The sequence below is a fragment of the Dermacentor silvarum genome, chromosome 7 (assembly GCF_013339745.2).
Source record: "Dermacentor silvarum isolate Dsil-2018 chromosome 7, BIME_Dsil_1.4, whole genome shotgun sequence".
Classification (NCBI taxonomy): Eukaryota; Metazoa; Arthropoda; class Arachnida; order Ixodida; family Ixodidae; genus Dermacentor; species Dermacentor silvarum.
This window is the reverse complement of record NC_051160.1, coordinates 54,051,732-54,194,515: the sequence shown is the minus strand read 5'-3', so window position 1 is coordinate 54,194,515 and position 142,784 is coordinate 54,051,732. Positions and strand designations below refer to the sequence as shown.

General features: G+C 48.0%; 3 protein-coding genes across 3 annotated transcripts; 2 read left to right on the top strand and 1 right to left on the bottom strand.

The window, feature by feature from the left end:
* Positions 1–44,681: 44,681 nt before the first annotated feature.
* LOC119458044 (muscarinic acetylcholine receptor M2-like) lies at positions 44,682–69,595 on the top strand. The gene is given in 7 exon segments (XM_037719842.2): positions 44,682–45,192; positions 59,187–59,263; positions 64,160–65,146; positions 65,148–65,552; positions 66,894–67,299; positions 67,302–67,638; positions 68,119–69,595. Coding segments are annotated over 4 exon segments (1,857 nt in total). The 5' UTR covers positions 44,682–45,192; positions 59,187–59,263; positions 64,160–64,207; the 3' UTR covers positions 67,409–67,638; positions 68,119–69,595.
* Positions 69,596–93,487: 23,892 nt separating this feature from the next.
* LOC119458865 (muscarinic acetylcholine receptor M1) lies at positions 93,488–99,383 on the top strand. The gene is made up of 3 exons (XM_049670700.1): positions 93,488–95,118; positions 97,624–98,368; positions 99,084–99,383. The coding sequence occupies exons 1-2, from the start codon at positions 93,775–93,777 to the stop codon at positions 98,206–98,208; spliced, it is 1,929 nt and encodes a 642-aa protein (XP_049526657.1). The 5' UTR covers positions 93,488–93,774; the 3' UTR covers positions 98,209–98,368; positions 99,084–99,383.
* A 7,620-nt stretch (positions 99,384–107,003) lies between these two features.
* LOC119458043 (intracellular coagulation inhibitor 2) lies at positions 107,004–132,544 on the bottom strand. The gene is made up of 7 exons (XM_037719841.2): positions 132,426–132,544; positions 126,544–126,909; positions 125,747–125,900; positions 123,822–123,935; positions 121,163–121,367; positions 120,818–121,042; positions 107,004–107,571 (listed from the first exon to the last, which is right to left on the bottom strand). The coding sequence occupies exons 1-7, from the start codon at positions 132,542–132,544 to the stop codon at positions 107,534–107,536; spliced, it is 1,221 nt and encodes a 406-aa protein (XP_037575769.2). The 3' UTR covers positions 107,004–107,533.
* Positions 132,545–142,784: the final 10,240 nt, after the last annotated feature.

Genomic DNA, 142,784 nt, shown 5'->3' with positions numbered 1-142,784 from the left:
ACTTGGTTTGCTGTGTTAGTTGGTTCATCTTGAATGTATATTGAAGCAGCGCGACCGGAAGAGTACAAGAATAATAAGAAAACAGCCACCGCGCTATTCCTCCTTTGGCTCTTCTTCTTGTTCTCGTCTCATCACACTGCTTTAACATACATTAAACTTACCAAAAGAACTTCTTCTTGGGCAAGTTGGTGCTGATATTTCCTAGGTGAACTTGTCTGTGGCGCGAAAGGCATTTGGCGACAAGTGGCGACAAAACTTCGAGGGAGTTGTTGGAAGCTTACTTTATTAAAAAGAAAGGGTCTCATTGTGTTAGCGACACGTCCATCACATTGTGTTCTGCAGAAATGTGCTTTCTAGAAAACATTTTATCATGACCATGTAGTTCCTTGGCATACCTTGGCTCTCTGCGCACGCGCGGAAGTTAACTTTCTTTCTGTATGCTCTGACGCTGTCATTAAACAGTTGGTAGTTTGGCGCTTCACTGTCTCTTCTCTTCTGTCCCCTTTTCACAAAATGCATTTCGCGCCACAGACAAGTTCACCTAGGAAATGTTTATAATTACATTTTCACTTCGAAAACAAATCTGCTTGATTAATTTCTTCTGTATTTATTTTTATTTGATCTGTATTTTCTCTTCCCTACATAATCCCTAGAGTGATTGTCAGTATGCCGAAATAGATATATAAATAAATTTTCGATAAGTAAATACTAGACATCCTCGGTCCGTTGTGACGCAGCGATATCCCCTATCAGACTAACGTTGCACGTTGGGTTTGTCGGTATAACATGATGGAGGCAAAAAAGGCGTAGTGCATCATAAACCGGACACAAGAAGAACACAGACAACACACACGTTTGGCGCTAACTTTCAACAAGTTTATATTGTCGCGACGTCGGAAACTCGAGGGACAAACGAAACGCACTTGTCGGTAAAGGCAGTAACAAGTGGGCTGTGCCGCTGAAGTTTGAGAACTGCTTCTAAAAGTTCGGCCGTGAACGCGGTTCCTCTGTCAGTAATTACAGTCGCTGGGGCACCGTGCATAAGCACGACGTTTTCGACGAAAAATCTAGCTGCTTCAGCTGCTGTTCCGCGCTGGGTAGCTTTTGTCTCCGCATAACGGGTAAGGTAGTCAGTGGCGACAATAATCCACCTGTTCCCTGTAGTTGAAGTTGCAAACGGTCCAAGAAAATCCATGCCAATTTTGGCAAAGGGCGTTCCCGGTACCTCTACATGATGTAGGAGACCAGCTGGCTTGTCAGGTGGTGCTTTGCATCATTGGAAGTCAGGAGAAGTGCGTACAGGATGTTTAACATCGGCTGGGAGCTTCGGCCAATAATACTTCCGCCGCAGTCGGGACAATGTTCGTGTGTAGCCCAGATTACCGGAGGTGGCCTCATCATGACACGCTGTGAGAACTTCATTGCGAAGCGAAGGAGGCACGACCAGTAAGTAGGTGCTGCCCGTCGGAGAAAGGTTCTTCTTATAGAGAACATTGCCCTTCAAACAAAATGACGCCAGACTCCGTCCAAACAGTCGAGGCACGTCTTTGCCTCGGTCTTCCAAGAAATCTATAAGCGGAAGCAGTTCTGGGTCGTCGCGCTGCTGCTGGGAAATGGTAAATGTATCGACGACTCCCAAGAATGCACCGTCTGTCCTGATCCTCGGTGGCAGAAGGCTGTATAGGTGACCGAGAGAGGCAGTCGGCATGCTTTTTCCCTGACCTGTATACGACGGTCGTGTCGAACTCCTGAAGCCTGAGGCTCCAGTGCGCCAGTCGACCGCAGGGGTCTTTTAAGTTAGTCAGCCAACAGAGAGAATGGTGGTCACTGACGCGGTGAATGAGCGACCGTACAAATAAGGGCGAAATTTAACAACAGCCCGCACAAGGGCGAGGCATTACTTCTCCGTAGTGGAATAGTTTTATTCTGAGCGCGAAAGAGTTCTGCTGGCGTAGGCTATCACTGGAGTAATGGCGATCGAGAGGTTGATTCTCGGGAATGCGTGTACGGGTCCGAGCAGGCGTCCCGAGCATCAGGTACCCAGCACCTCCACCAGTGTCGCGACGTCGGAAACTCGAGGGACAAACGAAACGCACTTGTCGGCAGAGGTGGTAACAAGAACGGACGGTTATTAATACCGCGCGCTAGTCACTGCTTCTTCTTCTTCTTGCTCTGTATGTTTATCACAAGTGCCGATATGTCTTGTTACGTCGTCGTCTTTGCGGCACTAGACACGCGGTATTATTGCGGGATCACAGCACACATCCCCTATCAGAACTCATCCCAACTATCGCGCTCGCAAAACATGACAACGCTTGAGGTGATTGCGACGAGTAAGGTACGGGCAGCGCGCAATAAGATGAGTGAGCTGACAGGAGAGCCAGGTGAGAGCTTTCATACAACACTCCAATTTATCTCCACTTCTTGAAATCTAATTTGTTTTCAATGTCCTCGCATCCTGTACAGAGAGAGAAAAGGATACATGAAAGGTAGGGAGGTTAACCAGGAATGAGCCCGGTTAGCTAACCTGCACCGGGGGAAGGGAAAAGGGGAGAAAATATTCACAAGAAGAAGAGAAAGTCCGCTGTGGCTATCGCGACGTAGTAACAGTTTTCTGCTCTGTATCACAGATGGTTACTCAGTCCGGTAGCCTTCAGAAATCGCAGCAGCCCTTTTGTGACCTTTGTAGCTTCGATATGCGAGGCCATGGTCCCAAAATTTTGTTCAAGGTGAATGATTTTCTATCCAATTTATTTAGAGCTTGGCTGAGGTCATGCCTTTCATGTTCAAAAGATTGGAAGTAGCACTGCAGGAGGTGTTATATATGGTCTCCTCGACACCGCAGGCATTGCAGTCGGCGCTGTCGGCCATTCCAATCCACGCGTCCTGTGGAACACAAATCACCGCACTGCTTCTCTGTCTTGCCGATAAGAGCTCGCCCATTCATATCCCCTGGCCTTATCTGTACACGCCGCGTTTATGCGCAAATTTTTCCTTAAACCATTTTGTCTTTCCACTTGCGTACTGACATGCGTAAAAGTCGGACCACGTATATTCCGGATACCAGCTCGACTGGCTTGCCTTCATAATTAATGTGTCTTTCCTTCGGCCTGAGCAATTCTCTACCAACCAGTGCCTCACTCGCAAAAAGAAAAAAAACGACAAATGACTCAGCACTACGCAAAATTTACGCCACAGTTTCTAACGCCATGCTTCCGGTTGTGCGTATATTTGCGGCTCGTAGCTCAGTGATGTGACGTCATCACAGGCTAAATGTTATCGTCCTGGCCATGGCCAGGATGCCATTCTGGCTTTGTGTGATCGATTCAGAAAATCTTGATCCACATTCGCAGAACACTTCTCACACTAAATTTGTTGATAAGGACAAATGGAAGGTAACTATAATTTGGGCCATACCATTTCCGAAGGTGGCAATCAGTCAAAGACAGCTCTTATAGAGGAAAAACATTGAGAATTCCACCTCTACTTCTTTTATTTCATGCAATATTTTCTATCTACCCTTTTCTATGTCTTCCACTCCCCTTATCGAGGAAATTTTCGTCACGGGCATGCCAATTTGAACATCTGAAAACAAAGAAATCGTCTACCGATGCGTTCTTTCATGCTTTTAAAACGATTTGCGCCAACATCCAAAAGGCTTCTCTTACATAGGAACGTTTGCTCTTCGGTCCCCAGCCTTCGGAAAACCACCCCACATAAGCATACTAGCGCAGTTTTGTGAACACGGGCCTTTGCCCATATGGGAGTTACGAGATTTAGTTATGCGCACTCTGGGTCATATTCACCAAACACCTCTTCACTAATCAGGCACTCTTATTGCTAAAGTCCCTGTTAAATATGCTTTTCATTCTCTCTCTTCATCTCATGCTCTGCAGGGGTGATCACTGCACTACATCTTTGTGGCAGAACGACACAATGTTTCTTCGTTGTTTAGTGTCTAATTTAGTGTGGGCCAGCATTATTCCCTCGTATACTCTGAAAAAAGAAAGTGGGGGTGAGAGGAAAATGCGCTGGCAATGTTTACCATCTCCAATGAGGCATCATTGTATGCTTTCAGAAGAAAATACCTCCCCGAGGGGTTCCAAATGGCTCAAGTGCGAGAACGCGCGAAGAGGAGTGCTGAAAAGACCTTTGCTTCTACTTCTTTTTTTTATATTTCATGTCAAATCTAAAGTGGTATCTGTAAGGCTTTCTTCTTGATTTGACAGCTCTGTAAGATGGCGAAGCAGCCCCTCTCTGACTTCAGGAGGGAGGCGTAAATATACTATTTGTTGGCATTGCTACGTTCAAGAGCGACATTCCGGTCATGAGGGACGCAGTAATCCAAGATTAATTCATTTGACCACTTGGTGTTCTTCACTTGCATCTCGTCCAGCGTTATGCTGCTGGTGCACAATGCGGTGCAAATACAGGCTCACAATGCCTGCATTTCTTTTTCTTATAACGCGATAGCGTTAAGAGCCCCGTTTCGCCGAAAATCCTGCGCCGGCATCGGCGCAAAGCTTCGGCGTCCGCGGCGGATAAATTCATACCGAACCACCCAGACCACACAGGCCCTCCGAGTGGCGCAAGGCGTTAGTGAACAAAAATTGAATTTCTCAAAGTAAAATTCGTCAGAGAAATCCTAAAGTATGTCTCAACTACAACCTACAGACATGGTAGCGTCAGATTGTAAATTCAATGTACGAGAAAACATAATTCTGTTACGAGAAAACTCAAACACAAGCCCCTTTTCCAGCATTTCTAACATAACAACAGAGGCTCGCACGGTGCCAGCTTTGACGCCACTTGGTACCAGCTTTTTGGTGCCAGCTTGCGTCGCAGGATATATGTGCCACTGGGTAGGCCACTCATCAGTAGCGAAAAAAAATAATCATTTAGGATTTATCTCGTGTTCGGGAGGAATCGAACTCCCGTCATATATTTTCAGACGTACTATACTCTGAATGTATATTCACACAAGCGCCACGCGTGAACTTCGCGGCGACACCGCTGATTGACCCAGCATCTCCAGAGGAAAGTGCGAGAGAGAATACGGCGGCATTCACGCGTCATATATGGCACGTTTCTTTGGTGGCAACACATGGTATCGCTGCTTTCCTACATTGCTAATTTCGTTAACCTCCGCACTCATCGTGAGATTGGTTCTGCCGCGATGTTTTTAAGATACTGCCCAATACAGGTTCGAAGGAGTCGAACTAAAATCCCAGCGGTAACTTGCTGTAGGTAGGTCGATTCCTTAAGCACTCGCGTTATTGTGCGGCTTTCGAGTTTGGTAATTGATGCGGTGCTTCACTCGGCACACAGATTTCAAGAGTGGCGGCTTACTCTACTAATATTGGAGGCTGCAATAGGCAATACAGTATCGGACGAGCTAGGACGACGCTTTCGGCATCGTAAAGCGGTTCTTTAGATGAAGGCAGAGTCCGCTGCTAGATTAGGCTGTGGTCGCCGTAAATGAGTTCACATGCGAAAGAATTGCTGAGGACTGACAGCAGACGGGAAAAAAACTTTACATTGTCTTTTAAGAGCGGAGCTCTTTAAGCCGACCGTAAGTCCATGTGTCGCGAACAAAACCTCGCTGAGTGATGACGTCACCTGCGTTGCCTAACAACATCTGTGCCAGCTGTGCATAGCTTCGCAAGACTCAGCGCCACTTTGCTAGGCCTTCGCCAAGCTCCGCCAACCTGCTTAGACACTGCGCGCAGCTGCGTCTGCCTCCGCAAGTCGGGACGTCACCGCGCCGCACCTGTGTCTCGCTCCGCCAAGCTCCGCCAAGCTCCGCCTACCTGCCTAGATACTGCGCGTAGCCGCTTCTGCTTCGCGAGTCGTGACGTCACCGCGCCGCACCTGCGTCTCGTTTCGCGAAGCGAAACCGAGCAAAAGCGTTTGAGCGTTCAGAAGCGTCCAGATACTTTAATGACCGAGTGTTCGTTGCTCCTTGGGCTGTCGATGATTCCGGGGTGATCTTGCGCAAAACGTGGCCGAGTCTCGAAGCATAACCTCGCAAAAATTTGGCCGAACCGAGATAAAGCTAGTTGAGGTCGCCAGCTTTAGGGAGCCTACATGCAACGCCGTTTTAGGGTGGTGACAATACCAACATTTTGACCGCTATTTACCGCCAAATTTGGCGGGTAGCCATTTTGGTCCCCAGTCTTTCTGCCTTTTTTTTTTTGTCACGCTCTGATGTACTCATGTTGGCACGCGATCTATTAAACTTCTTTAATTTAGTTTTGCGCCAACGCGCACAAGAAACCTGCATACATCTTTAATATATTAGTTGCCTTTACCCTTTATTTTACCACATCAAACTTACTTTTCTATTGCACGTCCTGCGACACATATAAAGCAACAAGTTATAAGGCACGATGGCGTGCTCGTGGTAGGATTATCTCACGCCAAGAATGTGAACTGCATTAAGCATTGTCGTTGCCTTCCAGTTGTACATATTATTTAAAGGGTGATTTTCTAAGTGTGCTGTAATAAAGACTGTCCTTACTAGTCTGTTTAAATAAAACGTAGACGTGCCGTGTACGGCGCTCAGACGCGCCATTTGTCTCTGGCTGTTGAGGCCAAAGTTTATTAAAAGAAGTTAATTAATTTGACGTCACCAAGCGTTGCGGGAAGTGTGGTCTATCGGCTGGTCTTTCGCCATTTTGGTACCCACAATTAACCCGCCAATTTAGCTGGCGGCGGCAAGTGCCCTTACAAAGGTTGTCACCACCCTAAAACGGCGTTGCATGTCGGCTCCCTAGCCAGCTTCGCTGTTTGCACAGTCTTCGCACCAGTAGCGTGAAGCTGCCCCTAATTTTTCCTTTTTTTTTTCAAGAATGAAAAAAAAAACACAGCATATCCACGGGGTGAATGATGATGAGTGGGCGAAGCTCCGGAGGGAATCATCGGATCTCCCGTTTAAGGGGACGCTAGCACAAACGCGTTAGAAACGTGCAGTACTCTCTAGTAAGGGGGAGCGGCCACAGCGTCTTACGCAGCCATTTACACATGCCGGAACGTGCACCGCGTTTGCCGACGCCATCACATGACTGCTGAGAGAGTATACCCCCCGTATTCATAAACGCTCCTCGACTTGAACTTGACTTGCCACCGCCTTGGGCAGCGCGTTCGAAACGCGTTGAAGGTAAGGCGGAGAGGCCACAGCGTCTTACACCAGCTTCTTACACGGGCCGTAACGCGCTAGCACAAACTCGTTAGAAACGCGCTAGAAACGCGGCCTTTCGTTAATGTTGGGTATTTATTGCCATCGTGGTGCGTGTGTCCATGTCCGCTTCGTGGCGTAGTGGGCTAACGCCGCGCGCTCGGAAGCGAGGGGTCCCTGGTTCGATTCCGCGCTACGGACACAACTTCGGAATTTTTTTTCTCATTTTTCTCAGACTGGTTACACACTACTACTACGACGACGGGGACGGAACGGGTGCCGCTATAAGGAGCTTCGCCCCTAAAAATAAGCTTTCTGCGCAAACCTTGCCGGACACTTCTAACCGAGGTTGCTGAGTGCTGATGCTGTCTTGACGAATAGCACATGCGAGAGTATATGCCCACGCGCCAGTTTCCTGGTAGGCAAAAAATGCAGGAATGAAAACTTTTATAGCATTCGACTAACTGCTTCCCGAAAGCTTGGCTTCCCATGGATTCCAAGACGAGCATTAGGTTTACTTTATTACGAATACAGGCTCGGGAAAATACAACGGGACATATATCAGTCTTGCATCGCACCTGGCATTCAGATATAACGAACGCAGAATAGGACACCAGATCTTGTTTATATACACTGCACCCATACTACGCGTTGTTTCAATACCACGATTTAACTGGCCGATGTCTCAGCCGCAAGGCGACTAGGTCAAGCCGAGAAGCTAACATGAGGAGGTTTGTCTGTCAGAACAGTAGCACGCTCGGTATCAGCTTGATGTTGTCCGCGAACGAACGAGCGTGCAAGTGCTACAAAATGGGAAGCAATGACGGCGCCACTGCACACATAATAAAGTGTTATTGTCAAATAGCATTTGAGAAAAAAAAAGGTCTATCTTTGATTATACTTTCAAAAATATGTTGGCAGTTCTTCGGGAAAAAAAACACTGAGCCTGTACTCTGAACAAACTTCCTTATATTCAAACATTCGTTTCAAGAATGTGCTCTTATTGCAACATTCACCTTATAGTTCGCCTGGGATGTGGTATAGCAACAAGTAGTATAGTTCAATAAACATGCGAGGCCGACAGTAGTAACAGCGTGGGCGACGTTGGACTGTTTATTTGAAGAAGCGTTGAAACTTTATTCCGTAGAAACATTACTAGACCAGCTTGTTAGATAGAGGTGGTTTTTGCCACTGGTGTAATGTTTCGCCACAGGTTGCAATAACAGCATGGCGTACAAGCCGCAAGGAGAGGAAATTCGATTTTTCCGCTCCGATTCAGCCACCCGTTTTGTGGATAACACGTACGTCCTCACCAAGAGCCACCGTATTGTTTTCATGGGGTGCCCATTCCTGATTACTGATTTACATTCTGTGCGGCAGCGCAGAAATGTATAAGCATGATGTTGGTATTGTGTTGTTTTATCAGCTGCAGTCATCGCTTTGTTGAGCTACGCCATCGGCATCATACAGGAAGCTCAACGTGGACCTACAACGTAGTGTAGGCTTGAAAAGCATCAGAACGATGCCGTTGGTTGACGCAAGAACGGTGACAATTGACACTTACAGATTCATATTACACTTTAAACACTTATCGATGTTTCCCGGTTGCACTGAGCTGACCGCACACGAGTACTGTTATATCTCAGTTCCCGCATCAAGCATTCAGATCTTAAGCTTTTCCAATTCACGCTGGCAATCCGCAAAATATCTGCTCCAGGTCGAGTGCCGGACTGATGATGCCAAAATGTTCACACACACACGCACACGCACCGCGACTGATTATGCTCATCGGATGATGCACGACGAGCGACAGGCTTTTGCCATCGCGGAGCGCAATCCGTCACTGTAGCTTGTCGCGTCGCCTGTTTTTGGCCAGCCAGAAAATATCTCTTGTCGCTCGGAAGTCAGCGCGGGACATCTGCTGGGGACAACGATTGCGCAACAACATGGCAGCAACCAGTCCGCCCTGATCCACCCGCTTCGATATGAATTAGCTCTTACAACTTGCTCTCTGCCGTGACAGCAAAAAATAAACAGTAAAATCAGTCATCGCTTCGTCTAATCACAAGCTCAGGACAAGGTATCGGAGCTCTCTTGTCGTAACTGTTGAGATCGGTTGTTTGTTTTGACGCTGTTAGGCCTGAGACGCCACCGAAAGCCGAGAAAGTGTTCAAGTTTTGCTCCCCAGATGGCGCCACGGCATTTTACGCTGGTGGCAGGGGACGGACTTCCATTGGGTATGATAGCATATTAAAGCTAGATCTAGATAAAACGTTGACCTCTTAGAACATTTGAGATTTCTTTACGAGCACACGATGCAATGAAAATCTATCGCTGCATGGGGCTGCCGCTTTACAGCAGTCAATGACTGCAAAGTGGTTCCTTGTATGAGCGCACATCAAGTAACTACTTCTTCCAGCGAGATATAGGAGCTCAAAATTGTTACGCACCCCACGATGGCAACAAATTCAAGCAGCACCGTGCTGGCTCGTTGAAGAAAGGTGGTAAGGCTCGCAGCCACAGAGGAACGAAAAACACTTGGAGAGGGCATGACGTCCAGCAGCTAGCCTCGACCAGCCAACCTCCTCTTACGCCCCCCCCCCCCCCTCCCTCCCTCCCTCTCTCTCTCTCTCTCGTTTCAGGGCCTGTCTGAGCATTGGCTCTCGGGAAGTAGGCCCTCTAATGTCTCCATAATTTGCAAGGCATTGTTTGCTTTAAGTGGCCTTTAGTAGCGGCCTCTTTTTTCTTATCGGCCATCGTCATCCCCTCTCCCCCATACTAACCGCGCACTCGGCGGCTATATGCTACCGCATGCCTATCACGTGCTGAGAGTTTATTTCCCATTAAGCTTTCATCCACGTTTTTTTTTCTTTTTTTTTTAAGCCTACGCTTCAAAACTGTCAAGTGATGCTCCCTCGTCTTTTTACATCCTCCATGATTCCAGCGCGCTCGTTGCTCGACCTTTCCTCCTCGCCCGATAAAAAGGTCTATAAAGCCGGGTGCTTCGATGGTGTGTTTCAGTCTGCTTCGGATAGCCCCTAAGCGATTCCCCCAACTGCGGAACTGAAGTACACACAAAGCGAAGCGTTAAAACAGTGAATCGCATGTGTTGCGCAGCAAATGCTTCGAATTACCATACATTCCTACAACGCGTGAGATATGCAAAATAGTTTGCCAATCCGGAGGGGGTGTAGTGGAGGGTCGTAGTACGAAGAGACTGAAGACGACCGAGACGTTTCGTTAGCCAATATCGACTGAAGACAACGTGAAATTTCTACCATGCGCGATCTTCGCTACTTTTATGCTAGTGTGGCTGCTTGTCTTGTAATAGAGGTTAACGCCTGTTTTCGCGCAACAACACTAACACTTGGAAGAGCGCCTTCTGCAGGAGTAGCATTTGGCTGTTCCGAGCAGCAGGAAATAAGATCCACAGTGTCCAAGCACATGACAAGACTCGTGAAATTTAAACTGTCGTGTTGCATAGAGTTTGATAATGTTTGATAACAAATTCGCATGGAAGCTTCCGTCACAGTAACCATGAAGGAATGGGAGTTATTGTGGAGGGCAGGGAACAAACATTAGAGTGAGGCCCATGCGTTATATCTTGGCACAAGGTTACCACTGTACATGCGTCAAGCAAATCTATAAGACCGAGCTATCTGGAATAATATTTTTGTTAGTTAGTGCTCCTCTCACCTTCTGGTTTTAAGTACTATGTTCCTAAACTGCGCGGGTAAACATCTATAATCTTCAAGTTGATAAAAAAATGGCAATTTTACTGTGGCACTTACCTTAATTCTTGAATATGCTACCTAAAAGGGCGACTAAAGTTATCCCTGTTTGTTCACGTAGAAGTTTGACATACTGCAAGCTAAACAGCGTGAAGGAACGAAGACGCGGGGCAGTGCTAATTCTGTTGTACGCATACAGGGTGTTTCACATTAGTTGGGCCAAACTTAACTTTATTTAACTTGGGCTAAACTCACTTTGCGAATACATGCAAAGTGCCTCGAGCGGCGAGTCACGCGGCCATTTTGCGTGTATTCGCGGGTTTCTTTCCCGCTCGGAAAAACGCTTCCATGTAGCACATATTGAGCAACAGAAAGCTGCATCGGGAGTGTTTCATGTAGCTCTACAATTTTCTCATTGACGCTTATCCTCTTGTTAACATAATTGATAAGTCGAATAATTATTTAAGACTAAGTATCTAATTAGGCGGAATGCAAAAAAAAATAATCTGAGTATCTCCAAGCGATGGCAAACAACATTACCTTGGTTCTGTCCAGCTACGTAGCATTTGCATAGTTTTAAAGTTTGGCCCAAGTTAAGTGAGACGCCCTGTATGCGTTACCTCTTTCTTTCTCCTTTAGAGCTGTTTACCTTTCGGTCTAGAAGGTTCTTTCGCACATTTGCCGTCAAACGACGTACACTGAGTTATACGGACCATTGAATCCTGTTGTTTGTCGGGATGATGTACTATAAAAAAAAGTGCTCCCTCGAGTGATTGCCTAACAAATGTATCCTCCAAGCGTAAACAAGCGAAGATCGCGTGACCTGCATGAGTGCTGCGCGTGAAGCCACTTTGTAGCTCCAGGGCTCATGTGCGAACGCCGTTGGAGTAGGACTTCGTTAAAACTGGCGAGTTATTGCACGCATATCTTTCTGGCAACAACGCAAGTTTCGGGCTGTTTTTTTTTTTCTATTCTAACACTGAAACTGTTTACCGAGCTGTCCGCATCACGCGGGGAGCAGAATATGAATAATCGAAATTTGAGTATGGTTTCAACGTGCTCGCTTCTTTCTACGCATCTTGTTGATTTATGCATATTAGTTCATTTCTGCAAGATTCAAGTTCCTTTCGGTCGCTCCGTGTGTGTCTCAGCCGTGGCTTGCAAGCCTGCTGCTAGCCTGTTGGACCTTGATAATGCTCGCAGACTTTAGCGCGCGCGACACTTACTGCCACGTGCTAACAAATATCCGCGGGGGTATTCCAAGGACGCGAGCACTGAGCAAGCCGACTTGTTTACGGGCCTATAGGATCAAGGCGGATGACAAAGGTCAGCACCGGAGTCTGGGCAGGTCGTGCCATTAAAGGTGCCCCCATCTTCGCACACGTTGATTCTCGGGGCTTGCCAGGTCATGGCCGGGGTCATGGCGCGTAGGGTCACGACAAGGTCAGGACAAAGGTCGCACAGGCAGCCTCTCCGCAGTAGCAACACGCATCGAGTCCGCGCTTCATCGACGCCTCGCCGCTGTTACGAGACTGGAATTTAAAGGAGCGTGTTTCCGCCGTTTCGTGTCTTACGCCTTCGCACCGTAGCTCGCGGGCCTTACGCCGTTCGTGAATGCGTACTTTTTTTTTTCTTTCCAGATTAACGTGCAATCATCCTGTTTTGCTTCTTCGTGCCGCCCGTCAATGCCAAGACTCATTGAGCGTCGACACACGCTGTCTCTGTGTAATTCGTCAGCACGCCCCACCGATAAGTGCGCCTATTATTACGTCTCCCGCCAAGTTGGCCGCCGGCGTCCGTCTTCGCTAGCTCTCCTCCTCTCCCAAACTGTAGTCTATCGTCGTTGCTGGAAACGTGCCCTTAAACGCCTCCGCTGACTGTCCGGTGAAATATCACATGCTAGCCCTTGCCCGGGCATTCTGCCGACGCCTTTCCAAAACAACGTTGCTGTGCGGTCTCACTCACTCACTCAATAAATCAATCAATTATTCAATAACTACATTATATAAATTGTGTGTCTGTCCGTCTGTCCGTCACGCGTGTACTGTGCAGTGATGTCAAAGTGATGTCTGCTGTTAAGTAGTCAGGCTATTCGAAAAGTTGCAGGGAGGGGGGAGTGAGTAGTGGAAGGGCTTCCAATCGCTACAAAAAGGTCAGCATGCTGTTGGTAACTTTTAAAACTTCGGCAACTGCAACCGCATAATCGCCACTCTTCTTCATAAGCGCCAAGATCCCGCATGGTGATGTTCTATGAAGCACGACGGTAGCGGCAACAGTAAACAGTAGAGCATTGCAAGGATTTTGTTCCATCGTTACCATTACTACCTCAGTCGGACACCAGCTCCGCAGCCCAGATTTAGCAAAGAAGAGGGGCATTTGGGCCTTTTGGGATAGCTTCTACACTCATCGCTGTATATGCACAGTTCAGCAACGTTAACGTGGGTGTACTATACCTTGACTGCGCTTCCACAATGACATGAAAGACGACGGCGATGCAGGCCTGTGGGCTGGCTGTGCGAACTGTCACTGCACATCAAATATAAGCATTTGAAGAGTGTCCAAACACACGCCCGCAACGTATAAGCTGTGTTGTCATCGTAGCAATGACTTTGTGTCCTCGTCATGCCTAATAGAGTTATCGAATGCTTGATTTTAAATTTGCTGTGTCCGGTCGTGCTTTATCGCGATAGCGTTTAGGGCCCCGTGTCGCAGAAAATCTGGCGTCGGCAACCGGCATGTGATCGCGGGTGACGGAGAAAATCATCCAACCCCATCGACCGCGCAGGCCCTCTACGTGGTGCAAGGTTTTGGTGAACAAAAATTGAATTTCTTACAGTGAAATCCGTCAGACAAATATGACTTTACCATTCGGCATCGGATTCGCCGTCGGATTGTAATTTGAATGTACGAGAAAACCTAATTCTGCTACGAGTAAACTCAAACACAAACCCCTTTTCCAGCACTTCTACCAGACCTGCGCGCGTCGGGGCAATAGCAAACAATTAATAAAATAATTTAAAATGTGCTAGGGCCCTCACATTTTGTTATAAGACCACTTATATTTCCCCTAGAAGAACGTCATTCCAGCAATGCATCTCAGTTTAGAAGTGAAGCCGACTTTAAGGGGAACGGTGTAAGCTTGGTCTTTGTAAGCTGGCTTTCCCACGTTCAGTGTGCCGTGAATGAAGCCTACTTGCCATTTGCGAACGATGCGATGCGAACGGGTCGCGAAAACGCATTCGCGTTCTACTCTTAAGGGCGAAGCTTAAGCGTCCTCCAAATTTTTCCCTTAGGTCGACATGCCGTTCCGCCGTTTTAAAGCGAGCAGCTTTCGTTCTTTCCGCTTTCGCGCTCGAACTAGCGCGCGTTCTAGCTCTTTGAAACGCACGTGCTTTCGCACGAGAGCTTTGTGATCTCTGAAGGTTTAGACGCAGAGAACCTATTTGGTGAAGCGCCATTTGGCCTATTCATAGACTGACCTATCGCCGGGCAGATTAACAATGTCCACTTCCTCTACATTTCGGGGATGGTACTTTTCCCGTCCGTCTACTAAACCGTGATAATCGCTCTCTTCCGCAAGCAATTCATATCTTTCTCTAGCTGGCCATGCTGTGGTCGATGGTGGCATTGTCTCGCGTTTCTTAGTCGCCAAATATTTTTCTGACGTAGGTACTTATTGCGTCGAGTGTAACATTGCATGCGAAAACTACGCAAGCACTAGACCACATTTAATTCAACGGTCTCAGATACCCATCGCGGTATCCGAGAGGCTGTGGAAATGCGCTGTTGAGCTCGAAGTCGCGGGTGCTGTCCCTGCCGTGGGGGCCGCATTTCGATGGTAGTTAAAGGCGAGAGCGGTCGTGTACTTAGATTTAGGTAAACCTTGAGGAACCCCAGGTGGCCAAAACTAATCCTGAGTCCCTCTACTACGGCGTGCATCTTAATCAGATTGTGGTTTTTCGCATGTAATTATGTCCCAGAGTTTAAATAATGACCTGGAAAGGAACTCAAAACACAGTACGTCCACTTCACAAAGCAGAAAACTATAACCAATTCGCATTCGACATAGAGACAACGGCAGGCAACTGATAAGAGATATAGTATCAGTTTAGTTAAAACTCTGTTAGGTCGTAGACGACCTTCCAGTGCGCAATCATTCGATTAAACTGAAATCTTGAAGAAACAGTGCGCTCAACATTGCGATCCAACAGACGTGTCCTTCTAACCGTAGTACTTAGCTTAGACTTGTGTAAGACTGCGCTATCACGCAGCTTCCGAGCTCGGCTATTTGTGCGTCATGCATACTCTCAGGCTGTTTACGCACCACGCAATGTTTGCACGCATTTCGGAGGCCACAGCATGCCCAATATGCGGTGTCTAAGTCCACGCGCCAGCGACAGTTTCCCCCCTCCGAGTAATAGGAACGGATCTCGAAGGCTATGCTCTTGCGGACTGCATGCGCCAGAAGTGATTGCGGAGCCGGAATTGCGTCATGGCAGCCACGTTTCAGACGCCACCTACATCGCACAGAACGAAAATGACGTGCGCATTGCAGAGATCGTGCGTTAATGAGTGGTGTGCGAGCCCTGCTGCTGCGACAGCAAACTAGTCCAGAGCCGGAAAGAATTGCTTAAAGTCGTTTTTTTTTTTTACTTTCTTTTTTTTTTCCTTTTATCCGTCGTATCGCAGCGCCAAGATCTGCGGTGCCCTCTGGTACGCCAATACACGTGTCTTGCTTAGGGATTTTTTTTTTTTGTTTGTTTTTGCTTTATTGTTTCTGTCTCCTCGACCATGAGACCATACATGCCAAGGGCGAGATTGCGGCAGCCTGCATGGGTTCACGAGCGAGAACTAACCCGCGACCTTGGAGTGCTTTTGGCGGAGAGAAGGGCAATTTTCTCAGCAATAACTCAAACCCTTACCGTGCCCTATCACGTTGGGGGAATTCAAAGTAGGCGGTCCGTCGGTCTATCTAGGCTTCACTTTTTTTACTTATATACCATGTAACAGAACTTGCAGGGAAATTAATAGCCCTCTCCAGCGTAACAGAAGTCAGCTGTCACGAATTACAGGGCAGAAATTAAAAAAAAAGAAGAGAGAGAAGCTTAGCGAACTCCACAGAAAACTGTTCATGACAGAAGTAAAAAGTCTGTCTATTTTTCTTTGTCTTCTAATTTGCTGTATCTTACATTTTCCTGTAACAGTAAATGGCGTCTCCCCAGTAAGTTTAGAGCTTGGCTTACAAGACTGCGTTACCTAGTGCTTCCATTCAACTCTCACCTACACATATTTGGTCTGGCTCTGCCCCTTCACTGTCACTTCAGAAATTCCATGGGGATGCAATAGCGGCCGTAAAAAATGTCGAGCACAAAATAAACAAAGAAAGCCCCCCCCCCCCCCCCTTCTCATTGAGGCACTTAGATTCGTAAATGAAAGCCCTGGGGTGTTCATATGGTGGTGTGTAAACAACCCAAATTTCACACAGGTAACACACAAGGCATAAAAAGCAAGGATAACAGCCAGGACATGCACAGACGTTCATGCCTGAACTGTAACGGGCATGAACGCCTCGTGTTGCGTACAAGCAACACGAGGCATGTTTTATGCAACAATTCAGCAGAACGTATCCTTTTTTCCACTTCTGTATCAGGAAACTGATACGGGTTCTACAGAGATAATTCTGAAAAGAACGTACGGGTTTCCTCATCATCATCAGCCTATTTTTATGCCCACTGCAGGACAAAGGCCTCTACCTGCGATCTCCAATTACCTCTGCCTTGCGCTAGCTGATTCAAATTTCCACCTGCAAATTTCCTCATTTCATCACTCAAACCTGGCCACCGCGGCCGCATTTCGATGGAGGCGAAATGCGAAAACGCCCGTTTCTTTGCGTTGTAGTGATGTTCCCCAGATGTTCAAAATTAATCTGGAGCGCTCCACTACGGCGTGCCTCCTAATCATAACGAGTTTTGGAACGTAAAACCCCAGAAATCAATCAATCAATTTCATCACCCCATGCACCTAGCTTTCCGCCGTCCTCGACTGCGCTTCCCTTCTCGTGGCACCCACTCTGTAACTCTAATAGTGCACCGGTTATCTACCCTACGCATTACATGGCCTGCCCAGCCCTATTTCATTCTCCTAATGTCAAGTAGAACATCCGCTATGGTCATTTGCTCTCTGATCCCCACCGCTCTCTTCCTCTCTCTTAAGGTTACGCATAACATTTTTCGTTCCATCGCTCTTTGTGTGGTTCTTAACTTGTTCTCGAGCTTCTTTGTTAACCTCCAAGTTCCTGCCCCATATGTTAGCACCGGTAGAATGCAATGATTGCACCCCCCCCCCTTTTTTTTTTCGACGACTGTGGCTCTTTCGCTCATGACAACCCATTACTCTTGCAGGGGCCTCTATAGATTAACGCCAATCTCAATGATGTGCCGATTGTCCTTTCTGTGAGACTTTCTTTACCTCCCTAATTCCCGCGTAAGTAATTTTCTGTGCGTAATATTTCAGAACTTAAGCGTCCCTGTTGGCGCTTGGGTCGCATGGCCGTGTAGTATATGAAATATTCTGATGTCACGAGGTGCAACGTTTCCGTATTCTAATAGTCTATACCTAGGGTTCTTCGTTTTCACCTAAAAGCCGGTAATTCCTGATTTCCGCCCACAGAACGAGTTACATGATAATCTAATTGAAACCGATATCTCCCCAAACTTAGCCATTCTGTTAAGGCTAATAATAAATTCAGCTCTTACGAAACTAATGAAAGCTGCCGACCTTGTGGGAGCACGTGGTCAAGATTATTTATATGTAAATCAAGTACGTGCCTACTCTTCACTTAATACTGAAGAGAAAACCATCATATGCCAGGTGCTCATTTCTAAGTTCTACGGAATTTTTAAAAATTGACTGTGGCGCATAGCGTAATTGTAGTCATTGTGCTGGATTACTCAAAGCGGAGGACATTGCTCAGGGGGGAAATCGAAACGCGTGCTGAACGAATTATAAAAAAATCCCTAATTAAGTTTTCAAATAATTCCTTTAGGGTACGTATTGCAATTTGCGAATAGTAGCCGGTGAACTTGCAAGGCATATTCACTTGGAACAAATTTTGAGGATGGCACGGGTATCGATGATGTGCGCCATCGGGCTAGCGGTAAAAGTGCATTTTTGTTCCACTTACTTGTTTAACAAAACGAACCTTTATGCATTGAAGCATAAATGCAACTGTAGCGCCTATGAATTTCATCACTCATTTTAGCCATGAATATCTCAAAACTGCTGTTCCCATGAGAATTCATTATAACTTAATACGCTTGCAAACTGACCGGCTACAATTCGTAACTTGCAATATGTGCCGTAAAGCAATTATTCGAACAATTAATTAGTGACCTTTTTGTTAATTAGTCGATGATGCATTTCAATTTCTCGTCCGTGTAACGTCGGCCGCTTCGAGTAAGCCGGCTCAAGGACTACAGTTGTGCTATCTGCCACAGGCGATCTAAGAAAAATAAAAGTTCTGTAAAACTTAAAAATAATCAGCCGGTATATTATATTAAGCGCCGGGTGGCCCGAGTGCAAGAAAACTTGTTGCATTCTGGCTGTTTGGTAGCTGTGTTTGCATGAACATCACAATGTTGCATCGCATGTCCTGCGCGCCGCATACATGTAAATGGCGGCAATGTTCTAGAAACTGAACACAGCATTGACGCTGCTCTGCACTGCGAACGGTAACTGTGACGTCGTTGAGAGGACTTTTACCGAACTAAACGTTTCGGTCACGGAAGGGTGGCTGGCTGTGCGTGTTGGTATCCCATCAATTTTGTTGCAAGAGAATATGCCGGAAAACACAGGACAAGAGAGGCGGACGAAAGGCCCAACAGAGGTTTAAGATGGACGCAGAAATGCTCAAAATGCATACCACAGTATAAGTCAACAAGCATTCGTAACAGAAGAAAAAGAAAGAAACATCACCCCGCTTGCAACGCATATACGTGTGCACTACTGTTCGTGCATTTTTTTTTTTTTTTTTACTTTCTGAAAAAAAGTGCAGTGAAACCAGTTAAGAGGGAACCGCTACACACTTTTCTATTTGTTGTTCTTGTTCACGTGGTTTCTTTGAAAAGTATAACTAATGCCTACCAAAGAGGATATTTATAGATGAAGTCCATCACATGATTTTTGAGCAGCTCTCTTTCTGTCCTTACTTGTTCCTGTGAGGGAATTTGCTGGTTTAAATAGAAAGTCTGTGTGCGAAAGGAGAGCAATGCCTGTGTTACTATTCTGTGAAATATAACAGAAAATTTCTTAAATGTACTCTGCCAGAAAAAAAAAACATCACTCGAATTCTCTCCCGTTTACCTTTATATATAAGAATCACTTAAAATAATTTCCAGAATTTCACAAAATATACTACCATAAAACAAAGGACCCAAACTTTAAATGATGGTTACGCGCAGCCTATGAGTCTATAGAGAAGAAACCCGTGTTTTTTTTTTTTTTTTTTATCTTTCACTTGTACGACAGGTGCAATTCACGTTCCACTAACCATTTTGAACTGAACATAAATTCAATTTCAACTCGTCTCGACACTCCATGCTTAGAATGTCTACATGCTTTAAGCAGTTGCGGTGTACTAGCTTAGATACAAATATATGGAAGTCGCCCAGTGTTTACGTTCCCGAAGATCTCGTAAGCTCAATCTTTTGAGGTGTCAGCCCGGAGCCGATGTTTAGACAGCTTTTCTTTTTTCCTTTTTTTTTTTGTTACCTACACAACACAGAAATGATCTACCCCTTCTTGTCATGTCTCTCGATTTGCATGTCTGATGTTGCCGCCACTACTGTAACAGTGCCAGAAGGGCTGCAGTAGGCAGAAATAAAGATTACAAAAGTTCACGTCAATATTTCTTTTTCATATTTGACTATGCATCCCACTACTGTTTCCCACTACTTCCCATTACTGTTTCAGGAAGAGAATAGCTATCTTTTACCGACTGTACGGCAATAGATGTACGGAGAAAACATATATACGCATGAGGCGTGGGTACGGAAAAGACAACTTTCGATCGTGATACACCAATCAGGTTAAGGAAGAGTGAAAGGAGAAAACGTCGCGCGAGTTCAGCATTCTTGTCGGCAAAAGACAACGGCCACCGAAGGAGTATACGACTTCAGCAGGTCACAAACCACGGTTCTGGTTTACTAAAGGTGTGCCTGTAGTGCGTGCGTGATTGCACACGTCACGTCACAGCCATCACGCTGACTTAGTAAAAAAGGTGTGTCCTAGCGTGTGCACTAACATGCTGCACTTTAGGTACTACGTTAAGTGTTTATATGCGGCGTTCAGGAGGTCGCGCCTTAGTGTCACACGTGTACTTCCCATTGCGGGTCGTTATGTCTTGCAAGAAATCTAGCCCCGATTGTATAACTTAATGCATCACCAATATGTCTTACAAAGGGGTCTAACCCAGATTGTATCACTTCATGTATTACGAAATGTGCAGCAGGCTTCCGCCTTCTTGCGTTACAAGAGCGTAACACCTTCCGAATGTTTGTAACAATTGGGTGCGCAAAAGACCGTGTTCGAATAGACGACTTGCAAGACAGTGCGGGCTCTTTTCCGTGCCCCGGCCGAACTACAAAATCTGGTTGGAAGATAACACGTATCCCCGCTGCCGCTTCATGGGATATTTGCCAGCTTCTGGGCCAGCTGAGTTGCACTGAATAACATGCGTTTCACGAGATACCAAGAACGAGGCCTAGAACGTACGCTTTACACCACTGGACAGTCGTCTATACTGTCTGAATGTGAAAAAAAAAATAAAGAAACAAGCGCGTTGGCGCCAATCTACGGCGACCAATTCTGTTTCATAAACAACAGTGGAACATTCCGATAAGCAGCTGTGTTTGGAAAATACCTGTCTCGTGCATGCGCGGAATACTTTTGCAAATGGTTCATTCCTGATCGCGGAGGAAGCGGGCAAGCGGCAGGGACTGTATGGATCCTAATGTAATTAATAGCCTAGCACACTATGCTCGGACAGACTATGCTCGGACAAGATTGCGCATGCGCCGGTCGGTGGCAACTTTCATAGCTGCGCTCCGCCACATGGCAGTGACCATCGTGTCGGTCAGTGCTCCCAAAAGATTAATATGTATACAGCCTTTAGTTGGTTTGAACACGTGAACGAATCTTGTAGATGTTCGGTGCGTGCGTGTGCGTGTATGGTGTGTGCGCTTTTTTTTTTTTTACTTTCTGGGGGACAGTCTGCGCACTCATCCGTACTACATCGCTTGGTTAAGTCAGATCGTTCTATTTAGCCGTCAGCGTGCCATGAAATGCGGCTCCTTATTCTGCATAACTCAGTGCTGTAACTACCTTCTTCACTTCACTTACCACCAATATCGTTGGTGAATAAATCTGTATAAAAAGTTTTTATGTTAACTTCCATCACTAGTCCAATGCAAGCCCTTCGGGACCAGCGCGCCTTTATTAACCAGCACAAGAAGTGTATCAAGCCGGTTAGTTGTGTCTCGTTCGCTTTCACCCCAGTACACGATGGCAAAGGCGATGAACTTCCCTGCATTTTTTTTTTCGTTTTAAGTTTAACACCCGAACAGAACAATAAAAAAAGACCATGAAACTGGGAAGTAATGTGGGAAGTGGTCGTATTTTTGTTTTGCACTGTAAACTTCACGTAATTGTATCTCCTGCTTGTATTATGTGGTGTCAAAGCCGCCTTTATTTGCGCTGCCGACGAAAAAATAAAGTAACTTTTTTTTATTGTGGGCTTTGAAGTGCCAAAACCATGATCTAATTATGGGGCACAGCGTAGTGGGGGATTCCGGAAGAATTTGGACCACCTGGGGCTCTTTAAGGTGCACCTAAATCTAAGTACACGGGTTGTTTCGCATTTCGCCCCCATCGAAATGCAGCCGCCGTGGCCGGGATTCCATCCCGCGACCTCGTGCTTAGCAGCCCAACACCACAGCCACTGAGCAGTTACTTTTTTGCACTACGGCAAACGTTATCGCCAACGGAAACCTGGCCGTGTCTTCAAAGCTTACGATCTATGACAACACGTTAACTGATAACAAAGCTCCAAGGAGGATGTTCCTTTTTTTTTTTTTTTGGTCATACATCAACTGTCTGGCCAATATACATTGCATCAAAATTAAATTAAACTATGGGGTTTTACGTGCCAAAACCAGGCCTGATTATGAGGCACGCCGTAGTGGGGGATTCTGGAAATTTGGACCACCTGGGGTTCTTTAACGTGCACTTAAATCTAAGTACACGGGTGTTTTCGCATTTCGCCCCCATCGAAATGCGGCCGCCATTGCATACTAGCACGTCCTGTCGTTACATTCCAAACGAACATTTCGACCAAAGCAAGAAGAAATAACTGCCTTGGCTGGATACATTTCACGATGAGCGTACTAAAAAGCAACTCGAAGGCCACGACCAACATTTTACAGCAAACCTTTCTTTGGCTACCATTCAATGGTTTGGGACGAGTCGGGTCGGCTGTCTTTCGGTCGGTCGGTAGGGCTGGTCGGGTTCTCGCCCAGTAGATTCAAGCTTACTCTTAAATAAATTGATTAGTCATCCCGGCCCTGCCAAAGTGGATGTCCAGCGAAGCTGTTGAAAACCACCACTACAACTGCTGAGGGGCATACAATGCTTTACGGATTTAGAGTAATGGGATTAATGGTAATTTTGGCAGCATGCCGCCGCCCATAGAGGTGCTGCAACAACATTGAAATGAGTTGTTATAGCCGGTTATTTTAAAGCAATGAAATAGGGAAATTTATAGGGCTTTATTAACGCGCTGTGCACATTAGCTGTACGTTTTATCATAGCGATGTGCACCATCCATCGAGCTCCCACATACCGGCATGGCGCCGGACGATAGACGGCGCTGTGGTCGCAAAATGGCGGCGCCTTCGATAAAACTGTCTATACCTATATCCAGGCCTGTGTCAGCCATCCTAACATAAATAACAGAAAAGCTTCCACGCCTTGAGGGCTCATCTCGACCCCACACGATAATCGTCATCTCTCTTAGGTGCGTTTTCTTTTTTTTTAACGCTGCGCCCTGTTGTGTCTGGCGGTCCTTCAGGGCAAAGGAGGCCTCACCGACAGACGTGAAGCTATGGAGTGCTCTTCACGCTTGTCGTTTCACGCGGCCGGAGAACGTCACCGTCACCTGGGACTGATGGATGAGCAATTAGTCCCCAGGCTGCAATGGGTCATCGGCCTCGTGCGTCGCTAAAATGGCAACGTCGTTCTTGGTGTGTGTCCGTGAAGCACCATCGCCCGCCCGAACTACGACGAGGCCCGGCGCCGACTGTGACGCGACAACCAGGAGCCCCTTCCGAGACGACAGCCACCACCCTCCCTGGAAACGGTGGCTTCCGCGAAATGACCGTCACGGAGAGGCGACTAATTCTTGAAAGGGGCCGGCGTCGAGCATTCCCGTGGGAACCACATCAACGTTTGGTTCCCAAGGTGTCACCCGTCGCCTGGGGTGCGGGGGCGATCACGCAACATTGGAGGCGGAGCCCTTTGAAACGGGAACACATCATGGGCAGGATATGGTAAACTGGTCGAAGATTGTGATTAGCTAGGAAGAACTAAAGTGCATACCCTCGTCGAGTGAAAGAGGGTAACGAAAGGGATAAAAAGCGGGACTTGAGTGTTGTGGAGACGCCAGGAGATGTAAACCCTAGAACATGCAAAGACGATAGCATAGAGATGGCTCCAATATCATGGGGCCCTTCTTGTAAAATATGTACATTTGTATGTAAAGCCGTTTTCTGATCTCACTGGACCTCTCGTTTTCTCAGCACGGCACCATCCGTGGGACCTTCGTGGCGGCTCGGACCTTCGGACTTCGCAACAGCTCCCAGTACTTAGGTCATAAACAGCATGGGCGTTATCAGCGGGTCATAGCGTTCCTCACAGGAAAGTTGCAGCGGCAGAGTTTTCCAAGAACGGAAACGAAAGCAAGACAGATGACAATTACTGTTTGGGGACAAGATGCCCCTCAGAGGGTGTAGACGACTACAGTGTATCCGTATGTTTTTCCGTCAAAGCAATGATTTACCCATCAAACCTAGCAGCATTCAATAGAGAGCACTGCAGTCATATTGGGATAGGGAATGATTTAGGCAGCGAGGGACGGCGATAGCAGTTGCCTGCCTTAACAGTTTCAGCACACAAAGTGAAGTGCGTCTAGAAGGAAGTCGTCGTGAAAAAGCTTATCAGGGAATCGATAGCGCCTGTTTCTGACTAAAGATGCCTTGCAACTGACGACCGGGGCCTCCTTGGTTTCTGTGTTTACCTGGGTCGACGTCCGCGTTCGGTTCTTCCACTTTGAGGCCTCTCAGCAAGCTCGGCCAAATAAAGGGGGCCAAATAAAGCACTCACGACACCCGTTGGTCCAAGCGTGCATCGTAATTAACGCGATAGCGTTAAGGGCCCAGTGTCGCAAAAAATCCGGCGTCGGCGTCTGGTGTGCGGCTACGACCGTCTTCTGAGCGAAAAATCATTCCAAACCACGCATACCAAACGACGCAAGCCCTCCGCGTGGCGCAGAGGCGTTACTCAACTAATTGAATTTTTCAAAGTAAAATGCGCCAGAAAAATCGTAAAGTACGATTTAACCACAACATAAAGACATGATAGCGTCGAATTGTAATTTGAATATACCAGAAAACATAATTATGCTACAAGGAAACTCAAACACAAAACCCTTTTCCAGCGTTTCTACAATTCATAGAGCAGTGCGCCCCGCTCGGTTCCTTGCAACAAAACCATCCAGATGGCGCTCGCCTCCGCTCATGCGTAGGGTGCCTACATGCAACGCCGTTTTAAAACGGCGTTGCATGTAGGCACCCTACTCATGCGATGACAATAAATACCCAACATTAACGAAAGACTGCGCGTTTCTAACGCGTTTGTGCTAGCGCGTTACGGCCCGTGTAAGAAGCTGGTGTAAGACGCTGTGGCCTCTCCGCCTTACCCCCGTATTCATAAACGCTCCTCGACTTGAACTCGACTTGCCAACCGCCTTGGGCAGCGCGTTCGAAACGCGTTGAAGGCGGTGGCAAGTCAAGTTCAAGTCGAGGAGCGTTTATGAATACGGGGGATGGATGGAAGGAAAAAGTTGCAGTGGCTTAGCTCGGCTATGCCAAGATATACGTAGCGTTAGCAAAGGTTCAGCTGATTATTCTTAGCTTTCCTGGTTGTCTCCTACGCTCAACCGCTAATTGCCAGGCAACTACTTCGGGATCCGATGAGTCAAGCTTCTCCGTTCTTCTGCGCTGTTGAGCAGCATTTGCGCTCTCCTTCTCCGTGGCTATACCACACTGGCAAACGCCAGTCAGAAGCGCAGCGGCTCCAGCGCAGTGTCAGACGGCGACTGCACAGCGAGCGCGAGCCGGCGCCAGTGCGTCTACCACGGCTACGACGTCACTCCTCTGGAATGCGCAGACCGGCGGCGGTGAGTCGCGCGCGGCGGCGGCGGAGTGCACGAGAGGTGCCGGCTCCGGTGGCTCCGGTGCGCAAGCCGTGTGACATCACTGATCCTTGCGCATGCGCAGCACGGCTCTTGATGTGCCGCGCGAAACGGGCTTGGCTAGGCCAGTGTAGCTAACGCTACAAAACTTTATTAAGCGAGCGAGTTTGGACCCTTCAAGGGCCCAGGGCCACCGCACAGCCCTCACATTACGCGCATGTGTCCAGGCCACGTAGGGCCATAGCACTGGCACCCCGGTTCACGCAGCGAAGTTGGATGTCCAGGTCCTGCGACGCAAGGAGGGTCTCCCATTCCTCCCATGTTCCGATGGCGGGCTGTCCCTGCGGGGAAGGATCGGCAGGGCAGCCAAAGAGGATGTGGTCTAAGGTGGCGTGCGACTCTCCACAGAGAGTGCACTCTGGCGAAACGGGGCGAAAGTGGGATAGGAGCTGAGGGGTGGGAACAGTTCGGGTCTGGAGTCGCCTCCAGAGGATTTGTTGGGAGTGGGATTGAGGAGGGTAGAGTGGAATTGAGGAGGGGAGTGGAATTGAGGAGGGTAGAGTCGACGGGCAAGGCGTGCTTGTTGGGTAACTTCGGAGAACGTGTGCGCCCGCTCCCTCGAGAAATCCCGGCTGGGGTCGCCATTTGCCCGGATTACAAGTCCTCGGGCTATGTTATCGGCGGCCTCATTTCCGGGATTGCCAAAGTGAGCCGGCACCCACACGAGCTCAATACGTCTATCAGAATTTTGGACCCACATTCTCAATATTTGCCACGCTGGGGCATGGACGCGTCCGCGGGCAAAGTTAAGAATGGCTGTTTTAGAGTCGCTAACTATGTAAGCCACATTGGTTTGAGCGATTGCTAAGGCTTCTTCCGGGGTACAGTGGGAATCTATGAAGTGGGTGAGTGGGGGGGGGGGGGGGGGGGGGGAGGCTGCTGGATGATAAGCCACAGCTACAGAACGGTCTGGACCACACACGGCATCCACCCATCGCACATCCTCTAAAGTGCCATATGCGTTATGGAGAGCTTTGGCTCGCGCGACGCGGCGGGATTGATGGTGCGCTGGGTGGACGTTCTTAGGGAGGGGTTTGATGATAAGCGGGGGTTATACTCTCTCAGCAGTCATGTGATGGCGTCGGCAAATGCGGTGCACGTTCCGGCATGTGTAAACGGCTGCGTAAGACGCTGTGGCCTCTCCCCCTTACTAGAGAGTACTGCACGTTTCTAACGCGTTTGTGCTAGTGTCCCCTTAAGCGGGAGATGGTGCAATTATAATGAAGGGCGCTGTTATAAAATAGGAATGACGTCACATATGGCGCGTGTCATTGGTGGAAGTCAATCGTTCGATTTAGTGCGGCGAGACTGGGCGGATTACACGGAAGATTCACGGTTTACCGATGATTCCCTCCGGAGCTTCGCCCACTCATCATCATTCACCCCGTGGATATGCGGTGGTTTTTTTTTTTTTTTTTTTGGTCAGGTAGAGGTCAATATCCAAAGCAGCACAGATACTGCAAGGAACTCCGTCATTGAATTGCGGATTGACTTTAGCCACCTGGTTTTTAACAGCGGAGCTGTTTAAGCCGGTCGTAATGTGTCTGCTGAATCCCAAAATGTGGGCCTATACTGGCGGCAGTGCAGAAAGGGTTCAAGCGCAATGGCAAATGCCGCTGTGAACTAGCGAAGCTGAGCCTGGCTAAGTCTAGCTAAGCATGGTTGGGACTACTTAAGCTTAGTCAGTCATCGATAGGGAATCGCTAGCCAATCAATAGCTAATCGATAATCGTTCAATAATTATTAAGTTCCGGGGTATGCTGCGGATGACTTGGTAGTGCTTAGCCAAGCCCAAAGGCCAGAACTAGCTAGGTGCCCATCAGCTCCGTTGTCTCTTTAGCATTGCGCCTCCAGTGCAAGCTACGCTTTCTTTAGCGTTCGCGGAAGCATACAGTGTGTGCGGTCGTTTTCGCATTCTGCCCCCACTTTAATTAAGCCGATTCGACAGCAATTGGGCCCGTGACCTCGTGGCTTCGATGCCAGAGTGGCATATACATTCATCCAGCTAGGAGACTATATATAGCTCAGTCGTTAAATAAGCGCCGCCGTCCTCACTCGCGGCCCGTTCTATACTTCCGCTAAAGCTGAGACCCTGCATTGCAAAGCAATTGCGTTTCAAGGCAGTACATGCTTCTGGTCTGCACAGAAAGCGGGGAACGAACACGAGGGAAGACACCCGAATGACGGGAGTTGGTGCACTGCACCAAAGTGCCCACAGTTTGAACTTGAGTAGTAAATTATGTGTCGTCAGCAATGGGGAAGAATAAAGATAGGAGGGAGCATTGCGCAACGCGATTGAAGCCAAGAGTGTGATCCCAACACGTGGTGAAAGTGTCAGAGCACGGAACATCGTCAGAGCTCGCGGTAGGTTTCAGTAGCACCCGGTAGATTTTTTTTTTTCGGTATCCATTCGCATTTTTCTTCCTCCATGCCCATTCGAAACGAAAGAACTGAGCAAATATCGATTCTTGCTCCGTGATCTGAACGCAAGGGGTCACGTGTTGGGCCGACACTGATCAAAGGGACTGGCTTCACGGAACGTTCGCTTGCCAAGGCTGGCTGCGTGACGTAATGCTGTCTCCTTACTTTAACCTTCCTCCATGATCTTCAGCACGAAAACTGCGACTGCGATAGGGGGTGTGAGAAGTAAAATAACATGTAGAAAACAAAAGACGGCTGGTGGCATTGCCCTTCTATTCCCGCGAAAGCTCGCCCTGACGTTCCTAACTTTCAAACCGTCTGCGACGGTCTTCTTAATTACCTAACGGTAACTCATTCTAAATAAGTGAAGCAGCCCACCTAGCAAGCTTAGAGAACTTTCCTGTCCATAAAGAGGTCTAAATACGAAAAAAAAACTAGCAAATTTGTAACGTGACATTGGCGTACAGACGTCGAGGTTTCGGCGCGAAGTTACAAAACAAGGAAATTTGGCGTTTGTATTTTTCATTAACAGTAAACATTCCTGAAACTAAAGGAATCGTAATGAACTTATCAAAGAACTGTTCACTCCTAAATGATTTGGTGTTACTGTTTAGCGTACGTTTAAGTACCCTGGATAGACCCACCTCGGATAAAATTCTCTTGATGAGATTGGCAATGCAATAAACCGGTCAGAGATAAATGCCGCCGAGAATGCATGCCTTTCATATTTGTTCATTCCTTTGTTCAGGCCCCAAAACAGTGCGACAGCAGTTCGAAAGACTGCGGCGCGCGAACAAGGACAGAGGTAAACACGGTGGCCTCGGCCGAACGAAGTTGCGGGGCTTAAGACATCGCGATACGGAAGCGGCGACAGCCGAAGGCTTTCTCACGAGCCCTTTTAGATAACCACTCTCTCGTACTTTCTAATGCCGTGCAGTGAGACGGAAGCTATACGTGTATACGGTCATCCAATCAACATTGATAACCAGGTACGTGCTTCGAGCTACGCAGAACAAGCTTGCCATTGTGAGCCCCTTGTAATCTTTCCGTAAGCTTCCCATTCAACCATCGCGTACGGCGGGATTCGCAGGGACAATAATAAAATAGCTGTTATTATGGTTCACCGTCTGCATTGGTTGTCGCGACCCGTAGTTAGATCTACCTACAGAGGGCTGTAGGTAGATTCCGCTATAGCGGCTGCAGATCTGTAAATAATGGCATGCTCTTTTATTTATTGTGTTCACTACACGTTTATTTATTGTAAAGTATTCATTTGGAGGCTATGCCGAAGTTCATGCTCATGAGTGCGCGGATCATACGCAGAGCGGGTTAAGGTGGCACGTACTGTAAATATCGCTGGCGTGTGTTCTACCGGTCTTTCCTTTGCTGGTGCGCTAATTTTATAAGGAATTACCAACTGACCCGGGCACGCCTTTCTTGACGACACTAGTCAGTAAAAACTACGCGAACTCCACAAGAACGCGCTCACAGGTGCAAGAATTTTACTTGTAAATGAAACGAATGTTAGTAATGGTATAGCAAGTCGATAGAAATGGACTAAAAGAAGTGAGACACAAACAGGGGCTCTGTCCTACGTCTTTTTTTTTTCTCCGCGTCTTTCACGCTCCTTTTAAATTCCTGATGTCAAGCACATGCTCCCGTCCTGGAGGAATGTTTTTGTTCAAAAGCGGAGTGGCGTTGCTCGTTCATGACCCATGTAACTTCCACATTTCTTCAACATTACGGTAAAAAAGTGGCGTCCAATGATGTCTTCGGTAGATACCTATAGGTATTATTGACGTACTGCTCTTTAGCCATTCATGGAACATTTATTCTGGCATGAGTGCTCGAACAGTAATAAGGTATTCCGCCTAAATGCGAAACACTCTACGCTTGTAACGCCCCAGGTCCTTAGTATGTACGTTTTTGTGGGCTTTTCGTCAAAACACTCAATACCAATTCGAAAGTGACTAATACAACCCGAATTCTAGAACGTTGTTCCACTCAGCACAGTACTTCAACTCAAGAAAGTGAATGGCAGCGTCGCCACTTGATAAAAGTGGTCATTGCGCTTCACGCGTCTCGCGGCAAATCTTGAGAAGTGTAAGGGGCAGCGTTGTACTCAACTTGGTGGCTCCACCAAGGACAAAAACACACCACAGCAAATACTCGCAACAGGATAAAGTACGCGTCTACTGCCGCAAAATTACGGATACAAGTCAGCACATCCTAATGGAATGTGAAGGATATTCATCCAGCGAGACCTGCAGGTAACGTGCAACTTCGAGAAGCGCTGGAATTTTTTTTTTCAAAAGTTCGCCCAGTGGCATAAACTATTAAATATACATATGTAGGCCAGTTTCGGCGCTGAACATCAATAGTGCTCGATGGCTGGTCCCAAAGAGCCAAGAGTCATAGTCCGGTGGTCTCGTGGGATGAAAGCTCGCTGTTTGCAGGTAGCGCCGTCGTATCTGGTATAGACCAAGGCATGTCCACAACAGGTGTTCGATTGCAGCCGCGGACGCTCGAGCTGGGCAATATGGGAAGGTATTACCAAATGGTCCCGGAGGTGTTGTAGGTCAGGCGTAGGCGACCGATGGGGTAAGTGCCGCCCCCACACGGAGTCTCCGCAACACCACCTCCTCCTGGTGGGTAAGGCCGCCTGTGAGGTTTGAACCACGCGGTGGATTAAAATCTCGTGTGGTTCTTCGGAGAATCTCCTTGCTGTGGAGGAAATCACCCTGGGTGTCACTTGGGAAAGGTGCTTCCACAGCTCACTAGTGGCACCTGACTGTGGGTGGCAGTGTCAGCTTATTTGTGAGCAGAAATAGTGTCCCGTGGAATCCACTGTATTCGAAGCTGACCAGGCCTCTCTGCAGTCATGCGGTGTATTTAGTCTGTGACAGGATAGGCAAAGTATACCTTCCGAATAAATCTCCTTTATGGTCGAGGTGGAGTCAGTGCGTATTGTTACAACTATAACCGGTGCCGGCGACGTGGGAGCAGCTGTCACCAAGTTTGCTGCGTCTCCTATGGGCAAAGGTTCAGCAATGATCGATGGGACCGGAGTTATTCAAAGCAGATGGAAGCACATTCACAGGTCAGAAGTAAAGATGAGCAAGCTCATCTAAAGCACGTTGACCGACACAGGAGATCTCAGGCGTCACAGCTAGACCGCTGATGGAGCCAATTCTAAGGTAGCCCAACATGGTGCTCTTGTGTTTCAGCAACAATAGTAGCGCATGGTTCTTGAAAAACATTTTCAAATCTTTTCAGTAAAGTAAAAATATTTCTTGGTAATCAAAAGCCAATAAACTACATTTCTCATGAAGGACCGAATTTTATTTCAAACTGATAACAGCGAAGCAGTGCGGGTCTAAGGTACAATTTGTCGAGGCAGAAGTGTTGGTACCAGTAATTTCAGGAAGTAGGGATGAAAAAAATTTCCGAATTTCGCTCACGGTTTAGCCACGGCCGCAATGGAACGCCAGCACTACCTAGGCGTTAAAGCGCGGTCATGCCCGCCGGTCGCATGTGCGCCATCGAGTGGCGATGCCGGCAACATCACTGACGTTGCAGTGATTGATAGGACGAGGGGCGAAATTCACTAAGCGAACTTACGAACAAATTTTAGCGTACAGTAAAAGCTTACGAAAAAAGCGTATTCTCCAGCTAAAACTGTCCGTAAGATAAGCAAGCTTGCGACACCCGCCGCTGCAAGAACGAGCGCTTTAGTCGAAAAAAATGCGTATATGTAAGGGTAGCACAGGTGCGAACTTCAGTACTTCCGCCAATAATAAGCGTAAGTCGATTCACAAAGCCTAAACAACCATCTCAGATGACGACTTAAGAAGAAATTTCTACGATAGGGGCGTAGCAGTCTTACGAACGTTATGTCTATATGCGCCACTCGAGCTGACGCAGGTAAGCTTCGGAACGCGCTGTTGCGGCTGATTGGCCAGAGGCCACAACTGATAGGCGAGGATGGCGCGTGCTTATAGCTTTGTGGCATGCTCTGATTTGTCATCTCAAACTGCATTGAGCAGTTCCAGTGCATAATTGTATTAAAGCATGCGCTCATGTGGATGGCAAGTAACATTAATGCTGTGCGGAATCATCTGCTTAATGTGTGATAGGCTGTGTTTCTGTATGCGCGCAGTAGCTTGAATTTTCATACTCGTCATGACACTCTATTGGGTGTTGGCAAATAGATGTGCAGTGTCCGTCCCTCACAACCGTCAAGATTGTCATTGATGTGTTTTGAGCACTTATTTCGTATTTCTCTCTCTAGTTTGAGCTTTCTCTTGCTCATGGGGCTGCAGATGATTATTTTTTCTCAACGCTTTCAGGATACAATTCTCCATGAGAGATGAAACAATGAAAAAAACGCCTAAGCGTTTCTAATTATCAAAACTTGGTGCTTTTGCACAATTCTCTGTCGTCTTTGATAATAGTTGGCCTCAGCCATCTATTATATAGCGTTAATTGAGCACTAAGTTGAAGCGACGTAGTGTCTGTGCCCATGGTGTGGCTGATTATGCGGCCTATGGTGTGAGCCAACGTATGCGTACGACGGATGGCAATCCTGTCTATGATATGAAGCGGGACGTCAATACGATAACATAAGAAAAAATAAATGGCGAATGAAATCACGTACCGCCAGTGATAGAGAAATCATGTGGACTGATTGAGCAAGTGTGATGCTGTGAAACAAAATACAGCTCACGAACGAAGCGAACAATTGTCGCATGAGTCAAAACACACTCACACTCACATACAGACACACACACACATGCACGCACAGATTTATATTTATATAACCACGCGAACGAGTATCACTGGAGACATTTCCTTTTTTTGGTAAAAAAGCACGCAGCATAACGCTCATAAAGACACCACTAAGCTTTTGTTTTGCAAGCACCAGGCCATGGTAACAGGCAACAGGCCGTGAGAAGACCAGACGACAAAGAAAAGCTGTAGTTGACGACATCCATCGTCGTTTTATGATTGGCTGAAGATGCTTATCCTAAACCGCAGACTAACCTCAGTCCTGGCGAAATGACGTCACTCACGTCTTTCAGTCGCTTCGTGCGATGTTCATTCTATAGCTTTCTCCTCTCACTTACTCTCTACTTAAGAAACCCTTCGTAGGCATTAGGGAATCCAGCGCTAGAATTTTCGTCTAGCCGGCAACAGTCATCTGCTGCGCAGTAGTCACGTCAACATGACGGCGCGAAAAAGCCGGTCACAGTGGCCTGGTATAGCGAAATGAACAAATGAAGCGTGCCCGACGCTAAGCGTAGTCACTAAAGCACATCGTATCAGCAATATCAGCATTTTGCGTCGCTCGAAGTATGCTGCCTTGTACGCTCTCCTGGCGGTGCACAGTTCGATCACTTAATTCAGTGCGTTTGGACCAAGCGGTGTAAGTGCATACCGTTGTAAGTGGGTGTAATTAGCGGTGTAAGTGCATACCGTATAGATTGTACTGAAGCGCTGAACGAACTTCACATCAGGGCCGTGGTGCTTGAAGCATACAGCTGACAACTCAATAATTATTTCATTTACGTGTAACTTCTATATTTGCGTTCAGCCGCAACAACAACAAGCACCCGCAACTTCCCAGGCTTCGACTCTGGTCAGGGATAGTTCTGGCTTCACATGCTTTAATTAGCCGCAAGAAAAGTGGAAAATACCTATCTAAAAGTGGTCGTCAGTGAAGGAGACATAATATTTGCAGTTATATTAATTGCATGCTTAGAAGTATTCAAGCTAGAAGACTGAGAAGGATCAAGGGCCATGAATCAACGGCGAATATCTCGACAACCTTGAGCTTGCCGATGACATTGTCCAGTTCAGCAACTGCTGAGGACACATTGCAACAATTCACTGAGGCTCTTAACCGAGAAAGTGTAAGAGTATGTTAACAAAGGTAATGTTGAATAACTCGTCAAGCGGACAAGAATTCGTGATCGGCAGTCAGGCTTTAGAGTATGTACAGGAATAAGATTATCTTGCTCACTTACTCACAGGGAAGCCTGATCATGACATGAAAACTTACAGAAGAATGAAAATGGGTCGGAGTGCATACAGGCCGGCATTATGAAATTGTGACCGGGAGATCTTCGCTGTCGTTGAAAAGAAAAGTGTACAATCATTCCATACTTCAAGTGCTATCATATGGGGCAGAAACTTCGAGGTTAACAATGAAGCGTGAGATTTAGTTAAGGACCGCTCAAGCAAGCGATGGAACGAAAAATGTTATGCCTAACGCTAAGAGAGGGAAGAGATGGCTGTGGATCAGAGAGCAAACGGAGGTAGCAGTAGTTGAAATTAATAGGGAAAATCGGAGCTGAGGAGGCCGCGTAATCTATATGGCAGATAATCGGTGCTTCCAGTTAGAAATACAGAGTGGGTGCTAAGGAAAAGTAAGCGCTGTCGCGGAAGGTCCGCAAATTAGGTGGGGTAATGAAATCAGCTAGCGCAGGTCAGGCGTAATTAGTAGATCGCTGGGAGAGGCCTTATCCCTGCAGTGAACATGGAAGTATGCTGATGACGCTTCAGAACATCCAAAATCCGTGCGCAATTTTAGCGGACTGTTGTTGCTCTTGAGCCACAGTTCGCTTCGTACTGCGAGGGCCGCATTCGCATGTTTACAGAAGGCTGTCGGGCGCCACTTGGATCACCACCACCTTGGCATCGTACTTATATGTGCAGTGACTGTTCTGAACAAAGTGCGTCAATGTCGCATGATTGATGACTTCAACCGATTTGATCCGAAACCAGTTAGAATGCTAACCACTGTGGGCTTCGAGCGCGGTGCTGTGGAGTATTCTGACGTGCACTTGAGCGTGTGTTCTTATGAGGCTGGTAAATTTATGGCAATGTTGACACTCAAGATCGTGGTGATGTTGACTTCTACGAGGTACCACTTGGGCTATGACAGACAGCGTAGTTGCGGGCTTCAGGCCCCGACTTCACCAACCTATGGTTTTTTAGCGGTTTCCAAAACTGACCTGTACGCGCCTGTGTGCATTTCACCTTTGTAGGAATGCGGCTGCCTGTACCTGCAAAACAACATCTTGACCTAGTGCAAGGCATCATCCTGTTTTATCAGCCGAGGAGAAGCGAAGACGAAGCGATGAACGCTGATAGGATGTCAAAGTGTGATAGGCAGGGAAACTTGCAGGTGTGGTTGTTACGTAGTGAAGTTTTCTGTCATAATTTAGAGCTTGTCCGTAGCCACGGCTTCTCTCTGCTTTTCTTTTTTTCGGGCTGCTCTCATAGCTCTCCATGCCCTCGACACGCATCATCTGCGCAAGGAGCGCCTGTTTCGTCGTCGGTTGGCGCTTGACGACGTCGTCGACCAGCCCCTTAGACGGTATGGGCTGACGAGGGAGCTGATATTGAACCTATGCGTTGCATTAGAACCTCACCTGCAACCGTGCGCAGCGCGATCACGTACAATATACCGATGAAAATACGGGTGCTGGTGGCCTTGCCTTCAGGCCATATTAACTATTTATTATGCATCTTTCGTTTGTTCTCGTAGGTAGTATCGAAATAAAAACATCTAGTCGCTGTGTAATATGGTGGTGGTGGTGATGTATATAGGCGGGGTTAGCCTTAACAGACCTGGCCAGCAATTGCTCCGGCTGAGCGTCTCTTTCGGCGCCAAATATGTCACCACGTGTCCATCAGTCCGCAGAAATGTGAGAAGAATGCGTAACACTTTCACTGCAATTCTTTTGACGGCGGTGCGGTGAACGGGCGACCGCGGTTGAGCTTGTCGGCACTGCAGCAGACGCCCGGAAAAGGAAGCTGTCGAATAGGGGTGCGCAGTGATTTGTCGTAAGAATATAGCCTCAACTACATATGCATGGTGTGCGATAACGCCATTAGTTGACCGCACTTCTTTCATTTCTTGTCGTTCAATCCGAGCTTTGCTCCGCGTCCTTATCTCAGTGATTGCACCCTTATCTCAGCGTAAGAACATTTTGGCTAAAAAATTGCGCATGAACAGCGCAGCTTAGTGAATTCCGCTCCAGATTCGTAGCAGGCATAGGCAACTGTACAAGGTAGGTACAGAGGTTTTAAGGAAGAGAGAACAGAATAACGAGAGATCGATGGGCAAAATGGTAAGCTGAAAGGCATGTGTAAAACAAGGGTTCTGAGCAGGGCTACTTAGTTTGCGCACATTATGCTCAAACAGCGCAGACGACAAAACGGGTGAAAAGAGACAGGACAGCGCACTGTACTTTCCTTTTTCACCAGTCCTGTCTGAGCACGTGAAAGACAGCCAACGCTGGCCATTCCACATATCTACTGATATCGCACTATTTCAAGTAAGTGGTTTCTAAGTACAACGTCAATGTCGTGTTCGTGGCCCCGTATAAGTTTTCAAAAATATGCCCCCTCACCTCGAAAAGGAACCATACGCAGTGTGATAAGCGCCATATGCCACTCGTTTCACCGAATTCGTTTTGAATGGCGTGTATAGAGTCCCCCTGAGTGGTGAAAAAGTTCACATAGGACAGACTGGAATATGCTTCAATGATAGGCTGAGAGAGCACACGCTATCGATTAAGAACAACTCTGGGGTGCTACACAGGATGCGCCGAGTTTGGCGAAACTCGGGATCTTCACGAGCTCTGGCGACGCGCCAAGATGAAAGAACTAATGGTAACAGGACAAAGTTTGTCCGCCGTCACGCCTACAGTTACATTGGTTTATCTATATTCATTCTGGGTGGCTATCATCTCTTGGGCATTGCCATATGGGCGGTCGACAAACTGGGGCTCACGTGGTCACACGGTCGGTGCACGGTCGTGCCTTCTTTCACTTGTTTGTCGTTCCACCGAGTGCATTACAGACAAACAAGTTATAAAGTAAATGTATTTAGTACGATAATATTAGTTACATTAATGTGGGTTATAAGCATTTTAAAGTTGACAAGATGTGCACTGAATGTGTATTAGACTAATTCGCCGTTTAAAAGGTTTCGCGTTGTACCACGAGGGGACGCTCGCCCTCCTCTTTCTTCCTCGGGATTGGATTGGCGCGGCTCGCTATGTGCTTGTACTCCCATTTCCGAGCACAGATTGGTGTCCGCCTGGTTTTCACACTTGTCTTTCAACAGATCGCTAGTTTCTCGCGCTAAAGTAGGGCTGCGAGACGAATGAGCGTCGGCTAGCGCAGAAGTGGTTTGCCACGCGCTTACCGTGTAAGCACTCACGAATGTCGGAAAGCATTCATAGAAGGGTCAGAAAACTACGCTTTCTTTTCTTTTACTTTGTGATGCGACTTCATACTGGGTAACGCCGAGCGATGGCTTCTAACAACCGCAGCAAAGAGTCCTTGTACTGGTGTAGCCCGAGCGATCCGTGGCTTCTAACAAACCCAACAAAGGGTCTTTGCAGCGTGCGTGCCCGTTAATTGATTACCACAAATTCTATGCCAGTAATGGCTCCAGAAATTGTGCAGTTTCCCTGTAACTGCCACTGATGAGGTGGCGATTCACTTTTTGACAATAAATTTCTTTTTTTTTTTTTTTGAACGCCCGTGATGGGGCCCACAAACTTCACGCTGTGGTTGACTGTCTCCCAGTGCAGATTAAGGTTCGCTTCGTTAGCATCCACTAAATTTGGAATACAGTTCTATGCGGCCCATTCGTCACTGCGAATAATGGCCCCCGGTTGAACATTGGCTGCAATAATAGCTGCGTCTCGTCGGTCGACCTTGAAAAGTCGCAGCACTCTTGTGGTAGCGCAGACCATGCCGAATACCCATAGTGCAGGATCTTTTAACATTGCCGTAATTTTAGCGGCTCGGTGGAAAGTTGTCGCCCTTCATCAGGCGGCCTCGATTGTACTTTCGCTTGCCGCGAAGAAGGCACTCGTCAATTTGCACTATCTTCCCAGGGCCCACGAGTGGAGGTCACGCCAGCAGCTCTTCCACCACGACCTCACGGGCGTAGTTCTTGCCGTCGGCGATGGCGTGCTTCGATAAAGGTAACAAGTCGCTGGTCATTTCCTTCAACAGTCACACGTCTACATCATTGCTCACGCAGTACGTGAGCCAAATCACTTGCCGCCTAAAGAGGTGGACGTTCGGATGGCCGAGGCGGTCCGTGTTGGCGAAGTAACTTCTTTCGCCTCTCTGCCCGTACAGTGCAGCGGTACCTGTTGCACCGGAAGGCAGCCTGGCGTACATTCTGAGTCTTCCTGTACAATGTGGCCACTACAATGGGACGAACCAACCACAGGTTTGTTGGTCCGGTTGGAACCCTAGGTGCTTGCAGGTGCCCCAGTACTCCGATAACGCCGCCGGACCTGGCTTGGCGCTGGGACACGGTGTACGCACAGCGCTTGAAGCCGGAGAGAGCCGAAGCGATCGCACGAACTCTTCCTCTGCAGCCTAGTCACATCAATCTGTGCTCCGAAAGCATAATTTGCCCGCCACGCTGTCTCCGCAGACGAGAGCCTTCGCCTAGCTCGCTATACACAGCCAGCGCACTCAAGTTTTGGAAAGGCAAAAATGACGCTGAAATTCTACGTCCATGTAGGTGAATGGGTCCAGACGGTCTATTGACGCTTGCTGTCACTCAATGCGATGACACAGGCTGCTGCCACCGCCGCCATGTTCCCGAGTGCAACTCGAGGGGGGTTTCGCGGTGTACGAGTTTGGCACGAGTTCGCCTGTCAATTAAAACCATAGGTCACGCCCCGCGCGAGGCAAGCAACTCTTGTGCGCGCACCCACCACAGTTGAGCCACACCCAACTTATTGTTCGGCAACAGCGACGCGGTGTTGAGCAGAGAAGCATCAATAATCCTGACCGCCGAGATAAAACACGCACGACGCACTGTCATCGGCGATGTACTGAGCGCCGACTATCGCTGGCTTATACATATATCTTCTCGGGCAGTGGTGGCCCCACAACATGGTTTCATTGCCTGCATTGTGGCGACGTAGCACACAGCAAATAATTATCGGCACGTCACTGTAGCTACTTGCAAGGTATCGATGCGCCGTGGTTGAGGACGATGCTGAGGAGTGCGTAATGTTTTCCAACGACAACGTATCGCAGCTGTCATTTGAGATGACTGCTCTGTCATCGGCAATGTATCGGAGCGGTAGTGTCGCTAACACGGGCAGCGTCGGGCACCGCTCACTTTTCTAGACCCACTACGATGACATTTCTTCACCACAAGCACTGCACACTAAACAGTTGCAACACCTTCCTGCGTTCGAAGTCTCATTTCATAAATGCGCACTAGAGCCCTCACGTTCCAAAATGCGATTGTTGCGGTGTCGTTCCGATATCCATCTGCGATTGCTGTTAGCTTCAGCAGAAACAACCGGCAAGCACCTTGGAGTTCGCAACACACTCGAAATACTGCGTATATGCGCACAGAGGCACCTTAACTAGGCAAGCGATGAAAATCAATTAATTGTGACGCTGGGCAGCACGCTCTTCTTCACAATGCGTCACGGAGGCTTCGCGCATAGAAATAAACTACCGTACAGCCATTTTGCATTGACAGCCATTGCTCCCCTCTCTATGGCTAGAGTCTCGTTTTGCGTTGGTAAAGCGACGGCCTTAATAGCCTCAGTGAAGCGCCTGCGGTGAACAGCCATGTCGCGGTGATGCGTTGCCCTTCCCCTAATAGACAGGGAATGGTCAGATCATTGCCATGACTGACTTAATCGAGAAAAACACTGCAGCGCCCATGGAGACTTCTCACCGTATGAACTCCCTCGTGCGTGCGACCCTCTAGAATATATCCGCTTGTAAGCTGTCACGGTCACCACTCGCGGCAAAAAAGTGCAAAATCTAATAATTCGCTCGATCTCCGTTTTTCACCAGAAATTTGTAGCATTCAAAACGAAATACCGATACTTTGGGAAATAAATTGTTTGTTATTTTATTTTTTGTATTTCAAAGTATTCGATTGAAGAAAAGTGTACGTGTAAGAAAGAGGAGGCACGCCCTTGACGCGCCCGAGAAAGGCGTGGCAAGCGGCTCACGGCAAGTGTGCAGATAGACAGCGGGACCGTTACGGCATTGCTAAATTGCGATAATACGTTGATAACAACACGCGGCGCTAGCGCGTTTCGTTGCGCAGTCTTCTATGCTTGAAACGCCGCGCAGGGTGCGCTCATGTTGTCATACGCGGCTTTATTTCGACATTTCTTTTGTCCCGTTGTTTTTGCGCTTTCCTTCTCCGTTCACTGTTTGCCATCGAGCAAACTCGGGTAAAACTCGTGCGAACGAGAAACTCGGCGCATCCTGCATAGCACCCCTGGAGGGCGCTAGCCGAATTTCGCGCACCACACTTCTAAAAGCGGTCACGACACAGAACAGAAAGGGAAATTTTCGATGCATTTCATTTTCTGAAGTCGGATGACAAGTGCACTAGCACGCCTTCTTTAGAACTTAACGACAAAGAAGTCACCTGCCTGGAAGGATATGTGTATAGTGTCTCAATTTATTTACACAGCCACTCGCTGTTTAAGCAATGCCACTTTTTTTTTTCACCTTTCGTGTATGTCCCTGTTTACTGACGCTGCGCCAAATGGTTAGCAAACTCAAAAAAGAATTTGAGCTATTCTCCATTCACCTCCGCCAGCATAGGCGACAGTTTCTTGATCCTTGTCTTCCTCAGAAAGCCCTAGAGGTGAAATCAAAATGGCGGAAGGCAAGAAACACGACTGCAGCAGTATCCACGTCTTTTGATAATATTTTACTCAATACCTATTGTCTGAGTAGCGATCATAATTTTTTGTGTTGTTTCTGATATGGTTAGTAGTGTATTTATATCGGGAACTTTAGCTTCTTATCTGCGCATAGCCCGCAGCACGCCATCATCTGCGTGTCCTAAATATAGGACACCAGGGCTCAATGATTGTCAAGGGCCCTGAATAAGTTGAATGTGCTGTGAGGACGCTGTTGCTTGTAACACCTTCCGATTTCTTGTGTTATTATTCCCAAGGCGGTAAGTCAGCCTGAACTTCTGTATTCAATGGAATGGGGACTCCTATATAGTAATAAATAAGTGTATCAAGGACCCAAATATGTTTGCTGCACTATACGAAGTGTGCGTGTGGAGGTAGAAGACGATGACGATGAAAAGCAGGATGTACAGTTTGCCTTTGCAGGCTAGGGGAGCAGTAATTGCTGCACAGTAGACGAAGAATTTGCCATATATGGCGAAAATACATCTGAAAAAGTGACCATCAAGTAAATGGAAGCCATTCAAGCAATAATGAAGAAAGTGGGCGTGTTGGAGGTAGATGACGATGAAAACCAGGATCATGTCCGGAACCGGGGGGGATGACATGCTTTTAGAAAGTGCACTAGCACGCTCAACCTTCTTTAGAACTTAATCGCCGCGTTGCGGCGTCGGTGGGCGACAAAGAAGTCGAAGATTTGGCCATCTATGACGAAAATATACCTGCCTGGAAGGATGCAATGATGAAGGATGTGTAGAAGACGATGACGATTAAAAGCGGGATATATAGTGTCTCAATTTATTTACACAGCGACTATCAAAGATAGAGGTCACTCGCTGTTTAAGCAATGCCATGCAAGTTTTTATACAGCCGAGAATAATTGCAACTTCGAAATACTTCATATTGCCTTACAACCACTAAGCCCTGGTGTCCTATATATAGGACATGTCCATATCTTATGCTTTACTGACGCTGCGCCTCCATCTTTAAGCATTGTTATTGTTTCTTAGTGTTCACACTTACTTTTTAATCAAGTACCGTCTACCAGTTTCGTTTTTCTTGTCTTTTGTTCGGTTTTTACTCCTAACGGGTCATGGTTACCGGTGCAGCATCTCCTGCCTAAATCTTGTTGTTCTAGATTTTCAGTACTTGGTGGGTGTGCACGTGCGTTTAGATAATCTCTATTGTCTCTAATCACCTTTGGTATCGGCCTTTCTGTACCGACGTGGGAGCGGCCCGCTACATGCTGACGCGCGTTCCGAGGGACCGTGATAAAGTTTTACCATATCATACCATACCTTTGGTATATTGGGCTGCACGGTTCTGTCATGGTGCATGACTATGATATGAATGTTAATGGGGGGGTCCCGGTGCCTTTGATACTTGGTGGCTTTATCATGAATATGATACCCCATGCTGGTCACGTGCTGTACTTATAAATATCACGTTTCTTCAATAAACCTCAGTCGGAAGTAAGCGATAGTCCTGTGCGCTCGTATCATCCTTCTTTCTCTCGCGCTTCTGTTTTTCTTTCTCCGTTATAAACCAACTGGCCCAACAAAATGTTCTACCAGAGACAATAGGCCACTGCGGGGGGTACAATTATGACAGATGCGACGACATTCTTTACCGAAAAAAAAAAAAACACGCGAAATTCCAGGTGTGCACTAAGTGCAGGGCATGCACAAAATATGCCGTTTTATAACCATATGAGCTCATAGGTCGTTTGGTTGAAGTCGAGACGCGTACCTTTTTCTTACATAATGTGAGGTCGCAAGCCAAGTCAGATTTTTTTTTTCTTCAGCCACATCGACGGGTGCAGAGTTTGGGCGCTTAATCTGGAACCACCGCAACAATGGACAGCTTTTAGTGATTCCAAATCATACAAAGCCCAATGCTCCACGGACCCCATGAAGAAGTAGCCTCAGCATTCGACAGGTATACCATCGCAGCCATGACAAGGGACACAACATAATCTTTCAATGGCTTCGAGGACAGTGCGACATCAGCGAGAACGACCACGCCGACGAAACCGCCCGATCAGCACATGAAAGTGGACAATGGGATTCGATTCCGCTTTCGCGAAGACACGCGGCGGCTGGACTGCGATTGATGTCCCGTGAAAGTATTTTACCTCTGCGGGACTCGAATGTTTTCACCATGTGACGTTTGCGTTCGTTGACTCCGAATATACGATGCATCTACCGCCTGGGTTGGTACGGCGTGCACGGGCCACGCTGTACCGTCCGTGGCTATGCGTAGCATTTACAAACTCTTGTTCCTTCCGTGTTGCGACGGCCAACAGCCCCACCTGCGACACATGCAACTGTGATGAGACGCTGGCACACATTATCTGTGTCATCTGCCCGGGCTACAGTACTGGACGAATTGGACAATCATCCGCTATCAGAACTAAAAGCTCCAAAAGAACATCAGCGCAAAAGGCCTTATTCGCGCTACTAAGATACCTGCGGTCTACAGGCCTTCGCGATAGATCTTTAAGCACACCGCCCCCTACCACTCTATAGTGTACACGGATTATTCGTGCTCGTCTCTCCTTCTCTCTGTCTCCCTTCCGCTCTCCTTCTCTTTTTATCCCCCTATAAGTGCGGGGTAGAACCGGAACTACCTCTGCTAACCTTCCTGCCTTTCTATGCAACCTTTCTATCCCCCCCCCCCTCCCCCAACGTTATCTATCACGTATCTCGATTATATGACCGCACATATGCGCGTACTGTAACATGTACAGTCCCAATCAAAAGATTGGGGAACAAAGGGGCCGCGATTTTTTATTTTCGTTGCGCAGCCTGGGCATTCCGGCTGAAATCAAGAGTGCACGCGTGTACGCGCGCGTGTTTGATCAATCATCATCATCATCATCATCATCATCAGCCTATATTTTATGTCCACTGCAGGACGAAGGCCTCTCCCTGCGATCTCCAATTACCCCTGTCTTGCGCTAGCGTATTCCAACTTGCGCCTGCAAATTTCCTAACTTCATCATCCCATCTGGTTTTCTGCCGACCTCGACTGCGCTTCCCTTCTCTTGGTATCCATTCTGTAACCCTAATGGTCCACCGGTTATCCATCCTACGCATAACATGGCCTGCCCAGCTCCATTTCTTCCGCTTAATGTCAACTATAATATCGGCTATCCCCGTTTGTTCTCTGATCCACACCGCTCTCTTCCTGTCTTTTAACGTTAGTCCTAAGATTTTTCGTTCCATCGCTCTTTGTGCGGTCCTTAACTTGTTCTCGAGCTTCTTTGTTAACCTCCAAGTTTCTGCCCCATATGTGGAATTGGTTTAATACCCTGTATTGATCAAATTGTCGGAAAAAAATCCGACAATTTGATCAATGCAGGGTATTAAACAAATTCCACGCCGCGGAGCTGCGCTTGAATATATCTTAATTTTTTGGAGAGTGAACAAACTAATTATTTTCACCTCTTGCCTGGCATGTTTTGTTGAGTGCACCTATAAGGAAACTATGAAGTCATACGGAGCCCTACACGCATGTTTTCGCTGTATAACTCTCTGCAGCGCACTGTCCATTCCAACCCGTTCTATCTGGCAATCTCCGATTGGACAGATAGAGAGTGCACTTTTCGACCCCGCTGCGTGGAATTCCTCGGCGTAAAAGCTACCCGCAGCACATTAAAATTCTGCGCGGCGGCGGAGGGTGTCGGTAGTGTTTTTCGCAAAGACCAGACTTTCGCGTGTGAAGACCCCCATAGCGCCACCGCTCTCGACTCCTGGAAAGAAGAAAACAAAAAAAATACAAAGAAATAAGAAAAACCGAATGTGCTCGGCCAGTCAGCGGGCGAGGGCAATTATTTGCGCAAGACGTTCTCTCCTTCACCCGCGTATCGGTACCCAGGCTATAGTCCTTTTCCCACCTGTAAACACAGTTGTCATTGGACAGACGCTATCTGCTCGTTATTCTCCGCTGCACCTAACATCTCGGTGGCGAACAGGTCTCGAGGCTTCATGCCTTCTACGTGCCCCCCCTCGCGAGCCCTTTCGATCTCGAAACCTCCTGCGGGGCAGCCACAGGATCCGCTGCACGCAACTGCTCGGCGAGGAACGATCCGCCGATCAGATTAAAACCCAAGAAAGGCCGGCGCTATACGGAGGATCGCGGTGGTTTCGCCGTTTAATAGCAACAGCAGCTTGCGTCGTGTAAAGCTTTGGGAAACGGGCGCCAATCCCGACGTCACCTTGGCGATCCGGTGTGTTGGGACAAGTGCGCCGCGAGAACTCAATGCGAGCGAGTCGGAGAGAGGAAGTTCCCGAGGAGGTCGCAAGCTTCATCCGAGCCGGAAGCAACGACGGCTCGCAGAAGCGAGTGTCCCGGTGCCCTGGCGGGTTTTATGCAAACCGCGTCCTTTTTCCACAAGCGATATCCAAAGAAGCAGCAGCAACAGAAACCTTGTTTTTTTTTTTATTATTTTGTTATTTTCCTTGCGCCTCATTTGGATGCTCCGGCGCGCGCGTGTGTGTGTGCATGTGTGCCGGCTCGTCTCCACCGTCCCAGTGAATGCAGGTGAGTGCGTTGTCGCGCGATCCTGTTTGGCGACCCAAATTGTGCGACAACTTGTCCTTTAACCTGTTGGTTGTACCGTCACCGTGCATGTATACAGCCTTTGCGGGGCGCGGGTCTTGCTCACAGGAAACTGCTCGGTGTTGTGATCTTCGTTCGGTCTGACTCTGGTTGCGTGGGATGCCGCAATACCAGCACGTAGTTAGAGGTCTACTGCCGAGACTTTCACTTGGCCGAGTTTCCTTCATTACGTCGGTATGAGGGCTCCTGTTCACACAACTTTTTTTTTTTTTTTCGTTCCTATAAGCGCTGTTTGTCGTTGGTGTTCCAGCGTACTTTCACTAATAACATGTCCGATACTGCCATTGTCTGGCATCTACTCTTACGAAGGTTTCAGCTTAAGAACATCACTCGTGAATATGTTTTTTTTTTTTTTTTCAAAAACAAAAGTTTTTTTTTCCGTGCCCGATTGTAGTGCAACGGCAGCATATGTGGCGGTTATGAAAGTTTTATTTGGAAAACGGCGGCACTGATTACTTGGTTTAACGGATTGCCGGGCTACGCTCACGCAATTTCCCCGACTATATGTTTCCACGAATGCCTTCCACGGTAATTTGTATCACAATGTACGCGACTATATGCCTTTGTAGCCAAAACAAAAATGGTAGGTTGGGCTATACAGAAGCGTCCATGTATCTGGGCAGGTTGGTTCACGACTCAGTGAGCAGAAAACAGTGATAAAGAACAGGATGCTGTCTGCCTTTCGGCTTACGTCCTGGTACATTGCGCTGTTTTTCTGTTCATGCTTGAGCTAATTGGCATACATGTTCATGTTACTCGTGTTTCGTTCATAATACGCTGTTCACCAGTTAACGTCGTGTGTTTGCGAGCTCAACGTCATGGCGGCCTCGATGCCGTCTTTCCGTCGAGAAACGCCTGGTGCTGTTTTCTTCTTGAAGCCGGTTTTTCTCCCACTATAGTGCGCTTTCTCGCCGAGTTATCTGTGGCGATCTCTACCGGCTACCATCTTCGAGCCTACCAGTTGTTTACAGCTCAGTTGCCAAGATGTTTGCACTTGGCTCCGTGGAAACTTCGTCGACCGTGTGAACTTTAGCGAACGACAGCAAACACCGAAGAATCTGCTCCTTGCTATAGAGACGAAGGCGTTCGTTAGAGAAGATTTCTTGCTCATAATCAATGCTTGCAACAGGCTGTCGAACTGGGCATCATCTTTTCGAACATTACTGCTTTTAGTAGAACAGTTAACTGGGCAAGTTAGCTTTCGTTTGTAATTACCAATAGTGCAATAAACAAAGACGGAGAAAGACGCAAGAGCAAGTGGTTAATTGTTCTCGTTTCTTTTTTATTCTTAATTTTCTTTGTGCGTGTGTATGTAGCGCGCCGAACAAAACACACTACAGTAGCATGTCAGCTATAAAAAGAGGCAGCGACGTGATTGCAATCATCAGTTGAACGCAGTCCGCCGGGTTCCTGTGATTATTGTCTTTATCCGTCACCGTTTATTGCACGGTTAATTATAAGTTGCTACTCTTGCCTACTATTTTCCTAAAGGAGCTGATTTGGTTGTTTCTCTGTACTGTCAAACTGTAATTGTAACTTTTCTTTTGCGAATGCTGGCTCATAAATCTGCTGTTAATTTGAGAACGCCGAAAAAACCGGCCCGTAATTCAATGTCTGCTCACACTTTACGCTTTGAGGTGGCAAGTTTACCACTCGTATAGATATCAGAAACCCGAATATCTAAGCCCGTATTTCGAGCGCGCTGCAGTCGTCATATTGAGTTCAGTGTGCAGTGAAATAAAAAGATATTGGCCTCTACCGCTCTGCATAGGGAGGGGGAGGGTGGGGGGGGGGGGGGTTGCAATTAAAATATTGCCGAGAAGTGTGCAAAAAAGACATAAATAAAATAAAAATAGGCGAGTAAACCTGACAATGATACCTGCAAATGATAAATGTTATTGGTGATGTGTAAAGGTGAGACAGTGGCAAGGACATCGGGCGTTTACTAGCATGAAGCGAACTTTAGCTCATTCTTTTCGTCGAAAAGGGGGGTGGAGGGCTATTCCTAAAAGGTAAATGAACAAGGAATCCAAAGCCCGCCTCTGTTTCGAAGGGCAGGGCATACACATTAGGACACAAGATTCAACGTAGCATGAGCGGAGCGTGACAAACCATGTCCATTTGGCTCACAATACAAAATTTCTCGTCACGATTTAATGTTTTCTTGCGTTCTGGCTTTACGCCTGACACCACTACTAGTCTTTACCAAATAGCCAAGAATTCCGGTTTTCCTTACTTCTGCTCCCCAAGTTTACGTGTAGATATTCGGGATAATGCGATGTTTCGGCGGCAGCAGTAAGATATCGGCGTTCACAAGCGTTTGAATTTTCCTGTATGTTCAACAACTTGAAACTAAATATTTAAAAGCAGACAGTTGTGATCGTCAATGGGCAGCTTACGCAGGTTTTCCCGTCTGCTCCGAGTGCTGTAGTGGATTGTGGAAGCATCGACCGTCTTTCCGGAAGTTCCCGTATTGTTTTTACCTTGAGGAAGTGTGGTATTTCCAGCGCTCAATGACGATATATAGAGAGAACGCGGTTGTCTGCGAGAAAAGTTGTCTAGCAAGTCACTTGTCTTATAGAGCAACAAAACTGGTAGTACCACCGGGGCGTGGATTTCCCTTCTTGTATTGAAAGATTTGAGATTTACCTCCTCCTAACTCTTGCAGAGAGAAAAAAAACAACGCGCGGACATTTCATTTATTGTCGTGAAATTACCATCGCTGAAAATACGGAATAATTGTGTCGTTTTACGCACCCAAGTGTTTCATAAAATTAAGAGAAAAGTGACATTTCTTTCTTTTCTTTCTTTTTATTTTTGCCACGGGAGCAGGTTGCGGTGGCGGATATAAGCATGTCGATTTCCTAAAATATCAGGGCCCTATTCACGAAGAGGTCTCACGGTAGTAGAGTTCGTAAGAACCAAATGAACCGAATAGTGACCACGAATATATTATTAGCGAAGGCCATCAACCAATCAAAAAAGTATTTACGAACAAAAACCTCTGTTTGTATTGGACCCCAATTTTCCGTTCAGCGTTTTTTTTTTTTTTTACCCTTCTTTTCGTCTTGCGAAAACATGCACGCTGCTTTGGTCTCATCATCAGTATTTCAAAAGTGGCGGTAGTTTACGATTTCAACATAGCGCTTAACGTAAGTAACTATGTTAGAGACTGTTATTTAATGTTGGGCAATCAGGGAGCTATTTAGCGTATATGCCACACTTTATGATTGCCTCCTGGACAAATAGTAGACCCCTGTAGAAAATAGCCCATTTACCTCTGTGCCACTGTTGTTAATAATTACCTAAAATGTTCGCTCGTTATGCACAAAATATTTCACGTTACAATTCCAAGATCAGATGCAGGTCAATCATGGTGTTAAGCGTGGTGTAAGCGTTTAGGCCATCACCCAAAATCCAAACGGCACTTATAAACAAAATCTTTGCAAATTCGGCCGCCAGTGAGCCAATGCAGTACCTGGCGGCAGCCGATCCTTTCCGCATATTTCATTTTACAAGATGGCGTTTGTAGAAGCCGATTGGACGTGTCCGTGTTAGCCATATCTGTATTTCACAGCTGTCGGGGCTTCACGTCCCGGAGTTCTCGTGCGAAGAAGCCCCATGGGAAGTATAAGAATATATTGTTACGTAGGAAAACGCAGACGAAAAAGCTATATACAAGTATATTTACAAGCAAATGCGCCGCACTTGGCCAAGAGGCAACAGCCCGCACTAGCCTCTAATCGTCGTCGTCGTCGTCTTCACGCTGCTCGCCTCTTCATCATGGCAAATAATGTTCCGTAGCACTACCCCCGGCGGCAAAAGCGCCGTCCCGGAGCGATTAAAGGCCGGACTCGGAAGCAGTGTAGTAGGCCTTGAGCCTACTTACGTGCACGACATCACTAGATGCCAGAGTAGACGGCGAGGTCGAACTGACAGGTTCAGTTTCGTACGTCACAGGCGTGACCTGGCGCAGCACCTGGTAGGGCCCTGTGTGTCGCAAAAGGAGCTACTCTGAGAGTCCGACGTGATGAGAGGGCGACCACGGGACCCCGAGCGCACCAGGCGAAAACTGTACGTCACGGTGGCGCGCGTTGTACAGACGCTGCTGAGTAGTTTGAGAGGCCGGCACCGTTGGAAATTGAAATAACTTTCACTGAAATGTATTTAGGGGAGCTTTACTCCATTGCGCCTCTACGAGAGCTTGCAGCCATGGCTGGTGCTAAAGCAAACCTTTCGTTGTCTCACACTCACGTTATTCCTCTAATCTTGTGAGTGTCTCGCCAAATGGGCGACATTTATAGCAGGTAATGTTGAGCATCAAAGGAACACTTCTCTGTGTAACGAAAGAGTAACGAAACAGTAACGAAACAAAAAAAATGTCGGTGTGCCGTGCATTTTGGTGCAGGTTAAAGAACCCCAGGTGGCCGTCACAAGTATTCCCGAGTCTCAGACTACAATGTGCCTCGTGATCATATCGTGGCATTGGCACGTAAAACCCGTGCATGTAATTTAGATCGGTGCCTGGATGTTTCACAGTTTGTATCCGCCAGATTCGGCGTTAGCGTTTCAGCATAGCCTGTTAAAGGCGTAATAGATATACGTAAACATTATGTGAGATTTAAATTCTATTAAAGTACTATTTAGAGCATTACAGCCTTTACACACTGTATTGGTGGTTTCAGGGTGCACGTAATTCTTTTTTTTAATTATGAGCCATATCATGTTACCCACATATACGTCAAAGAGGCTCATTAAAGAGTGCCGCACATCTATTGGCTCATATCCAAGAGGGTATCAAAGCAGTTAATTCAAGAGCAGCACAGACCAAGTAGCACATGTGTACTGAGTGCTACAAGTCGGCATCAAAGAGGTTCGTCGAAGAGGCACACAGAGCGACACAGCCTTTGACCCAACTTCAGCCCAGCAGCCCGATGCGCTACCCATTCGACCACAGACTAACCAGCTACCCAGGTTGGCGGGAAAACGCTTAGAAACAGATATAGATAGCTAGTTAGCCCTTTCAAAGTGCGTGAACTAGCCTAAGAATGCTAATCGCATTAAAACAGTGCCACGTCACATGTCTATGGCTTCCAAGTCACTGCAGCAAAACATGGGTAATGAGCACGTCGATAACGCAGCTCGGTCAGCTCTTCGAGAACACACATACCAACTGATATCGTTGTGACGTTCAGATGCGACTAGAATACCATCGCGGGCTAGCACGATGCATCGCGTTGTCATGTGCGTGCGCACATGACAAACTAGTGACATCCTGTTATAATCCATTCCGTGCTTAGCACGGAATGCTTAGCAGGCAACACGGCGGAAGGTATGCAAGTACTGCATTCTTCGAAGTCCTACTCCGCACTTCTACGGAATAACTACGTCATATATTACATCTACAACTTGTAGGCGGAATGTCGCGTCAAATTAGGTTGTGTTTGCGCCCCTTTCTTTGTTCTGCCAGTGTGCGACCTACAATATTTTGTTCGCGAGAGCAAGTGGTATACGCTGTGGCCGGTGGTCGCAAAAACGTGCTGCTCCTCTAATTCGCAAGTCAATATGTTCAGATCTTGCGACAACTTCCATGTAATAATTGTGTGAAATTTTGAGACATAAAGTTGTTATGTATATATAATATTAGATCAGATCGCGTCACTCAAGCCTATACACTATAGAAGCCCGGCCAGACGGCGCTGCTTCACCTTGCTAAAAGCGCCCCAGTGCTAGAGAAATTCCCGTCAGCTGTCTCACACGGCGCTTCGCCCGTGGTTTGTTTACACTGTGGCTTCGTGCTCTACATCTCTCGTTGCTCGCGGCAATTGCACTGCATGTTGAAAGGCAGCGCTTGGATTGGTTGGGAAACAGCAATGTATAAACTACACTCTATAGGAAAAATTCCGGGGAAAGCGGGAGTACCTGGACAGTCCTAAAAAGGGCAATTTCGTCCCTCAAGGGACTAACTACAGGAGCGTGCGTGCCGTGGGCAAATTTCGGAGAGTAAGTGTTTAGTCCCTGGTCAGACAGCAACAAGAGGACGGAACGGCAATAGTTACTCTCCATGCACTACACTGTTTTGCTCCCCGTCATGGAGTGATGCGGCGAAGACGGTATTGTCTATACATCGTGAATAAATTGAAGTCTGTGCTCTGTCTATTGAACTGCATGCAAAGCAGTATTTTGCCTATTCGTGATAAAATTGCGTGAATTTAAAAGGTGGAATGTGAAGAGCCATGCACTTCATGTGCACGCCATAAGTGAACGATACACATTAAACACACAAGTCATTGAGGGACTGCCGCATGTTCTTGGTCAATAGTACCTAAGTTCCTACCGTTCCAAGAATACAAATTTACATGATGCGATGTGTAGCTCAAACGGGGCACCCTAAGCGAAAGAGAAGTTGACCTTCTCTGTCCTCTTGCGTGCCCCGTTTGCGCTCGCTACACGTACATCACGTAATGTCTCAGTTTAATTATCCTAAAAATAGCCGGGCTGCTTTCTTTTTACCGTCGCTTATGGTTGCAAGTACAGGCAACATTAGACTCTCCTTTCAAAGCATGTACATAATGCCAAGTCTCATTTGCATTGCAGCACGTGCGTGTCTGATGCTTAACCTTGTCTGTCCCCCTATCCTGTCTAGTCTCACTATCCTGTCTCTGCCGTGATGTAGTGGTCAGAGCACCTGACTTGTGAGCTTGAGGACGTGAGTTTCGGTCCTACTTTGGGACACTTTTATTTGTTTTTTTTTAGCTCAATAATTTTTCTATCAGCGTATAAATGCCTAATTTCGTTAATTTCATCTTCGAGTAGCATCGGAAAGAATGACCGTTACACCCTTGAGGAGCTTCGCAAAAGAGAAACTCTTAGTCCTTGAAGGATTAACCGTCATGGGGAGTAGCAGTTCATCCCCTCGCAGTTACCCCCTAAAAGGTTGAATCGTTGTGGCAGGTCACCGACTCCCCAAAAGGAGCAACCTCGATGCCCCATTTCGTCCTTTTTTTTTTTTCTAGAGTGTACCGGGCCGTTTTCCAGAAACTGTCCGACGCAGAATTTCTTTTTCGTGGTAAAAAACACAAAGAAAGGCAAGTGTCGGCTTGGTCTGTTATTTTCGGCGTCAAAGAGAACATTGATTTTGAGGAATACGCCAATTCAATGCAACAGAAGCCACCGCGCATAGATATGTGTTAAGCAAAAACAAATGCTGTATATTTTCTTTCGATGTCAATCACGTTATTGACATTCCAGGTGTGCATAGTGCAATTCATTTTGGTGGCTGCATGTGTATGCAAACGTTTCCTTTTTTTTTTTTTTTTTGGGGGGGGGGGGGGGGGGGGGCTAGTCTACCTGAGAAACATGGGCACAGTGTTTTGTGCAACCAATTGGAATGGTTTTGTACACAGTAGTCGTACGTTTCAACACGTCCGATAACATTAAGAAGGAAACCCCGCAGAAATTGCTGTTGAGCGAATATTAAGTCATTGCGCATTTTAACAAAGGAAAGGTTAAGCCGCTTGCATCTCTGATCTAACCATCGTTTAGCAATAGTTGATCACTTGAATGGCATATTTAAAATTATAAATTATCTTCGTTTTCGTGACGATTACGTTTAACTATTAGTGTACAGACTTACAAAGGCTTACGACAACAAAATAAACTCAGTGCTTGAAGATAAGCAGTGCGCAATCGCCAATTGGTTAAACTACTGCAGCTATCGTTTCTGAAACGCGCGGCCACCTCTCCGTGAGCTCGAAGACCGCGCATAGAATACGCGAATTTCTCCCCCTCTTCTCTTCTTTCTAGTCCCCCTTTCTCTTACCCGCAGTGTAGGGTAGCAAACCGGTTGCTTCTCTGGTTGACCTCCCTGTCTTTCCTCTCTGCGCTCTCTCTACCTCACCAGCAATAGCTTTGATACTTCCCGTTTTTATTACTACCAAAACACGATATCGAAAGTGCAGCACTTCTAAGAGTCCGCATTGGGCACTTAACAACAACATTGTTTCTCATCACCTTATGCTGCAGCGGGATTCTTCCTGAAAAGGGCCTGCATTAACAGGTCATGCCAATGTATACGAAACTTACAAATGTTTATCGTTGTGTACGTAAAGACCACTCACTTTTCCACGCGACACGGATCAAACAACTGCATGCGAAACTAACAAAAAAAATGTGCTATTGGACTCTGCGTACAGCACAGCTCGGTAGATGTCCTATCTGCGAATTTCTCTGGTATATGCATTTTCACGGGTGGGTCAGTCGGTGCTTCTTGTTTTGAAGACAGTTGCAGGACTGAATGACAAAAAAAAAAGAGAATGTCAGAAACCATCGAAAGCGATTGTCAAAGTCAGCGATGGCTTTCTTGTGTGACCTGCTGGCATATCGCCATATTATCTGCGAATCAATAAACCTTAAGGGCACATCAGCAGACACGCGAAGTGGAGATCTCACAGCCCATCACCCTGGCCAATGATACCAAGACATCTGTCTTGTTCTCACAGCACCCATAAGAAACTTCGCAGCAACCCCTTTCATCGTCATGTTTTTATTATATATAAGGCTACGTACCCCTTGCGTCACCTTGGCACATCTACGTGTTACAGGAGATTGAGAAACATTTGGCACACACCAATATCGCACGCAGCACCGAAGTTGTCTGTTCGAGCACATAACACATACCCAGGGACCTAAGTTGTATTCTAGGCCAGAGCGAAGCCAGCAGCAAGTTTTTAGGTGCGAAGCTCCTTAGGGTGTGGGTCGTTCCCTCCTCTGTAGTAGTAGTAGTAGTAGTAGTAGTAGTATGTAGCCACCTCTAGTTTACGAATTGCTCAATAGATGGCGTTGTGCGTCCGTACGTGAACGAGACGCCGCATGTTGTTTTATGAAGTGTTCACTAGAAGTCCGTAGCTCTGGTTGGCATGGAGACCGCTATGTATGTTTGTATACGCATATATACATATATATGTATATGTATAGTATAACCGGAAGCCGACTTCCGCTTCCGTTTCCACTTCCGGTGCCGCTTCCGTTTCCGCTTCCGGTTCCGGAAGCCAGCTTCCGGCTTCCGGAGAACGCTTCCGGCGTTTTTCTCTCTCGTCCGTAGCTAGGTGCGCTGCGGTGCACAAGGGCGTTCGTTCCCGATGCGCGTTCTCTTTCTCTCGTTCCCGACGCGCACTCTCTTTCTCGTCCGTAGCTAGGGGCGCTGCGGTGCACAAGGGCGTTCGTTACCCACGCGCGCTCTCTTTCTCTCTAGTTCCCGACGCGCGCTCTCTTTATCTCTCGTCCGTAGCTGTGGTTTACCCGAATGATCCCCCGGTGCTTCGCCCACTCATCATCATTCACTTCGTGGATATGCTGTGATTTTGTTTTTAACACGAAAGTGTTTTATGCCGGGGTCCACCAAGACTTCACTGACGTATTTCCGTCACGGAAATACGTCATAGAACATAATACAAAGAAAGAAACCAGAAGAAAAAGTTCCACAAACATGCAAAATTTGGAAATCGAACCCACGACCTCTCGGTCCGCGACGATAGATCGCCGAGCATTTAACCCATTGCGCCACAAACGCATTTGCAGAGAGCTACACAGACGCGCCTTATATATCTAACACTCCTCCGTGTACCCGCGCTCTTGCTCGGGGCGGTGCCGCCGCCTACGAGCAGAAAAGAGAAGTACTGCATTATGACACTAACGCGCACCGACAGTGAACGCTTCATTGGTCTCAGCACTACGACGCCTCGATGCCAGCATTCGAAGGGACGCTGGCATCAAGAAGCACTACCAACGCCACCTAGGTGGCGTTCAGCGTACTCAGCACAGCGGAGCATGGCCTCCGCAATTAGCTCTGAAAATGTTTCTGAAGTTGATCGCGGAGGCTGCAATTACGACGCGCTGTACGCGCTGATTTGACTCGGTGACGATTCAGTTACGTGCTTTGTCTTGCGCGTTGTATTAGTGTGTCAGTTACGTGCTTCGTCTTTCGCGTTGTGCTAGCGTGTGCAGCGTAGTGCAGCTTCCATATGCACGACGGTTGCTCATGGTCATCGACGTTGGTAGTCGTGATGGAGGAGACGTGCCACCAGGCGTGAGCGTGGGTGCATCAACGCCTAAGGGCGCTTTAGCCACAAAACACCAATAGACATTATATATCAATGTGCAATAAACATTACACTACTTCTGTGAAGACACGTTTCACTTTCGTGTTCTATACCGATTCCTATATAAGAGGGATCAACCACATTTTTTTTTTATTTGGGCCACGCTCGCAACTGTGTAAACGCAACCACCGGCAGCAAGCGCTCGAACGCATTATGGACGCGCGCTTGCTTCGACGCGACAGGAGACGACCCTCGACATTCTAATCTGTCCACTGAGGGAGCAATCGGCACTGGTGTCGTGGTGGAAATTCAAGGTTACCTCGTCTGCATATCTTTCGTTCACATGTGACGCACTATTAAGCGCGAAATTCTTTTAGCTCCCGCCGTCGGCGACCTTCAAGGAATTTCGAGCCAAACGCCAGAGCCGTAATCCGGGCATCGTTGAGAGAACAAAATGAGATTGTCGTGAAACCAGTCAAAAGTTAAGAAAATTTGGTCTCTGGCCCCCAAAGCCTTTGTACAGGACCGCATTACATAGACTAGTTACTGCCCAAACATCTACTCTCGATTACGGGACAGCCAGCAGTTTTCTTTATTGGGGGCAAATGCAAGCAAAGAAGGGTCTCTAGTTTTCGTAGTGTTGCCAGTGGCGTATCGTAGAGTTTCCTACAATCGTCACTAGACGGAACTCTAGCGCTGCGATCGTCCAGCCACCGTGGGAATGATGGGTAGCACGTGGATTTGTCTGATCTTCGTGCTTCAGGCTTCAAACGTTCTTCTGGCTTCGCTTATTACGCTTTTTCTGGACCTAAATTGACCTAAACTTCGAAGCAATTTAAGCTTTTTTTTTTAGTGCGGAGCGTAATAAGACCGTGTAAGAACGCGTAATGGCTGCTAATTGCAGTGGCTCCGCTTTTCCGTGCGTCCGTGGCGCAGGGGTTTCAATACCGGGCTTCTGCGCTATAGGTCGAGTGTTCGAATCGTGCGGTCGGACAATTTTATTAATGTTTCCTGAATTGTTTATAACGCCAGTAATTTCTTTCCAAATTATCACATTGCAAAGTCACGGAGCCATTTCAAGCCAGAAGGAGGAAGTTTAGGCAAATTCATGTACTACCCATCATTCTGGTGGGCTGTACATGAATTGAAGGTGGGCAGTACATAAACTGCCCTGCTTACAGCTCCCGCAGATACTAGCGCCACAGTTATCTCTAGTAATTGTATGAAACTTTATGCGGCGTATGAAGCGGAGTATAAATGATTTCCGTTGGCGTCATCATGGTCGCTATCGTGGAGTTATAGCAGGTTAAGATGTTGCGTAAACGAGAAGCGCTACAGTACGGCAGGCGTGTGTTGAACCGAGCGACAAATCGATAGCAGGGATAATCCGGTCACAAATTCTCGCTGCCAAAAAAACGCAAGAAAAATATGTACGCATGATAATACGTTTCACTGACATCATCACGGCCGATATGTTCGGGTGAAGGCTCTGTTATACTCCGACGTTCACAACGCGCGCGCGCGCGCCGGCGTTCGTTTCATCGCGTCACGTCGGCGATGCCACGCCAGGCGCAAATCCGCCTGCCCTATAGTCCAACGCGACGCGGCCCGACTAGAATGTACTAGAATTGTCTAGTACACTCTAGCCCGACGCAGCGGCCGCAGCCAAAGCAGCGCATGCTCAGTAATGACACGGCCGCTACCGAAAAAAAAAACTTTTTTTTTATGTAGCAGCCGTGGTAATGAGCAGAGCACCGCGCAGAGCGGACGCGGTGCAGTCTGAATAACGTCGTCGGCGCAAAATGCAGCATGCTGCATTTCGCGCCGGCTGTCGCCTGGTCGCGTCGGTCGCGCCTCGCGTCAGAATGCTCGCGTTTTGCTAGCGTAGCGTCTCTGTGCCCAGCGTGCGCGCGCGTCGACGTTACGTCGGAGTATATCGAGCCCATGAGTTGCTGCGGTGAATTGATGCGTCCGGTGAGGTCACGTGAAAACTATCGGTGACAGCAATAAACACCTTTAGCCAGCAAAAGGAAGAAAAATAATACGCGAAAAAAAATTAAATGGAGCACTGCGGTTAAAGTCCTTTGATGATTTTAGTTTAATCAAAGAGAGACCGGTACGCCTTATCACGACAGCGCTCAAACTGTCGAAGAAGCGGAAGCCCGACTTCCGTCGCAGTTCCTCGCCACAAGTTAATAGGGAAAAAATAAAAGCCCAGAACGCAGTGTGAGACTGCAACTTAGAGGGACATTGGAGAACAACAATAATTTAGCTTAGACAGATGAAGTATTTTATCGTGATAGCAGCGTACAGAAAACGACACAGAAAGAGAAAGAATGGGCCAGCGCTGTCCTTCTGTTTGTGTTGTTGTTTACTGCACCCTGTTTTCATGGATAAGTTCCAACTCACCCCGTTCGCCCTACTTGTAGAGGTTGTTTTTGGTTTTATTATTAAGAACTTGATTTGTGTTTATATCGTGGAAGAAAGCCGGCGGTAACCACGACAGCGCACGGAGGGAGCATCGCCGACGGCGGTGATGATTCACAGCTTGCAGTTCAGTAGGAAATGATAAAGACGATGCAACACATTAAGAGGCCACTAAACCAGCTCTGCTTAATTTAAATAAACAAGAACAGTCGCGTGCTTCTCCTCTGGGCTTTTCCGGTCCCTTCGCACGTTGCGACGCCGACAAGGCTATGCAAGTGACGTACGTCACTAGGGTAAGAACTGTCCATCGGTTCATATACGAGAGATGTCAGTTCTGATCCGCCCGCTAGCATGCATTTGCCATGCATTCACGCGCTCGGTCTTTGCTCGTCGTCTCCCTCGCCTGTCCTGCTCAGCCAACTGGTTTGAACTTGTGTACCAATGTGTTTCGCACTGCGCTTGTTGCGGCAAAGCTCTGAATCGCGATAAGCGGAAGCTGATGGGGTTTTCAAACAATCAAAGAGGGCTAATGTTACGTTAGGCATTCACGTGTGGAGTTCACGTGTCTTCCAGAGGAGTACGCGCTGAAGACCAGAGTGTTCCTGGGGGGATGGTAGCGAAGTTGAGAAAACAAACCGCTCGCTCGCCTTCAGCTCAAAGTGGTTTTTGGGGCCCTGGATGTTTTCTTGCTCTTCTGCATCACCACTGATAAAAGAGGCAAATTCTTGCGAAACAACGTCGCTGTAGCGATGTCTCTTCGCGTGCAAGGCGTTTACTAACTTCCTTCTTAACGAAGGCAACCGGTTGTATCGTTCAGTAAAATCGAGTGGTTGCCGAAAAAGGGTAACCCTTCTAGTGTGACTCACTTTCTGAGTATTTTACGTGCGGAAGCCTTACGAATCACACACTTCAAGCCGCAATATATCCTCGCAGTAAAAAAAAAACAAAAAAAAAACGCCTGAATGTAATCGTTACCTACTCACGCTGCAATCGCCGAGAACGACTTCTAGGACACGGACGCAGCGCAGGTGTCACTCGGTATCGAACGACGAAGCGTAGACGCGGCGTCGCCACACCGTGAAATTGTCCTGAATACGTTCAACGGGTGTTGTCCTTCGGTACGATCTTTTCAGTTTCGGCGTCAAGTTGGGAAATCTACGGTCAGCCAAAGATGAACGTGGTTTGTCCTTAGGTAAAAGCAAAGTTTCCAAAAAACTAATACATAGTGACTGAACACAAGTTCATTGTGCATAGTGTTCAGGTATGCGTCCTTACGTTTTTTTTTTTTGCGTTCTTGGGTTTAGCGATGTATTGCCAGCAATCCTGATCATCCACTAAATTTCCCGTCCGAGACTATAATTTCGTTTATTTTGTTCGTCTTGTTTTCAGGAACGAGTCTATCATGACCGCCAGTCGTCCTTTTCTAACTTGCGGATTGCAGCGGTTCATTCATGCAAGTGAAAACGGTAAGCAAGCATGTAAGCTCAAACTTTATTGCGCAGTTGTGTGTTCTCTCTCTAAAGGCTCAAGGCAGTCTGTTAACGATGCGGTCCTGGCAAAATGTCAACGTTTATATGTCTCGGATAGCCACTACGTGATGAGTCTGACAACTCGGCGCGCACGCCTGCGCGTTCGTGAGTATAGTTGCGTGTGTGCGGCCACTTATTTGTGGGCCCATTTGCGGGTATCTGTGTGTCTGTGATTTGCGTTTGCATTTTATTTTTTAATACTGGGCGTTTTAGTGTTCATGTGCGGTTGCGTTTGCGCGGCTATTTCTTCGTTGGCCCATTTACGGGTGTCTGCGTGTCTGTGATTTGCGTTGGTATGTTATTTTTTTGATACTGGTATTTTAATGTACTTGACCTTGTGATCAACCGGAGTCGCCACCTGGCGGGCACTGGCTGAACCAAGCAGCGTATATGTCGCGTTGCGTCGTGCGCCGGCCACTGCTTGTTTACATGCACTTGTGCGGCGTGCATATCCTCTGAAGTCTGTTCCATGGCTGTAGCATAGCGTAAAAGGCGGTATATGCATTTCTTACGACGTACAGAGCATCTGGCCTGTTCGCTATAGCCTTTCGGTGCTGTAGTAAGACCAGCGGTTGCACGCGTTGAGCCCGTGATGTGCGATCGTTGTGTAATCTCCCATCGCTTCAATCATTTCGATTTTGTCGCCACTTTGTGTTTTAAGCACACCATAAAAATATTTGGCATTATCTTAAGTAAATTAAGGGGTCGAAGGGAAACTTGAAGGCAGCGCTTTAACAACCTTTAGTTGGGATTTGTTGATCATTTCGCAATCATTATGATTGCGGAATGAGACCGACGAGGTGACGTGAAGATTGCTCAACAGTAGGAAAAATGAATCTTGGGCACTAATATCATATTTCGCGCGTTTAGGGCATATAATTTCTTGACTCTCGCTTAGTGGTTACGCGACCAGCCCTATAGCTGCGCCTGTTGTATACTTATTGTGCGGTTTTGATACCAGTGCGAAGTAATTATTCTGCCTCGCCCATGGATTGTGGCACTTTCGTTCTTGGATTCCCTGTTACAATAGCAAAGTGAATTTAGAGTAATACATAAGGATTATGTGGGATAGGGCTTTCGCTAAACGGAGGAGTCACAATACTGAGTTGCCGGCGGTTACTAGGAAGTTTATTTCGCTCTCTGGTGCGGCCTTGTCACTTGATAGCGGCCTATATTTCCCAAATAAATTTAATTACGTAATAATTTTCGGCTTTAAAATAGGTGGAACTCTTACGCATTAGTTCTTTCTTTTGCGCGTAACCGTGTGAATATAGCTTCGAGCCAAAATGCTAAGTTAATTTTACTGTTACCTCGATAAAAAAATAAAAAGACGTGTGTGATCCGGCATGGCCATCCCGCTAACGAACTGTCACTGAAATGCGTGTTTCGCGTTTCAAAGGGGGTAACAGAAAATAATAATAAGGCGGATAAATGTGCGTACACAAGCGATCACCGCTTGTGTACGTACATTTATCCGCCTTATTATGCAGCGCACATCATTTTGGTACTTCACTGCCCGAGAATACAGGCTTTTTTTTATAATTAGCGTAAGATTAGACGTAAATGCTGAATTAATCGAGTTGCAGTACAGCAGTGCCAACAGAGTAGCCAGAATGCAAGCTCAACATGCGCAAAAAGTACCATCGAAGTGCCCGGGCCACAGAATATATGTAGCCCAGTGCGAAATAGTTAGTCTCCGTTGAATAGCAATTTCGAGGCATGCCGCCGACTGCCTATCCACACTAACGTGGCGACGGTTCCGCCACATATAGCTCATTCTCACGGCGAATAGCTGTACGTCCTAACGCGATGGCTTAAAGTTTAGGTTCGGTGTCATAGAAAATCAGGCGTCGGCGTCGGCGTTGGCACCAGCGCCTAGAAAGTCATCCCGAACCACCCCGACCACGCGGGCCCTCCGCGTGTCCCAGAGGCGTTTGTGAAATAATTGAATATATCAAAGTAAAATGCATCGGAAAATTGTAAAGAACGACTTAACCAGAATCTACAGACGTGATAGCGTCGGTTTGTAACTTGAATATACGAGAACAGTTAATTCTGTTACGCGGAAACTCAAACACAAACCTCTTTTCCAACATTTCTACTACTCATACAGCGGCGCGCCCGAGTCGGTTCCTTGCAAAAACACCATACGGATAATTTATTCATCATTTAATATGATGATTAGTCGGAGCTTTAGCTATGGTTATGTTTATTTAAATGTGTCTTGTTGTTTGGTTGTCTTACTTATATATGCGTGTGTGTGGGTACATGTGCGTGCGTGCGTGCGCCCGCGCGCGCGTGTAAACTTCTGTATGCAAAAAGTGCTCCCTACCCTGTAATGACCCTCAAGAGAAGGCTAACAGTATTTCTTAATAAATAAATAAATAAATAAATAAATAAATAAATAAATAAATAAATAAATAAATAAATAAATACAGATGGCGCTCACCTCCTCAGCCGCGGCGCGCGGAGGCGAAGGTGGAGACAAAAGAAAACTTCAGTTGGCGGGAAGGCTGACACGCAGTCGCGTATCTTTGAATGCTTTCGCGTGCCGCCATTAAAGGCGAAGCTTAAGCGTTCTTCAAATTTTATGTATTATGTATCTCACTCTCACTGACCGTACAAAGAGCGATGGAACGACAAATGTTAGGCCTAACGTTAAGAGACAGGAAGAGAGCGGTGTAGATCAGAGAGCAAACGGGGATAGCTGATAGTCTAGTTGACTTTAAGAGGAAAAAATGGAGCTGGCCAGGCCATGTAATGCGTAGGATAGCTAACCGGTGGACCATTTGAGTTACAGAATGGATACGAAGAGAAGGAAAGCGAAGTCGAGGACGGCAGAAAACTAGGTGGGGTGATGAAGTTAGGAAATTTGCAGGCGCAAGGTGGAATCAGCTAGCGCAAGACAGGGGTAATTGGAGATTGCAGGGAGAGGCCTTCGTCCTGCAGTGGACATAAATATAGGCTTATGATGATCTCACTCCCTTGCTCTGCGTGCGTGTGTGTGTTTGTGTGCGTGTGTGTAATGGCACGCGCACGCATAATACGCAACGACACATACTCAGTTAATACCGGCACATTTCTACAGATTGACACATAGTCATCGAAGTTGCTCAGACGGTTGGTTTCAAAGCCTGTTCTCTCGGCCAGCAGGGCGATGCCCTGCCCATTCAACCGTGTACTACCCATTAACCCACGAAGACGGGAAAACGGTTACATACATACATACATACATACATACATACATACATACATACATACATACATACATATACATACATACATACATACATACATACATACATACATACATACATACATACATACATACATACATACATACATACATACATACATACATACATACATACATACATACATGCGCCATCTCGGCGCCATCTAGGCGCCATCTGTTGGGACCTTTTATTACTGTTGGCTTAAAGCTGTCTAGAGAGCCGCGGCTTCAGTCGGCTTGTTTTTAACGCGTAGCGTCTCTTTGACACCGATTCTGGCGCGTTGATTTTATTGCGATAGCAATTATATCGACACTCCAAGAGGATTTGTGCCGTCGGCGTCGTCGTCGCCGTCGCCGTGAGGTTTCGTATAAAGTCCAAGGGCGACAGGATCGTCGCCGCGCGCTCTATGCTGTATGCGCGCGTGAAAGCACGCGAGGGACGCGTGCTTCCACGGGGAGCGAACGCACGGCGGAGAGCAAACGCGACGTCTTCCGTTGAACGAAAAGCCGTGGGGGATGGAAGGGAGTGAAGGGGGGGCGACATTTTGCTGCGGCGCCAAATGCGCATCTTGCGACCGGGCGCAAGGGGAACAGGAATTTCGTATGCGAAAGCAGGACAGCGGGAAGGCAGCGTGGGAGGGGCTGCTGTTCTGCGAGTAAGTGCGTACTTGTACCACGGCCGCTGGGTTAAAAAAAACCATGCTTGTACTTTGAGCGGCGACGGCCCGTCGCGCACACCGTATCTTGAAAGCGATCTGCAACACGGCTCCTACCTTTGTTTGCGCCGTGCTTTCGCCGCTCAGTTTCCGTTGAAGGGATAGACCGCACGAACCTTCACTCGCTGCTACTGGCGCGCTTGCTCACGCCAGCGTTTTGACAGTGGTTGTCTGTGGTCATGGAGTGTGATCTATTCATGTTTGCTTCTGCGCGCTGACACCATGCTTGTTAATTTAGTTCCTACGCGAATGTTTAAAAGTTTATACAGCCGATAAAACTACTGTCCTTACTCCGTATAGCTGTCTACTAATTTGCTATCGCAATTGATGCTTTTTTCATTTGCTAACGTAAAAACCAGTCCTATGTGTTTTCTTAATTAAATGAAAGCTGCGGATCATGGTTATGTACATATATTTTGCCTCAAATAGGCCTGAGGTTTCCTTTGCGCTCTATAGTGTTAACGTGTATGACCCCGGGCCACCAGTGCTAGTAGCTTAGTTGGTTTTGGCCGGGCGGTTGACTCGAATGACAGCCCAAGAAAGACTATCGTCTTTACGCAGTCTTCAGAAAATGCGTGGAGTGTCTTAAGAACGCTAACGCATTAAATTTCATTCACATGAACAACGCGCGAATCAGGTGTTTCCTCCTGAAAGGAACAGCGTTGCACACTACGCTCACACTAAAAGTGATTTGTGATCCTGCGTGCACCACTGCCCGTCTCTCAGAATATCTCCGTCGTAAAACGCTGACATCGCGTGCAGTTGGCGCTCACGCGATATATTCAGAAATGAAGGAGACTGTACCTTCGTTAATAAACATTCAGATGTTATCAATACATGTTAAAGTAGGTTAATGTTTTGCTCCTGCCTTCACACGTGCAGGTCATCCTTACTGCGCAATGAGGTGACTTACCAGGCTCGGCGCCAACAATGAGGGTCCTGGAAGAGGCATTCAATGCCTCCATGCTACTCGTCACCACCGAAGTGTCTGGCGGTGGTGGTGCTTTCGGCGACACCATCTCCGGAAACGAAAGTGTCGCCAACGTAACCACAAACGCAACCAACGACACAGGTGCCACCACCGACGGCTACCCCGCCTCACCTTACACCCTAGCCGAGATCGTAGTGCTCGCCACTCTGTCTACTTTGGCCGCCGTCCTCACAATTATCGGCAACCTGATGGTCATGGTCTCGTTCAATATGGACAAGCAGCTGCGGACCATCAGCAACTACTTCCTGCTCAGCCTTGCCGTCGCCGACTTCTCCATCGGGGTCATCTCTATGCCCCTCATGACCATGTACATCCTCTACGGCTACTGGCCCTTAGGAGCGGTCGCCTGCGACATCTGGCTCGCCTTCGACTACATGAACAGCAATGCGTCGGTTCTCAACCTGCTCGTCATCTGCTTTGACCGGTACTTTTCGGTGACGCGGCCGTTGACGTACCGAGCCAACAGAACGCCGCAGAGAGCCGCCATCATGATCGCCTTAGCATGGATCATATCCTTCCTGCTATGGCCACCCTGGATCTTCGCTTGGCCGTACATAGAAGGCGAGCGTACCGTACCACAAGAACACTGCTACATTCAGTTTCTAGAGACCAATGTGTACATCACATTCGGCACGGCCATCGCCGCCTTCTACCTACCCGTCTCGGTAATGTGCGCGCTCTACTGGTGCATCTGGCGCGAGACGGAGAAGCGCAAGAAGGACTTGGGCAAACTTCAGGAAGATCGGAGGAAGGGCGGCAGTTCGCGAAAGTCCACATCGAGCGACGGTACCCTCGAATCTGAGGACTTCCGCAGCAGCGACTCTACCAAGTCGCGGACGACGACGACGTCGCAACTGGCATCTACGCTCAGCCTCACTGACATCCAAGAGCTCGCTTCCGGAGGAGTCCAAGACGCGCCAACTTCGCGATTTCCTGCGATCCTTGCTTCACGTCGGAAATAGCAAACGATACGACGACAACGCAAGTTGTGCAGGATCGCCCGGTACCCACACGCCGCCCTCTGTCGAGACGTCGGTGGAGTCCGTTTCCACGTCGTTCCACGAGGAGCACCAGGTGGAGTTCAACCCGTCCGGGCGTCAGGGAAACGGTGGCGAATGTGGTGTGGTAAGCATTCCTGCGTCCGACCATGGTGGTCTTCCATGCAACGAGATTCCGGAGGATGCCACGGTTGCCTTGCCACCGGCATCGCGTTCATCCGATTCAGTCTACACGATACCCATTGAACCAGTGGCGCTGCCGTCACTACAAGAAGAGCCGGCGCAGGTAAGTGGCATCTCGAGGAAGATTGTGTCAATGATAAAAAAAGAGTGGGCAAGAAGTTGGAATTCAAGTGAGTTTCTAACGTTATCTATTTTCGCCCGACCTCTATTTCTGTCCAGAATCAGTTGGACCTCTGACGTATACTAATTTAGGCGCACTAATAGAGCGATGGTAAAGAACTGAGACAGTTTGTTCGAAAAGCAGTACGGATCATTATACCATTTGGCTTCAAAAGATACATACAGTTCAATGAGAGAAAAACAATGCCTGCTTACTCTTCGGGAAGGAGAGGACAGAAACATTAAAATGGAAGATAGGGCGAGAGAAATAAAATCGCATCTTGGGTTAATTCGTGCCTAAACGTATATCATTATGAGGCACGCTGTAAAGTGCGGGATTGTGGAATAACTATGGCCACCTGGGGTTCTGTAACGTACTCTTAAATCTAATTACACTGTGAGTGTATACCTTACTGCATTTGCATTCAATGTGCGCCAAAATCTCGCCCTCCTTCGCTAACAAAGCATTTCCCTATGCTGTGTTTCAAAGCGTAGAATCGCCTCACGAGCATTTTGCGTTTCGCAGCCATGGAAATACGGCCTCAGCGGCGGCGATTGAACCAGCGACCTCGAGCTCAGATGCGCAACGTCAATGCCGCTAAGCTGCCGCGGTGGGTAAGGAAATAAAGAGAAAAGAAAGATATAGTTATGGATCTCAAACTAAATGAAAACAATGACAAAGAATATTTTGTGGCAGAAGAACAGAATAAAAGCATTGCAAAGCGCCCTTTAAAAATATATGACTCGCCATCCAAGCCCTACGAAAGTGGATGTCCCGCGAATCTATGGAAAACCGTCAATACAACTGCTGGGAGGGGGGGTTCTTCTTAAATTCGAAGTCATGATATGGCCCATGCACCGAAATATTCGGCGTAACCATCCGATGGTACCAAAACACATGTGACCAAGTGGTGATGTCATGTTTGACAAGAGAAGATTAGAATGAAATTATACTTGAGTTCAAGTTAGTAAATATAGCTGGACAAGTTATGTAATGGTTAGGTCGGATAAGATTTCCTCTATTGAAATAGCAAGACTGCCAGTTGAAGGAAGTACAGTACACGGAAGCAAAGGCATAGGATAGGCTTTCTGGACGTAACACATGGGTAACTTGAGATTGTCAGTAAAAGCCTTCACTGTAAAGTGACACAACCAGGTGAAAATGACGATCATAGTGACAAATATAATAATCGTGATCCTACGGGAATGCCCGGATTCCGGAACGGAGTGACAATGCTGTGGTACACGGACCAGTTTTAATAGGAATCTCCTGTACTTTTCGCAGACCTGCGCTTCTCCCACCGTCGAGGAGGACACAGAGAAGCCCGACCCAGGCAGAATGCCGTCTTCAGAGAAGGCGGCGGCACCTGAGGACTTAGCGACGGCCAAACAGGTAGCAGACACCGGCTTGGAATCTATTAGGAAACCGCTCACGACCAGTGTGGTCCAACGCCAGCCGGTGGTCGCCAAGCAGCCACCCGTCCAAAGCAGGAAAGCGAAGCAGCAGGACAAGAAGCAAGACCAGAAAGCTGCCAAGACGCTCAGCGCCATCCTGCTGGCCTTCATCATCACCTGGACGCCGTACAACGTGCTGGTGCTCGTCAAGACCGTGTCTTCCAGCGACGACGCCATTCCGGTGCACCTGTGGAACTTTGGCTACTACTTCTGCTACATCAACAGCACGGTGAACCCTTGTGTTACGCGTTGTGCAACGCCAACTTTCGTCAGACGTATATCCGCATTCTGACTTGCAAGTGGCGCAACAGGCGGCGGACCGCTGTCACCCGACGCTTGAACTGAACAGTGCTCCAACTCTTGCGCAACTCGACCACAGTCAATGCGGCAGCTCTTCATATCGAACTGCCCTTTAGCATCACTTGTGCCTGTGGTAAGTGCAACATCAGTGTCATTTTCCCTGTCTTACCACGGCTACCAGTCTGGGAGCGTTTGAAGAAAACTGACTTGCACCTCTCCTCAAGTCCGCATTGGTTGAAGAACTTCTTGCGTCGTACGGTTGCCGTGCTTTCAAGGTACATGATTTTTTTTTTAGAAATCTGCCTTTAGAAAAAGAATGTAAAGAAAGTGAACACAGGCGAATCTTGCCGAAAGTAGTGAGACACAGCGAGAACGAGAGCTCTTTAGTGAACCCTAGAAAGGGTTGCCATGTCTGGTGGCTCTGACCAAGATGTTTCGAAACAGGAACAATTTTCGCATCAAATGCAGCCAGTATAGGCCTGAAGAAGAGATTTCGTTTACTGCTTGCGTAATTTGGCCTCTCTCAAGTACTTCTCTTTGTCTACAGTATGCTATAAATGTTTATGACATATAGGCCCAAAGAAGTCCGGCATCGCAAGTTTTAAGAAGTGCAGCTTATCCTGGCCACCCAATTAATCCCTGAAGAAGCACCATCTTTAAGCGTCGGAATCTCCGTCACATTCAATTGCCTTCCTTAATCCCTATCTAAATCGAGTTTTGCAGCTGCTGATGTTCTTTTTCCCATTCTTTTGCAGCACATGAGTATCTAAAGAACTGCGAGCCGACGGCTGGTCCTGGGTGCCTTCGACGAAGAGCGATATTGTTCATCGGAGGGAGTCCTTAAAGACCATCAACAACGAGCGCAGTGTTTCGTGCAACCTATGTGCTTACGGGTCTGTTTTGTGTTGTTGTGTGAAGAGTCTGGTGCTTACATTAGGGCTTCCTGTGCTTTTTACATTGTGCAATTCCTTGCTAGGAGGCTTTATGCAGAGGAGTGTGACAACAAGAACCGCGATGACCGATGGACATTGTTCGACCTAAAGCAGCATCACGTGAAACGTAGAACTGTTCGTGCATGTGGTGTGTGTGTATTGAATATATGTTTGTCCCGCGTCCTTTAGTGAAACGCAGGTAGACTGATGTAGAGTAAGTGCGACTAGTACAGCCTAGTGACAAAGACAGTGCTGGTGACTCATCTTTCAGGAGGGGCCGTTTGTACATATGCGCACATTTTCCTCCATTTACTGAAGTTCTCGTACTACCAAGTGAACAGTCTGCTTGTCGCAAAAAAAAGGCCGAAAGTTGACTGTCGAAGCCTGTAAGAAATCTCTCAAATGAGGCCTCAATATCGCAGCCATATTTTTTGCTTGCAACAAGAGCTCCCATCACTCCATTTGCTCATAGGGAACACGTGTGCAAAGCTACGACATACTGAAGCGTTGACGCTACGAACGTCATTTCGACTGGTTTTATGGCAGTTTTAAAGATGTACACTGACTGGATGCTTCATTGACGCCGCATTGTATCGTATTCAAAGGTCTTTCTAATGTCTTTACGATGCAACAAGATGGCATTCGAGATTACTTTGTGCAGTGACATCTCGAGCTTCACGTCAAAGAGCACGGCACTGAAAGATTTCGTGGCATTAGTGTGATCAATGAATGCGAGTGTTCCCAGTCAAGCGAATAGTCAGTTGTTCGATGTTGCCTTGCGTTCCCTGAGCGCGCGTAACGTATGCTTACCTCCGTGTTCTGAAATGTATATTATCTTGAAGCGCATATGCTTGACTTGACATACATGACACCTGGCGTCAACGTGCCCAGGGCGCTCATCGCGTTCCTTCGGCGCGTTTACCACAGGCTTCATGTAGATCAAGTCAATTAATCTCCGTTCGTATTAGGTCTCTGTGTAAGGAAGTGCGGTTTGTGCATATTGTCTGCGTTTTGCAGTGTCATTGACACCGATGCTAATACTCGTCATTACCCCATCCTCGATCATTCGTGACTTCCGTCGCACCTTGCGCTACTTAACGTACTGTCGGGAGCAGAATTAGTAGACCACGGCATCAGACAAAACAATTTCAATTTCCTCTGCCACAGATTGCGTGGCGTCGAGCTGCATCGATGCACGGTCACATTGGTGAAACTGACGCACCTACGTTGTGCCACTTGACTTCAGCCTTCATGTCTAGGCTTCAAATAACAAAGCTCTTTTCGCGTTCTCTGTGGTCTCAACAGAGACGCGTGGTGCTCACGTCTGCATATATATATATATATATATATATATATATATATATATATATATATATATATAATGAATGAGAAGAAAGGAAACCGTGGGGCCCGAATTTTATTCATCATATCATAAGAAGCCAACAAACATTGACACCAAGGACAACACAGGGGAAATTACTTGTACTTACTAACCGGATTAAAGAACTCATAAATTACTGGAAATTAAAGTGAATGAAAAAACAACTTGCCGCAGGTGGGGAACGGTGCCACAGCTTCGCATTATGCGTGCGATGCTCTTAGCATAGAGCCACCGCGGCGCCGTTTTCCCATCCACTTTCCGGGGTAGTAGTAGTAGTAGTAAACACTTTAGGTCCTGAGAAGCTAGGCAGGGGGGCCTACTAGCTTTCCGGGGTATTTATGTTTTACTACTAGAATTACCCAGGGAATGTTGACCAGCGCCATCACTCACAAACCTGGCCAGCGCTGCCAGGGTTGGCTAAGACTCCCAGGGTTAATTCTAGTAGTAAAACATAAATACCCCGGAAAGTGGATGGGAAAACGGCGCCGCGATAGCTCAATGGTAAGAGCATCGCACGCGTAATGCGATGACGTGGGATCGTTCCCCACCTGCGAACACTTGTTTTTTCATCCATTTTTCTTTCCATGATTTATCATTTCTTTAATTCAATTAGTAAGTACAAGTAATTTCCTCTATGTTGTCCTTGGTGTCCATGTTTGTTGGCTTCCTATGATTCGTATATTAAATTCGGGCCCCTCGGTTCCCCTTCTTCTCGTTCATATATATATATATATATATATATATATATATATATATATATTTGTGGACATAATACTCGTCTTTGTGACCACAAGTTAGGGTGACAATGAAGTTTTCAATGCTGCCTGTGAGCGTGTGAGTGTTTGAGAACAAAACCTATGGAGAGCAAAGCCGGCATTGCTCCTCCCATGTACATATGCCACGTTTGTGGGACCGGCCATCATTTGTAAAAAAAACACATCTCCGTCTCCAAGTAATTGCATCAGTGTACATGAGACTTACTACATCCTTATAGTTCAAAGCACGGTTTTCAAAGCGAACATGTCTTAACATTGTCTTAACATGTCTATGTCGCTGTCGGAGTGCATGGGCTTTATTGTATCTAACAGGCGCAGCTTGAACTGCATCCTGATCTAATTTGGCCTGCTTCAAGGCTTTGCCTCTAAAGGTCGCATATACATAGACAATATGATGTGGCAAGCGGCAGTGCAATTCAGTAGCGCTGTTAAAATCATTTTGATTGAGTCATATCACGCAAAAATGAGGAGAGTAGCGTTGACCTCAAACCCGATTTTTTGAAAATGTACACCCTAATGTTTAAAGCGATAACATTTATTTTACTCTGACCTGCATGCGAAGGAGCGAATATGGCGCTGCCAGTTCTCTATATCTGCGGTGCACATATGCTGCTAGTGCCACTGCCATGGGGAACTTGGCAACGACCTTATCTGTTCAGCAACATAATCGTCATGACTCTGGCCACGTTTTGTTGCGACAACCACCTGTTTCATTTTTCGCGCGCTTTTCAATCGTAATTAGGAGTTCTCGCAATGAGCTCCCTTCATCAAAAGGTGGCGCCGGTGCACCTGTAGCACGAAATATTGTCCAATAGACTTCTTTCCGACGGTGCATTACCGGAACACGCAAATGTTTGTGCAGTTATTCGGTCGCGTCTAACTTCGTACACTCGGACAATGAATCACTTAAGAAAGGCTCTACCTCCGTATTTATGCTATACACCAGCTAACCAGCTGCACAACCGATATCGGGGACGTTAGATGCATCTAAAACTGAGCTAGAAATGTACCGACTGTTGCGACCATTTTTTTAAACACATGCATTTTTTAGCGCACAAATGTAGCGAAAGAAAGCAAATTACCAAAATGACGCACCATATTAAACTGTTTATAACTTCCCAATGAAAACAGATGTCACGTCGCCGTAAACAGACTCATTGAAGACATCGGTGTGGACAAAATTGATATATTTTGATTTGTTACGACGTAATATTCCTAATAGAACTTTTAAAAACTGCCATTCACACTTAAACAGATTTCACGCAACCTGTAAAGTAATGAATTTTTTTCGTACGCATTAGTCACATTGTCACATGTACAGGACAACGATGTCTACAATAAAGCGTAATGAAACGATATCGCAAAAGCGCCGCTTGATTATTGTTGATTTAAAATTTGAGAACGCTTCACAGTTTTCAAACATCTATTTGCAACGGTTCAAGTCAAATTTGTCCTCAATACAGTGGACCTCCAGCAATCAATTCTGTGGTTGCCAGTTTTACTGTGACGTTCCTTGCGTAGGGTGGTAATAATTGCATGTGTTTTCCGTAATTTTTGAGTAGAATTTTTACCCAATAGATAAGAATTCCGCAGCTATGGTGTTGGGCTGCTGAGCACGAGGTCACGGGATCGAATCCCGGCTATACAGCGGCCGCATTTCGATGGGGGCGAAATGCGAAAACACCCGTGTACTTAGATTTAGGTGCACGTTAAAGAACCCCAGGTGGTCCAAATTTTCCGGAGTCCCCCACTATGGCGTGCTTCATAATCAAATCGTGGTTTTGGCACGTAAAACCCCATAATTTAAGAATTCCACAGCACCTCATTAACTGCTTGATGAATAGTCCCCGTGATTGCTCAGCGGGTTTGTCATTGCGCAGCTAAGCACGAGGTCGCGGGATCAAATTTGGCCGTGGTCGCCTCTTTTCGGTGGGGTCTAAGTATAAAAACGCCTGTATACCGTGCATTTGGTGCTAGTTGAAAACTCCCAGGTTGTCCAAATTAAGTCGGAGTCCCCCAATACGGTGCATCTCATAATCAGATTGTTTTCGCACGTAAAACCTCAGAATTTATTATAATGGTTTGATAAGCACGTTACGAAAGGCACACAGGATTATCACATTTATTACGAGAAGTTTTACTGTTTATTGACCTCTGTTTTTTTTTCTTTGTGTTTCATGTAAATAAACGAAGTATGCTACTATGAGACCGTATGCCACGAGGCCACTCATATTGCACAAGTTCTCGCTTTTATTCCTTTCTCTGCGCCAATTACCAATATATTCGATCCTTGGCTCCGGGCCTACATTGGCAGTTTTGAAGGCTGACCCGGATGTTAATCGCCAAACAGATGTCTATTTTGTGTTCTTGCATGTCTTATCATGTGGTATCCCATACGCTTTATTATTACGACGCATCAATTTGAATGTTTTTTCTCTCTGCGCATTTGAATTTGCAGCCAGTGGTTCGAGGCCAACCGCATCATCATCGCAACCCCACCATGTCAGTTTGATTGTAGTTCGACTCGCGCTTATTCCACAGCATTATTCGCTTCTTTAGCACGAACACGAAGACTCGAGTGAGAAAAATTATTACGAATGGCTTATAACGTTGCCCACTTTATATGTGTTACCGTAAGTGCAGCGAAACGAAAGTCAGTCTTTTACAACCCGACGGCCTTCGATTGCTGCGTATGACGGGGGGGGGTCATCACCCGGATGTAACTTGGCTCAACAAGGCCGAAGAGCTTTGCCGCAGCCACGTGCAGTAGACAACCAACGTAAGTACAAAATTCTATTGACGGTAATAAAAAAACGAGGATCTCTGCTTGTGTTTATGCGGACGAAAACGAGATGCCATCAGCACCGAAGGCGTGGAAGATCCCCCGATGGTCAGCTATGGACTCCGCCTGACTTAAAGGAAACGTGGTAAATATAAAAAAGCAAAAGAACAGAATACATTTGTTTAAAAAAATCACCAGCCCTTTCCCTGTCGAGAAAATGGGGTACGAGTAGCTTGCCGTGTGTGTATCTCACCTTCGTCAGGGTAACATTCGGAAGCCGTCGCCTCGGGATTCTGATTGTTTCTGACAGCGGGCCTCGGCTTCGGAAGCCCTCGCCTCGGCATCGTCGGCTCTTCGCTGACGGCGAGCCTCGGTTACGGAAGCCCCCACGCTAGAATCGGCACGTCGACGACGAGCCCTTTCCCGAGCGAGTTCACGCCGGCGTTCATCAAACGCAGCTTGTTCCTTTGCAGAACGCACCACGCGTGGCCTTCCCATCTGTTCGCTGAAACTGATCTGGGGCCATGGAAGCCCAGAGGAGTGCGCGCCAACCCGCTTTCCTTCCATTTCCCTCCTCGCGACACACCAAACGGACCTGATTGGTCGCCCGCGTGTAACGTGATCCGCATGTCACCTGTTCTGCGATCACGCGTGTAGCATATCCAATGCAGGTGGGCGCCGCACGTGATTCCTTTTTTTCGCTATTCCTTTCTTTCTTTCTCTTTCTTTCTTTCTTTCTTGTCCCTGGTATGTGCCATTGAGCTTGAACCCTTTCTGCACAACCATCAGGATCGGCCCACATGACAGGGGTATGTGCCATTGAGCTTGGACCCTTTTTGCACATCGCCAGGATCGGCCCACTTTTCAGCGTGACACTACCATCACCACCACCGCCGACACTTGAGCGCCTAAAAAGCTTCGTTAAAAAAAATGACCGATAGTTACTACAACAAGCGGAAGCTTAAGTGCTCCACCCTAGTGCCCTCGAGTGGATGGTGGCGGTGACCGGATGCAAAATTTTAGGAAGCCTGCGCGTGGCATCCGAAATGCATGGCGTACCGGTCACAAATGGAGATCGAGCGAATTATTAAATTTTGCACTTTTTTGCCGCGAGTGGCGACAGTGAGGCGAAAGCTTACAAGCGGATACATTCTAGAAGGTCGCACGCACGAGGGAGTTCATGGGGTGAACAATTTCCAGGGGCGCTGCAGTGCTATGTTCGATTAAGTCAGTCATGACAATGATCTGTTCATTCCCTGTCTTTTAGGGGAATGGCAACGCAGCGCTGCGGCATGGCTGTTTACTGCAGGTGCTTCATTGAGGCGGCTATTAAGGCCGCCACTTTACCAACTGAAACTACACTCTAGCCATAAAAACGGGAGCAACGACTGTCGCTGCAAAATGGCTGCGCGGTATTCTAGGCTTCGTAGTGACACATTGAAAATGCACCAGTTTATCAGCGTGCCCGAAGCCTCCGCGATGCATTGCGAAGAAGAGCGCGCTGCCCAGTGACACAATTCATCGCTTGTCATTGCTTGCCCAGTGAAAGGTGCCTCCGTGCGTGTGTACGCAGAATTTGGGTGTGTTGTTCCCTCCAATGTGCTTGCCGATTGCCTCTGCTGCTGAGCTAACAGCGATTGCAGATGGATATCGTAACGAGAGCGCCACAATCGCATTTTGGAGGGTGAGGGCTCTTGTGTGCAGTTCGGAAATTAGACTTCGAACGCAACAAGGTGTTTCAACTGTTTAGTGTACCATGCTTGTGATGAAGAAATGCCATCGCACTGGGTCTAGAAAAGCGTTTCTTGACGCTGACCGTGTTTGCGACACAGCAGCTTCGATACATCACCTGATCACAGAGCAGCCATCTCAAACGACAGCTGCGATACGTTGTCGTTGGAAAACACTACGCACTGCTCAGAATCGTCGTCCACCACGGCGCATCGACGCCTTGCAAGCAGCTACAGTGTCGTGCCGAGAACTATCTGCTGTGCGCTACGTCGCCACAATGCAGACAATGAACCGTGATGTGGGGCCATCACAGCCCAAGAAGATATATGCATAAGCCAGCGAAAGTCGACGCTTTGTTATTGATAGAGGTGCTCAGTACATCACCGATGACAGTGCATTGTGCGTGCTTTATTTCGGCGTTCCAGATTGTTGATGCAGTAGTGCACCGACCGGGGGGGGGGGGGGGGTCGGGTTTTGTAACCCGCCCCTCCTGAGGCCGAGTTATCCCCCCCCCCCCACGCGTCAAGCCCCACCCCTCTAACGTGTACCTTCAGTGCTCTGTTCATATTGTCATTACAATTCAGGAGGTGACTTGAGATCGCATTTTCCTGATTAACAAAAACACTCTATGACTGTCTTGTATTATTGCGACAGCAATTATATGGACACTTCAAAGCAGATTTCTGCCGTCGGCGTCGCCGTCGTCGTCGCCGTGAGGTTCCGTATGACGTCAGTGGAGATGAAATCGTCGCCGCACGCCGCCGAACGCTGTATGTGCGAGTGAAAGGGCGCGAGGGACGCGCTCTTTCACGGGGAGTGAACCCACGGCGAAGAACAAACGCGCGTTCTGCGCCGTGCTCCCTTAAAGGGCTGCAGAAGTAGGCGTCTCTTTCCTCCTTTACAATCACCATATATGTAGAGCAAACGCGCCTTCTTCCGACGCACGAAAGGCCGTGGGGGGGGGGGGGGGGAGGGAAGGGAGGCGACATTTAGCTGCGGCACCAAGTGCCTATTTATATCAGAGGCTCCGGCAACAGCCACCAACGCCGCACGCATTTTGTGCGAATGCAGGCAAAACGCCGACGACGTCGACAACAGTTCTGCGCGTTGCCGGTGCTGCTGCATGTCCAAGTTTATACAGCTGAAAAAGCTACTATCATTACTCCGTATAGCTCTCTACACTATCGCAATTGATGCTTCGCCTTTCAGGTGAAACTGCGACAGCTTTTTTATTCATTGACTCTTAATTTTTTTTACTAACACGCTGAGCACACAAACATTGTCATCATCCTTGGTGTCATCCCTGGCATAGATCCTGGGTGCACTACTGTGTTGATGCCTCTCAGTTCCGCAGCACGTCGCTGTTGCCGAAAAATAAGTTGGGCGTGGCCCAATTGTGGTGGGCGCGCGCACAAGAGTTGCATGCCTCGCGCGGGGTGTGACCTATGGTTTTGAACGACAGGCGAACTTGTGCCAAACTCATACATCACTAAACACCCCTAGAGTTGAACTCGCGAACATGGCAGCGGCAGCAGCAGCCTGTGTCATCGCATCCAGCGGCAGTAAACGTCAATATGACCGTCTGGAGCCGTTTACCTACATGACCGACGTAGAGTTTCAGCGTCATTTTTGCCTTTCCAAAACGTCAGTGTGCTGGCTGTGTGACGAGTTAGGCGAAGGCCCTCGTCTGCGGAGGCACCGTGGCGGGCAAATTATGCTTTCCGACCACAGACTGGTGTGACTAGGCTGCGGAGGAAAACTTTCGTGCGATCGCTTCGGCTCTCTCCGGATTCAAGCGCTGTTCGTCCACCGCGCCCCAGACCTAGGCCAGGTCCGGCGTCGTCATCGGAGTACTGGGGCACCTGCGAGCACCTGGTGTTTAACCCGGACCAACCAACTTGCTAAGACGAAGTGGTCACATTATACAGGAAGACTCAGAATGGACGCCGGGCTGCCTTCCGGTGCAACAGGTGCCGAAAGCAGTTTTCGCAGTTACACGGTACCCCTGCACTGCACGGGCAGAGAGGCGAAGGAAGTTACTTCGCCAACACGGACCGCCTCGGCCGTCCGCACGACCACCTCTCCAGGCGGCAAATGATTTGGCTCACGTACTGCGTGAGCAAAAGCGTAGACATATGGCTGTTGAAGGAGATGACCGGCGACTTGTTTCTTCTATCGGAGCACGCCATCGCCGATTGGAGGAACTACCTCCGTAAGGTCGCAAGGGACGAGCTGCTGGCGCGACCTCCACTCGGTGCCCCGGAGGATAGCGCAAATTGACGAGTGCCTTCTTCGCGGGTAGAAAAAGTACAATCGAGGCCGCCTAATGTCTGGCGATAACTTTCCGCCGAGACGCCAAAATTACGGTGGTGTTAAAGATGGTGGCCCATGGGTCTTCGGCACGGTCTGCGCGACCGGAGGGGTGCTGCGGCTTTTCAAGGTCGACCGACGAAAGGCGGCTACGTTAGGCGCCATTATTGCGGCCAATGTTCAACCGGGGACCATTATTCATAGTGACGAATTGGCCGCATACAACTGCATCCCAAATTTAGTAGATGCTGAGGGGGCTATGCCTCGATCTGCATTGAAAGACAGTCAACCACAACGTGAACTTTGTGGACCCCATCACGGGCGTTCACACGCAAAAAAATAGAAAGTGATTGGTAAAAAGTGAAGTGCCACCTCGTCAGCGGTGGGTACAGGGCAACTGCACCGATGCAGGTGTCCCACCTGGGATGAATGTGGTGGCAGTCAACGGCCACGTGCGCTGCAAAGACCTTTTTTTTTCTTGCGTTTGTTAGAATCCACGGATCGCTCGTGCTACCCAGTATAAAAACTCTTTCCTGCAGTTGTTAGAAGCCTTCGCTCGGCGCTAGCCAGCATGAAGGTGCATCACAAAGCAAAAGAAAATAAAGCGTAGATTTCTTACCTTTGTATGAGCGCTTTCCGGCATTCCTGAGTGCTTACAGGGTAAGCGCGCGGCAAACCACTTCCGCGCTTGCCGACGCTCACTTCTTCTCGCAACCTTACGTCAGCGTGAGCAACGAGTGATCTGTTGAAAGCCCAGTGTGAAAACCAGGCGCACACAAATCTGTGCTCAGAGGCGCTAGCGCATGCCCGTAGCGAGCCGCGCCAATCCAATCCAATAGGAAAAAAGAGGAGGGCGAGCGTCCTCTAGTGGTATAAAGCGAAAGGTATTAAACTACAAATTAGTCTAATACAAATTCCGTGTACACGTTGTAAACTTTGAAATGCTTGTAACCCACGTTAATGTGACTAATATTATTGTACTAAATGCATTCATTTTATAACTTGCTTGTGCCTGTAATGCACTCGGTGGAACGACAAACAAGTGAAAGAAGGCACGACCATGCACAGTCCGTATGATCACGTGAGCCCCAGTTTGTCGACCGCCCATATGGCAACGCCCAAGGTATGATAGCCACCCAGAGTGAATCTATAGATAAACCAATGAAACTGGAGGCGTGCCGACGGACAAACTGTGTCTTGTTACCATTAGTTCTTTCATCTTGGGGCGCCGCCAGAGATCGTGAAGATCCCGAGTTTCGCCAAACTCGGCGCATCCTGCATAGCACCCGAGGTGTACTATGGGCATGAAAAATGCATTGCGAAACAATGATACGATATGCAAGATATAAAACTTGGCAAGAAGCAATAGTGCCTCAGCAGATCCCTCGAAACGCAAGGGCGTGGAGACACGTGTTTATACAAAACTACTATCACAGCGGCATCCTCTGGAGAGAGGATGCGCTACGAATTTATTTTCAAATTCGGCTGCCAGTGAAACCAGTGCAATAACTGGCAGCAGCCGATCCCTTCCGCATGTTTCATTTTACGTTTAGGAGGCCGATAGGCAGTGTCCGTTTTAACCACGTCTGTGTTTCACAGCTGTCGGAGTTTTACGCCCCGGAGTTCTTGTCCGAAGAAGCTTTCTGGGAAGTACAAGAATATCATCACCCTCTGAAATTGAAATCACGTTCATTGAAATGTAAGTATAGGAAGCTTTATTCGATTGCGCTTCCACAAGAGCTTGCCAGCTCAGCTAGTACTGAAACAAATCTTTCGTTACCTGACCCTCACGTTGTTTCTCTAACTTTGTGAGTTTCTCGCCAAACAGGCGATATCTATAGCAGCTAGTGTCAACCGCCAAAGTAATGCCAGTGAAAGCACCTCTTATCTGCTTCTATAACGAAACAATAAATCGCAACATGAAAATTGCACGTGTGCATAAGGTATGTTCACAGGTATCACTAAAGCTCCACGACATCGCGATATCCGACGGCTTCCTTGGTTTTCCTAAATGTCTAACGTTTAGGCAGCGCCATACTTAGGTGGTTTGGTGTGTGCCACTGCATATCCATCCATTCTTGAACAATTCTCCAGGATGGGTTTGTGCCACTACGGCACACGGAGTACAAAATCCTGAAATGTACCTAAATATGTTGCATACTTCCTTTTGCCATGCACATCTTTTCACGATTCTTCCCATCCAAATTGACAGGCATCATACATCGCCTTAGTCCTCGTGAGATCTGTCTGTCACCCGCCGTGGTGACGCAGTGACTTGGCGTTGCGCTGCCAAGACCGAGGGAGCGGGATCGAATCCCGGTAGTGGAGACCGTATTTCCATGGGGGGCGAAATGCAAAAACCAAAAAATGACCGTGTCCCGTGCATTTGGTGCAGGTTAAGGAACCCCAGATGTTAAAAATTATTCCGGAGTCTCCGACTACAACGTGCCTCATAATCATATCGTGACACTGGCACGATATGAAAACCCTCGCGTGTAATTTAGATAGGTGCCTGAAAGTTTCACAGTGTGTATTCGCCGGATTCGGTGTTTCCATTTCGGCATAGCCCGTTAACGGCGTAATGCGTATACAACATTATGTGAGATTAAAACTGTGTTAAAATAATATTTAGAGCCCTACAGCCTTTACACACTCTACTGACCTTTCTTTAAATATGAGCTATCCCAAGCTACCCAAATATCGGTATAGTATGGTATGATGAACTTTATTGGGTCCTCAAGGTCAACCCGGTCATGTCTTGGAGAAGACGCATAGGAACTGATATCGTTGTCGACGTTCAGATGCGGCTATAGAATACCGTCGCGTGCTGGCACGATGCATCACGCTGTCATGTGCGTGCGCACATGACAAATTATGGTGCCAATCTGCTATAATCAATTTCGTACTTAGCAGGCAACACTGCGGAAGGTATGCAAATACTTCATTCGGCGAAGTCCTACTGCGCACTTCTACGGAATTACTACGTCGTATATTACGACTCCAACTTGCAACCGAAGTGTTGCGTCAAATCACGTTGAACTTGCGCACCTTTACTCGACCAGTGCGCGAGCTACAGTATTTTAGTCACAAGAGCAAGCGGTACGCTAAGGCCGCTGGCCGCAAAAACGTGTTGCTCCTCTGATTCGGAAGTCAATAGGTTCAGACCTACCAAAGCCTTCCACGTAATAATTGCGTCATATTTGAGCCATAAAAGTGTTAAATATATAGTTAGATAAAATTGCGTGACCCATGCCTATACACTAGAGAAACCCTCCCAGACGGCGCTGCGGCGCCTTGATAAAAGCTCCCAGTGCTGAAGAAATTCCCCTCGGCTGTCTTACACGGCGCTTCGTCCGCGGTTTGTTGACACTGTGACTTCGTGCTCTACATATCTCGTTGCTCGTGGCGCTTGCACTGTATGTTGAAAGGCAGCGCTTGGATTGGTTGGGAAACGGCGATGTGAAAACTACACTGTATAGGAAAAATGCCAGGGGAAACGGGAGGCACTGGGCAGTTAGTCCTAAAAAGGGCGATTTCGTCCCTCAAGGGACTAACTGCAGGAGTGTGCGTGCCATGTGCAAATTTAGTAGAGCAAGTGTTTAGCCCCCCGTCTGACAGCAACAAGAGGACGGAACTGGCAATAGTTATTCTCCAGGCACTACGCTGTTTTCCTCCCCGTCGTGGAGTGATGCGGCGAAAACGGCGTTGTCTATAAATGGTGATTAACTTGAAGTTCGTGCACTGTCTATTGAGCTATAGGCAAAGCAATACTTTGCCTCCTCGTGAGAAAATTGCGTGAAATTTAAAAGGTGGAATGTGAAGAGCCATGCACTTCATGTGCACGCCATAAGTGAACGATGCACATTAAACACGCAAGTCATTGATGGACTGCCGCATGTTCTTGGTCAATAGTACCTAAGTTCCTACCGTTCCAAGATTACAAACTTAAGTGAAGCGATGTGTAGCTCAAACGGGGCACGCTAAGCGAAAGAGAAGTTGACCTTCTCTGTCCTCTTGCGTGCCCCGTTTGCGCTCGCTACACGTACATCACGTAATGTCTCAGTTTAATTATCCTAAAAATAGCCGGGCTGCTTTCTTTTTACCGTCGCTTATGGTTGCAAGTACAGGCAACATTAGACTCTCCTTTCAAAGCATGTACATAATGCCACGTCTCATTTGCATTGCAGCACGTGCGTGTCTGATGCTTAACCTTGTCTCACTATCCTGTCTAGTCTCACTATCCTGTCTCTGCCGTGATGTAGTGGTCAGAGCACCTGACTTGTGAGCGTGTGGATATGAGTTAGGATCCTACTTTGGGACACTATTATTTCTTTTTTCTTTCAGCGCAATTATTTTTCTATCAGCGTATAAATGGCTAATTTTGTTAATTCCATATTTCAGTAGCACCGGAAAGAATGACCATTACTCCCTTGAGGAGCATCGCAAAAGAGAAACTGTTAGTCCTTGAAGGAGTAACCGCACGGAGAGTAACAGTTCATCCCGTCGCAGTTACCTCCTAAAAGAATGAGTGGTTGTAGCAGGTCAGTTACTCCCAAAAAGGAGAAACCTCGATGCCCCATTTTGTCCTTGTTTTCTTAGAGTGTACCGTGCCGTTTTCCAGAAACTGTCCGACGCAGAATACCTTTTGCGTGGTAAGAAACACCAAGAAATGCCAGCGTCTGCTTGTTCTGTCATTTGCGGCGTCAGACAAAAAATCCATCTTGAGGAATACGCCAATTCAATGCAACAGAAGCCACCGCGCATAGATACGTGTTCAACAAAAACAAGTACTGTATATTTTCTTCAGATGTCAATCACGTTATTGTGCGCATAGTGCTACTCGTTTTCGGTGGGTGCATGTCTATGCAAGCTGTTCCTATTTTTGGGCTAGTCTGCCTGAGAAACACGGGTACAATGTTTTGCGCAACCAATTGCAATGGCTTTGTACACAGTAGCCGTACGTCAATGCGTCCGATAACATTAAGAACGAAACATCGCAGAAATTATTGCTGAGCGAATACAAAGTCATTGTGCATTTTAACAAAGGAAACGTTAAGCCGCTTGCATTTCTGATCTTACCATCACTTAGAAAGAGTTGAACACTTGAACGACATATTAAAGGAATTATAAATGATGTTCGTTTTAGTGACGGTTACGTTTAACTATCAGTGCACAGACTTACAAAGGCTTATGAGTCATGACAACAGAATAAACTAAGTGCTTAAAGGCAAACAGTGCCCAAATGCTAATTGGTTAAACTACTACAGCTGTCCTTTTTGAAACACGCGGCCGCCTCTCAGGCTCGAAGACCATGCATACAATACGCGCATTTCACTCCCTCTTTTCTTCTTTCTATTTTCTCCGTTCTCTTAACCTCAATGTAGGCTAGCAACCCGGTTGCTCGTCTGGTTGAACTCCCTGTCTATCCTTTCTTTGCGCTCTCTCTCCGTCACAATCAATAGCTTTGATACTTCCAGTTTTTATTGCTGCCAAAACACGATATCGCAAGTACGGTGCTTCGAAAAGTCCGTATTCTGCACTTAACCACGACAATGTTTCTCGTCACGTTATCTGGCAGCGGGCTTCTTCCTGAAAAGGGCCAGCACTCACAGGTCACGCCCATGTGTACAAAACTTACAAGTCTTTATCGCTGTTTATGTAAAGGCTACTCAATTTTCCAGATGACAGGGATGAAACAAATGCATGCGAAAGTAAAAAAAAATGCTCTATTTGACTCTACGTACAGCTCGGTGTTTGTCCCATCTGCGAATTTCTCTGGTACATGCATTTTCACGGGCGGGTCTCTCGTTGCTCGTTGGTGTCTCGTCAGGGGCGAGTCTCTCTCGCTACTGAACGACACACACACACACACACACACACACACACACACACACACACACACACACACACACACACACACACACACACACACACACCACACACACACACACACACACACACACCACACACACACACACACACACACACACACACACACACACACACACACACACACACACACACACACACACACCACACACACCACCACACACACACACACACACACACACACACACCACACACACACACACACACACACCACACACACACACACACACACACACACACACACACACACACACACACACACACACACACACACACACACACACACACACACACACACACACACACACACACACACACACACACACACACAACACACACACACACACACACACACACACACACACAACACACACACACACACACACAACACACACACACACACACACACACACACACACACACACACACACACACACACACACACACACACACACACACACACACACACACACACACACACACACACACACACACACACACACACACACACACACACACACCCACACACACACACACACACACACACACACACACCACACACACACACACACACACACACACACACACACACACACACACACACACACACACACACCACCACACACACACACACCACACACACACACACACCACACACCACACACCACACACACACACACAACACCACACACACACACACACACACACACACACACACACCACACCACACACACACACACCACCTTGCAATGACTATCCACGAAGCGGCCGCATTCAACGGGAAGGTGTCTATTGCAGATGGAGTGCTATCGATGCATTATAAAGCGCTATTTGGCCTTCCCTGGCCCTTGCGGCATAAAAACCCCTTGCGTCATCTTGTCTCATCTACGTACTGTATTACGGGCGATTGAGAAATATTTGTCGCATACCAATATCGCACGCAGCACCGAAGTTTTCTGTTCTGGCACAAACCCAGTGACCCAAGTTGTCTAAATCCCGCCAGCAGCCAGCAGCAAGTTGTCTATTCGGGTGCAGACCCGGTGGCCCATGTCTGCTTGGCTGTCACGGATTTCATCGGACTAAATACAGACAGGGACAAGTCGCACGCTTAAGACAAACATTTATAATTGAGAAAGCAAACGGCAAATAAACTACACAAAACAAACAATGAACAATACGACCTAATTCTACACATTCCCCAAGTTCCTCAGATATCTTGAATTGATAAGTCTAAAATATTTACAATGCGTCCATCGACATGGCCACATCACGTCGTCGTCGCTGCTTCCGGCGACACGTCGTTGGGCCCGCCGTAGCGTCGTAGACTCGACGTCGCTGTGTCCAACGTTCGGTTCACGGTTGACCTGGTCAGGGTGTCAGAAAGGTGGGATGACCGATGCGCCTAGATCGCCCGGTCGACTCCGCTAGCCTTGCGGTGGGGCCTCCGCTCAGCTCGCGGGTCGTGGGCGTGCGGCAGCTGAAGAACAGCTTCCACTGGGTTGCCGCCGTCTCGGCGATCCACCCGTCCTGTCCGGCCTCCAGCTCCTTCTGCCCCTTGTCGTCCCAGAGCGTAGCTGGGCTGCTGTCTTCTGCTACGTGTCCCATCTCCACCTTGGCCACGTAGCCACACGTGCGCTTTTGAGCTTCTTCATCTTTCATATATTGCATTCTTTTTATTCGGATAACTCTTTTCTCACCTCTTTATTTATTTCTTCCACAGACTCCTCGTTCTTTCTTGTCCTCTTATCTACTGCTCTTTCTTCTTCTCTCTTTCTTTATTGGCTCATGACACTGGCAAAACGGCAGCCAGCACATTCCTAGTGGCCCAAGTTGACTCTCTTCCCATAAACGGCCAGAAACGTACAAACCGCAAAATGGAGGACAGAGCCAAACATCGCTATAATACTATGTAACAAGTATGTGGGATGACAAAGCCAGATCTCGCCCATTGTGTACACGCAACCACAGCTCGAACGTCAATGATCGCGCGGCCGCTGCGACGGGACAGTAAGCGACCCTCGACGTTCTAATCTGTCCGCCAGGGGAACAATCGCCGCTAGTGTCGTGGATCGAAATTTGAGGTTGCCTCGTCTACATGTCTTTCGTTCACATGTGACGCACTATACGCAAGTGGCCAATGCAAGCAGTTAAAAGTTTTGCAGTGTTGCCAGTGGCGTATCGTAGAATTTCCTAGAATCATCACTAGACGGAACGCTGGCGCTGCGATTGTTCAGCCAACGTGGGAATGATGGAAGTACATGGATTTGTCTGATCTTCGGGCTTGTGGCGCCAGACGTTCTTGTAGCTTCGTTTATTACGCCTTAACTGGGCCTAAATTTTCATAAATTTCGAAGGAATTTATACTTTTTTTAATGCAGAGGGTAATAAGACCCTGCTTGTCGATGCGTCCGTGGCGAAATGGTTGCAATATCAGGTTTTTGCGCTAGAGGTCCTGTGTTCGAATTGTGCGGTCAGACCATTTTAATAATGTTTCCTGAATTGTTTCGTCACCATCATCAGCCAATTCTATGTCCACTGCAGGACGAAGGCCTCTCCCTGCGACTTCTAATTAATTCTGCCTTGCGCTCGCTAATTCCAACTTGCGCCTGCAAATTTCCTAACTTCATCATCCTGAATTGTTTAAGGCGCAGTAATTTCTTAAAAATGATCACATTGCAAAGTCACGAAGCCATTTACAAGCCAGAAGGAGTAAGTTTACAAAAATACATGTAATAGTCATCATTCCCATGCGGGATAAACTGCCCTGGTTGTAGCTCGCGTAGAGAGTTGCGCCACAATTATCTCTAGTAATTGTATGAAACTCTATGCAGGGTATGAAACAGAGTATAAATGATTTCCGTTGACGTCATCGTGGTCGCTATCGTGGGGTCGCACGTTGAGAAGCTGCGTAAACGAGAAGCCTGATAGCACGACAGGCGTGCGTTGCGCCGAGCGACAAATCGAGAGCAGTGATAACTCGGCGACAATTCAATTAAATGGTCACTGCCAAAAAAACGAAACAAATGTGCGCATGATTATACGTTACACTGACACCATCATGGCCGATATGTTCGGGTGAGTTGCTGGGATAAATTGATGCGTCCGGTGAGGTCACCTGAAAGCTATCGGTGACAGCAAGAGCCACCTTTAGCCCGCAAAAGAAGGTAAAATGAAAACGCGAAAAAAAAAGATCTAGCAGTGCGGTTATAGTACCTTGATGATTTTATTTTAGTCAAAGGGAGACTTGTCCCGACAGCGCTCAAACTCTTGAAGAAGCGGAAGCCCGACTTCCATCGCAGTTCCTCGCCACGAATTAATAGGTAAAAATAAAAGCCTAGAACGCACTGTGGACTTGCAACTTAGAGGGACACTAGAGAAGAAGGCATAGTTCAGTTTAGACAGAGACTGTATTTTGTCATGATAACAGCGTACAGAAAATGACACTGAAAGAGAAGGAATGGGACAGCGCTGCCCTTCTGTTTGTGTTGTTTTACTGCACCCTGCTTTCATGGATAAGTTCCAACTCGTCCCGTTCGCCCTACTTCTAGAGGTTGTTTTGGTTTTATTATTCAGAACTTGATTTGTATTTATATCGTGGAAGAAAGTCGGTGGTTCAGCACGACAGTGCACGGAAGGAGCATCGCCCACGGCGAGGATGATTCACAGCTTGCAGCTCAATAGGAAACGATCAAAACGAAGCAACGCATTAAGAGGCCGCTAAACCATAGCTCTGGTTAATTGCAAAAACGAAAACAGTTGCGTGCTTCTTCTCCGTGCTTTTCTGGTCCCTTCGCACGTTGCGACGCCAGCAAGGCTGTGCAAGTGACGTCACCAGGGTAAGAACTGTCTATTGGTCCATATGCGAGAGAAGCCAGCTACGATCCGTCCGCCAGCCCGCGTTTGCCATGCACTGAAACGCTCGCTTTTTACTCGTAGTCCCCCTGGCCTTTCGTGTTCAGCCAACTGGTTTCAACTCGTGTATCTATGTGTTTAGCACTGCGCTTGCGGCGGCAGAGAGCGTATTCGTGATAAGCGGAAGTTGATGGCGTTTTCAGACAAGAAAAAAGGGCTAACGTGTCGTTAGTTATTCACGTAGTGTTCAAGTGTCTTCCAGATAAGTACGTGGTGGATACCAGAGTGTTCCTGAGGGGAGGGTAGCGAAGTTGAGAAAGAAACTGCTCGCTGGCCTTCAGCTCAAAGTGGTTTAGGCCGCCGTGGATGCTTTTTGCTCTTCTGTATCACCACTGATAAAAGAGGCAAATTCTTGCGAAACAACATCGCTGTAGCGATGTCTCTTCGCGTGCAAGGCGTTTACATACTTCCTTCTTGATGAATAAAACCGGTTATATCGTTTAATCAAATCCAGTCGTTGCCAAAAGCCATAACCGCTCTATAGCGACTCACTTTCTGAGTATTTTACATGCGGAAGCCACCAAATCGTACTCTTCAAGCCGCAAAATATACGCGCAGTAAAAGTCGCCGTAATGTAAGCGTTGCCGACTTACGCTGCAATCGCCGAGTCTCGGCCACGGTCGCAGCGCGGGTGTCACTCGGTATCGAACGACGTAGCGTAGACGCGGCGACGCCGCACCGTGAAAATGTCCTGAATACGTTCCACGGGTGTTGTCCTTCGGTACAATCTTTTCAGTGTCGGCGTCAAGTTGGGAAATCTACGTTCAGCCAAAGATGAACGTGGTTTGTCCGTAGGTAAAAGCTAAGTTTCCGAAAAACTGAGACACACAGACTGAAATTGACACAACAGTTCACGGCGCATACTGTTCAGGGGTGCGTCTTTACGGTTTTTTCTTTTTTTTTTTTTCGTTCTCAGTTTTAGGGACATATTGCCAGCAGTTCTAATCATCCACTAAATTTCCCGCCTGAAACTATAATTTGCTGTATTATGTTCGTCTTGTTTTCAGGAACGCTCATATTACGAGCGCCAGTCGTCCTTTCTTAACTTGTGGATTACAGGGCTTTATTCGCGCAAGCCAAAACGGTAAGCAAGCATGTAAGCTCAAACTTTATTAGCACTTGTGTGCTGTCTCTCTAATGGCTGATGGCGGTCTATTAACGAAGCATTCTTGGCAGAATGCCAACGTTTCTATCTCGGATATCCACTACGTGATGAGTCTGACAATTCGTCGTGCACCCCTGCGTGTTCATGAGCGGTTGCGTGTGAGCGGCCACTTCTTCGTGGGCCCATTTGCGGGTATCTGTTTGTCTGTGATTTTCGTTTTAATTTTTTAATATTGGTGTTTGCATGTACTCGGTGGTTGTGCCAGCGTTTGCGTGGTTCTGTTTGTGCATGAATGTGTATGGACCGTCTGATCGAGGGGAGTCGCCGCCTGGCGGACACTGGCTCAACCACGCATAGTGTTGAGGTCGCATTGCGTCGCGTGCTTGTTTACATGTACTGCTTGTTTACGTGCGTGTATGCGGCGTGCATGTCCTCTGAAGACTGTTTGTTCTCGTTCCGTGGATTTAGCATAGCCGTAAAAGGTGGTATGCTTTTTTTATCGCGCTAGCACCAACCGACGTTATGTTTCTCAAGGAGCACACCGGAAGTCGGCCTCAGAGAACCGGAAGTTGAGGTATCTCCGAAAGCGTGAGAATAATAAAAATCCATCTAAAAGGAGTCAATGGTTCAAGTTGTATGATATAGGTGCATAAGTTTAGTAAAGGAAAGGGACAATTAACCGCCCGGTCTTTCTCATCATTATGATGATTGACTATCATAATCAGCAATGGCTCGAACGTCGTCGTCTTCTTCCACAGCTGACTCGTTGGCGCTAATGATTCTAGCGTAGAATTTCACTTCTCTTCTGTCGTAGTAATGGGGAGGCCACGTTTGCGGGGGCATGAGCCCCCGTAACCTTAAGGGGGTATAACTTAAGGGGGTATAAGCCGTTCATTGTTCGTGTCCTACAGCGCGCTCTGCCGGCACGTTAAGACACGTCGTCAGTTGTTCCTCTGAGTGTGGTAGGGGAAGGACTTGCTTTAACTTAAGGTCTAGGGGCTAGCGCCATTAAAGACACTTAAAAAGAACATTAAGGTCCCCTACAGTTTTCTTTTTTTTTTTACGATGTACACAAGTATGTGGCCTTTCTCTATAGTCTTTGGGAGCTGTAGCAAGACCAGTGGCTGCACGTGTTGAGCCCGCGGTGTGTGATCGTTGCACTCCCCCATCACCCCAATCATTTCGATTTTGTTGCCGCTTTGTGTTTTAGGCACACCGCAAGTGTCATCTCAAATAAATTAAGCGGTCGAAGTGAAACGTGAAGGCAGTGATTTAGTATACGTTTCGTCGTGATCTGTTGATCATTGCGCAATCATTTTGATATGACGAAAGATCAATGATGTGGCGTGAAGATCGCTCAACAGTAGGAAAAAGGAACGTTCAGCACTGATATCACAATTCGCGAGATTAGAGCATATTATTTCATCACTGTCGCTTAGTGGTTACGCGACAAGCCTTAGCTGTGCCTGTTGTGTATTTTTATTGTGTGTTTCGGATCCCAGTGCGGAGTAGTTATTCTGCCTCGCCCGTGGATTGTGGCACTTTGGTACTTCGATTCTCGGCTACAATAGCAAAGTGAAACTAGAGTACTACATGAGGATTATCGGGGACAGGGATGCATGTCGCTAGACGCAGGAGACATAATACTGAGATGCCGACGGTTACTGTGAAGTTTATGATGTGGCCTTGTCACCTGATAGCGGGCTATATTTTCTATGTAAAGATAATTACGTAATAATTTTAGGCATTAAAATAGGTGGGACTCTTTCTCAGTACTTCTTTACTTTCTTGCACGTAACCATGCGAATACAACTTCGAGCTTAAATACTAAGTTAATTTTATTGTTACCTCGATTAAAAAAAGACGCGTATGATCCAGCATGACCATCCTGGTAACGAGCTGTCATTGAAACACGTGGCTATTTTATCTGATATAGCAAGTGTTTCGCATTTCAAAAGAAGTCGAAAAAAATAAGGCAGATATGTATGTGTACAAGCGGTGATGAAGAGGGCAAATCCATTTGCTACTTTCACTTCATTGTATAGGGATACAGGCTTTTTTTATATTTAGTGCAAGACTAGAAGGAAATGCTGCATTGATCGATTTACGGTACAGCAGTGCCAACAGAGTAGGCAGAATGGAAGCTAAACATACGCGAAAAACACCACGGTAGTGCCGAAACACACGCTATGTGGCCAAGTGCGTAGTAGTCTCCGTTGAACGACGGTTTCGAGGTTTGCCCACAACTGCCTATCCACACTATCGTGGCGACGGTGCTGCCACACATTGCTTAATCTCACGGCGAATAGTAGTACGTTTTGTGTATTATGTTTCTCTCTCTCTCTAGCTGTGTGTGTGTGCGTGTTGTCTGTGGGTGCGCACGCGCCTGGTGACGATATAGTCCAGGAATCACTGAGTAGCTTCACTGAACCGCAGTGCCAACTTCAGAAAATGGGAGGCGGTTCCCTTGATTTGATGTATAGGCAAGGAATAGGTGCGATTCAAGGTGTAGCCTCCCGCATTTTTAATCGCGGCCCGCGAGCGTCGACCGCACGCTATGATACCAGCGCCTTACAACGGCGATAATCTGAGATACCTGCAGTAATAGTGGTGGTTCACAAAGTATTCTCCAGTGAAAGTTCCGCCTGCTCTGCCGTTCTCGTCAAGACGACGCGCGCACTACCATTGTGTCTGAGCAGGTCTCTTAAAGGACCATGGACAGACAGCCTATTGGTGACGTGCAACACAGATATAGACAACGACAGAAAAAAGAAGACGACAGACCTATAGCGAACGTATGTCGTCTTGTCTTTTCTATCGCTGTCTATATCTGCGCCGCAATTTACCAATAAGTTTTACCAATAAGACCAAACAACCACGTCACTGAACAACCAAGTTTTTGTTTGTGACGTCAATGTTGGAATGAGTAAATCTGTGTCTGATAACCACGCAATGAGACCACGTAAGCTATATCGTGACGTATAATAATTGCTAGAATCCTTTATTCTAATCAATCTTAACCTCACTTCAAGACTAAATGAGAAAAATAAACGAGCGCCACACCTCTGCGGTCGCACCTGAGTGGACACGTGATTTCATGGGCTCAACAATCGGTGACGTAGAGGAGTTTGCTGCAAAATGTCTGGTAGTGGCAAGCGTGTTACACTATGTCGTCTGCGTCAGAACCATGGTCATCTACATCGTTAGTAAGTGCAAAAGAAATGTATTTGCATGACACTCTTTTGTTTTCCCCGAACATTGTTAATAAAATCACGTCACGATCCTGACCAAGCAAGTATTCTGATCTATTGAGTCGACAATATTCGTGGAGCCTGTAATATGTCACAGAGAACTGGAGCAGCCACTTAATGAGCCACATGGATGACGATGTCGCGAGGTGCTGCCAACTCAGATGACCATTCGCGCTTACTTTAAAACCATATTAGAGTACGTTCCATAGAATGTTCTTCAATAATTCTCCCTGAGATGTACCTATGTCTGCAGAAGACTCGAACAACACAAACATATCAAGCTTGAAACTTTGGTGTCAGTGGTCCTTTAAATAGAATGTAAAGGAAAGCGGTGCACATAAAAATATGTGCGCGACGAATATGTGATCTGCCGAGAGAGAGAGAGAAACAGCTTTATTTGTTTTGGGAGTGTCAGCGCTGCGCTAAGCAGCGGGACCACCACCTGAGGGCGGTGCAAGTGTCGTCCTACGAGGAGTGGATTAGGCCGGCAACTGGATTGGCGGATTCCGACAGGGTCATTCTGGACTCGCTCTTGGGTTTCGCCAAGGACACGCAGCTTCTAGGACGGCTCTAATTTCTCCTTCCCTCTCCCCTTCCTATTCCACATAATAGGCCTTCGAGCCATCCTACAATAAATACATTTTCATCATCATCATCATCATCATTTATCCCACCTTAAAAGGAAATGGCCTGCGAGAAGGCGAAAGAGGTTGTCCTACTCGCATTAGGCCGCCTCTACCACCTCATGCCCACCTCAGGATAGCTTCCTGAAGTTCGGGGATGTAGCTGCGCATGGCAGCCTCCCACAACTCCCGACTACTTAAAGCTCTACAAAAGTTAGGGGGTAGGGAGTGGTTCTTGCATTGCCACATAATCTGGTTTAGGTCCGCTCTGCTAGCAGGACAAAACTTGCAGGCTGAGTTAGGGCATATTCCCGGATGAATTTTGTTAAAGATATGCTCTACCGATATCTGTTCCCTTTTCCTTACGTATTACTGGAGCCTGCACATAAGCTAGGAAATCAGAAAAAATAAAAAAGACGGACAATTCACCGCAGATCATCTCACGATAACTGTCGACGGTAATTCGTTTAACATTGAACCAATATAGCGAATCAACGTATTAACACCGTCGAGCGAGTTACGTATGACCCATGTATTTCTGTGGAACTCCTCTCTCGCGCATACGTAAGAACACTGGGCGCCATCTCGCGCCGCCGCCGCGAAGCCTGCACGTGGCCACCGAAATGCATGGTTCACCGGTGCATGCGAACGCTTACAAACGGAGCATGCGGCAACCGGGTTTCTCTCTCGCACTTCTTTTTTCACCCTGCGCCACCTACTGGTGCTGCTGAGACATGTGCGGGTGGCCTCCGACACGAAAAGCGTTGCGCAATCAATGACTGCGAACGCTGAGAACAGTACCCGCGCTTGCGGCGCACCCAGTGGCACACACTAAGTGGCCAAAGAGTGGCACCTATGTACACATTGGAACATACTCAGTCATCCAACTTGATCAGACGGTTATTGGTTCCAAAGCCTGTTCTCTCAGCACAGCACCCCATGCCCTACCCATCCGACTGTGAACTGCCCAGTGACCCAGGTAGGCGAGAGAACTGTTAGATACATACAAACATACTTACATGCATAAAGACATGAACGCAAACATAAAAAATTCACAAATGATTACAATACTCCCTAATGCAAAATTTGAGCGCAGCTCTATAGTGTTTCTTTTTTCTTCTCGCGCTTTCGCCATACCCTCTTCCTCTGCTTTCCTACTCATGGTTCCGCTGCACCCTCCTCCTCCGCTTTCCCCCTGGCACTCTCTACGCTATCGCCGTCTTTCATCCCCCGCTGCGCTCTGCGTTCGCCCTTTGATCCCTCGCTGTGCTCTTTAGCTTGGTTACACCGAGGGACGCCTACACTCAACGCAGGGATGGGCGCCTAAAATCTGGGCTCTAAAAGCCCTCAGAAAGTGCGAGCAGTACGTAAAGAATGCTAACACACTAAATGCCATTCGCATGGAGCAAGCACAAAGGAGCTGTTTCCTCCTGAAGGGAACAGTGTAGCAAAGGACGCTCGCACTGGAGAGTGATTTCTGTGCCAGCGCGTACTACTTCCCGTCTTACATGTTATCGCCGTTGCAAGGTGCTGACAGACGCCAACGTGCTGTTGGCGCTCACGCCATGTAGTTAAAAATGCGGGAAGTTGTACCTTCATTAATAAACAGACCAATGTCATCAATACATGGTAAAGTATGTTAAAGTGCTGCTCCTGCCTTCTCATGTGCAGGTCATCGTTACTGCGCCATGAGGTGACCTACCAGACTTGGCGCCAACAATGAGAGTCCTCGAAGAGGTATTCAATGCCTCCATGTTGCTCGTCACCACCGAAGTGTCTGGCGGCGGTGGTGCTTTCGGCGACACCATCTCCGGAAACGAAAGTGTCGCCAACGTAACCACAAACGCAACCAACGACACAGGTGCCACCACCGACGGCTACCCCGCCTCACCTTACACCCTAGCCGAGGTCGTAGTGCTCGCCACTCTGTCTACTTTGGCCGCCGTCCTCACAATTATCGGCAACCTGATGGTCATGGTCTCGTTCAATATGGACAAGCAGCTGCGGACCATCAGCAACTACTTCCTGCTCAGCCTTGCCGTCGCCGACTTCTCCATCGGGGTCATCTCTATGCCCCTCATGACCATGTACATCCTCTACGGCTACTGGCCCTTAGGAGCGGTCGCCTGCGACATCTGGCTCGCCTTCGACTACATGAACAGCAATGCGTCGGTTCTCAACCTGCTCGTCATCTGCTTTGACCGGTACTTTTCGGTGACGCGGCCGTTGACGTACCGAGCAAATAGAACGCCGCAGAGAGCCGCCATCATGATCGCCTTAGCATGGATCATATCCTTCCTGCTGTGGCCACCCTGGATCTTCGCTTGGCCGTACATAGAAGGCGAGCGCATCGTTCCACAAGAACACTGCTACATACAGTTTCTAAAGACCAATCTCTACATCACGTTCGGCACAGCCATCGCAGCCTTCTACCTGCCGGTCTCGGTAATGTGCGCGCTCTACTGGTGCATCTGGCGCGAGATGGACAAGCGCAAAAAGGACTTGGGCAAGCTTCAGGCAGATCGGAGGAAGGGCGGCAGTACGCGGAAGTCCACATCCAGCGACGGTACCCTCGAATCTAAAGACTTCCGCAGCAGCGACTCTACCAAGTCGCGTACGACGACGACGTCGCAACTGCCTTCTTCGCTCAGCCTCACGATGTCCAAGAGCTCGCTTCCGAAGGAGACGAAGACGCGCCAACTTCGCGATTTCCTGCGATCCTTGCCTCACGTCGGAAATAGCAAACGATACGACGACAACGCAAGTTATGCAGGCTCGCCTGGTACCCACACGCCGCCCTCTGTCGAGACGTCGGTGGAGTCCGTTTCCACGTCGCTCCACGAGGTGCACCGGGTGGAGTTCAACTCATCCGGGCGTCAGGAAAACGGTAACGAATGTGGTGTGGTAAGCATTCCTGCGTCTGGCCACGGCGGTCTTCCATGTAACGAGATGCTGGAGGATGCCACGGTTGCCTTGCCGCCGGCATCGCGTTCATCCGACTCAGTCTACACGATACCGATTGAACCAGTGGCGCAGCCATCACTACAAGAAGAGCCAGCGCAGGTAAGTGGCATCTCGAGGAAGTTTGTGTCAATAATCAAAAAAGAGTGGGTAAAAAGTTGGATTGCAAGTCAGTTTCTAATGTTATCTAATTTCGCCCCTCTGTTTCTGTGCACAATTAGTTGGACCTCTGACGTTCACAAATTTATACACACTAATATTGCCATGGTAAGGAACTGAGACAGTTTGTTCGAAAAGCAGTATGGATCACTATACTATTTGGCTTCAAAACATATGATAGGATAGGAATAAAGTTTATTTGTCCAGCGGTTATGGCTGTTGGTGCCCGGGGCGCGTATTTTGCTTCCGTGGATGATTCCACACGCGAGAGAGAAAAAAATGAGGGCGAGGAGGATGGCACGACCTTTTTTGACGATGATGACGACGCTCGAACGCGATCATATGGCTCGTATGAATGCATGCTCTGGAAGTATGACTGTATGGCGCAGTGGTTGCGACGCCCGCTTTGGGATCGGAGTTATCCCGCCTCGGCAACAAAGTGTTTTTTCTTTGTATCAACATTTTCTTTTTTCCCTCTATGTTTGGCGGCGCAGTTGGTTGTGCCCCGGTGCCGCGGCGGAAGCCGTGGTGCCGGGCGCCGACGCGAAGCGGCGGTCGTTGGGGTATGGCGGAGCGCAGCGTAGCAACACCCCGAATAAAAAAATACTGCTCCAGCCAGGTAGACTGCTCCCTCCCTGATAGTGAGATTATGTTTGGATCATGAAAACAGTGATGCGTTTGTTTAGGAATACCATCGAGCCCTTAACAGCAGCTACAGTTGTGCCTAGTCACCACCAGCCCAGCGTGTTCTCTGTTCCAACGCCGGCGGCGTTAGAACGGACGTGTTCCGCCGGTGCCATCCTCCTCGCCCTCCTTTTTTTCTCTCTCGCGTGTGCAATCATCCGCGGAAAGCAAAAGAGGCGCCCGGGCCTAGGCTTCCAGGGGTCCATCGCCAGAGAAAAATCTTACGAGATCCTCGGCAATGGCCCTGGCCCGCTGGATGGCCCACTCCTGGTCCTCGGGTACCTCGCTGAGGAGGGCGGCTTGCCATCTCTCAGCGATGCGCCCGGCTTCAGAGGATCCTGCGGTTGTCATCCCCCTTCCTCTTGGTCCTTCTTCCCAAAGCATACGGGCCATATCGGCCCCTTCGTGCTCGCACCACGGGCAGCCGGGCGACGCGGTGCAGCGCGGGCCACAGGCGGTGCAGGTGGTAGGGATTGGTGAAAGTGCCCGTCTGCAACCGCCTCAGGTCGACTGCCTGGGACCTGTCCAGCCGCCCGTGTCGTTGCGGATATTTCTTACGTTCCTTCCTGTAGTGACCAAGAACCTTACGGTACGTGGCCTGAAACTCCCCGACAAAACATACATACACTTCTATTAGAGAAAAAAAAACCTGCCTACTCTCGGGGAAGGAGGGGACAGAAACGTTGAAATGGAAGTTACGGAGAGGGAAATATAACTGCATTTTGGGTTAAGTCGCGCCTAAACGTAATCACTATGACGCACGCTGTAAAGTACGGCATTGCAATGCGGAATAACTATGGCCACCTCGGGTTCTTTAACGTACTCTTAAATCTAATCACACTGTGAGTGTATACCTTACTGCATTTGCATTTAATGTGCTTCAAAATCGCGCCCTGCTTCGCTAACAAAGCATTTCCTTATGCTTTGTTTCGCAGCGTAGAATCGCCTCACTGGCATTTTGCATTTCGCACCCATGCAGCGGTGGAGATTGAGCCAGCGACCTCGAGCTCAGATGCGCAACGTCATTGCTACTAAGCTACCGTGGTGGGTAGGGAAAACAAGCAAAGATATAGTTGTGGATCTCAAACTAAGTTAAAGCAATGACAAAGAATATTCTGTAGCAGCAAGAACAGAAAAAAAAAACATTGCAAATCACGCTTCAAAAATATGACTCGCCATCCCAGCCCTACGAAAGTGGATATCCATCGAATATATTGTCCATCGAAGTCCATCGGATGTCCATCGAAGTATTGACGGAAAACCGTCAATACAACTGCTGAGGGGGGCATTCTTTATAAGTACGACATCATTATATGGCCCATGAAGCAAAAAATCCGGCGTAACCATCCGATGGTACCAAAACGCATGTGGCCAAGTGGTGATGTCAAGTTTGACACGAGAAGATTAGAAAAAAGAAGATTGGAATTAAATTACGTTTGAGTTCAAGTTAGTAAGTATAGCTGGACAAGTTGTGTAATGCTTAGGTCGGATAAGCTTTGCTCTGTTAAAATAACAAGACTGCCAGTTGAAGGAAATACAGTAAACGGCAGCAAAGGCATAGGATAGGCTCTGTGTACATAATACATGGGTAACTTCAGATTGTCAGTAAAAGCATTCACTGTAAAGTGACACAGCCGGGTGAAAATGACGATCATAGTGACAAATATAATAATCTTGATCCTACGGGAATTCCCGGATTCCGAAAGCAGTGACAATGCTGTGGTAAACAGACCGTTTTAATAGGATCTCCTGTACTTCTCGCAGACCTGCGCTTCTCCCACCGTCGAGGAGGACACAGAGAAGCCCAACCCAGGCAGAATGCCGTCTTCAGAGAAGGCGGCGGCACCTGAGGACTTAGCGACAGCCAAACAGATAGCAGACACCGGCTTGGAATCCATTAGGAAACCGCTCACGACCAGCGTGGTCCAACCCCAGCTGGTGGTCGCCAAGCAGCCGCCCATCCAATGCAGGAAGAAAGCGAAGCAACAGGACAAGAAGCAAGACCAAAAAGCTGCCAAGACGCTCAGCGCCGTCCTGCTGGCCTTCATCATCACCTGGACGCCGTACCACGTGCTGGTGCTCGTCAAGACCATGTCTTCCAGCGACGACGCTATTCCGGTGCACCTGTGGAACTTTAGCTACTACCTCTGCTACATCAACAGCACGGTGAACCCCTTGTGTTACGCGCTGTGCAACGCCAACTTCCGCCGGACGTATATCCGCATTCTGACTTGCAAGTGGCGTAACAGGTGGCCGACCGCTGTCACCCGACACTCCAACAGTGCTGCAACTCTTGCGCAACTCGAAAACAGTCAATGCGGCAGCTCTTCATATCGAACTGCCCTTTAGCATCACTTGTGCATGTGGTAACTGCAACATCAGTGTCATTTTCCCTGTCTTACCACGGCTATCAGTATGGGAACTTTTGAAGAAACCTGACTTGCACCTCTCCTCAAGCCCGCATTAGTTGAAGAACTTCTTGCGTCGATACGGCTGCCGTGCTTTCAAGGTAACACGATTTTCTTTAATGTACCTTTAAAAAATATATAAAGAAAGTGAACTCAGACGAATCTTGCCGAAAGTAGCGAGACACAGAGAGAACGAGAGCTGTTTAGCAAGCCCTATAAAGGGTTGCCTGGTGGCTCTGGCCGAGATGTTTTGAAACAGGAACAGTTTTCGCATCAAATGCAGCCAGTAGGCCTGAAGAAGAGATTTCGTTTACTGCTTGCGTAATTTGGCCTCTCTCAAGGACTGCTGTTTGTCTACAGTATGCTATGAATGTTTATGACATATAGGGCTAAAAAATTCTGGCATCGCAAGTTTTAAGGAGTGCAGCTTATCCTGGCCACTACAATTAGCCCTGAAGAAGCATCAATTTTTTAAGCGTCGGGACACCCGCCGGGTGGCTCAGTAAGCTAAGGCGTTGCGCTGCTGAGCACGAGGTCGCGGGATCGAATCCCGGCCCCGGCGGCCGCATTTGGATGGTGGCGAAATGCAAAAACGCCCATGTGCTTGCGTTGTAGTGCACGTTAAAGAACCCCAGGTGGTCAAAATTAATCCGAAGCCCTCCACTACGGCGTGCCTCATAATCAGAACTGGTTTTGGCACGTAAAACCACAGAAAGACGAAGAAGCGTCGGGGAGCTCCATCACATTAAATTACCTTCCTTAATCCTATCTAAATCGAGTTTTGTAGCTGCTGATGTTTTTCCCATTCTTTTGCAGCACAGGAGTATTTATAGGACTGTCAGCCGGCGGCCAGTCCTGGGCGGCTTGGACGGAGATCGATACTGTTCATCGGAGGGAGTCTTTAAACACAATCAGCACCGAGCGCAGTGTTTCGTGCAACCTATGTGCTTACGTGTCTGTTTTGTATTGCTGTGCGAAGCGTGTGGTGCTTGCATTAGGACTTCCTGCATTTCTTTACACTGTGTGACTCTTTGCTAGAAGGCGTTCTGCGGAGGAGTGTGACAACACGCACCGCGATGGACCGATGGACATTGTTCCGTCTAAAGACGCATCACGTGATACTGCTCATTCGTGGTGTGTGTGTGTGTGTGTGTGTGTGTGTGTGTGTGTGTGTGTGTGTGTGTGTGTGTGTGTGTGTGTGTGTGTGTGTGTGTGTGTGTGTATGTGTGTGTGTATTGAATATATGTTTATCCCACGTCCTTGAGTGAAACACAAGCGGACTGGTGCAGATCAAATGCGACTAGTACACCCTAGTGACAAAGACAGTGCTGGCGACTCATATTTCAGGAGAGGCTATTTGTACATATGCGCACATTTGCCTCCGTTTACTAAAGTTCTCGTACTACCCAGTGAACAGTGCGCTTGTCGCAAAAAAGGACGAAAGTTGACTGTCCAACCGTGCAAGAACTCTCTCAAATGAGGCCTCAATATCACACGCGTATTTTTTGTTTGCAAAACAAGAGTTTCCATCACTCCATTTGCTTATACGAAACACGTGTGCCAGGCTACGACATGCTGAAGCGTTGGCGCTACGAACGTCATTTCGACTGGCTTCATGGTACTTTTAAAGATGTACACTTACTGAATGCTTCAATGGCGCCGCATCGTATCGCATTCAAAGGTATTTCTAATGTCTTTACGATGTACCAAGATTGCGGTCGAGATTAATTTGTGCATTGACATATCCAGCTTCAAGTCAATGGGCATGGCACTGAGAGAGAGAAAGAACTTTATTTAAAGTAAATATCGTGCTTGGTTACTGTGGTCACTGAAAGATTTCGTCGCATTATTGTGATCAATGAATGCGAGTGTTCCCAGTCAAGCGAATACTCGTTGTGCGATGTTGCCTTGCGCTCTCCGAGTGCGCGAAACGTGTGCTTAGCCCCGTATTCAGAAGTGCATATTAACTTGAAGCGCATGCTTGACTTGACATTAATGACGCCTGGCGTCAACGTGCCCAGGACGCTCATCACGTTCCTTCGGCGCGTTTACGACAGCCGTGATTTAGAACAAGTCAATTAGTCTCCGTTTCTATTAGGTCTCTGTGTAAGTAAGCCCAGTGTGTGCAGGTTTCTGGTTGTCTATATTTTGTGCGTTTTTAGGTGTCATTGACACCATTGCTAATATTCGTAATTAACTCAACCTTGAACATTCATGACTTCCGTCACACATTATGCTACTTACGGCATCAGCAAAACAATTTCAATTTCCTCTGCCACAGATTGCGTGCCCTCGAACTGCATCGATGCACTGTCACATTCGTGAAACAGACGCACGTACTACGCTGTACCACTTGATTTCAGCCTTCATGTCTAGGCTGCAAATAACATAATTCTTTTCCGCGGCATCTGTGGTATCTAGATGTTTGCTCACGACTGTATACTGCCACGTTTACTTGTTTATCTTTCATCCGTGACCGCTCTTGCACCGGCTCACAAATGTTAACCGTTATCGCTCGAAGCAGGACGCGCCTACATGTATCAGAAGTTTCTCGAACGTTATCGATGCTTCTTTCCGTTGCCTGTTTTCACCGACGCTTATGTTATCTGATTGTATGACCGACGCGAATTGTGTAGAACTTTCTGGAAGACACGCGAGTACCAGGGAATAATCTGGAACATTCGATGAATCGTGTATCAAAGCCGACGCGTTTCGCCGCTGATGAGATTTCGACGATCGCCGACTGTGTTCGCCGCTATCGTGCTTCGAGTGCAACTTGCTTTTGTGGGCACAGGTTCGCCCAATAGAAAGTTCGTTTCGTCATTCACAGTTTTGCGATGGTTTTCTTCAACGTTACTACAACGTGAGAATACACACATGACGTCTCGATATACCGGGTGTTCAAAATTAAACTTTACAGAATTTAAAAAAATCGCCTGTGGCCTGTAGCATAATTCTTATCCTTGAGCTGGGTTATTCGAAGAGTAGCACGAGACATTGTGCTATTATTCGACATTAGTAGCACGAGAAATCGAAACACATAATCAACTAATTAACAAAAATTGACCAATGAACTTCTTAGTTAATTACTTTAGGACACATATTGCAATTTAGGAATTGTATCCAGTGAGCTTTCAAGACGCATCCACAAGAAATGAATTTCCAGGATGACACCGGTTTCTAGATATTATTTCCCAAATTGTGGGACGAAATACACGGCCGTTCCAGTAACTGTTGTGCCTCAACGTATAAAACAGCATTTTTGGTAAAATAAGTGGAACAACAGTGCATTTTACAGCGAAGCTCTTAAGGTATCACTCTTTGATGGTCGGGTCCGGATGTAAAAAAAAAGCGATCTGCAACACGGTTCCTACCTTTGTATGCGCTGTGCTTTCGCCGCTCAGTTTCCGTTGAAGCGATTAGACCGCATGAACCTTCGCCCGCTACTGCTGGCGCGCTTGCTCACGCCAGCGTTTTGAAGGCGGTTGTGTGCGGTCTCACAAACAACGCGCAGAACTGTTGTCGACGGCTGCAGCGCTTTGCTCGCGTTCGCACCGAACGCGCGCGGCGTTGGTGATGTGTTTATGAAGAACGTGCCAGCCTTTGCCGTACACCCTATGGCGGTGTACCGTAGCGACCATAAGACCATGGTCCCTGTGGTCACTAAATAAATGAAAACCACCGGATCATATCTATTTCTTATTCTTTATTAGTTCAAATAGCCAAATACACCATCACATCTTAATAGTCATAATTGTAAATACATAATTCCCACCATAGTACAGCTTCGCTGGTCTTCCATCTCCACCCCAGTGGAAGGGCTGACAGTTTTTACGGCGAGTTTAATGGCGCATATCTCCAAACAGGTATCATTTTCGAAATCCATTCCAAGTGGATACGCTTGACAAGCTCACCGGCTGCAATTCGTAAATTGCAATATCTATCATAAAGAAATTAACTAAGAAGATTAATTAGTGCATTTTTTATTAGTTGAATTCGTGTTTCGATTTCTCGTGCTATTAATGTCCCCCTCATCGAAAAGCCCAACTCAGTGAAAGAATTATGCCACCTGCCGCAGGCGATTTCTAAAAATTCCGTAAAACTAAAAAATGAACACCCTGCATTCTGTGTACATAATACTGAGTCTTTGTGACCTCAAGTTAGTGTGACGATTATGTTTTGTAATCTGCCTGTGAGTGAGTGAGTGAGTGAGTGAGTGAGTGAGTGAGTGAGTGAGTGAGTGAGTGAGTGAGTGAGTGAGTGAGTGAGTGAGTGAGTGAGTGAGTGAGTGAGTGAGTGAGTGAGTGAGTGAGTGAGTGAGTGAGTGAGTGAGTGAGTGAGTGAGTGAGTGAGTGAGTGAGTGAGTGAGAACAAAAGCTATGGAGTGATGCTGGCATTGCTCCTCCCATTTACATATATCGCATTTCTCGGGAGACCAGCTATCATTTGTAAAGATACAAAATCTGCGTCTCCAAGCAATTGCATCAGTATCCATGACACCACATCCTTATAGTTCAAAGCACCGTTCCTGAAGGGAGCATGGAATTCCCAGACGATGTCACTTCGGACTGCATAGGCTTTTTTTGTATCTAACAGGTGCAGCATGACCTGCATCCCACTCTAATATTGTCTACTTCAAGGCTTTGCATCTAAATGTCGCATATACATAGACACTGATGTGGCGAGAAACAGTACATTTCAGAAGCAATGTTGAAATCATTTTGATTGAGTCAGATCAAGCGAAAATGAAAAGGGTAGCGTTAGCCTCAAAGCCGGTTTTTTGAAAATGTACACTCGAATGTTTAAAGCGAAAATGTTTATTGTGCTGTGACCTGTATGCGAAGGGACGAATATGGCGCTGCCAGTTCTCTATATCTGCGGTGTACATATGCTGCTAGTGCCATCGCAATGGGGAACTTTGCAACGACCTTATCTGTTCAGCAACATAAACGTCATGACTCTGGCCACGTTTTGCTGTGACAACCACCTGTTTCATTTTTCGCGCGTTTTTCAATCGTAATTGGGAGTTCGCGCAATGACCTCCCTTCGTCAAAAGGTGGCGCCGGGGCACCTGTAGCGCGACATATTGTCCGATAGACTTCTTTCCGACGGTGCATTCTCGGAACACGCAAATTTTTGTGCAATTATTCCGTCGCGTCTAACTTCGTACACTCGGACAATGAATCACTTAAGGAAAGGCTCTACCTCCATATTTATGCTACACCAGCTGCAGCACCGATATCGGGGATGTATGATGCATCTTAGCCTGAGCTAAAGATATACCGACTATTGCGACCATTTTTTTTAAACACACACATTTAGCACACAAATGTAGCAAGAACAAATGCAAATTAGAAAAATAACGCACCAAATTCAACTCTTTATAACTTCCCATTGAAAACAGATGTCACGATTCCGTAAACAGAGTCATCGAAGACATCACAGTGGACAAAATTGATATATTTTAATTTGTTACAACGTAATATTCTTAATAGAACTTTTCAAAACTGGCATTGACAGTTAAACGATTTCACGCAACCTGTAAAATAATGCATTTTCCCGTACATATTAGTCACATTGTCACAGTGTACAGGACTACGATATCAATATTAAATCATAATGATACGAAATCGCAAAAGCGCCACTTAATTATTGTTCATTTAAAGTTTGAGAAATGCTTCACAGTTTTCAAACGTCCGTTTGCAACGGTTGCAAAGTCAAATTTATTCTAAATGCAGTGGATCTCAAGCAAGCAATTCTGTCGTTGCCAATTTTACTGTGATGTTCTTCGCGTAGGTTGCTAATAATTGCATGGGTTTTCCGTAAGTTTTGAGTACAATTCTTATCCACTTGATAAAGATTCCGCAGCACCTCATCAACAGTTTTATGAATACTCCCCGTGATTGCTCAGCGGGTTTGTCATTGCGTAGCTAAGCACAAGGTCGCGGAGTCAAATTCCGGCCGTGGTGGCTTCATTTCGGTGCGCTCTAAGTATAAAAACGCCTGTATACCGTGCATTCAGTGCTAGTTAAAAAATCCCAGGTTGTCCAAATTAACCCGGAGTCCCCCATTACAGTGTGTCTCATAATCAGATTGTTGTTTTCGCACGTAAAAACCCAGAATTTAATTTAACGCTTTGATAAGCACGTTACGAAATGCACACAGGATTATCACATTTATTACGGCAAGTTTTAATGTTTATTGACAGCTTTTTTTTTTCTTTGTGCTTCATGTAAATAAACGAAGTATGCTACTATGAGACTGTATGCCACGAGGCCACTCATATTGCACAAGTTCTCGCTTTTATTCCTTTCCTCTGCGCCAATTACCTTTATATTCGGTACTTGGCTCCGGCGTACATTGGCAGTTTTGAAGGCTGACCCGGATGTAATCGTCAAACAGATGTCTATTTTGTGTTCTTGCATGTCTTCTCATGTGCTATCCAACACGGTTTATTATTCCGACGCGTCAATTTGCATATTTTTTTTCTCTGCGTATTTGAATTTGAAGCCAGTGGTTCGAGGCCAATCACATCATCATCTCAAGCCCACCATGGCAGCTTGATTGTGGTTCGACACGCGCTTATTGTGCCATCGCATTATTCGTTTCTTTAGCACGAAGCCGAAGACGAGAGTGAGAAAAATTATCACAAATAGCTTATAGCGTTGCCTACTTTATATGTGTTATCGTAAGTGCAAGGAATCGAAAGTCAGCCTTTTACTACCCGACGGCCTTCGATTGCTGCGTATGACGGGGGGAGGTTATCCCCCGGATGCAACTTGGCTCAACAAGGCCGAAGCGCTTTGCCGCAGCCACGTGCAGCAGACAACCAACGTAAGTACAAAATTCTATTGACGGTAATAAAAAAACGAGGATCTCTGCTTGTGTTTATGCGGACGAAAACGAGATGCCGTCAGCACCGAAGGCGTGGAAGATCCCCCGATGGTCAGCTATGGACTCCGCGTGACTTAAAAGAAACGTGGTAAATTAAAAAAAAGCAACAGAACAGACTACACTTCGTTAAAAACAAAGAAAAAATGATCCACAGTTACCTACAGCAAGCGGAAGCTTATAAAAAGCGCTCCACCCCAGTGCCCTCGAGTAGACGCTGGCGGTGACCGGTTGCAAAATTTTACGAAGCCTACGCGTGTCTTCCGAATTGCATGGCGCGCCGGTGGGCTCCAACGCCGAGAATTGTTCCCCGCCTTGCCGCACACCCAGTTGCACATACTCAGTCACCAAAGTTGGCGAGATGTTTATTCAGAGCTTCAATGAATGCACTTACTGAGTGCATTCATTGCGCAGGTGTCTAAAGCGTCGGCGTGAAACGATCATTGAAAAGCGGCACATTGCCCATTGCATTTGTGTCGCAGCCTGCTAAAGCGTCCGGTTGCTATCCTTGAGCAACCCTTGTGACCCGGGTTCGATTCCGCCCGGCATCTGAGAAACTTGAAGGATCTTTTTCGTCATTGTGGAACAGCACATACCTGCAGTGGCACGTACCCAGGTACCCAAACTGCCATCGAAGACGTTCATTTAAGAGCGCCATGCACCTGCGGGCACACCCAGTTACCTAAGTTGGCAGCAAATATTTTCATTGAGCAGTGGTACCACCCAGTCCATGCACCATCTACAGCGACACGTGTTGGCTGTTACGACTGGACTCTCTGGTGGAACAATTTGCATCGCGTCGCCAAAGCCACTGCGAAAGCACGGACGTTTCAAGTACGCCGAGCTGCCCGCGATCGTTGCGAATAGCTGAGGTGGCTGCAACGGCTAAAAGACTGCCTTTGTGGGCGCATCCTCGCCTCCTCGGCCGAAGCGCGCCCGAAGCCCTGATATCTGCGTGGACGGGCCAGTGCTCTCTCCCTTCAGCGAGCGAGACGGTTATGCTTCGTGTGCGGATTCGTGTACCTCCTCTTCGGCACGGAAGACGCTGGGCCATTGATGTTAGTGTGCGCGCATCAGCGGCTTTTCTTCTGCTGCTCCAGTGGTGGTTAGAAAATTGGTTGAAGCTACTTCCATGTACCGAACGGCGGCCGTAAACGAACTGAATTCCAGTTTATTTCCTCGTCCTTGGGCTGTTGTAGCGCTGTAGAAGTTTTCGAAACTTGCTAGCTTCAGTCTTTGGCTCCTCTTGGATTACGATGCAGTCCACCTTTTCCGATAAAGAGATAATTAAGCTCTAACAGACGTTGACACAATCCATGACGTCACGCAAGCTTGGAGATCGTGAACAGCGTCCGCCCCCTCCTCGGCGACGGCGTTCCGAAAAGGCTATAAAATACTCATCCGCTAACGGCCTTCAGCATTAGCTAGAGCGTTTTTGTCGCTCTCCGTCAGGAAGCTTGTAGAGCTGACCACTGCATAGCACTGTAATTAAAAGTTCTGGTTACGCGCATCAGATCGATACGCCTTCCTAACGAATTATATATACCTCGTTTACATCTGATGCCATACACTTTAAAGTTGATATGATACAATTTAGGCGTATTCATGCAAACGCCGCTATTGCCACGTACTCAGCTAACCATGTTGGCTCTACGGTCGGCTTCGAACCCTGTTCCCTCAGAACAGCAGCATGATGCCCGTTACCCTTTCGACCATAGCCTACCCAGTGACTCAGGTAGGCGGAAAAACGGCTGGAAACACACATGCATACATAGATAGCCCCCTGAAATTGCGTAAAGTATACCCTAACGATGCTGACGCATTATTATAGTCGTTGCAATTTTAGTTCAATCCACCATGATGTTGTGTGGTTTAGTTGCCGTCAGGATCTGCGCAAGTCTGCGCCTCCGCAGCGTTCCCTTAAATTCCGTTCACTGTAATGCGTTTACTAACAGGATCAAATTGCTGAACCTCTGATTAAATGGGCTGCGGGTCGTTACCACGGCACGTTTGTGATCCATGTCGCAGCGTACTCCCGACTCGCTCACATACGCCGTCCTTGGGGTGTAAGGCGCGATTCGATAATTGTAGCACGCGCACAATCCCTCATGCGTAGCCTTCTTTCGAGATAATGCAATCAGGACAAACGAGTGAAGATAGACATACTAAGAACGAGTTCAGTGTGCAGAGGCCGACAGAACTTTAGAGATCCTGCGATAGGAGGCGCTCGATGACCGTAGGTCGGCTACTTCCAGGCGAATATCTTGCGGACCGAGCCGAATAGAAGGACGGCCTTTGGCTCGCTGTTCATGACGAGGAACAGGAAAGGCCTGTCCACGATGAACTTGTCCTGCTCCTCCTGCTGCTCGCCATCGTCATCCGCTGCTGGCGGCGTCGACATATCCGGTGCGGCCTGCAGCAGTGATAGAGGAGGTTTAAAGGGTCATCAAAGTGAAACGCTAAATCAGGTCACGAACTAAGTTTTCTTTTAGAACTATATTTGCTTAGTAGGCTGATTAGAAGATACCATAACCGTAAATATTCTAATTGTCGAATTTTGCCCCCTGAAACCTCGGCGCCCGCACGTGGCAGTGACGTACTGAACTTCAATGTATTTCCTCGGAGTTGGGCTGTTGTAGCGCAGTAAAAGTTCCCGAAACTTTTCCTCTTCTTAGAATACAATGCGATCCACCTTTACCAATCAAAACAGAATTAAGATCTAACAGACGTTGAAAACTTTCATGACGTCACGGCGTGTTGATGCGGGAAGTTCAATGTGGTGCCGCCATGCACCCGTATTAAGAGTGGCTTTTTCGGTACGAGGGTCTTTTTCGGTACGGCAGGAGGGTAATTTACTAATACAACTCAAATAACTTCTCTTCAAAAGGCGTAAGTCGGGTGCCAACTCCGATTTCTTGTTCAAATTGGCGAGATCTAGACGCCAAAAGTCTATCATTAGACAACTGGTGAAACGAAATTAAGGAAAATAATTGCACTTGAGAGAAAGCTAAACTATACTGACTGTAACACGAAGAATTTCGATTTAAGTGCTCACACATTTCGCAACTGCAAGATTTTTAGAAAAACACTGGAACAATATTAGAATAAATCCGTAAGTCTGCCCCAAAGCCGGCTATTGCCGTTTTTTTTTTTAACTATGTCTCTATGAGCATCTGAAGTGGACAAACCTGAAGTATGAGTTTGCAGCTGGCGTTAAATTGTTACAATGTTTAAAGATACTGCTAAAAATTAGTGGTACATTTAAAAGTGGTGAGTATAACTTTTGTATCACTTCTGTATAACTTTTGTCCGCTTCAGATGTCTGAATAAGGCAAGATTAAAGAACTGCGATACTGTTTTCTTTATGAGTTAACAGATATGTAAGCTTGGTGCTTCAGATCTTCTTTTTCTTGGGATTTTCTACAAATTTTGTAATGCACATGACGGCTAAATTAAAAATCTCTGTTAACAGTCGATAGATCTTAGAAGGATGCTTTCCTGGCTGAGTCGGTATTTCCTTCTTGAGGCGGGCAGTGCGAAAGCAAGACTTCATACAAAGGCAAGGAAGATCGAATGCAGCGCAAACTATCAGCTGAAGTTTATTGAAATCACAGGTATTATACTGTGAACAAATTACGTGGCAAAAAATGTGATAAATAAAAAAGTTAAAAGAAAGAGACATCAAAGGCACTGGTCCTTCATTGATGCGTATCCATATATTCTATCTCTGAGGCATGCAATGTGACAGAGGGTTTCGCGACACACATGGCGACACAAGTCTAGTGAAATGTGTGTCGCTAAGCCATTTGTCACGTTGTATGCCTCAGAAATAGAATATCTGGATGCACATCATTGGGTAACCAGTGCCCTCTTGCCTCTTACTTCTGCTTTACATTGCGATAGCAATTATGTGGACACTTCAAGCGGAATTCTGCCGTCGTCGTCGCCGTGAGGTTCCGTATAAAGTCCAAGGGCGATAAAATCGTCGCCGCGAGCCGTATGTGCGAGTGAAGGCGCACGGGGGACGCGCGCTTTCACGGAGAGCAAACGCGACTTCCGTCGCGCGATAGGCCGTGAGGTATAGGAGGGAGGGAGGTGGGGGCGACGCTGTGCTGCGGCACGAAATGCGTATCTTGCAACCGGGCGCAAGGAGAACTGGCGACGCAATCTCCCACGCGAAAGGAGCAAAGCGGGAAGGCAGCGCGGGAGGGACTGGGGGAGGGGGGCGGCTTCTACTCTGGCAACAAAGCATTCTTGGACTTTTCGCCGGTACGGGCTGCCGGTGTTATCGCGCGCACCGTATCTTGCAAGCGATCTCCACACGGCTCTGATCTTGGTATGCGCTGTGCTTTCGTCGCTCAGTTTCCGTTGAAGCGATAGACCGCACGAGCCAGCGTTTTGACAGTGGTTGTCTGTGGTCATCGAGCGTGATCTATTCATGTTTGCTTGTGCGCGCTGACACCACGCTTATTAATTCAGTTAGTAAGCGAATGTGTCAAGTTTATGCAGCCGATAAAACTATTATCCCTACTCCTTATAGCTCTCTACTAATTTGCTATTGCAATCGCAGTTTCGCCTTTCGGGCGAAACTGCGACATTTTATTTCTGCCAGATGTTTTTTGCAGCATGTATATCTGTGTGATTTCAATAAACTCAGTTGATAGCCAGCGCTGTGTTCGTCTTCTTACTTTTGTATCAAGTCTTCTCGCGCTGCTCGCCTCAGGAGTCGACAGAATACCTTTTCCTTGTAAGTTTTACAGCAAGAATGGCTTTTAGAAGTGAGAACGTGAAATTGTGCATATTCTAGGTTCCAACCAGTGAATTAGGATCGTTCGCAACAGAAACACTTAGGGACAAAGTGTGTGAAGACTTTAATAATGTTACAATGGCAAAAAAGTAGATAATGCCAAATAGTTTTGTTGTTAATCGTGCTGGTTTTGTTGTTTTCTTGTTACAGTGCGTTTCGATTGCTATGTAATTTTATGTATATCTGCTTTGCCTTTCATTATTTTCTGTCACGCGTATACTTGTACATTTATATAATTAACCAACATCTCGGCACTGCTGTGTGAGCACCCCTCCCCCACCCTTCCCCCGCCCGCCCATTCTCAAGATCCTCCCCCCCCCTCTTCACGCTGCCCTGGATCCACCCGTCTGACTGATGCCGCATAGTGTTGACCGCGAGGGAACCCACCCTCCCATCCTGCAAAAAAACAAAAAAAAACAACGCTGGCACACGAACCCGCGACCCCATGCTGAGCCGCAAAATGCATTTGCCAATGCTCTGTTGCTGTCTTGGTCTCGTGGTCTGGTGGTCCGAGGGTCTCTTGATCTCTTGGTAACTACAGCTCTGTTGCTCCCCGCTTCTGTGACACTCTGTACTTTCCCTTACTTACGGAACTGCCAACGTTTGTACTTGTTTGTGCATGTTTGTACCTACGCCTCTTTCCTATTCTGGGCCTTTCTAGATTCACGTGCTGAACTTTGCACGCGTTGGCGTGCGAAGCAGGCGCTGCGTTAAGTAGGCGGTGCCACCTAACGGTACCAACCACTCCTTCCGAATCATACAATTTAAAGAATGCCACCACTGTGGGTGGCCTGCAGCAAAAATATGAGGGTGAATGCTGGTTTTGATCTATTCGACGGATTGCGGAAGCGTGGCAGACTTGTGTCGAATTAATCACCTGTTTCGTGCCACAATCACACGCACGTGTTCAATGACCAGTGAAAACGAAAGGCCATTTAAATCCACGTGCCTAATTGGCTCCCTTGTGTGTGCTCGCAGCGGAGATCCAATAGGGTTCGCAAACTTCAATTATCTTTGTTTTTGTAGATCATTAAAGTGAGCGTGTGACTTGGATATAAGTCACGTGCGTAGTGGGCCGCACAACCTGACAGTGCAAGAGGCGGCATTGACTGTTCAGAAGAAACTGTATGTTGTTAATTAAATTATGGGGTTTTACGTGCCAAAACCACGATCTGATTATGAGGCACGCCGTAGTGGGGGACTCCGGAAATTTGGACCACCTGGGGTTCTTTAACGTGCACCTAAATCTAAGTACACGGGTGTTTTCGCATTTCGCCCCCATCGAAATGCGGCCGCCGTGGCCGGGATTCGATCCCGCGACCTCGTGCTCAGCAGCCCAACACCACAGCCACTGAGCAACCACGGCGGGTAATGTTGTCTTCCACTTTTTCACTTTTTTTTAACATGGCGAGGTAGTCTGCGTCACGCTTCATTGTTATGTGCTAAGCAAAACACAACAATTCAAACAAGCCTCTGTCGTAAGTCTGCATTCTAGGCGCCACAGGTCGCGTACCTTCTGCGTCAAACTGCGAATAGCTACAACAAATAGCAACGTACAGAGAAGGAAAACATCTTTACGGTGCCAAAAACACGTAATGCAAATCCCACCCTCATGGAGGAACCGCTGGACGCGGAGCTTCATTTATCTAAATTGTTGTGTTAATGGTAAATGTGCTAACATTATGCGTAAAAAGAGGCTTAAAGCTTGTTTCACATGGTGAGATTTTACTTGCAATTTCGTACTTGCGAATTCGCAGGTGCGTCAAATGTGCTGTCCGCCCCTTCGTGCGTGCGATTTCTTGATGTTAATAGTGCTCAACATATGTGCTAATTCGCACGTGCTGTATAGACAGAGAACCAATATGAAAATGTAGTGAGTTCAAACACGAAAATTTATGAAGAACCAACCCCAATTAATATCAAAGAAAGCGTTTAGCATGCTGTTGGATTTGCTTATTTGGGGCACTACGTTTCACTACGTGTTATGAATGGTGCTCCGCTTACCAATGGGTCATACAAGTAGTTGGGAGCCAACGGGTACTTTGAGCACCACTTCGAGAACAATTAGTTCAGAAGCGTTTGCAGCGTCTCCGACCACCGGCGCAGCGTCTGCGACCAAGGCTGCAGCGTCTCAACCAGAGGCCTCAATACGCTAACGGTCACGAGGGAAGAATACGAGAACGCTTCCCTTACCACCGGTACTACCGCACGGTGCAACCGGTACCAGTGACACCACCACATCGTAGTACAGTACCACTGTGCGGTCGTGCGTTGGTACCGTGTTACCATACCATCGCGTGATTTTTACCGCTGTATTAGATTGCACAATCTTCGGGATTGCCCGATGAAAGTGTTACGAGAGTCACACGAAATTGCAGTTAGTTCTTAAAGCATGCCAAACACATCGAAAAAGTTTCAATAAGACAGTTTCTAGTTTATTTTACTTTGTTTCCACCGAAGCGGGAGTGAACAAGCATAGGCCAAGAATAATTCAGTCTCTGACTAGTTGCTGGCAAATCCGAAAATAAGAGCTGCGATTAACGCACTTCGATACATCAGCGTGTGAAGCAAACATGACGTTAATTTCCACAGTGCGTGGAATCTGCATAACGGTGCTATTCATTTTCAAGCTGCTTGCGTGACATCACCATCCCTGTCGGTCATAGGCGAGGCATTGTCTTCTTTTCTTTTTTTATCAACTCAAAAAACAAAAGCCAAACCTTGTCTTTCATTATCTCTCTACCAGCAAAGTTAGACTAAAAGGATCCAAGGGCCTGCAATTTTTTGTAAGTTCTGCAAAGTGTTTGGTTTGAATCATTCCCTTACTACATTTTTTATAACAATATTTGCGGAGCACCTAGCACAACAACTGTGGTTATGCTTAAGTTATTGCTGTTGACCTGTATTGTTTAACGTATTCCAATTCAACCATCATTACTGAATATTGTCACAGTAAGCAAACAGCTGTTGTGGACCACAAAAATGAAGAAGGACACACTAGAACTATACTCTATCCACGGCCGCTTGATAAAAAAGGCACCTTTTTTTATCCAGCGGCCGTGCTCTATATCACAACATCGTTGCAGCACTGCCGAAGGTACGAGACGTACGCAGGCAACATCCTTCCGCAGCGGTATATAGTTACGGACATAACTGGCTTATTATTGCGATAGCAATTATATGGACACACAAAAGCAGATTTCTGCCGTCGGCGTCGCCGTCGCCGTCGCCGTGAGGTTCCGTATGACGTCAATGGAGATGAAATCGTCGCCGATGATGATGATGATAAGTGGTTCGTGAGGGAAAGGGAAAGGTTGGCGCTATCTTCTGCAGCCCTTGAGGGAGCACGGCTCAGCGCCGATGATAAGTGGTTCTTGAGGGAAAGGGAAAGGTTGACGCTATCTTCTGCAGCCCTTGAGGGAGCACGGCTCAGCGCCAACGGGGAGGGGTAAGTGGGAGCGAAAGAAGGGATAGAGTGGAGTCGCCATGGCTGGGCGAAGCAAAACCGGCAGGCATAGGCGGCACGTATCAGGCCGAGATGGAAGGCCTTGGTGTGCTGCAGAGTCTGCAGGGGTGTTGTGCCAGGCCGGTCAGGCCCGGGGTGGGATGGGAGGCCGTGAGGCCTTCCCGCTTGTAGAAATGTCCTTAGAGGCGTGCGGAGAGCCCTGACGAGTCAAGGAACTCCACGACGCCTCGAAGTGCAGAAAGGTGGTGTCGGCCGGGGAAGAGGAGATCTTCCTCCTTGCCAGAGGGGAGGCCCAGGCGGCGGAACTCCTGCAGGAGTGGGCCCCGCTGCTGGAGGTACGCCGGGCAGGCCAGCAGGAGATGTTCGATCGTCTCCGGCTCCCCGCAGGAGCTGCAGGCCGGGGACGTCGCTCGTCCCAGTCGGTAGCTGCGTGCTGCCGTCCAGCTGCAGCGGATGCGGAGCCGGAGAAGGAGCGAGGTCTCCCTGCGAGCCAGGCCTCGCTGGGGGAGTGGTCGTGGGGGGCATCCCAGTGCCACCCGTTTGTCTGGGTGGTGGGTCGAACCGCTCCAAGGGCCCCCTGGCCTGGCGCCTCCTAAAGTCCCTGACCGGCAGGAAGGTCAACCGCCACCCCGTCCTCGCGGTGGCTATCTCGCTGGGCATCAGCGAGGCGGCCCTGGCGGAGTTGCTAGCGGACCACTTCGCCCCCCCGGCTGCCCTCGCTGCGGCCATCCTGCCGGTCGGACTTCCCCCTGCCAACCCGCCCGCTCAGCGCCGCGCGCCGAACGCTGTATGTGCGAGTGAAAGGGTGCGAGGGGCGCGCGCTTTCACGGGGACTGAACGCACGGCGAAGAACAAACGCGCATTCTGCGCCGTGCTCGCTTAAGGGCTGCAGAAGTAAGCGTCTCTTTCCTCCTTTACAATCACCATATATGTAGCCGTTGCAGCACTGCCGAAGGTACGAGACGTACGCAGGCAACATCCTTCCGCAGCGGTATATAGTTACGGACGTAACTGGCTTATTATTGGCTACACTAAAGCGTTTTATGCTTGCTGGCTACATGATACAGTACAGCGATACGTGACATGTTGGGGCCTTTGCGCATGCACGTCGTAAACCTAGAATTACCGTGGCAGTTACCGGGGGTAACCGTAATAGCCACCCCAAGCGTGGCAACATGGCAGCACCCACACAGCGCCGACCACCCGCTTCGATCCGAATTCGCGCTTGTTACTAGCTCCCCGCCCTGTCAGCCGGAAACAAGCGGCAAAATCCGTCATCGCTAAGTCTCATCTCAAGCTGAGGTCAAATCATTAGGTACTTTCGTAATTATTCAGATCGGCTGTTTTGTTTTAACGCTGCTAGGACTACAGACACTGCACCGAGCCGTAAAACAGGTTTGATTTCTAATTAGCAGATGGTGCCACAGCATTAGCCTTGGTGATGCGTTGACGATGCGGAGCGCTATAAAAGCCTAATTGTTCAGTGCGTCATTAATTTACTACCTCGCTCCAGCATGGTACGTGATGACGGGAACGAGCAAACGCCAAGTATAGACCCCGAGCAGACGCTGTGCCGCAGGTGAACATTTATGAGGGCGTTCGCCCTTATTACTTGCTAAGGAGGCTGCGAGGTAACTGCAGGGAAAGCGTACAGGTAAAGCGAAGCCCTGTTGTCGCATGCATGTAAACGTATTATAGTTACGGCGTCTAAACATTTTTTTTTTGCATCTATCCACCAACCGTGGAGCATTTGACAGGACTGCAAGGCAGACGCTGAGCAGACGACGCGGAGCCGGATGAGCGCATCTCAAGGGACGTTCGGCCTTCCTATTGACTAAGAATTTGTGTAGCTTCCATAGTGCTGGAACCAGCTTGTGAGATGGCGTACACTTCCGCGGTATTAACGCAACAGCGTTAGGGGCCCGTGTCGCAGAAAATCCGGCGTCGGCGTCCGGCGTCGGTGGCGCTTCAGTTAGAGAAAATCATTCTGCATATGTTTAGGTATATGTATATGCGACCCTAATCATGAGAAGGAAATTTACAGAAGAATAAAATTTGGTTGCAGTGCATACGGCAGGGATTGCCAAATCCTGACTGGAAGCTTACCACTGTCGTTGAAAAGAACAGTGTACAATCATTGCATTCTACCGGTGTTAACATATGGGCAGAAACTTGGAGGTAAACAAAGAATCTCGAGAACAAGTTAAGAACCATGCAAGGGGCGATGAAACGAAAAAAAAATGGTATGCGTAACGTTGTGGAGACAGGAAGACTGCGCTGTGGATCAGAGAGCAAACGAGCATATAGCAGATATTCTAGTTGACATCAAGAGAAATAAATGGAGCTGAGCAGTCCACGTAATGCGTAGGATGGATAACCGGTAGACCATTAGAGTTACAGAATGGATACTAAGAGAATGGAAGCACAGTCGAGGACGGCAGAAACTAAGTGGGGTGATGAAGTTAGGAAAATCGCAGGGTCCTTCAGTGGACATAAATATATGATGATGATGATGATGATGATGATGATGATGATGATGATGATGATGATGATGATGATGATGATGATGATGATGATGGGCATGTGCGACGCCTTGCTACAGTTACTCCTCGGAATCTTGAGAATAAAAGCCCACAAACAAATGTCATGAAACAAAACACCGACAGCGCATGCCTTTTATGTTAAATGTTATCATACTGAAATATTAAAACTGCGAAACAATAACAGAAAAATGAAAATCATGTAATTTTTCGGCCCGGCTGTGCACAACATCCGGGATCGGCCCACGCAAGAGGCCGCGTTTCTACCAGAAAGCTCGTCTTCGTGCATAGCGTTCGCCGCCAGCGTCTCCCGGTAAGCATTACGGTTACATAAGCTGCAGTTGCCGGGATGGTGGTGGTGGTGAAAAACTTTTAATTGTACGACAAAACGTACGAGGAGGTATGCTCGGGACGACCCTGAAGAGGCCGCCCCTTACAAACACTAGCTGGAGTCCCTAGTACGGGACCCCAGTGGCGGTAGCCGCCGCCTGGGCGCGCTTAACCAGGGCCTTTTGGGCCCGTAGGTCTGAGCAGCCAAGCAGGGCAGCCACCCAGTCCTCCCGGGTAGGGTTGGGTAAGGGGGAAAAGGCAGGGTTGGATGGGCAAGCCCACACCATGTGGTAGAGGTCCGAAGACTTCTCCGCAAAGTGCGGGCAAGCTCCAGTAAAGGCCAGATCGAAATGTTTAAGAGCCGCCGGGCACAGCATAGTGTTCGTGAAGAGGCGGAGCAGGAGACGCTCCTCCTTTTTGAGGCCTCTACACGGGCGGAGGTAGAGTTCGTGGCCGGATTGATAGTAAGCTGTAATTTCTGTATACGAGTAGATTGGGTTGGGGGTGGAGTCCTGATCGGCGGGGTCAGAGAAATAAGGAGCCCGGTGAGAAAGCGCGCGGGCGGCAGCATCCGCTGCCTCATTTCCCTCTAATCCCATGTGAGCAGGAGCCCAAACGACGTATCGGGGGTCGGGTCCCCGGTTCGGCAGCTAGATGAAGGAGGCGATAGGCCAGGAATGGTATCTGACCCTGTTCGTAGTTCCGACAGGCTCCTCGCGAGTCGGTAATGATGGTTTGAGAGCGAGAATCGGATGCAGCCAACGCGATGACGACTTCCTCCGCATGTGTTATGTCTCCAGCGCGAAATCTAAGGCCGTTAACTGTTTTGCCTTCGTGGACCACCGCGGCCGTAAACCATCCCCCATGGTGTGGGCCGGTGGCATCCACGTAGAAAACGTCGGGTTTGGAATCACAATGGCGCGCCAGGGCCTCCGCCCGAGCCAGGCGTCTGCCATCATGGTGTGTGCGTGCCATGTTCCGGGGAAGAGAGGCGCACGTGCAGGGCATAGCGCCATTCTTGTGGCGTACGTACGCGCTCTTCCATCAGTCTGAGAGGTTGGAGGTGTAGTCGGGCAAGGAGGCGGCGACCCGACAGTGTCTGAGGAAAGACGTGTGGTTTGGTTGGTAAGATGAGCTTCCTTGAGCTCCCGGTACGTGTTCACCATCCCCAGGCCCAGAAGGCGCTGGTTAGAGGTGCTGACCGGGAGATCAAGAGCCCGCTTAATCATCTTTCGGAGGATGACTTCAAGGGCGTCCTCCTCATGCTTGCGGAGATGGAGGTACGGAGTCGAATACAAGATTCGACTAGTCACAAATGCATTGGCCAGCCGCAAGGCATCTTTGCATCTGAGACCCCGCGCTTGTTGGAAACCCGGCGGACCATGCGGCCCACCTGGTCCCCCCCCCCCCTTCCGCAGCTTCCCTAGTGTTGTGTCGGACCGGCGGTGTTGGTTGATGAAAAGTCCGAGGACTCTAATTTCAGGTTGTTCAGGGATTAGACCATACTCTAGAGAGAGAGCAATTTTGGACGTGCATTTGGGCGAGGGGTGGAGATGCACGAATTCAGACTTTTGGGGGGAACATTGGAGGCCACAAGCTTGAGCATATCGGTCCACTATGGTCGCCGCTTGCTGCAGGTTGGCCTGCATGCCTCCCAAAGAGCCTTGCGTGGCCCAGATGGTGATGTCGTCCGCGTAGAGTGTGTGTTGCACCCCCGGGACAGCCTCCAGCTGCGCAGGCAAGTTCTTCATTGCCAGATTGAACAATAGGGGGGAGAGGACAGCGCCCTGTGGTGTACCTCTGGACCCTAGAGTGTATGGGCCGTGTTCGGTTTGCCGGGAAGCGTGAGAAGCAGTCTGGGATCTTTGAATGGTCTCGCGTTCAACTCTTAAAGGCGAAGCTTAAGCGTCCTCCAATTTTAACGCGATAGCGTGTGGGCCCCGTGTCGCAGAAAATCCGGCGTCGGCGTCGGCATTGGCGTCCGCGGCCGAGAAAATCATCCCCAACCACGTTTAGGTATGCCACACCATTCTATCATTAATGTTGCTCCTACCTTTTCTTGCATTCTTGGCAAAGCTATTCCTCGGAATTTTGAGAATGACAATCCACAAACAAATGTCATGAAACAAAACACCCACAGCGCATGCCTTTTATGTTAAATCTTCTCAGACTGAAATAATAAAAGTGCGAAACAAATACGGAAACCTGAAAATGCTGCAATTTCTTCTGCGCGGTTGTGCACTATCTCCGGGATCGGCCCACGCAAGAGGCCGCATTTCCACCAGAAAGCTCGCTTGCGTGCATAGCGTTCGCCGCCAGTGTTTGCCAGTAACCATTACGGTTGCATAAGCTGCAGTCGTCGGGAACCATGAGTAGCAGTCAGGGAGCTTTGAATGATATCGCGTTCCACTCTTAAAAGCGAAGCTTAAGCGTCCTCCCAATTTTTTTATTAAGCAGCGTGACGACCGTGACGCGACGACGACAGAATCAGACAGCGTCATGACGATGGCTGCATGACATAATCATGTGACCATCTCATTTAAGATCGTGCAGAGCAGGCGTTGGCAGAGCCCACGCACTGTGGCAGTCGGTCTAAGCGAAGCTCCGGTGAGCCACGGTCGTTGTGTGTGTGAGCGAGCAAGGCGATATGGCCCATCTCAATAATGGACTCGCAGTGGAATTCGGCTATGCGAACTCGCCCCGCACAACCGACATTCCAGGCGGCGGTGAAACGCGACACAGCCACGAACACCGACCACAACATCTAAACCTTCGTATGCCACGGAGTTCTCGCGCGAAAGCGCGTGAGTCGCAAACAACCGGCGTTCCGCTTCGAGCACTTCGGTTGTGCTAGAGCACGTGGCACAATAGTTGCAAGTCCGACCCCGAAATATGTCGAAAACACCGGACAGCGCCGTTCGTTTACGGGAGTACAAACGCCAGGCTCTGGTCGGTCCTTGCATTGGCCTCAGACAGAACATGGGGCCCTTAACGCTATCGACCATGGTGCAAAGGATGAAAACGAACAAAAAAAACAAAAAAACCGGGGATTTACCAATACGGCAAGAATGAAATCAGGAGAGGTTATCTGCAGAGAATATCTGCATCTTAACATAAACGGCAGTGCGTTGCTATTTGAGGCCCATGCTGGCTGGCTGAGGAGAAAACGTACCGTAGCAAATACATGTATTAGCGACAGCATAAAGCATGTGTCTGCCGCAGCAAAAGTGCGGAAACTACTCGGGACACCGTAATGGCATACCAAGATATTTTCCCAGCAAGAACCGTAGGAAAGCCCACTTTCCAGAAGCAGTGGGAATCAAAGCGAATGGAAGCATTAACTAGTCCCCAGTCGAGATAAACCAGAGACTATAAAGTAGTGGGGGAATTGATTGACAGAACCGGAATAGTGGTAGGCATAAGGAAATGTACAATAAATGGATTGTGAAGAAGAAAAAAAAAGGTCAAGAAAAGATAGGCAAAAGGCGAGACTGCGATAGGTGAAGTAAAGCCTGATTAAATCACGTAAGCAGAGGGACTATTTGTCGCCGCCCCATTTCAAAGGGGATAGAAATTATCGTCGTCACCACCAGATTCTATGCTGCTCCGCACAAGCAGGCTCTCGGCAGTTCTAACGCGCGGATAATTGTGCGTACTCTCCAGATTTAGTCGGGGAGTATTAGTTTGCCCGCAAACGTTTTACCGTTTACGGATTAGCAGGGTTACCGGACGCGGAACGTGAGTGGGCGAGTTTGTGGTGCCATCTGGTGGTGCAGAGCTCCACCAGGCAAACGCGGAAATATTATTGCAGTAACCAAGTGCATTCCGCTTCGCTACAGGTGCAAGTTTTCGGCAGTGTCGTAGTCACGCACACGTTGCCTTTTTATTTTATTTTTTTACAGGAACACTCATGGAACAGGGAAACGTGACTCTAAGGAATTTTGGTTAGACGAAGTGACACAGCATGTCGCTATACAGGCGTCCAGCAACCCGGCAATAAGCAAACAAAACTGCGTATACTGGAATACCGGACACGCTAAAACTCTCTAGTGCTGTCGTTTCAGTGGCGTCAATGTTTCGGTATGTAAATGCGTCAAATGAGGCGATCATAAAACGATCGGCGTGGGCTGGAGGAGGAGGTGGCAGCTCCAGGTGCCAACGGCCCTCAATTCTACTACAAACCAAGCCACGTACGATGTGCAGTTCCCATGATGCAACGCACGATCTTGCGTCAAATGAGGCTAGCAGAAAACGATCGGCGTGGGCTGGAGAAGGTGGTGGCAGCTCTGGCTGATCAGCGGCCCTTAATTCTACTACAAACCAAGCCACGTACGACGTGAAATTTCCATGATTCAACGCACGGTCTTAGCATTTCCCGTGAGTCTACGAATTAAAGTGGGCAGAGAGCGGTGTGGTAGGGTGTGGCTTTGCGAAGGGTTGCTGCCTGACAACATGATACCTCCTAATCATTTTCCTTCCCCCATACGCATAACCGCAGAAAGTTGTAGGCGCCTACCTGGGCTCCTTTGTACTTGGGTATCCGGCTGCTGGAACGTTCGCGCGCATGGAACACGGCCACGTGTCGGGCGAACGAGACACACGGTGCCGGCCGCCGAATCGCACAGCGTCGAAAAGTCCGCATCTGGTCGGAAGGCGTCTTTGACCCCGAGCGCCGGCAGCGCCTCCTTCAGGTCGACCACGTCGCTCACGCGGAACATGGGCACGCTCACGCTCAGCGGACCTGCGTTCGCATGTTGGTACCCCATTGGTACGACAAGACGCTCCCGTGCCCTACCCCGCTCTCTCATTTGGGTGAAACTGCCACTTCTTTAAACCTACCCGGTGAAACCCCACGACTCACCATTGTCCTCAAGCCTTTCGATGCAGCTGAGGATTTGGGGCGCATTCAGCTTTCCTTCTAGGTCTCGCAGGGTGTTCGGCAGGTCCGGAACGAGGATGACCATGGTCTTCTTGTGCTCGCGGTAGGGAATCTCCAACATGCTGGCGCCAAGCTCCGCGCTTTCGGCTGTGCGGAAGTGCCCTGTCTGGCTCATCATGCGAACCACCTGCATCGTCGAGAGCACTGTATCCTTAACTATGCAGTACTATGATCTACTTTCATAAATGCTATGTGATATACTATGCTCTACTCTTGTGCTATAATATTGCACTAATTTTTTTAAACGATTAGCATGCTTTGCCTACTTCAGGCACTTTGTGCATATCTATATCTATCTATATAGCCTCTTACGCCCACCCAGTGGCACACGTTCCCTACGAGCTTGGCGCACTATAGCTTAGGTATGTCCTCGCGGTCTTGATACCCTCATAGTCGTCCCTCCAGCTTCGGCCTCCGACTCTTGTCATCCCGTCGTCGTCGCGTCGTCGTTGTCATGCAGTCGTGCTCACGCATTAGTTGTCATATCACCGTCGTGCTGTAGTCGTAGTCTTTTCATCGTCGTCACTCCTACTTCGTCCTGTGATTCTCGTGATGTCATCGTCACGCCATCGTCCCCATACAGTCGTCGTCATACAGCCGTCGTAACGGCCTCATCGTCACCCCATTGTCTTCATAAAATAGTCATGCCATCGTCATATGGTCTTCGTCGTGCATTTGTCATCATACCGCAGTCGTGAATTGTACTGCGATCGTCCCGTCCACGCCAATCCAAATTTGTTATGCACCTCCCCGTCACGCATACGTCGTCCTGCCCTCATTGTCATAGAGTCGTCGTCTTCCCATCGCTGTTGTGCCATCGCGCTGTCGTCTTACGATCGTCACTATTTCATAAACATCCCAATATCGTCCTGGCGTTGTCGTCACTCCGCCTTCTTCGTTTTATCGCTGTCATTTCGCTTTCGTCATTCTGTCAGAATCGTGCTGTCATCATTTCTTCTTTCTGGGGTTTTACGTGCCAAAACCAGTTCTGATTAGGAGGCACGCCGTAGTGGAGGGCTCCGGATTGATTTTGACCACCTGGAGCTCTTTAACATGCACTACAATGCAAGCACACGGGCGTTTTTGCATTCCGCCTCCATCGAAATGCGGCCGCCACGGCCGGGATTCGATCCCGCGACCTCGTGCTCAGCAGCGCAACGCCTTAGCTGACTGAGCCACCCCGGCGGGTGTGCTGTCATCATTTAATCGTGATTGTGCTACCGTTGTCATGCAGTCGTCCTGATTGCTTCGTTAATTTTGTCATACATGGTCATACATTCTTTGCCAATCATTTGCTGTCATACTGTCATTGCCATGCCGTCACGGTCATTACATCATCGTCATCATACCGTCGTCATCACGCGGTCGTCGTGATATAGTTGCCGTAGTACAGTCGTCACCATACATACCATGGTCGACAGGCAGTATTCCTCATCCCATTGTCGCCATGCCATTGTCTTCCCTCTGTCGCCGTCATAACCATCGCCACCATATGAGAACCGTCATCCCTTTGTCGTGTTGTCGCCGTCGTCAAACCACCTTCGTCATTAGACCATAGCCACTGCATCGCCGTCCTGCCGTCATGGTCATGGCTGGTCCTGGCAATCGAGTACCATAGAAAAGTGGGCCGATCGATAGCGGAGACGGTGTACGTCGCATACAGCCGAAGCAATCAAAATGTCAGAGTGATCACTGCATCTGCATGAATGTGGCTGCAACAAAACGGCGTATCGCTACATTGCTCTAATGCTAATCGCATTAACGTCGACAGTCATTGTTAATTGGGTCTGCCGGATTTGTTCTTTCTTTTCAGTGAGAGAACTTCGTCTTAAAGCCTTCTGCAATTGGACTTCCTTCTGTGTAGTGACCTGTCCATGTTTGTTGCATACATTATGAACAAGCAATTGATTGAGTGATTGGTACAGGTCACCCACATCAGAAAATAACCAGGATTTGTTTAATAAGGAGTTTCAAGAAGTAATCCAACACAAGGACTAAAGACAGTAGTCGGGGACACCGCATAAATTTAAACCACTTGAGCTTCTGTAACTTCCACCTAAATTCAGGTTGATGTTATTGTTCCACCCTCAGCGAAATTCATCTGGGAATCGAACGCACAAACTTACGCTCATCATAAGACGGCCACAGGCACTGAACCACAACGATGTCTTGAAAAGGGCGACATGCTTTGAAAACACAGACACGTTATATAAGAGAACACCAAAAAGATTTCGATGTTGATTACTTTTTTTTTTGCACTGAAGATGCACGTAAACAAGTGAGAACAGGTAACAGGCAGATAAAGGTCGCACTGTAACGTGCTATATTAGATAACTTTCGCGACAACAGTTCGAAAAAGTTTAAGCTACAGCCGTGACTTCTGTTCGGAGCGCAGAATTCGAAAAATCATTTAAACCTGCGTGCAGTACTTCGTAATTCAATCCGAAATCCTGCCGAACATTTCGACATAAATGCACGGAGAAGCGTACAGCGTATACTTTTTTTTTCATTCTGTAGAAAGGGTGGGGTTGTCTAAAACACAACAGCGAAAACAATTTTCGTACTCCATACACGTTCTTACCTTGGATTTTTTCGGCGTTTCGTGGAAGAACCCACGGGTGACGCGGAACACGTGACGCCACTTTCCCTTGATGAAGAGAATGCTGAGCAGAAACAGCGACGTCGTGCGGTCCACCTGAGCGCGCCGGAAGCGAGTGAACAGCTTGTTAGCTTAAGGCGCCTGTTTCTCTGCTGCTAGCACACATAGCTTGTGAACGATGCATGAATGCCATTTATCTCACGTGCAAGGTGAATGCGGCGTGCAGGGACTAAGACAGCAGTTAAATACTGCTGCAGTGCAATTAGCAGCAAAAATGTATAATGCATGTAGCTGAAAAGAATAAGCACCGTTACATTCAATGTAAACCTATCCGGTTCTATATACCCTCCTGATACATACCGTATATTGTCTTGTTTTTCGAAATTTGCTCGGAAGCGATTACGTAATCTATTCACGCCAGATATGAAGTCAGCTAGATGCATACAAAACTGCATTTATATAGTGGTTTAATCATGCCTTTCTTTTTTTTTTTTTGGCCGTGAGCATTCGTGAATATATACCCTGGTCTAGACCGTAGTCTCACCACATACCGCGAAAAAGACCCGTGAAGTTGTATTCAATAGAGCGAGACGACATGGAAATTCACGATGCTGTATGTCGCTAGGCTCTGGCGGATCGCGTCCGCAGACAAAGTGACGCCTAGGAAAAAAAAAGTGGGCCGATCCTGGTGATGATGCAGAAAGAGTCCAAGCTCAACGGCACATACGCCGGTCATGTGGGCCGATCTTGGTGATAGTGCAGAAAGGGTCCAAGCTCAACAGCACATACCCCTGTGGACTCGGAGACCTGTGACGCGCCCTTGAACTACTTTTCTCAAACGTGGTACCCAAAGAGTCAAAAACAATGCGCCGGAGCGATGAACGCTGTTGCCCAAACGCTAGTCTATGACGATGCATGTCCGAAACGTCAGTGATAAAACGTAATAGTCTGCCAGCCAATAGCTGTGTATCAATCTCTCTTGACGCAGCCATTTCCCTAGCGACGTTATCAATTGCCCCTAGGACTCGGTATGGGTAAGACCCGCGTCTCTCGCTCCGAAGAGGAAGAGCGCGCCTTCAAGGAGCGCCGGCGCGCTCAACAGCGCGAACGGATGCGAAAGCGACGAGAAGCCGAACGCGCAGCGGCCCAACGTGCTGCGGCCTATGGTGCAAGGTGGTGTGAATCTAGTCACCTAAACTCGCTTTCACTCGCACATACAGCATACGGCGCGAGGCGACGCAACGAAGTTATGTGTTGTGTCGTTTCAACCATTTGACATAACTACCAAATTTAAATAATTATAATATAATTAAACAAAACCAACAGCTTCGCAGGTCTTCTATCTTCCCATAGGGGAAGAGCTCTGAATTTTCCAAACCACCGCAACATCAAGAGACGGTTACTTTATCCACGGACATCAATAGAGGCGTTTTCTTCAGCTCCTAACCTTGCCATTTAAACAAACTTTTTTTCTTGTTCGTAAGAACCAGGTCGTAATATTAACTGAGTTGAAAAGCGATAATCACACCAAGCTATACTCGGGTCTCAGGAAGATATGACACAACTCACGTCCTTCCATTGAACGTGTACACGTTTAGTGAGATTGCTAGGACGAAATATTCCAGCACTTCTCTCTGGCAGGAGCCTGTAGGATCAGAGAACACAGGTTCAGGAACACAGCAAACAGAATAGGTTTCTCTGTACTAATAAGACCATCCACCTCAGACGGTCAAGGACGAGATGCTAGACTACCTTATCAGTCGATAAACATGTTATTGTTCATCCCTCCATCGTAACAAGTGTTCAGAAGCGCGACCACGATAACTTCCCTTCAACTGAGACAGAAAAGTTTCCGTGAGTATATCCACGTGAAATAGTTCGTCGATCGCTAGTGCAAAAATGCCCACCTCTGTCCAGAAGGAGGCGTCCTCTGGTGTCTTGCAGGAGAACGAGGTGAGCGCCCCGATCCAGGCCGTCATGCGCGTGGGGAACACGACGCCGTCTGTCGGGTCATTGGCGAAATCCTCGGCTTCCACGCGGCACCAGCGGCTCAGCCACCGCCTGCGCACCATCGAGCGCCAATTAATTCATTCAGTCGATAGGCAAGATTTACCCATTTCCTTGCAATTTCAACACTGTTAAGAAAAGAGAGAGAGCAGCAGGCATAATCACCTGCTACAATTTCTTGGTGTCATTGCTTGAGAACATGGAAATCGCCCGCCTAAACTCTGATATATATTTACGATGAAGGAACTGAAGCGATTTATGAGTGATATGTTTATTCATTGTTTCATTCATTCATCAACTTAAAGCACCGACATGGGCTTAAAGCAAAACAACCTGAGATGTGCAGCATGGTACATGATTCTTGAAGATAGATAGATAGATAGATAGATAGATAGATAGATAGATAGATAGATAGATAGATAGATAGATAGATAGATAGATAGATAGATAGATAGATAGATAGATAGATAGATAGATAGATAGATAGATAGATAGATAGATAGATAGATAGATAGATAGATAGATAGATAGATAGATAGATAGATAGATAGATAGATAGATAGATAGATAGATAGATAGATAGATAGATAGATAGATAGATAGACGGGTGGCAGAGCCGACGATGTCTTCAAGGTGTCATAAAGAGAATTTAACGTGTATGTTCGGTTCCCATTAATGGCAGCCTCTGCGCACTCACTTGTATCCGTCGGCGAGCCGGAGCCCCTTGTCGTAGACGAGGCAGTTGTCGTGGCGCATCTCGAAGTTGCGCCGGTTGCTGTCGGGCCACGTGGGGAACAGCTTCGCGTGCCAGGCGGGCAGGCACGTGGACACCAGACGGGGCTCCTCGTATCCCAAGTGCGCGGCACGCGCGATCTGGTCGGCGGTGCGGCCGCGTGCGCCGTTGTACAGCCCCACCAGGGCACTCGACAGCAGGAAGGGAGAGAAGAGCACGTTGCGCGATCCCGCGGACTCCCGAATCACCTCGTGCAACTCCAGTGCCAACTGCAGGCTGCTCCGTACGAAGTCCGGCGCCAGGTTCATGCACTGCTCGCGAACATGCTGCCTGCACGCGATGTCTCCTTCTTGCAAAGTTGGCCACACGAGTAACCAATTAAGAAGCTCGCCGAACACTGGTTCAATAAAAAAAAAGTCGCAGTTTCGCACGAAAGGCGAAGCATCGATTGCGACAGCTAATTAGTAGACAGCTATACGAAGTAAGGACAGTAGTTTTGTCGGCCGTATAAACTTGGAAACATTCGCTTACTAACTGAATTAACAAGCGTGGTGTCAGCGCGCACAAGCAAACATGAACACATAGCACTCGATGACCGCGGACCACCGCGGACACTCTCTGTCAAAACGGTGCGGCTGCAGCAGCGAGAGAAGTGACCTACGTGCTGTCAATCACTTAACGGAAACTGAGCGGCGAAAACAGCGCGCGCAAAGGTATGAGCCGTCTGCAGATCGCTTTCAAGATACGGCGCGCGCGACCGCATACATGCCGCGGCAAGTGCTCAGCTGTTGGCGGAGTAGAAGCCGCAACCCCTCCCACCAGCGCGGCCTCCCCGCTTTCCTCCTTTCGCGAGCGAAATTGAGCCGCGATCGTCAGTTTCCCTAGCGCCCCGGTCGCGAAAGACGCAGTTGGGGTCGTAGCACAACGCCACCCCCACTCCCCCCCCCCCCCCCCCCCACCGGCCTCTCGCGTGACGGAAGACCGCGTTTGCTCTCCGCTTTCCTCCCTGGCGCGCGTAGATTGAGCTGCGATCGTCGGCTCGCTTCGCGCGCTGTCACTCGCACCTGCAGCATACCGCGTGAGGCGACGACTTTATCGCTGTTGGACATTATACGGAACCCACCGCGGTGGCTCAGCCAGCTAAGCCGTTGCGCTGCTGAGAACGAGGGCGCGGAATCGAATCCCGGCCGCGGCGGCCGCATTTCGATGGAGGCGAAATGCAAAAACGCCCGTGTGCTTGCGTTGTAGTGCACGTTAAAGAACCCCAGGTGGTCAAAATTATTCCGGAGCCCTCCAGTACGGCGTGCCACATAATCAGAACTGGTTTTGGCCCGTAATACCCCAAAAAGAAGAAGAAGACTTTATACGGAACCTCACAACGACGCCGACGTTAGAAATGCGCCTGAAGTGTCCATATAATTGCTATCGCAATAAAATGTTCCTCTCTCTCTCGCTCCTTCTGTTTAGACTTCATTATTTTTGCGATAGCAACAATACGGACGCTCGGCGCACGTTCACGCCTTCTGCGCCGCCACCGCCACCGTGATCAGCTGAAAAGGGATCAGTCATCACTGAAAAGCTGATCAGCGATTGTGCACAACGCAATCACTGCCTGCGATTGCGTTGTGCGAATAATGCTTTTATTTCGCTGACGTTCTTTTTTTTTTTTGCCTTGTTTAATAACGCTTGCTTTACGTTGATGTAACGAAACTTCCCCCCTTCGCCAATGGTTCCTGCATGCATCAAGGGATTCATAAAAAATTGCTAAAATAAATTATTAAAGTAAACGTACCGTAAGCAGACGCGTGGGCAAACGACGAATTAATTGTGTTCGTTGCAATTAATATTTCAGCCATTACTGTTTATATAGTTATGGTACTGCCTTCTCGGGTGGCATCTACATGTACTAATAAACGAGACAATAATTGTATAATTTATCATTGCACACTTGGTGCTCAATTTCTCGCTATCAAGCATTGAGAAGCAGCACGCTCAGCAGTCAATGACATGCAAACTCACGCAGTAACATGAACGGATTTTCTTCAATCCGCAAAAACACCTTTCTTTAAGATTGATGCGCCTTAGACCTTAGATGAAACATCCTTTGTGCGTGTGCACATCAGTGACACTTCACATAGAATGTCTGCCTCTGCACTGGCATGCTTAATCCTATCAGTTAGGTGCGCCTATTTGCTAACAAATTCAACTTTAGACACATAACTATGCGCCAATTCTTTCGTTCTGTACTCTCACACAATTATTTTGAATGATTTCGCTTGTTCTCTGGTGCCCCTGTCAATACGTACAATACTGGTTCCTCTCAGAGAACACGACTCAAAATTTCAGCATCAAATGCAAACTGACCCTCATTACAGTTCGCGACATTGCACGACGAAGCATTATCGGGGGGATCGTGGCACAAAAAAATTTAAATAAATTCTGGGGCGTACCTTCCAGAAGCAAGAATCATTATGTGGTACGCCGTAGCGGGGGGCTCCTTATTAATTTTAACCACCTGGAGTTCTCTAACATGCAACTAAATATATGTGCACAAGGTTTGCGGCAGGTTTCTGTGAGCGGATCATGCTACGTCCTGCTTAATTAACGCCCTACATGACGGCGAAATGCACAGACCTACATTTCTGCAGACGACTCGTTCAAAGCGTTGCGCTGAGAAGCACGAGGTCGTGGGATCAAATCCCGGCCGCAGTGGCATCATTCTGATGGGGCCTAAATGTCCCACGCCTCGCGTATTAGAGGCATGGTAAAGATCCCCTGGTGGTGAAAATTAATCCGGTGTCTCCCAACTACGGCGTGCCTCATAATCAAATCGTAGTTTTGGCACGTAAAACCCGAGAATTCAATTAAACTCGTTCAAACCTTTGAAACCAGCTAACGAAATGTTAAACGTACATATAACCCTCACATTTCAAGTATACAGTGCGTTTCTGATCCTTGCCGAAGTTTTGCATAGATATTCCACTTCTACATACCCATATAAATAAGGTGAGAATATTTGTAACAAATGAACGCACTTGAGAATAAAGTTGTGCCAGCATGCCCTTTGCCCAGCATAGACATTCAGCCGTAACTTCGAAATTAGCAAGCGATTACATTTAGCAGTGCAAAATAATTTTTTGCCTCAGTTCATCCAAGCCACAGCAACATTATACCGGAGCGCCCGAAAGTCTCCTTGACTCATGAAATTGATGATGATGATTTAATGGCATCCTTCTTGATACGAGGCAGTGACAAATAGTCACCTAGCCTGCTTGATTTAATCATGTATGCTATACATGTTCTTTATCTAGTATTTTTGTATACCACTCATTATTCTTTTTCTTCTTTTTTTGTTCAAAATCTACCTTGTACCGCTACCTGTGAGTTTAAGAGATGAGGTGGTATCAATCTCTTCTCTGCTTTTTTTTTCACCAATACTCTAATCGTCTCTTGCTTATCTCTACTGCTGATCAGTCGATGTTGCCTTCCACTTTGAAACCAAGCGCCTCTGGAAGTTGTACGTTACCTACGGTTCTCGCTGGGTGGATCCCGTCGCATTCCATTAGGATGTGCTAAGTGGTCTCTGGATCTTTACTGCAGCATACACATGCCTCATCGAGTTCCGAATATTTGCTCCGGTATGTTTTGGTCATTAGGCCACCGGCTCGAGCCTGAAATAGCAAGGCACTGCCCTTTGTGTTATCGTACAGATTTTCCCTTCTAATTCCTTTCTTCTCATTCTTGTAAATATTCATGGTCTTTTTGTTTGCATTCTTTGCATCTAATTCACTGTATCTATTTCTCTCACATTCTTCTGATAACTCCTGGTTGTCTATTTACAGTTTCGATTATCCTGTACTTGGCTGCCAACTTTCTCCACCTCTTCCTCCATTCTGTGTCCGCGCTTTTCATGTACAGATACTTGTGCACTTTAGCCACCCATTTATTTTCATCCATGTTCTTGAGTCTTTCTGCAATACTAATTTTGCTGTGTGCTTCTCTGACTTCGAAAGAGGCCCAGTCCATGTCACCCTGCACTGTCTCATTTGTGGTTTTACCGTGGGCTCCCAAAGCCAACCGGCCTACTGATCTTTGGTTAACTTCCGACCCCGACAAGATATCCGATTTTAAGCATAGAGTGGCATTTGCGAACGTTAGCGCTGCCACTATTACTCCCTAGGATGCGAGCGCCGCGTCGCGGAGAAGGAGCCGCGGTCATGCCCACCACTCAAATATTATAATTAGATGAAAAGTGTCAATGAGAAAAATGTAGAGCGACATGAAAAACTACCGATATAGCTTTCTGTTGCTCAATAGGTGCTAGATAAATGTGTTTTGCCAAGCATGAAATAAGCCCACGAATACACGCATAGTGCCTCGAGCGGCCAGTCGCGCGGCAGTTTTGCGTGTATTCGCGGGCTCCTTTCACGCTCGGCAAAACACATTTATCTAGCACCTATTGAGCAACAGAAAGCTGTGTCTGGAGTTTTTCATGTTGCTCTACAATTTTCTCATTGACGATTTCATCTAATTATATTAATTGAGAAGTTGGTTAATTAAATAGTGCTAATTAGGTAATTAGACGGAGTGCAATAAATAACCTGAGTATCTCCAACCGACGGCAAACAATATCACCTTGGTTCTGTCCAGCTACGTGGCATTTGCATATTTTTAAAGTTTGGCTAGAGTTACGTGGGACACACTGCAGAGGACAAGTTATACAGAAAGAGGTCTCACACTTCGAAACTTCAGCTGCACCAGCATTACCAACCACATAATCTTGGCTCTGTCCAGCTACGTGGCATTTGCATATGTTTAAATCTTGGTGCATGATAGCTGGGACAGCCTGTGTAGACATTCCAGTGGCTCTCGGCGTTGCTTCTAAATCCTGAGTTCGATGCTAGTGCTACAGCCAGGACGGCGCCAGAACTCGATCTAGCGGTGAGCTCCAGCCTAGCGCGCCATGGACGCGAGAAGAACACCGCGTGTGAACAGTCAGGGAACGGTTTCCTACTAAACTCATCATACCGATATCTGGCGCTGCGATCATTCAGTTATAAGTTAACTATGTAGTGTTATCGGTTATCTTATGATAACCTTCCTGTTTCTAGCTTATGACGGACTTGTGCCTCTATCTGTTACACTTCCGTTTTCGAAGTTTCCAAGCAGTTACATCATTTAACGCATATGAAGGCGATAAGGCTGTCTATAGATGGATATTCTTTTAAAATTGCTGCATTTATAGCATAATGTTTCGTTGGATAAGGTCTACTTGCAAACTCAGGGAGTCATTTGGAGACACAAGGACGATGTTTAGTTTGAAACCATGTGGTGCTACCGGTTATTTTCGTTCTGGCTCAACCGACATACTTGCGTCAAATCTTTCTCAGGTGACCTCTGCGGAAAACTCTATGACAAAAGCGGTTGCGCGAAAAAAAAAAAAATACGTTCTCCACCTTAAGCACTCACCCTTTCCTCTACTCGTTGTGCCGCGTCTGCACCGGGACATGACGGCCTGTCGCCTCGACCTCCACTACACATACGAGGTCAGTTATTGTCTCGCTCGCGTTCTTGAGCAAGGAACATCACTAACGGATCCAAGTTAAAACTTCGTACTCTCCTCTTTCTCGTGCATGTCAGAACAGATTCACGTCACATTCTCTAAATCACTTCTACCCTTTCGCCATCCCCTCCTGCATAGTAGCAAACAGGGTGGTTGATCTTGTTTATCTCTTTGGATTTCACCTATTCTGTCTTTTTTTTTCTCTATCTCTACCTCGCACTCGTACTTTTCCTGAATCTTGAATCTCGGCTTGCCAGCCTCACCGGGGCGAAGAGACACTCACTCGGCCTCGGGCGTCGCTTCACCGCTCCTCCTGGCTCCGGACTCGATGGGCGAGCTGTTGCCCGAGAACGGCGGCCGATACTCCACCGAGCCCTGGCTGTCCAGTGACACGCGTGACATTCCGTACAGGGCGGCCTCTCGGGTAATGGGCAAAGGAGAAGACGCGGCTGACGGGAGAATGGGGGCTACTCTTTAAGCTGTATTCCTAGCAGTCGTTGGGCTTAGTAGCTGTTGGATAGGATTGGATTGGATTTCCTTCTACGATGGCGCATACCCACTGTGGGGGATTGGCCAAAATTTGGATGGCATTAGGAAGCTGCTGTTATTACTAAAATTGGTAAAATTGTCATAGTAGCTGTTATTGGCGTTCATAGCTTCAATTATCCTTATGGGTCGTACCCAATACGAGGGATTGGCGAAGGATCGTGTGAATTAGTGAAAATCAGAACACAAATTTAAAATGCTACGATATAATTAAAAGTCGCAGTTGCGCCCGAAAAGCGAAGAATCGATTGCGATAGCCAAATTAGTGGACAGCTTTACAAAGTGAGGATAGCCGTTTTATCGGCCGTATAAACTTGTAAACATAGACATACTAACTAAATTAACAAGCATGGTGTCACGCCCGCAAGCAAACATCAACGAATCTCGCTCGATGATCGCGGAAACGCTGGAGTGAGTAAGTGCGCAGCAACAACGAGCGAATTGAAGTTCATGCTGCCGCTCGCATCAACGCGAAATAAGCCGCGATAATACAGCGCTGGGCGGACCCTGTCCCCGCCACAGATGGCTTTCAAGATACAGCGGCCCGGGAGGGCGCACGTGGCGTAGAGCGCCCCCCCCCCCCCCTCTCCTCACCCTCCCCGCGAAGCTTTATGGCCCCGGCGGGTGCACGCGTACGCTTTCACTCGCACATACCGCATACGGCGCGCGGCGACTATTAACACGATAGCGTTAAAAGGCCCCGTGTCGCAGAAACTCCGGCGTCGGCGTCGGTGTCGGCGTATGCATCGGCGTCCGTGGCATCTGTGGCGGAGAAATTCATCCCGAACCACCCCGATCACACAGGCCCTCCGCGTAGCGAAAGGGGTTAGTGAACAAAAATTGAATTTCTCAAAGGAAAATTCGTCAGAGAAATCGTAAAGTATGACTTAACTACAACCTACAGACATGACAGCGTCGGATTGTAATTTGAATATACGAGAAAAAAACATGATAAGGAGCCAGGGATCTTCGAATGCTATCACGTTCCACTATTAAAGGCGAAGCTTAAGCTCCGCCTTCTTCACGGCGCTACGGCGCATGCGCCCTGCCCTAGCGGATTAGTCGCGAAACGTTTTGGAAGGGTCACGCGCGCGGCCGTGCGGCCCCGTCTCGCGGAAACGTCCCCCGAAAAAAAATGCCCTCGCACGCGCGCTACTGCAAGTGCAAACTCGTGCTGTGTACCTCGTTGAAACTTCACTGGTAGCTTGACGTCGGTGCGGTACCGAGAACGTGCGTAGCGTAAGACTGCAACTCCACTTTTAACAGAAAGCGGTGAGGGCTTCGTCTGGACTGCACAGGGAACCACGTAGTTGCCGCCTTGCATTGAGGGCTGTAATAGCAACTTTATTGATAAACCCCTGCGTTACACTTGGAGACACTTAAAAACACGTTGCTGACGAAGAATTTTTGTAGCGTCGGTCCTCGCTTGCTAGTAGTGGCAGCGTGTGCCCGACTTCACGTACTCGTTCAAGGCGCGGTAACACTGGGTCGATACGAGACCGACAAGACGCGCACAGCCTACGATCGGCCGACCATTCAGCACTGTGTCGCTGAGACCATTTTATCATACCAGGCCTACAAGACGTAGCCGACGAGCTCGAGTTGCTTACTGCGACGGGCTTTCTTGTCGACGGCACCGGTAAAATCAGCGTGCCGACCATCATTCGACCGAACCCCGTGCGATCGGCCGTCGAACCGATAACGCGATAGCCGCAACGGCTTCGTTAGTATATATAAATAATCGCGCGCAAAGTGAGTCAAGACATGCCTACGAAGTTGAAATGCACAAGATTCGACCCTCTCAATCCGTGCACATAAGTTTGAGCCAATGTTGATCCTGTTAAGCGACGGTTAGGCCTGGCGCCGACGAGTTCGCGCACCCGCTACCGGCGGACCGGTACTGAAAAGTAAGCAAGTTATAATTAAGGAAACTGCTTTTATAGTCCAATTCTCGCCTTAGCGATTTGAAATAAATTACCCTTCGCTTCGATCGCCGCGTACACAATAAGCTGCAAGCGGGGACACAGCGCTGTGCCCAACGCCTGCGCTAACATCTGTACGTCACCGTTCACCGTTCCCGTAGGCTGCCGGTCGTATTCGCAACGTAGATGGGTGGGTTTTTACGTGTTGGCATGCTGACACATTCCCTAATTCCTGAGATGTACTCTTTATCTCTGCGTCAAAACCCGAAACAGGAGACGGTACATTCGGTACAGCAGCATTACAAGCCGCTTCGCTCAGTTATATACCAACGGTGTCAGCGATGGCATCCGCGTTTTTGCAGGAGAACAACACGGCCTTTAAATGAGCGCTTATGCGAGCACAGTTTTCTCTAATAATGCTTTATGACACGCGCAAACTAACTATCGCGAAGTTAAAGAAAAGCGAGAATCAGTAATAAATTAACAGCCCAATATTTGTAACTGGATCACAGCCGCCATTGTTTAAGTGGCTCAGCCGCTCATACTGACTCGTCTCACGATGGAACAACGCAGCTCATATGAGCAGACATGTGTGTTTTATTCTACGTTTGGACATTCTTTCATATCAGCGCATTTTCATATATGCACCTTTCCTCCATTTTTTGACGCTAACAACGATCTCTGGCTGTAGATGCCGATGTAAACAAGTGCATCGCTTTGCTAAATCCGACGCGGAAGGCTGCGCACTCGAAAACATCTTATTTATGCGAAATGTCTAAAGAATGTGTAAAAAGAAGTACAAAAAAGCGAGGTGCAAATGCAGGAGTTAAGCGCCAACAAACTCCAAAGCAGCCGCTACGGCAGATGGAACTCAGCGTGCCTTTATCGACCGCACTGTAAACAAAACAGCACCCTCAGGCCTGCTCACCCTACATGTATATAGTTGGTAAGTGCTACATGGCTTCCAGGAACGACATTCTGCCCCCCAGAAGCCATTAATAATTATTCGCGATCCAATAAACGCACAACCGATGCGCACTTAACACGGGCGCAGGTTCACAAATCAACCGGCGAAAGCCCCAGCACCCTACCAAAACGTTTCCAGCGGCGCGCGGCAGAGGGCAGCACAGGAAAATGAAAAAGGCGGATTCTGATGGTGCGCCGCTCGGCTCGAGCAAGCAACGCTCACGCAACAATGTTGAACCGCTTTGGCGCAAAGAAAATGCGGCCAGCTTGACACTAGCGGTGCCAAGTTTGAAGAAACAGCGGAGCTGGGCGACGTTCCTTAGCAACTAGTTGATGTGGGCTTAACGTAGCTTAACTTGGATTTTTCTAAGCAAGGTTGGGCTATCAGGACAAGGCTAAGCTACCAGGGCAAGGCTAGGCTATTATGGCAAGACTGGGCGTTGACGCTTGGCTTGATTCTCGTGTTCTCGGTATGCCGGATCGGCTCGGCGACGTCGCATATCGGCGGCTTTGTTGTCGAGGTAGGCTGAATCGGCACCAAGACAGCGATTCTTTTCCGGCGTAGCTTGAACGCGCTTCTCTTGTCAGGCAGCCTAGCTCTTCTTCTGGCGTCAAGGCATGCTTAGGTCGAGCCATATCTCGGTAGAGCGGAGAAATGCCCGGGCACCACCGCGCGCACGCTTTCATTAGACAGTTTTAGTTTCACGTACGTAGAAGCGCTACGTACGTGAAGAATTGGCGGAATCAAAGCGCGCTTGCGCAAGACGTAGGTGCCCCGTCCCGTCTCACGTACGCACGCTAAATCTGCGCATTTGCGTTGCGCGTCCCACGCACGCGACCGGCCCTGCGAGCTGATCACGCGATATCTCGAAACAGCCGAGAGCAGTTTCAAGATCGCATCCGACCGTGCCGACGGTGCATGTGGTTAGTCAGCGTAATGTTATGCTGCGTGTTTGCGCTTTTCAAGGTCTACGAGCGCACAGATAATTATTACTGATCACAAAGAAAGCTGGGAGGCATTTTGTAGCTTAGGACCAGGCACAGAACGCAGCACAAGGCAGCACGGACGCGTTGTTTGCGTGGTGCAAGAATCGCGCATTGATTCCGATTTCGGCTCGTCCTGAACGAACTTAGCTGAAATAGCGTTCATGGCTGCCAGCAGAGGGCGCAAGTAGACATGCGGGAACAGCGACCTATATGGTTTCAAGGCTTCCTACAACAGACTGTTACGTACGCTAAACTATAAGCGCCCCACCCATGCGGCGCGTAGCGTACGTAGACCTCTCCCGTTCGCCACAGCAACAAGCCACAGCAACATTACCGGAGCGCCCGAAAGTCTCCTTGGCTCATGAAAATGATGATGATGATTTAATGGCATCCTCTTTGAAACGGGGCGGGGACAAATAGTCACCTAGCCTGCTTGATTTATTCATGTATGCTATACATTTTCTTTATCTAGCATTTTTTGTATACCTCTCATAAATATTTTTTCTTCTTTTTTGTCCAAACTCTACCTTGTACCGCTACCATGATTTTAAGAGATCAGGTCGTGCCAATCTCTTCCCTGCTTTTCACAGCGTAAGCTGTTATGGGCTCATTCCAATAGCAGTTTCGGGTCGCGATGATGCCGCCGCCGGCGGCGTCCACCGCTTAACCGCTGTCACCGGAAACGCGAAAAAAGTACCCGATTCCCGCCGGGATCGAGCCCGCGCGCGCTGCGTGGGGGCCGGATACTCTACCATTGAGCCACGCAAACGCTTGCTATCGGGCCGCGGAAAATACCCATATATAAGGCAAGCACGCACGGGGATACGACTCGAGCCTCCGCCAGTATGGTGGTGCCATCTAGGTAAGATGCCTGCAAACGGAGCGTCCGCAGGCGCAGACGATGATATGCGCTTCAGACGAGGCGCGCAATCAACGCGCTCTCGAGCTGCCGAGCCTCCGCCAGTATGGTGGCGCCATCTAGATAAGGTGCCTGCAAACGCGGCACGCCCGACATGTAAGTTGCAGTTGTAAGGCTTGATCGGGCTCAGCAGACTGCTGTGCAGAGAGCATTACAAGCCGCAGCTCGCCGTCGACGCCGGTCGGACAGTTCAGATCGTTCTCGTCAAAACGAGGCGAACAGACTCCCGCGAAGACCCTGTTGTGCGTGGTGCCCAAATTCGAGCTACTCTTGAGCCGCTCCACCAGCTTATGCTGTGACTGTGCTGCGTGGGCCGCGCAGGGCTGTGACTTTTTTATTTTTTTATTTGCATTCTTTCTTTTTCAAGCGTAGCTTGTATTGCCAAACAAGTGTCGGCGGTGGTGGTGGTGGTGCCACGCTAAAACCCGACTGTTCCTAGAGTAGAGCAGGTCCGGGGAAAGCTGCGTCGGCGCGGGATCATATAACGCGCGCGGCCAATCAGCCTCGTTTGGTGTGCGACCAATCAGGGTCGGATGGGAAGGCCCCGTTTTGTGCATTCCGCCGAGGAGCAGGCTGCGTTTGAGCAACGGCGCCACGAACTCGCTCAGTAAAGAGCTCGTTGTCGACGTGCCGGTTATAGCGTGAAGGCTTCCGAAGCCCAGGCGAAACCCCGAGTTGCGGACCCCGAGTTGCGGGAGCGCGATGTTGAGGCCAAACATCAGCGAAGAGCCGCCGACCCTGAGCTTAGAGCAAACGAAGCGGAACGCCTGCGACAGCGTCGTCTTGCCACAAGCTTCGCTTACCCCCATTTTCTCGACAGGGGAAGGGCTTGTGATTTTTCTTTATTAATCATACCTATCTATTTCCAATTTCGGTATAGCCAACCCTAAACAAAGGTACCTCCATTTTGCTACATTTCAAATTTAAAGAAAATCGCTAGCGTTTTGGACGGATGATTTGGCAGCAGTAACGAGATTAGGCGCAACTCCCATAAAATCGTTCAGAGCCGTTGAAATCGCTAAATTTAGGTGTTTCTTGTTCACGCTGCGCATACTTCCAACGACTCCATTATTGCTTAGTTTAATGGAATAACGCATACACAGCCATAAGTTAGACGTGACCCAGAGATTCACTTTAATAAGAATAATTCGCAATAGAGGCCCGTAGAATTCAAAGCTGGGTAACAGAGGCCAGCGAGCGGTTAAGAAAGGTTTCCGAGCCGACCCCAGCCGATCCTGTAATGTACTAGGCTTGCCGCGGCTATTAGACAACGACCAAAGTATGGCTGTATCAGCGTCCATGAAGCTAGAAATGCCCGGAGGTGTAAGCATTGCTTTGGTCACAGACAACCTACGTCTTAGCAAGCAAAAAACAATATTTATTTAATAATGCGAATAGCATTCTTTGCCTATCACAGCCGTTTCCAGCATCCGTCTATCTATCTATCTATCTATCTATCTATCTATCTATCTATCTATCTATCTATCTATGTACAGGGTCGTCCACTCTTAGTACGAACACGGCGCCGCGTGGCCGCGCTCCGCGGAGCGGCCGCCCATCCAAGCTATGCGCGCAGGCGCACAGGGGCTTGGAGGTGGGGTTTCGTGTCGTCTGCTAAAGTGCGCGAGCGCACTGTGCTTTAGGAGTCAACAGACGGCACAAACACGGCTCGCTCGCGCGCTTTAGTAGAGGACACGAAGCCCCGCCTCCTAGCCCTTGTGAGCCTGCACCGCTTAACTTCGATGCGCGGCCGCGCCATGTGCGCTGGCGCTCCGTGGAGCGCGGCCACGCGGCGCCGTGTTCGTACTAAGAGTGGACGACCCTGTACATAACCCCTTACGCCGACCCCGCGGTCCAAGTTGTCTACCTGCTTGGGCCACTAGGCACGTGCTCCTAGTCGTGATGACGTCGTGGTCGTTAAATTGTCGTCATTCCAGCTTCGTGATCTTGCTCTCGGCATGCCGTCGTCGTCAGACATTCTAACCCGACCTAGTGGGTCCAGTTGTCTGATACCTTGGGCCATTAAATATGGGCTCGTGGCCAGGTTCCCGTCGTGAAGCATCGCCGTCCTTTGAGCTTCTGTCATCCGACGCTCATCCTGGCGTCATCGTCAAGCCATCATCGTCATAAATTCATCATGCGTTCGTTAGCACACCGCCAAAGTGAGACCGTCATGGTCGTTCAATCATCGCCCTTCCAACTTCGGAGTGTGACTTTCGTCACGTGGTGCCGTCGCGCCTATTACTCCTCGACAGTGATCCAAGTTGTCTAATACTTTGCACCACTCGGCAAATTTTGGGTGTCATGATGCCGCCGTAGTCGCTGAATCATCATCGTTCCAGCTACGTTATCTGATCCTCGTCTTTCAGTCGTCACCATGCTATAGTCGTCACGTAATCATCGTGGATCCGTGGTCGTCGCCCTGCTGTTTTATTGTCATCACTTCTGTAACGTCACCCAATGTAGTTATGCCGTTGTCGGCACACCGAATTCATCGTTCCATCGACGTCGAACTTTCTTTGTCATTAGAGTCATTATATTGTAATCATACTGTCACCGTTCAGCCATGATTTTGCCGCCCATGCCATCTCGTCATCTGCATACACTCGCTATCATGCTTCCATTCTCGGACCTTCGTCGTAATGCCGTCGTCATGACGCCATCGTCATTATGCAGGCTTCTTGATACAGTCATGGTCACCAGCATTGTCATAAAACATTCGTCTTAATCTCATTGGTATCCTCTCGTTTCGTTCCGTCATCATTGTGTCATCGTCATACAGCTATCGTCATGTATTGGATGTCATACCGTCGTCGGGATGCTGTCGTGGTCGTTCCAATCATTGTAACTTCGTCGTCGTGATGCAGTCGTCTCACCATCTAAATCGTTTCAGTATTGTCCTCCCATTGTGGTCATGCCATCGTCGTCATAGCACCATTGTCCATCCACTGGCGTAGTTCCTTGTTCGTCATTCTATCATCACTTAAACATGCGGTCGTTAATCAATCGTGAAGATACCGTCGTTGTCATGTCATCGTCGTCGTTGCCTTGTCATTGCCTTGTCGTCACACAGGTGCTATCATACATCCATTGTCATATCGTTGTCATCATTCCCGCTTTTTCATCCGGTTGACCTCATACCGTCGTCGTCATCTCGCTGTCCTCATGTCGTCGTTGTCACGTTGTCGCCGTTATACAATCGCGATATTTTATAAATCGACACCTGATTGTCGTCACGCCATCGTCGTTATGCGCCTTCGCAGTGCCATCGATATCATTCCTTATTCGTCATTCCATCGTCACTGAGTAGGTGTCATACAGTCGTCGCCATGCCTCCATGTTCATGGAAGACATTGGCAAGCGATTGCGACAGCAAAACAGGACGATATTGGAGTATGCAGCACACAGCTGAATCAACGAGTCTCAGAAATGCCAGTACAAGTGTTACATAAACGTGACTTCAGGAATATGGTTTGTCGCTACATTGGTCGATTGCTATTCGCAGTACTATCGACATTCATCGTGAGATCATTTGTGCCGTTATTTATTTATTTATTTATTTATTTATTTATTTATTTATTTATTTATTTATTTATTTATTACGACCAAAGTGTTTTATGCCGGGGTCCACCAGCAACTTCCTGTAACGGATGACACGTCTGCGCGACAGCGTGAAATATGCTCTCTTGACAGGGATCAAGCCGAGTAGCACTGACAATTGGGCGAGTTGGTACGGATGCATGGTTTTAGAAGGGCGCAACAAGGAAGACGACAGACGAAAGAACACACGTACACAAGCCGCCATCTAGAAGCGGTGACGCGAAGTACTGCATCATGATACTAACGATTGCCGACAGTGGGCGCTTTGGTAGTGTCAGCGCAGCGGAGGCTCCAACGCGGTGTAGCCTGGTGTAGGCGGTGTAGGCCTTCTGCTGAGGTGACGTTGCAGTTTCCGCACATGGTTCGTCTGTTGCGTCCGATTAGCCTGTGGCACCTCGTCGCCTACGGAGTGCAGCTTCAACATGCACCAGCAGTGCTTACACACGGCCTACTGCTTCGCTTGCGATGGCACCAAGAAAACTGCTGCGCTAAGCGGTGCACGAAAGGCAACGGCGTCGACGGGCGAATCTCGCTTTGGTCCGACGAGAGACACGCCAGCGTGAAGCAGAACGCCTTCGCGCGTTCGCGGCGCACGTTGCGAACTCTACCTCTCTCATTCCTGGGCTGAGCGCGTCGAAACTCAACATTACGGAGCCGGAAACAAAATGCTCGTACTTTCGCCGATGTGTCTGGGCAGCAGGTCGCCGCTCGCCAACAGGACACCGCGCTACAAGCAAACCTGCAAGCACGGTCGCCGACCCGCAAATCGTGCGTCTTTCGCTGTAGCGGACCATGAGTTCCAGAAGTAACATGTAACAGCTTCTGTGAAGACACGTTTCACTTTCGTGTTCTACCCATGCCTATGAAACAGGGATCAACCATTTCCTTCTTTTTATTTATTTATTCATTTAGTTAGTTAATTAGTTAGTTAGTTAGTTAGTTAGTTAGTTAGTTAGTTAGTTAGTTAGTTAGTTAGTTAGTTAGTTAGTTAGTTAGTTAGTTAGTTAGTTAGTTAGTTAGTTAGTTAGTTAGTTAGTTAGTTAGTTAGTTAGTTAGTTAGTTAGTTAGTAAAGCGAAGCTTATATGGCTAGGCGAAATCGCCTGCCCACAGAAAACTATCAGCATTGGCTCGAACGTCGTCGTCTTCTTCCGCAGCTGGCTCGTTGGTGCCCCTTGGGTTGCGCTCGTGCCACTGCTCCCGCATTCGTCGTCTGCTTCCCTGGCTAGCTGCGTTGCTGCTGATCATTCATTCCAGCGCATAATTTCACTTCTCTTCTGTCGTCGTAATTGGGAGGCCGCGTTTACGGGGCCATGAGCCATTCATTGTCTTACGTAACGCGCACATTTAATTTTGAAGCAATTTAATGTCGAAGAAAAGCAAGTGGCAATGGCGGACGAATGCTGCTGAACACGCCGCTGACCAAACTCGAGACATGGAACGCAAGCGACAACGGCGGACTGCGGGCATATCGTGAATGACGTAGTTGTCTCCGTCGCAGCCGACCGTGTGTGCAACGTCATAATTGAAAAATACTTTAATGAACCCTTGTGATTAACTCAGTGATAAACACCTGGGGCGCACGTTTGAGCTTCGCTGATTAACCATCCTCACGGAGTGGAAGGGCCAACGAATTTTTATTTATTTATTTATTTTTAAGCGAAGCTTTATAGGCTCACAAGTTCTTCTTTCTGGGGTTTTACG

Bases quoted from the DNA above. Each gene is read 5' to 3' on its own strand.
- LOC119458865 (XM_049670700.1), top strand. From the start codon at position 93,775: ATGAGAGTCCTCGAAGAGGTATTCAATGCCTCCATGTTGCTCGTCACC. The intron at 95,119-97,623 runs GTAAGTGGCATC...TACTTCTCGCAG, and splicing joins TACAAGAAGAGCCAGCGCAG to ACCTGCGCTTCTCCCACCGT.
- LOC119458043 (XM_037719841.2), bottom strand. From the start codon at position 132,544: ATGTCACGCGTGTCACTGGACAGCCAGGGCTCGGTGGAGTATCGGCCG. The intron at 125,901-126,543 runs GTGAGTGCGCAG...GATGGTGCGCAG, and splicing joins CGGCTCGCCGACGGATACAA to GCGGTGGCTGAGCCGCTGGT. The intron at 123,936-125,746 runs GTGGGCATTTTT...CGGCGCGCTCAG, and splicing joins ACGCCTCCTTCTGGACAGAG to GTGGACCGCACGACGTCGCT.